This window comes from Xenopus laevis, chromosome 7L (genome assembly GCF_017654675.1).
Source record: "Xenopus laevis strain J_2021 chromosome 7L, Xenopus_laevis_v10.1, whole genome shotgun sequence".
Lineage (NCBI taxonomy): Eukaryota > Metazoa > Chordata > Amphibia > Anura > Pipidae > Xenopus > Xenopus laevis.
Genome location: NC_054383.1, coordinates 131,596,933 through 131,741,111, shown reverse-complemented (window position 1 = coordinate 131,741,111; position 144,179 = coordinate 131,596,933). Strand labels below are relative to the sequence as shown.

Here is a 144,179-nt window from a genome sequence, read left to right as displayed (position 1 = left end):
GACATTCATGAAGCAGTAGGGGGCTGTTGCTCGCTGACTCGAGTATAAGCCGAGTTAGAATTTTTCAGCACATTTTGGGTGTTGAAAAACTCGGGTTATACTCGAGTAAATATGGTATATGTATGGAAAACCTACTATGGAAAACAGAGCACAAGCCCCAGAATCCATCATTTCACAATGGAACAAGGTGGGGAAGGGGTTACATTACTCTGTGAGCTTAAAGGAGAAACAACCCCTTATTAAAAAAACCCTTCTCCACACAGACCCCCCTCCCTCCTTACCCCCAGCCTAGCTGCTACCCCAGGCAAATGCCCTTACTTTTTACTTACTCCTCGGTGCAGATTCAGGAATTGGCATTCATGGCAGCTGTCTTCCAGGTCTTTGGGTCTTTTTCCGGTGCTTTTGCAATTTCCATCCATTTCGGCGCATGCTCAGTTGTCGCAAACCAGGAAATTGTTCCAACTGCACATGTGCCACTACGCCAGTCTCATTTACAGGTTACCAAAGACCCGGATGCAGAAAACTGCGATCAGTAAATCCCCACCAAGGGGGTAAGTAAAAAGTTAGGGCCATTTGCCCGGGATAGGAGGAGGGAGGGGAATCTTTGTGGGGTGGGGATTAGGGTTTCTCCTTTAAATTGAAAAAAGGTTCTTACAAGTAAATCAGCTTCCTTTCAATCTGGGGAATCAGGTATGTCAAGTTTAAAAATGAATACCGTTATATTTATTACTCGCAGTTCATATGCACCATAACTCAACTGAATCAGCTTGTATAAAAATGCTGGGGATATATTTCCTTTGGTAAAACATTGTTAAGCATTGGCCAAAAAGCAGGTACTTTGTAAATCTAAAAATAATTTAGCAAAGTGTGAAAATATGTACAGCAGCGTTCCTAGAGGGGGGCGGGCCCTGGTGCGTGATGCGCAGCCGGGCCCCGCCCCCCTCCGTACGGCGCGCTGCCGGGTTGATTTCAGTGGCGTGCAGCGCTGCCGGGGGGCCCTGTGTTGGTGCGGGCCCTGGCCCGCTCGCACCCCTGGTAGTTCCGCCACTGAATATGTAGTAGAAGGACAGACTTACTAGGAAACATCCTATAGATACCACCTCAAGGTTCAGGCTATACAAGGTGCTTCCCATTACAAACACTGGGGGCTTTTTAGAAAGGCGTCTAACCTGCGAACTGAAATGCAGTGTTGTGGCCAATATTGGCTATTTTTTTGCACTTGATGTGCTAAAGTGGGTGTAAATAGCCACAAGCCTTTATGTCCAGATTTTTGAATCAGCGGTCAGTGCAGAGTACAGCACAAAGGGGATGCAACAATCCTAGAATGAGCACTAAGGGTCCACCCTTTTGCCAATTAGTGCACTTGCACCCCTAACATTTTAGTAGAATGTTCAAGGAGCTACCTTAAAGGAGAAGTAAACCCCTTATTAAAAAAACCCTACCCCCCTACCTACATAGACCCTCCTCCCCCCAGCCTAGCTGCTACCCCGGGCAAATGCCCCTAACTTTAACTTACCCCTCGATGCAGATTCACGGCATCAGAATTCACTTCAGCCATCCTCTCTTCGGTCTTCTTGGGGAAGTAAGTTCCAAGCCACCAAAATTGTCGAAGCACCAGAAGAAGACCCGATGAAGACCAAAGAAGAAGAAGATGGCTGCTGTGAACTCTGATGCCGGGAGTCTGCATCGAGGGATAAGTAAAAAGTTAGGGGTATTTGCCTGGGGTAGCAGCTAAGATGGGAAGGAAGAGAGGGGGGGGGCTATGTAGGGTAGGGGGTAGGGTTTTTTAAATAAGGGGTTTACTTCTCTTTTAAAGGGATTCTGTCATGATTTTTATTTCTAAATTACACTGTTTACACTGCAAACAATTTACTGTACAATTTACTTGTGTATCAGAGCACAAGTCACCTGACTGGGGGCAGCTGGGAGACTGACAATATGTCTAGTCCCATGTCAGATTTCAAAATTTAATATAAAAAAAATCTGTTTGCTCTTTTGAGAAACAGATTTCAGTGAACAATTCTGCTGGAGCAACACTATTACCTGATGCATTTTGAAAAAAAAATTCCCAAGACAGTATCCCTTTAATTATCCCAACACTTTTGTTTTTAAAAGAAAACATTACGGCTGGTTATGGAATATACTGCATGATCACACTGCCTTCTTTCCATTTATACAGAAATATACTGATGCAGCTTGGAGAACATAACCTGGAAGTTAACGAAGGCAATGAACAATTTGCACATACTGCGATATTTTGCCCACACCCTAAATATGATTCTGTAACATATGACAACGACATAATGCTGCTTAAACTAAATGCACCAGCTAAGTTAAATAAATATGTCCAGACTATCTCCATTGGCTGCCCAGAAGTGTCCAGTGGAACCGAGTGCACCATTGCTGGATGGGGATCCACCACATCCATAGTGGGTAAGATCCTACCATCCTTAGTCCTCTTCTTACTACTGGCTCACCATGAAGGAACTCACTAGAAATAACAGCTTGAATGGCATTGCTCTGGAGACCATGGCCTTTCCTATGATGTGGATCTACAGACTCCAGTGGACTAGTACATTATTTTGTAGTTAATTTGAACATTAAAGCATACAGGTAACACCTGCAAGTTCAAACTTACTTTGCACATACCTTAAACAATCTCTGTGCTTACACATGATTTTCGTGTTTCCACTTCAGTATCCACTCCGTGTGTTCACCAGGCCAACACTGTGCCTAATGGTCCTCTTACAGCAAGTTTAGTTGGGAGTGGATTGGAGAAAGAACCTGGAGTGCCAGTGGCCTAATGGTGTGGTCAAGGCTTTAATGAAACTCTCCATAGCAGGGAACTATGTTTTGTCATTGCCCTTACACAGCTGTGCCCTAACCCTCTATCTGTCCCCTAACTCTTTTAATCAGGTACAGGTGCACAGCACAACAAGACCCAGGATGCAAGTACTTATTGCAGGAGAACTAAGGGGTGCAATTTTCTCATCAAACTGATGATACAGAGAGATACCATAAAACTTATTCAGTCATTCGGACTTCAGTATCACCTCTATGCTGATGACACCCAACTCTACTTGTCTACTCCTGACCTCTCTCCTTCTGTCTTTTCCCAAGTCACAGACTGTCTCTCTGCTGTCTCCTCCTGGATGTCACAGCCCCACCTGAAACTGAACCTTTCAAAATCAGAACTCATTATATTTCCTCCAAGATCTTCCCCTGTCCCTCAGATATCACTCACAGTAAACAACACCACCTTTCATTCCACCACACAGGAACACTGCCTAGGAGTTATACAAGACACGCATTTATCTTTTTCAACACACACCCAATCACTTGCAAATTCTTGTTGTATTCAACTGCGCAACATTGCTCGAATACGGCCATATCTCAGTTCAGAATCAACTAAAACACTGATTCAGTCTCTCATCATCTCCTGCCTTGATTATTGCAACCTACTCCTCAAAGATATTCGAACAAGTCGCCTTTCACAACTCCAATCTGTTATAAATGCAGTCGCTAAACTCGTTCATCTATCTCACCGCTCAACATTAGTTGCTCCCATATATATGCATGTCCCTTCACTGGCTCCCAATCTCCTCTAGAATCAAATTCAAACTACTCAACTTACATTTAAGGCCCTTAACAGGGAAGCTCCTCCCTATCTTTCATCTCCAAATACTCTCCTTCAGGCAACCTTCGATCTGCTTCTGATCTCCGCCTCACTTCTCCTCTGATCACTTCTGCCCATTCTCGTCTACAAGACTTCTCTCTGGCTTCTGTTTTTCTCTGGAACTCTCTGCCTCCAGCTGTCAGACTTTCTCCTTCTTTCCAAACTTTCAAACGCTCCTTAAAGATCCACCTGTTTAAAGAAGCTTATTCGATGTACCTTAATTAATCAATCATTGCTGTTTCATAAATCACAAAATTGCTTCTAAAATCCTAATGTCTCAATTGTACCCTAACCTTAAGTTTGTAAACTCTAATTTGTAGGGCCCTCTAATCCTATTGTACTCTATAACCCTTGTTTGTAATCCTCCAAGCACTGCGTATCTTGTCGGTGCTATATAAATAAATGATAATGATGATGAAAATGATGCCAAAGTTTAGTACATATCTAATTCATGTTATTTTTTTATTTTCATTGCAGAAACCTATCCAAACATACTACACTGTGGGACAGTTACAACTGAAACCCAAGATGAGTGCCAAAGGCTGCATTCAGACTTGAAAATTACAGACAACATGCTCTGTGCTAGTATTGCAGGAGAAACAATGGACACCTGCTACGTGAGTCTTGTTGTATTTTTAGGATATGGTAGAGTTGTAAGGGGATCCGGGGAGTGGGGAAGTAGGAAAGATGCCCCCCTCTCAACCTGAGAAATAAACTACTCATTTCCAGCATAATGATGGGTAAAACTGAACAACTTCAGCAGAAGATCATTTGTATCTAGACAGTTGTTAGAAAATTATAGTAAGTCTTTTTTTCTGTCCAAAGGCTTCTGCTCTTTCTTCCAACCCTAAAACTTCCCCCACTCTGCCTGCTCTTATCCTGTGGGCCCCAATACTCTTACATTGTCATTGGTCAGACCCTAACATTACACCTTATACCAGATGGGCCCTAATCATCTTGAAATGTTAGTTTTGGTTAATGGGGCCTAGCTCTCTCTTATACTATTTGAGCCCAGATTTGAGCCAAAATAATCTCATACTGCTGGGTTCCACCAATTGGACCCTAACCCTCTCCACTAGGTCAGTCCTAATCTTGGTACATTGCTAGTTTCCACCAGTAGAACCCAAACAATCTCACATTGTTGTTTTCCACCCTCCTCACTTCTATTGGCTTTCAATAGCTGGCCTATTTTTAATTTAAATGTAATATCTTCTTGATTTGTTTTTCCATAGTTTCTGTTCGCCATAAGGTTGTTGTGCAGGCAGGACAAATGGTTTTGGCAGACCAGGATAGGGGCCACATCATATTTTGGCTTCTTGACTGTTTTCTCTTGCTTCTTGACTATCTCAGGTTACAAGACAATTGCTCCTCAAAGCGATCACTCATTATAAAGGGGTTGGGGCTGTAAGGTCTTGCAATGGTCTTACACCAAAGGCACCCTCAAGGTGGAGATCATGCTCTAGCAGCAGACCCTAACAGTTTACAGCAACCCAATATTGCAATACAGTGAAATATTTTTCATGTCAGTATAATACTTGAATTGCAAGATCTTGATGTCCCCCCCCCCGTCTTACACTATTCAAATGCTTTCTATAATCTGGATACTTGAGACTAGCAGAAGCAAATCCTACTCTCGAATGTTTAACCTCTATTCTTTCATGCAGGGAGACTCTGGTGGGTCACTGGTTTGCAATTCTGTAGTTCATGGTGTCACATCTTTTGGACACACCACGTGCGGAACTGGAACCAAGCCGGGAGTCTATACAAAAGTCTGCAAATATAGAGACTGGATCAGAAAAACGGTAGCAAAGGGAGACTGTCTCTGATTGCTAAGGCCCTGACATGTATTGGCAGAGGGCAACAAAAAAGAAAAAAAAAAGTGCAAAAAAGAAAGCAATTTGCATCTATAAAACTCTATACAGATCATATATGTATCATGCCCCTATGGCCTTTAATATCAATATTGTAGCACCTCATGTACCTACACCTTTGTCATTTGTCAGTGGCCTTTTTTACTCAAGGGAAAAATATCACACCTGTGCACTATTTCATTTAATGCCCTGGAGGGCGTTTAAGAGAACCTTCACACCACCCCCAAGTGATGCCTAAATTGTTGCCTTCATGAGATGCTTTGTAACTATCGTTTAGCAGAAATTCTAGGGAAAATTGTGGATCCAACGTGATGAATTTAGCTGAATTTTGCACTGTTGAACTTGCTCCCTGTTAGTAAATGAGGCCCGCTATTCGCATTTGCAAATCTAAAATAAAAGTATGTGCAACATTGTACAATAAATTCATGCTTAGAAACTTTTGGTTGATTTATTTGAAAAAATATATCACAGTTATTTCTTATGATTATTTCTTATTTTATTGCCCTTAGGTGCCCCAGTACCCCCTTGCACAGCTTTTATCCTCACCCCCAAATAACATGTCCACTTTACAAAAACACCCCTTTTTACATGGTTGGAATGGCAGCATCAGGAGTAAAGAAGTACTAGGTGCATCAGCTTTGGCCCATACTATTTCATTTACAAAGCAAACAGCAGAGACTGCACAACACTTGCTATTTAGCTGGGGAGTATACCCCAAAATTCTGCCTATGCAAGTACAAGTATTGTTTGGTCATTGTAGTTTGGTTGGTACTTGGGATGTCCCCATATGACTAGGAGACCAGGCATCATGGACACTATTTAAAGAGTTTTTCCACTCGTGCCGCAACTGTTTCATGACTAATTGATGCCCCAAGCTGTGGCACATGCATCTGATGACTCAACGTGGCACCAACATTTCGGGCCAATTCATTAACTTCGAGTGAAGGATTCGAAGTAAAAAAACTTCGAATTTCGAAGTGTTTTTTGGGCTACTTCGACCATCGAATGGGCTACTTCGACTACGACTTCGACTTCGAATCGAAGGATTCGAACTAAATTTGACAATTCGACCATTCGATAGTCGAAGTACTGTCTCTTTAAGAAAAAACTTTGACCCCCTAGTTCGCCACCTAAAAGCTACCGAACCCAATGTTAGCCTATGGGGAAGGTCCCCATAGGCTTGGCTAAGTTTTTTTGGTCGAAGGATAATCCTTCAATCGTTGGATTAAAATCCTTCGAATCGTTCGATTCGAAGGATTTAATAGTTTTTTGCGCAAAATCCTTCGACTTCGATATTCGAAGTCAAAGGATTTTCATTCCCAGTCGAATATCGAGGGTTAATTAACCTTCGATATTTGACCCTTGATGCATTCGCCCCTTCATGTCATTGTCTGACCGAGCATTTCAGAGGTGCATACTTTGCCAAATAAAACCCTGGGACCCCCTGATGCTGGACTGTATCCCTAAATAACACTTTTGTCTTGCATATACATTTATGGGCACATTTACTAAAACTCAAATTAATCAGATTTTTTTGGAAAACTAAATTGACCAAACTCCCTTTCACGATTTTAACTCATTTGTCAATCATTTTTCTTGAAAGAATTGGAGCAACAAAACGTCACGACAAAATAGAGCGTCAAAACGAATTGTATGCTGCAAAAACGCAACTTTTTTGGACTATTGTATAAAAGCCCTGAATTGTTCTGATTATCCAGCTCCGATCACAATGGCAAGAAAAAATTTCAGGGACATCTGCCATTGACTTCTACATGACCTTGACAAGTTTGAGATGGCGTTTTTTCGGAAATCTGATTTTTTGCACCTTTGGGATATGATAAATCTCTAAAAATGTGAGTTTTTTTGTTTCCACCAGAAAATTTAGTTTCCCCTTAAAAAAACTCGACCAGAAAAATTCAAGGTTTAATAAATGGGCCCTTGGTGTTTTGCTCTTAGACTGATCTTGCTGGGACACACTGGCTTGGGCACGTTGGCAGTTTATTTGAAATGGGAAAATGGGCCCTGCAGCCCAAGGTTTTCTGGTAGGCACCTGGCACCTAAGTTTGACACCCTAGTCTGCCCACAGTGTAAAAAGCCCCCCTAAATAACCTGTCAGGCTTTCCCTTTACTACGAACCACTATATAAAGCCCCCCTTAATACAGAGTTTGTTCTAACTATTCTAACCTAATGACTTTGTGTGTGTGCATATCGTTTTATGTCTAGGTGGCTATCCTTAAAGGTGTTTCTTCAGATACATCACCTGTTCCTCATTCCTTGGTTTCTTCTTCTGTGTGTACACCTGTAAGGCCCCGAAGGCTCAGTATGGAGTGCAGAACAAGGAGGAGGCAGTTCAACAAAGTTCAAGGTACAAAAGGGTTTGGCAATAGAATGGGGTCAAAACGGTAACAGGCAAAGGTCGGTACACAGGAATCAATATAACAATACTAGAATCACACCCAGGAATGCACAAAGTGAAACCTATATTTGGGCAATGTTGCAGTCTTTAGGCTCCTTTAAATAGACCTCCTTTGGCGCCAAAATTGGTTGTGATGACGTCACGGTGTTGACGCTGGCATGTTTACACCGACGTGTTTACACTGGTGTTCATTCCGGTGCTGGTGTCCAATCGGCTAGCGAGAAGGAGCTGACGTCACAGTGCTGCGACCAGGAAGAACCACGTGGGAGGACAGGGCGCCGCCATCTTGGATCGAGGAATGGTGCCGGTGAGTTGTTTCCCTTACAACACCAAATGGAGGAGCTTCCAGTTATAGCCCTTTGCCCTCCATGACAACCAGGCCGTAGCCCACTACAGTTTGTTTGTACACGTCCTGTAACCAGGATGAAACACTGTCCAGTAGTAGTCGCTGTAGACCATGAGATACTTCAAGTCCCATAGGCATCCATTGAATTCCAGTACTGTACTATACTGAATACCATCCATTAGGTGCCGCTGTACACTGCGTCCCATGGGTCTTTAAGATAAACTCAATTCCTGTTAAACTAGTTTTCCTTGGAGATGGTCAGCACTCATGGATTCAGTCTGGGAAGATAACTCTCTTCTTAGTTTGTTTTAGTAACACCAACTGTGTTTAGGGTTGCCACCTTTTAAAAAAATCTCTACTGGCTGGTGGAGGGGGCAGGAATAAAAGGGCGGGCCCTGGCTGCAAAGGGGTGGGTCACGACAATTAATGGGTGGGTTCATGGCGCGTGATTGGCTGGGCCAGTCGTGACGTCAAAGGGGGCGGGGCCACAGCACGCGTTTGGACTCAAGCCAGCAGCAAAAAGGTAGGTTTTTACTGGGCTGGGTGCAGGCCACGGGCATTTGTTTGATGTATTACAAATTTACAGGCAGCTAAATTGCCAGTAAACTTGTTATACTGGCCCCGGCCTTTGCTGGTGTTTTACCGGCCAGGTGGCAACACTAACTGTGTTCCAAACATTTCTTTTGTTTAGCATAGCCATGTTTCCAAAGGCTTGCTTGGATACCTATTAGAGTCTCTTTCACCAATATTATTTCTTCATGAAGTCCATTATAACCCACAGTGTACCAGAATTCCTTAAAGGGTGCTTCAAGGGTTTACACTAAGATTTCCCTAAATCCTACCCATTTGAGTGCCTAAACCGTGTTGGTGAGTCATTCTTGTCATTATGTTTTGCATTTTACATAGGAAAAGTAAAGCACCATCGTGAAATGATAGGCAATTCGATATTCTTTCTAAAATGACACCAGACACATCATATATAAGTGATTGATAATATGGGGGTAATATGGGTGGATAGATCAATGTTACATAGCAAAGAGCAGGCTCAGGGTATTTGAAGAACAGATGAGAAAATGTAATATATAGTAGGCGGAATTTCTTTCCTAATGTTACTAGGAGACAATGGAAAAAACAAAGACCCACACCCAACACGAATGATTGTTTGACTGTTCAAAGACTGACCTCACTTTATTCCAACGTGACTATTTGGGTTGACATTTAGTGAGGTCATACTTTGCAAGAGAAGATCAGATGAACAATGTGATAGGCAAGTTAGGATAGAATAAAGGCATAACTAAGGCTATCAGTTCTGCCCTTGGTAGTCTGGGGCACTGCTGCCTGGTACTACAGGTATGGGATCCTATTTTTGGAAACACGTTATCCAGAAAGCTATGAATTATGGGAAGGCCATCTCCCATAGACTCCATTTTAATCATTTTAATTCAAATTTTTAAAAATGATTTCCTTTTTCTCTGTAATAATAAAATGGTACCCTATACTTATATACTAACTAAGATATAATTAATCCTTATAGGAGGCAACACAATCCCATTGGGATTCATTTATGTTTATATTATCTTTTAGTAGATTTAAGGCACGGAGATACAAGTTTACATAACTGTCCCTTATCTGGAAAAAACAGGTACTGAGCATTCTGTATAACAGGCCCCATACCGGTGTAAGAATGTCTGTAGCTAAAAGGATGTATCAATCAGTGTTTACAGACAAGCACCTGTGCTGAATGCAATTTTACTCTTAAAGGGGAAGTAAAGTCTAAAAAAGAATAACACTAGAAATGCTGTATTTTGTATACTAAACATAAACATGAACTTACTGCAGCACAAGCCTAATCAAACAAATGATTTATGCTTTCAAAGTTGGCCACAGGGGGTCACTATCTTGTAACTTTGTTATACATCTTTGCAAGACCAAGACTGTGCACATGCTCAGTGTGGTCTGGGCTGCTTAGGGATCGTCATAAATGATCAAAACAGCACAAGTCAAATAATATCTGCCAGAAGCTGATACAGCAAGACTGATTAATAATCAGAATATACAGACTGTACTGGGTCATGTGTTGTCATGTAATCTAATGTGGATTTTATAGTTTTTGTATTGTTTAATACAAACTTTATCCAACTCTGCAGAACCAGTGGCTGCAGCAAAATAATCCTCCAAATAGAATCCAAGTTTATCTGTTTAAATCTGGCTCCATGATCTTTGTCCCTGCAGCTGGAGTTGGAAACAGTAAAGGGGATGTAAAGGCAAAAATAAAATCCAATACAAATCTCTACACAGTCGCCGACTGCTCTACAGGGAGACACACAAAGCTGCTTGAGTTCTGCATGGCTGGGAAGTAAGGCGGGGGCTCCCCCTGCTGTTCATAAGTATGATTGTTTCCCTGCAGAGCAGTTAGGGACCGTCTGACAATTCCTATCCACAGCAGTAAATGAAGGGAGAATTCCACTGCATACAGTCAGGTTTCTTATAAAAACGGTACACATTTTTTAATTAAAGTATATTGGAGATAGGTTTTTTTTTCATTAAAGAAAGTAAAAATGGGGTTTTATTTTTTGCCTTACATGGCCTTTAATGCTGCAACTTGCAATAGTCAGGCCCAGATTTGTGTGTGAGGCCCCAAAGGCCCGGGCCTAGGACCGCAAGTTTTTAGGGGCGGCATGCTGCCCATCTGAAACCTGAGGAGCTCCAGGGACGTGTAATCCTCCTCTATGTGTAATCCCCGGTGTGCTCGCATGGGCGCCAGGCACTAGGACCCAACAGGTCTAGGGGCACCCAAGCATGAAATCCGGGCCTGGCAATAGTAAATCTGCCCTAACAGTGACTCCTTTAGCAACGCCACTGCAAGTTCATACAAGGGTTCTGGACCCATACTATACATACCCCTTGCACGTGTATGTACTTGCAAGAAGGGGCAATCCGAATGCACCGAGTGCGGGATTCATCATTTTCACCAAGTTTTGGACTGATCCAAATGTCTGGCCAAACTGAATACAAATCCTTAAAATCGCATGAACAAAAAAAAGTTGTTTTTTTCCCACTCCCAGTTTCTTACCCTAATATGTATATACAAATTAGGGTTCAAATTTGGTTTGACTAAATGCTTCATGAAAATCCCAAAATAGTGGAATCAGTGCACCCCTAGTTCCCACCCAGCCTGCTCTGATGAATTAAACATAAATGCAAGTACTGAAACAAGGGAACCCTGCAATTAAATCCACCCTGTACTTGGGGGACAGGGTTCCACCAGCGAGTTTCTAGCCACAACTTGTGGACGTTTGTGCTGAATAAAAATGCAAACAAACAACATAATATGAAATATACGCAGTAAATACAAAATGAATTATATGCTCTTAAATCATATTACTGAGCAGAATAGCAATATGTTACACTACACAGCAAAGTGCATTTGTAGATAAAATAAGAATATAGAGTGTTGCAAGACGGCACATGGTATAACTTAGATTGAGTAATATGTGCTGGACATCATGAAATACACAATAAGTTACACAAAGTTATAACAGGTGCTATGCAATTAAAGTACTAAGACTCTTCCCAGGGAAGCATGGTGCTAGGCCATATCTCCACTCATAAATCCTAAATGCATCACAAGCAGATTATCACTATTTACTTAAAGCAGTTGACTTGTTCCATTGAATAGTAGGTGGGCATTGTGCACTTTATCCACGTGGTTTGAACAAACGCATCATTGTGAAATAAATTTGTTTGGCAAAGGCCAAAACACCAGCGTCTCACAGCAAGTTCTTGTCATCAGTAGAAAGAGCCATGGCTAGACTGTCCTATTTTAAGGTGATGCAGGACAACTTGTAATGCCTAGGGGAAGTTGTGGCCACATAATAATTCTCCAATGTAATATTACCCTGCTTCTGTTCTTATAACTGAATTAAGACATAAGGTAGTATCTCAAAACTAGTTCTAATTAGTGTGTCCCTGCCTAATTCCAATGTCCCTCCACCAGGATCGCACTGGGCCTCACAGACCTCATCTCCTCCATGGCCCGATTGCTGCTGCTAATAAAGAACAGGTATGGGTGGTGGACAGGTATTGAGTTGCGGGAGGGGGGTTGTGGCTGAGGCTGGGGCCCTGTCGTGGAAGCCCTGATGGGCATCAGACTCTCCAGTCAGATGTTGCCCTCCATAAATATGGCTACCTATAGTCAGTGTGGGACTTTTTAAGAAAAACGGTTAAAGGAGAAGGAAAGGTGCTCTTTACTTGGAGGTACCAAAAGTTAGGCACCCCCGAGTGATTCTATATACTATATGATTCTTGTTTCTTCATGCGGGTGCACATGCTCAGTAGCGCAAAAAGGCAAACTTTAATGAAGAAATCAGCTGTTTTGTTCTACTGTGCATGTCTGCCCCAGGAAATTTGAAGAAAGAAGGAAGCCGATCGCTCCATGGTGCTTACTGGAAGAACAACGGACTAGTGCAGATTTCTGCATATATATATATATATAATCACTTGGGTATGCCTAACATTTATAAAATGTCCATATGTTGCAAATCCAAATAAAGCTTCCTTGGCTTTCCATTCATTTTAATTATTCATTTCCCATAGGTTTACAAACCACCATACTACCTGTGCCACCTACCAGTGGCGTAAATAGATGTTACACACAGCAAATTTTATTTAGGGGCCCAAAATATTGATGTATTCTGCCTAGATATATTAAAACTTCTCTGTAATTAGGGCCTAGCTGGGCTCCCTAAACTCCTGGACCCCCATGCAAGGGTCTGCTTTCTCTGTAGTTATGCCCCTGCCAACTATTCACTTGTAACTCTTATCATTGACAGTACTGGTGCTTTTATGCCCTAAAATACTCACTATTTTTTGGCTGAAAAGTGCCAGTGTCCATCAGCCTTAGCTATTTCACTAAGGGCACTGTATTCTGGGGCTAGACCCCTGTTAGTAAGTCTATTGCTGGTTGTGACCAGTAGTGATGGGCGAATTTAATTTGCGCGTTTCGCCGCTGGCGAATAAATTCATGAATTTGCCTCAAAAATTGCGCGTTTCGCCGCTGGCGAATAAATTCATGAATTTGCCTCAAAAATTTGCTGGCGACAGTTCTGACGCCAGCGTCAAAGTTTTTTTTTAATGCCGGCAACAATTAATGGATCGCCCATTGACTTTAAAGGGTGCCAGGGTGAACTTTGACGCCGGCGACCATTTTGACGCTGGTGAATTATAGATGGTGTCAAAATCGCCGTTTCACAGGAATCGCCGTTTCACAGGAAATTTGCTAAAATTCATGGCGAAACGGGACAAATTTTCCCATCACTAGTGGCCAGGTCTGGATTTGCAGCAAGGCCACAAAGGCTCAGGCCTAGGGCGGCACAAATTAAGGGGCAGCATGCTAACCAGCCGCACGAGAAGTTTGCTTGCTTCTGGAGCACTAGAGACTAAGCACTAATGCTCTGGAAAGAAAGAAAGATGCACATTAATATGAAGCTAAACTGACCAGTATCTAGTATGGGCCAAAGACCACCTCAGCACCTGCAGTCCTTGTCCAAAGGATTTTCAGGCCACTAAGCTGCCAAGTTCTTGAACAACCAATTTCCAGTTTATTTCAAAATGAGTAAATTAAATTACAAATGCTTTCAGTGCACCTGTTGCATTTCTCTCACCGATAAGGAGAAAGGAGCGAAGTCAAAACCTTTTGTTACTGCAGATAAAAGACTCTATAGTGTTGACGTAGTTCTTGGCTGAGTGATGTTTATGTTCATGGACATACAATGCACATCCGCACTGTTCTCAGGTCTCTGTTCTGGGAAGGAACACAAACCGTCAGATCACAGGTGGGAACATGGCGCAAATGAATAGACCTGTACTGTCACTCCATTGTGTTTCTGGCGGAATATCAGACGTAGATTGGGAGATGGTGATTGACAGACACCAGGATTTATTGTTACATGGAAACAAGATATCAGAGGAATCACGGCAGATACACAGGATAACTGCTAGTGGGAAAGAAAACATAACATGACATTCTATACAACAAAGATCTTACACAACAGGACATGTGACTGTGGTTTCCAGTGGCGAGGGCTTGGCCACTTAGGGCACAATTCAACCTACATATTCAATATTTATACTTTTTGTGATAGATGAGAGAAGATTAATATGGAGCAGGAGAGAAGGAAGAGTGACTCAAGTAATGAAAAAAAAATTAACGGAGAAGAGAGGATGAAGATAAGTAGAATTTAGTTGAAAAGATGAAGGCAACAGAAGAGGAGAAGAAAAGATGGGGAACAGGGAGATGAAGAAGTGAAGGGAAAGAAGAAATAAGGAGAGAAAGATAATTTTCCAGGAGAAAGAGGATTAGAAAGATAGAAAATAAAAGGAAAAGGAGGAACTATAGGACAGAAAATAATAACACCATGCAGCAGAGCAATGATAAGGGAAGACAGAAGGCAAATGTAGGCAAAGGCAATTGGTCAGCAGCTTCCTAATGAGTCCCCATGCAGACTTCTCTAACACTGTTCTTGAGTAAATCCCGCCCTTTCTGAAATTATTCAGGGATACCTGTGGGGAAGGAGGTGCTTCCATCATATGACCTGGTCCTGCTCGTACTTGGCCACATAGTAGAAGGAGTGGTGGATTATAAGATTAATGGACTGGCCTTTCCTGGTCTCTGTTCCCCAGACATCTGCCAATTGTGGCAGGTAGATGATATTCCCACCTTAAACAAAGACAGATCACTAGCATGATCACTTTTATAGGATTTTATTGCCCTCTGCAGGTGGTTCATTACAAAGTAAATAAGTGATCATAGATCCTAGCTAACTCTGGACCGTTTTTTCTGGACCATTTTTTGCTTCCTTGGACAGATCCTACAATGGTATCCCCCCACTGCGGCAAAAATACATCAAAGTAGGCAGACATATAGTGATCATTGCTGTTGCTGGGGTTAATTACGAAACTATGCATATATCTCATATTTTATAAAAATAAACCACAACCAAATTTCCATGCCCAATTTGACCTTATTTATTTATAAAAAAAAACATAGTTTCAGGAAAAAACACGATAAAATCACACAAATCATCTGGTTTTTCAAGTTTTAGCCTGAAAACCCAGATTTTTTTTGGATTTTGCAGGCTAATCTCAGCGCAAACCACAATATCTTCAAATTGAGATTGATTTTTTCCCAAAACCTAGAAAAAGTTAGATTTTCAGGCTAAACCCTCTGAAGACCACAATAATTTCAATTTGAGGTGGTGCCTCCCCCATTGATTTATACCACCTCTGAGAAGGCGGATTTTCGCATTAGGGTTTTTTGCAGCATCTAAAAATTTGAGGTTTTTTTCCACAAAAATTTACAGTGTTTCCCCAAAAAGCCCCACCAGATAAATATGAGTTTAAGCAAATAACCCCCTAATTAAGGCATAAATTGGGGCCAACGTGCCTAGCCTTGTCTATATACATACTAAACTGGTCGCAACCATACTTGATAAGTAATCAGATCAGTTTAGGCTATGCTCTAATAATCTAACCTGCCCATTCTAGGTATTATTTGTTTAAAACTAGATTCAAATTTAGATTTCAAACTAGAAAGTTGCAGAGCAAACAAACATATTTGACGAGTGTCAAAAAAAATTCACGCCCAAAAGTCGAAAAAAAAATTCTGAAAACTCAATTCAAATTAGATTCCAGTTTAAGCACTGATTCCAAAGTTCCCTATATTTATAAAAAGTAATATTGTCCTGTGGGGAAGGAGGTGCTTCCATCATATGACCTGGTCCTGCTCGTACTTGGCCACATAGTAGAAGGAGTGGTGGATTATAAGATTAATGGACTGGCCTTTCCTGGTCTCTGTTCCCCAGAAATCTGCCAATTGTGGCAGGTAGATGATATTCCCACCTTAAACAAAGACAGATCACTAGCATGATCACTTTTATAGGATTTTATTGCCCTCTGCAGGTGGTTCATTACAAAGTAAATAAGTGTGCAACTGTCTGACTTACTAATATTCTTCTGTTGCAGATCTTCCTAATCTTGTTTGATGAGTCTCTTATTCTCTATTTACTTAGTGTAATGGAAGCTGAAGTTACTCACCTCCAAGATGGCCACGGCGTCCAAGATGGCGACTCCTTGCTTCCCCATGGTGATCCTGCCGGTCGCAGCATGATGACGTCAGCTTCTCCTGGCCCGCCGATTGGTCGCCGGTGATGGAATGGTCGCCGGCGACAGAACGTGCGTCAGCGTCCTGACGCCAGCGTCTTGACGCCGGCGTCAGCGTCATGACGTCATTGCGCCCAAACTTTGGCGCCAATTCTGCCTATTTAAACCCCTTGGACATTACAGACCTTGCCCAAGTATAGGTTTATCTTCGTGAATTCCTGGGTGTGATATTATTGCCTGATTTCCTGTGTACCTACCTTGCCTGTTATTCGGATTGACCCTTTGCTGCCTGGACTGAACCTTTTGCCTGAACCACGACTATTCTCTTGCCTGATCCTTCTGTACTACGAACTCGGTGACTACCTGCCTCCTCCTTGGTCCGCACTCCTACTGAGCCCTCGGGCCCTTACACTTAGGACATGTGCACTCCAAGTAGTTTACTTTTTATTCTTTTGATTCTGTGATTTCTCTACAGGACTGTAAGGAGAAAGTACAAAAAGGAAAGTGATACCCAAAGCAAAGGGGGGGAAAAAAGGCAATTCTAGAGCATGTTAAGACAGATTTATGTAAAGGAAAAGAATGAACAGGGATTTCTTATACCAGTTGTAGAAAGAGACCCCAGGTCTAAAAATATGTTTCTCAAAAGAAAAAAACAAGTTTTGGAGACCAAGGCTCCAAACGGAAACCAACAATACAAAATCTTGTTTAGAGAACCTGGTTAATGCTGTGCCCAAAATTCCTTGTATCCAAAAGATAGCTGTCCCAAAGGCTTGCTTTTCCGTAAAAAATTCCTTTATTTAAATTATCATTAAAAATATTTGGTTACATTCAGTCCCCCCAGGCCCACCTAATGCTGTGCCCAGTCACATCCAAATATCTTCTCAAGAAATAGTGACAAAGAAAGAAGTTCAGGGCAATAAAAGGAAAAGTTTGTAAATGAAACGTGGAACATTTCTCAGAATCTGCTGCCCCACAACGTGCTCATTAATAGAATGAAGGGCAAAGAAAAGAAAATGGTATCTGGCTCTGCAAGGAAGGAGGTAAAATGTAGCATTGAAGAGTTGGGTCATGAACGAAGATAGAGAAAATATAGATTAGCTCAGCCTATGAGAAGTGATGCAACTTTCTTTCTAGAAAGGAAAGAATATCCTTGTTGCCCAACAAAGTCTTATGAAGAAGAACAAGATACTCCTGTTGGAGATCCAGACAAACAACTGAGCCAGATATGTTATATTTTATACTGGTGCCTGGACTGCAGCTCCTAAACCCAATACTGTCTAGTGCACACCTAATATGTTGGACAGAGTTGGGTGCATAGTAAACATACAAAAGATAGAAGATTATCACTGGTTTTCTTTAAATCAATCATCAGTCATCTGTTGCTCCATATTCCTTTTTGTTAGCATTTGCATCTAAACATACAGTGAACCCAGACTGTGGGATCTGGGAGCACCAGTGAAAAGATTTGGAAATTCCTTGGGTGTGCCTATCCTTTCATCTGACCAATTCTGCACAAGCCAACGCCACATTTATCTAGGCATATGCCACTTTCCCAGTGCCAAGAGTGCCAAGGATTTGTGACAGCCCCTTTATTGCATTTTGTGAATCCCAGGAAAATGATGTCCCAAAAGGTGAAACTAGTTAATTAGATGTAATTCATTAACATAAACTAGTGTAGAGTGATTTATGGAATAGAACTCTATGATGTAATGTAAAAAAGACACAAATGAATGACCAAAAAATAATTTAACCATATAATGAGATCATTAGTGATTTAGGAGCAGATCTATTAAGGTTTGAGTTGTATTTTTTATTCAAAACACACATTTTCAGGTTAGAAAAACTCGGACTGAACGACCGATCTCCATGGGACGAAAAATGACGGGAATCTCCACACACGGTCCGGAAATCGCACGAATCGAGGATTCATACGATCGGATCTTTGCGTCTATGGCAGGCTTAATCGGAAAATACACCACATTAAACCTGTCAAGGTTATATAGAAGTCAATGGCAGAGAGGTCCCTTGAACTATATGAAAAGGTTAACAGCCTGTTTGATATTCGAGTTTTTTTCAGAGAGTTTTGTCTGAAAACTCGAATGATTTGGCCAATCTAAAACTTGATCTAATCGAGTTTTCGGGTTGCAGGACTCAAACTCGCACAATCTGGTTTTTCACATTCAAGTTAAATAATATACCATTTGAGTTTCGAGTTCATTCGAGTTTATTTGAGGTAAAAAAAAAACCTCAACTTTTGATAAATAAAAAATTATCTTTTTGTTGGGTTGCCCCACAATCACTTAAAATAAAATAGTGGAAAACCTGACATTTACTAATCCTAAACTAAACTGAATTTTTTTTAAAAAAAAAAAAAGACCTCAAATACTTGAGAATCTTTATTAAAAAAATAAAAAAATTAAATTACAATTTGAATCAGTTTTTTTAGATCTTTTTCTCCCCTTTTTTCTCTTTTCTTTTTTTTATACTTTTTTCTTTCCCTCTTTGTTAATTGTTAACTATTTGTGTCCTTATGGATGCTTAATATATGCCTTGAAAAATAAATAGAGAATTGATACGTGTTATTGTATATTTTGTCACATTCTACCCATCATTTTCACGTGTCAAAATTTGAAATTAATCTTGCAAAAACTGAACTAAAAAATAGAGTAAATGGTTCGAATATCACAAGCAAATATTAAATAAGCACCTACTAAACACCACTAGAGTGCCTGCAGAGGACATTAGTGATGGGCGAATTTGGTGCATTTCGCTTCGCCAAAAGATTTGCAAATTTCCCACGAAATTCGTGAAACAGCGAAAAATGTGCGAAACTGTGCCAGCGTCTCGTTTTTGAAGCCAGCTTTCGTTTTTGAGTAAATTGTGCCGGCGCCCAAAAAAACGCGATGCTGGCAAATTTTCGCAATGGTTTCGCAAATGTATTCGCCGGTGGCGAATCATGGGAATTCACTTAGAATTCGCGCCTGCCGAATAAATTCACCCATCACTAGAGGACATTAATGTAATATTGTTTTGCCATCTGCAAATTTTTATGTGAAACCGCACCACAAATCTGCCTTGGAAATATTTGACCCCCCCCAAAAAACATGAGAAAAAACACACATTCATTTTAATACATCTGGAGAGCAAAAACATGGCCATTTACTTCAACGCTATTCTCAAATTTTTTGCCGTTTTGAAATTTTTTTTTTGGTGAAGCATAACTTGACAAATTCACTCATCAATAATCAAAGAATGAAATCAGAGCACATCAGAGGGAAGTTTCACAGCTTTCTATTCAAGGGTATAGGATCTTTATCACAGGGTAGAAACTGAGAAAACTCTGTTTTCACCTTTTGGTAAATATATACAAGTGAATAGGAGAGCTGGGGGTTGACTTGTGGTGAAGGGTGTTTTTTTTAGTTATGGGCGAATTTCTCCCGTTTCGATTCTGCGACAAATTCATGAAAATTGATGCCCGAGTCAATTTTGGACGTGCATCCGAAAAGTCGCTTGCATCAATTTTGACGCCGGCGTTAAAGTCAATAGGCGTTCGAATCGTGTTTTTGATTCGAGCAACTTTACGGACGCTCACCCAAAATTTTTTGACACCATTGAATTTTTGCCGGCGAATTTTCAGTGGCGAAATGTGTAAATTCACTGCGAATTCGAGCCAGGCAAATTTATTCGCCCATCACTAATGTTTTCCCCTAATAAATATGCTTTTTGGCTAAAGGGTAAAATTACCACTTTCAGGTGACTAAAGGTGGCCATACACGGGCAGATTAAAGCTGCCGATATTGGTCCTTTAGACTGATTCGGCAGCTTATTTGCCCATGTGTGGGCTCTACCAACAGGTCCTCCCGATCGATATCAGGCCAAAAATCAGGCAGATATCGATCAGTCAAGTTAGATTTTTTTGTACGATCCAGGACTGAATCGGCTAGTTGATGCAGTCCTGCGACCCACCGATGCCCATTCATAGTATTGTAATGCGATCATTTGGCCCCAGGGCCGAATGTTCGGATTCATCCGATATCGCCCCGCCATTAGTGAGCATTTCGGTTTAAGATCCGCTCGTTAAGATCCGGCCCGGGGTTTTAGGTAAGTAAATACAACATTTGGTACCCCAAGTGCAAGAAGACTAACGGAGCTTTCTCAAGAAAGGTGGAAAAAGTGGAAAAGTCACTCTGGGTCAGTACAGAAGTTAGAGGGTAGTTGAGGCCACAGGCAGTAAAGTAAGTGACCTGCTTCCACTAACACTGCACCCTGCATTAGGTTTTTTCTGGGGTGAGGTGTGCTCCAAAGTAGAAGTGCTCCATGCATGGGGTCAGCTCTTGCGCCCTGTAGTGCTCTTGCAAGTCTGCCTAGGGCCATAAAAAATGCCCCCCAAGATCATGGAAATGCATTTTTCATAATTGTCTTTTAAAGCAGATTGTTAGCGGTAGGGTTGCCAGATCATGAGGTCCTGTGGTATACCCTCAGCTTGAAAATTGAGAAATTGTGAGCTGAGGAGCACTGGAGGACATAAAGTGTTGGAGAGCCTGGACACATTTTGGTGGGGCAGGACTGCATTTAGTGGGAGCAGGTCTGGAACACCCCCTAGTTTACATGGAATTGCATGGGCTAGAAGGTGGAGAGCACTGAACCCATGATGTTGGGAGCACAGCTTACACAGATGATTGCCCAAGATGCAGTAAATGAGCCCTATAATCTTAAAATAAGCTTATCAGTGTGTCTATTTTTAAACATATTAAGTTTTAAATGTTGCTCCATCCGTGTACTCGAAACGAATTCCTACTAATTTCCTCACCCTTGGCTTTTGTGTGTGACCTAGTTAAACAGTAACTCACATATTGTGTCAGAATGTTCCTTTGTGACATTCGGCTTTGTCTTGTGTTTCGCAATATCAGGTTCTTCAGCATCTAAGTGGAATGCCATAATATTTTATGTAAATACTTGTGTAAACAAAAGTTGACCATAATTCCTTTTTATTGCATCACCGGAGTCACCGTCGCTGTGTCACCCTTTAAAGTATCAGTCATGACGTTGAGCAATGTGACTCCGGTGAAAAGGGCAATTGTATTTGGAAAGGTCAAGCTGGGTATATGTGGTATCTCTGGTCAAAGGTTTCCATAGCCAAGTAGACAATGGATTATTCTGTCAATCGACTGGATTAACCATATTATTTCATCACGTGTCACAAGACCATTATGCCATAGGATGCCTAGTGGTGATAATTTCCCCTTCCTTCCCTGTCTCAGGAAGTCCCAGTTCTGACACTGTTGATCTAGTGACTGTTTCCTTTTTTAATGAGATGAAACATTATATATGGAGTCCATTGTAGCAGAAGATGGATCTGCCAGAGGGCCTGACGTGGAGGTAGGACTCAGTATAGGAAGTAAGTCAAGCCTTAGAGCAGGGGTCGCGAAACTTTTTTTTACCCATGAGCCACATTCAAATAAAGGATTGAGGAGCAACACCAGCATGAAAAAAGTGCCTGGGGTGCAAAATGACTTTTGATTGACTATTGGTAGCCCCTTTGTGGACTGGCAGCCTACAGGAGGCTCTGTTTGGCAGTACATCTGGTTTTTATATGACCAAATCTTGCCTCCAAGCCAGGAATTCAAAAATTAACATCTGTTTTGATGTCACTGGGAGCAACATCTAAGGGATTGGTGGGCAACATGTTGCTCATGAGCCACTGGTTGGGGATCACTGCAGTAGAGAATTTAGGGTACAGGGTCCATGTGAATGAAGTCACAACCAGTAGCTCGTGAGCAACATGTTGCTCTCCAATCCCTTGGATGTTGCTCTCAGGGTCCTCAAAGCAGGGGCTTATTTTTGAATTCCTGACTTGAAAGCAAGTTTTAATTACATAAAAACTAAGTATAGTGCCAAGTTGAGCCTCTTGTAGGCTGCCAGTCCACATAGGGGCTACCAAATAGCCAATCATAGACCTTATTTGGCACCCCAAGTGACGCTTTCATGCTTGTGTTGCTCCCCAACTCTTTTTACATTTGAATGTGGCTCATGGGTAAAAAAAGGTTGGGGACCCCTGCATAAGTGAATAGCATTTGCATGGAACAGAGAGGTTGAATGAAGCAGCATTTGGTATTGGATAACATGACTTTAAAGCTCGAATATGGAGCGTTTTACAGATAAGTAGCAAATTTATTTACCCTGTGAAGATGCCACACGTGTTGTTTAACTCGGCACATCGATAAAGGGATATAATTTATGTTCCACACTGTTTCACTGAGCAATAGCCGCCGCGTTCATTAATTACCGTCACTCAGCTCACACATTATGCTGCGGATACTGTTTTTACTAATCACCTCTAACATCTAAAGCTGTCCTCATAAGTACTTTTCAGTCGCCCTCATAGACTCTGTCCATCCTAACTTGCAACATTTGATCTTCCCTTGGGTCAGGAAACAGGATCATCACAAGGGATCAAGATATTTACACATGCCTAGGATTTTATAAATTCATTACAGGTTATTTTTTACAACCTAAACAACATGGGACACTAAAGGTGGCCATACATGGGCAGATAAAGCTGCCGATATCGGTCGTTTGGACCAATTTGACAGCTTATCTGCCTGTGTATGGGGACTTCCGACAGGTCTTCCCGATCAATATCTGGCCACGATATTGATCGGGAAGGTTTGATTTTTAACCGACCTAACCATCGGAGCCCCTTGGCGTATCGTAGTTCGAATTACCCACAATATAGCCATGCCATTAGTGGCATATCGGGAAAAGATCCACTTGTTTGGCGATGTCGCCATACGAGCGAATCTTTGAGTCTATGGCAAGCTTAACTGCAGTTTGGACAGTACGGATACATATGTTAAAATTTTGACACCTCAATTGACAACTTCATGGTTATTATTATTTTTTTCTGCATTATAGTACATGTTGATATGCGCAGTACTTGAATTAAGCTCTATAGAGTGCTATAACTAAAATAGGAGGGGCCCCTTCTTTTACTTAACAGCTCTAATTGGTTTTAAGTGTTTTTATTTCAATTGTGATTCCCTGGCATGGTTGTCTAATAACCATTGCCTTTTTATTCATTAACACATGTTAAATATATATTTATATAAATATTTCCACTGCATAGGGGTATAATCTTTTTATCAAACTACATACCAATATGCCAATGTGCTGACATCCTTCTATGGTGATATGATTTATTTTTCTATATTTAGAACCCTATACATCCTAGTGTCCTCTATAGATCTGGACAACTTACCGTACAGGGCACTTTAATTGGAGAGGACTGGATGTGGCCTTCCAAGAAATTGTTATGGCCCCAGTTTCTCCATAGATCTCTTGGTATGAAATAATTGATTTAGAATAAATCAGCCCCCAAGCATGCAACATAGTGGATTACTGGTCCACACTATAGAAGATCTTGGATGGCAAGGCAGAATATTACTCTTTATTATAATGAAAATATCAGTGATATGTATAAAATAATTCTATATTTATGCCAATTCTTGCCAAAAACATATCCAGCTCATTTTTGGACAACACTCAAGCCAGCCTCATTAGCACCCTTTTTTGGTACCAAAAAAGGGTGCTAATGAGGCTGGCTTGGGTGCTGTCCAAAAATGAGCTGGATATGTTTTTGGCAAGAATTGGCATAAATATAGAATTATTTTATACATATCACTGATCAATAGATGAAGAAGACAGATGAACATTTTCTCTTTATAGAGAGAGTTATATTAGAAACATTGCAGTCTACATTTTAAAACAATGACTGCCTGTAAATTCAAAACCCCGCTTGGAACCCTCAATACTTCTTCAGGGCCTGTCCTAGCTCATAACAAGGTTATAAAACATACAAGCCTTCACACAAAGTCTCACCCAAATCGACTGTTAGGTTGGTCTTCCAAGAGTACGTAAAAAGGAATATACATATTCCCTCCAAAATGTATTCAAACTTTTCTTCAGGCTGGGCCCTCAAGCCATTGCTTTGGACCCATAGAGGGGCCAGCCCCACCATTTTCAAAACTGTTGTTCTACTGGGATGGGAGCACTTACTTGCCTCAAGTAACCCCCATGCCACAATGGTTAGTTAAGTAGTAGCCCAGCTATACAGCTTCCACTCCCTATCCACATCAACCAATTTGCTAAAGAGCTTCCTTGCACTTGCTGTATAGGTAAGGTTGTCAGCCATAATGTCTGGTCACGTCTCATTTGATCGTTGGCCCATGGCAATAATTGCCAACCAGGTGCATGCTTTTATGACTTTCAGTGCACATGCTCCTGTTTGAAGATCATCACCGCCTACGTAGCTTCAAATTAAAGTTCTTTTCTTTAGACTAGAAGACAAGAACTTTCATTTGAAGCAACGTAGAGGGTTCTTCACAGTCAGGACAGTGAGGTTGTGGAATGCACTGCCGGGTGATGTTGTGATGCTGATTCAGTTAATGACTATAAGAGGGACTTGGATGATTTCTTGGACAGACCTAATATCAAAGGCTATTGTTATACTAAACTCTATAGTTAGTATAGGTATGGGTATATAGAATTTATGTATGTGAAAGCATGGAGGGGTGTGTGTATGGATGCTGGGTTTTCATTTGGAGGGGTTGAACTTGATGGACTTTATCTTTTTTCAACCCAGTGTAACATGGAGCCTATGATTTGAGGGTGACCAATTATGTACATAAGATTTTGGACTGAAGCATTTGGGAGCTGCTAGTTAAAAAGCCACTGGACATTATTTACAAAACATAATGATTTTCAAAGAACAAGGAATTCGTATAGCCCAGTGCTCCCCAACCAGTGGCTCATGGACCCCTTGGATGTTAATCAACAGTAGTCTCAAAACAGACGCTTCAATTTGAATTCTTGTCTTGGAGGCAAGTTTTGGTTGCAAAAAAACAGGTGTACTGCCAAACAGAACCTCCTGTAGGCTGCCAGTCCACATAAGGGCAACCAAATGGCCAATCACAGCACTTATTTTGCACCACCCAGGAAAAAATTTTTATGCTTGCGTTGCTTCCCAACTTTTTTTACATCTGACTGTTGCTCACGGATAAAAAAGGTTGGGCATCACCGTTATAGCCCATAACTACATTAAAATGTTCACAATAGCTAATCACAACATTAAAAATTGAGACCACCCTGGAGCTAATCAGACCATTAAAATGCATTCTGCGCTAGATTTAAACAGAGTATTGAAACATTCTCAACAGTAGAGCAAGTAACTTTGGGAGCCAACTTCCAACTCTAGAAGGAACAACATGATAATATCTTCTTTTGAATAGAAGCACTCACTGTTTTAGGAACTGTGAGACCCTCAGAAGACCCTCAGATGATTAAAATAGTTGCATATAGTTGCATAGTTAAGTTAGGTTGAAAAAAACCTAAAGTCCATCAAGTTCAACCCCTGCAAATGAATCCCAACTCACATATCTACACACACCCACTGAAACTATGTATATCATTATTAATATAAATTGTAGATTTTAGTATCACAATAGCCTTTGATATTATGTCTGTCCAAGAAATCATCCAAGTCCCTCTTATAGTCATTGACTGAATCAGCATCACAACATCACCCGGCAGTGCATTCCACAACCTCACTGTCCTGACTGTGACGAACCACCTACGTTGCTTCATATGAAAGTTCTTTTCTTCTAGTCTGAAGGGGAGGCTTCTGGTCCAATAATCCATTTTATAGAAAAATAGATCTCCCACTAGCGGTCTATAAAGTCCTCTAATCCTATATAATAAAGTTCAAGTGTCTCTGCGTCCAGTCCCTGTGTCTGTGGAATTGCGCTACTGCGCATGTGCCCCACGGACTGTCTCTGGCGAATTTACGCTAGCGTCTCTGGCGAATTTACGCTAGCGAAATAGATAGATGCCGACCAGAGCGTAAATTCGCCTGTCGAAGTGCGGTGAACGCTCGCGAAGCCTGCACTAACGATTTTTCGGCACCATGTGACAGAGGAGTAGCTGCTGGAACTGCGCATGTGCCCCACGGCCCGTTAGCTTCTGGAATTACCTGTCCGAAGAGAGGATCTGCCGCCTGCCACCTGAAGAGGATCCACCGCCGCCTGAAGAGGATCCACCGCCGCCTGAAGAGGATCCACCGCCGCCTGAAGAGGATCCACCGCCGCCTGAAGAGATGATCCACCGCCGGCGTCTGAAGAGAGGATCCACCGCCGGCGTCTGAAGAGAGGATCCACCGCCGGCGCCTGAAGAGAGGATCCACCGCCGGCATCTGAAGAGAGGATCCACCGCCGGCGTCTGAAGAGAGGATCCACCGCCGGCGCCTGAAGAGAGGATCCACCGCCGGCGTCTGAAGAGAGGATCCACCACCGGCGTCTGAAGAGAGGATCCACCGCTGTCTGAAGAGAAGATCCACCAATGCTGGCCACCAATGTTAACCTCCCCTGGCCACCAATGCCCCCTGGCCACCAATGTTAACCCCCCTGGCCACCAATGGTAACACCCCCTGGCCACCAATGTTAACCCCCCTGGCCACCAATGTTAACCCCCCTGGCCACCAATGTTAACCCCCCCTGGCCACCAATGTTAACACCCCCCTGGCCACCAATGTTAACCCCCTGGCCACCAATGTTAACACCTCCCTGGCCACCAATGTTAACCCCCCTGGCCACCAATGTTAACCCCCCTGGCCACCAATGTTAACCCCCTCTGGCCACCAATGTTAACCCCCTCTGGCCACCAATTTTAACCCCCCTGGCCACCAATGTTAACCCCCCTGGCCACCAATGTTAACCCCTCCTGGCCACCAATGTTAACCCCCCTGGCCACCAATGTTAACACCCCCCTGGCCACCAATGTTAACACCCCCCTGGCCACCAATGTTAACACCCCCCTGGCCACCAGCATTAACCCCCTGGCCACCAGTGCTACAAAGGGGGCCCTGCCTACTAATGTTACCCATTCTGAAATGTTGGGAGGTATGTGACGACATATGTTCTAGCGCCCGTTAATTTAACGGGCTTAATGTCTAGTGTACTTATAAAGTGTAATCATGTCCCCTCGCAAGCGTCTTTTTTTTCGAGAAAACAATCCCAACCTTGACAGTCTCTACTTTTCCATCCTCTTAACCAGTTTATTTGCACTCTGCACTCTCTCCAGCCAATTTGAATCCTTTTAAGGTGTAGGTGTACACTGTAATTACATTGTTTACACTGTAAATAATTTAATCTCTACCATATAAAATTTCTTTCCTAACCCAACAAGTGTATTTTTTTTTTGTAGTTGCATTATTGGTGTGTAGACAGCCATCTCAGGTCACTTTGCCTGGGCATGTGCTTTCAGAAAGAGCCAGTACTGCACTATGGAACTGCTTTCTGGCAGGCTGTTGTTTCTCCTACTCAATGTAACTGAATGGGGTCGCAATGGGACATGGATTTTTAACTATTGAGTGCTGTTATTATATCTACCAGGCATCTGTTATCTGGTTATCTTACCATTGTTCTGCTGATGGGCTGCAGGGGGGGATGATGACATCACTCCAACTTGCAGTATAGCAGTAAAGAGTGACTGAAGTTTATAAGAGCACAAGTCACATGACTGAGGACAGCTGGGAAACTGACAATATGTCTAGCCTCATGTCAGATTTCAAAATTAAATATAAAAAAATGAGTTTGCAATTTTGAAAAATGGATTCCAGTGCAGCAGACTGCTTGAGCAGCACTATTAACTGATGAATTTTGAAAAAAAAACATGTTTTCCCATGACAGTATCCCTTTAAGAACTGGAGTCCAAAACTGCACTGCATAGTCCAGATGAGGCCTTACCAGGGACCTATAAAGAGACATAATTATGTTTTTATTCCTTGAGTTATGCGAGACATCACTTTATTTGCTTTAGTAGCCACAGAATGACTTATCTATAAAAAAAAAACCCTAGATCCTTTTCAATTAAGGAAAGCCCCAGCACACTGACATTTACATAGTGTATAACTTGCATTTATATTATTTTTGCCAAAGGGCATCACCTTGAATTTATCAACATTTCATTTTCCAGTTTGCTATTTGTTTTCTAATCTAGACAAATCACTTTGCAAAGTGGCAGCATCCTGCATGGAACCTATAGTTTTGTAGAATTTAGTATCATCAGCAAAAATAGAAATTGTACTTTCAATGCCCACCTCCAGGTCATTAATAAACAAGTTGAAAAAGCAAAGGACCAAGTACAGACTCTTGCAGTAATCCACCGACAACACTGGTCCAATCAGAAAATGGTGAGTTTACCACCACTCTTTGTAGTCTATCTTTCAGACAGTTCTCTATCCAATTACAAATACTATGTTCCAGGCCAATGTTCCTCAATTTGACCATTAACCTTCTGTTTGGTACTCTTTAAAATGCTTTAGCAAAGCCAAAGAAGATCACATCCACTGTCATTGTGGAGTTGAGGTTCCTGCTCACCTCCTCGTAAAAGGCTCTTAAATTTGTTTGCGATTACACATAAAACCATGCTAGCACAAACTCATAGTATTATGATTTGTTCACCTTTGAGTTACAATTTGCAATGTTTTTAATTTTTTAATACTTGTGGTTTTTGAGTTATTTAGCTTTTTATTCACCAGCTCTCCAGTTTGCAGTTCCAGCAATCTGGTTGATAGCGGCCAAATTACTCAAGCAACCAAGCAATGATTAGAATAAGAGACTGGAATATGGATAGGAGAGGGTCTGATTATATAAAAGAGTAATAAAAAGTAGTGATAACAATGCATTTGTAGTCTTACAGAGCATTTGTTTTTAGGTGGGGTCATTGACCCCCATCTGAACGCTGGAAAGAGTAAGAAGAAAAAGGCAAATAATTCAAAAACTATTAAAAAAAATAATGAAGACCAATGAAATAGTTGCTTAGAATTGCCCATCATACAGTATAACATTCTAAACGTTAAATTAAAGGTGAACCACCCCTTTAATACCCGTTCAAAAAGCTTTTCTACTACTACTGACTTCAGACTGACCAACCTATAGTTTTGAGGTTGAGAACTGGATCCCTTTTTGAATAGCGGCACTACATAAGCATAAGCAATTCCAGACTTCAATGATTCCTGAAAAATTAAGTAAAGAGCTAAGTTCGTTTAGTACCCAGGGATGAATACTATCTGGTCCTGGACTTTACTTATTTTCAAACCTACTAAGCATATTCTTATATCTTCTGTTTCTAATCTTGCGGAGAGCTGTTTCCATTAACAGCCTCATGGGAGAAGCAATTAGGTTATTGTGTTTTATGGGTTGTGAATTCTCTCTGAGATAGAACAATGCAGTTTTTTTCGTATATGTAATCATGTTTGACCAGTGACAAATTGTTTTATTATCATTAATGTGTGCAAGCATATTCCACAGCACTGTGCAATGGGTTGCAAATATTCCATTTTGCTTTAAGTTGGCATGTTACAGGGCATTGCCATTGGGCGTGTGGGAAGGGATTAAATGTAAAATGTAAGGGCAGGCCCAGTTTCTATTGTATCTTTGTGTGTGAGAGCAAGCAATGTTGTATAACAACTTTGCTGGCACGATAAATAACGCAATAACTGATCCAATTACATACACCCCCAACATTGGGAAAGAGTGCACCTACATTCCTCAATTACATCTTTGTCTTTATGCTGATGTATTCTTATTTTTATGGGCACACCCTGAATTATTCACCAGTGATATATATATATCACTGCAGAGACCGCAAGGTATGGGGCAAAAAACAAATTAGGGCTTAACCTTATTCACATGATAATGCCCAATATTATATCAATTCTAGACTAATGTCCTTAAATTATTATATGACCAGGTACTGCTTCTGGGAGTGATGTCCCCAGAGTTCTAATTCCTGAGGAGTGGTGGGTGAACTTGTTCCATTTAAACTACAGTCCGATTTAGATCAGCTCCATTTTCTGCTAAAAGAATAATAAAATAGCTGTCCAATGGAAGTGTCTCCTGCTGTCTGCAACAATAGAAATTTGTATTATGGAAGCCCTGGTTGGAATCCTGCTTTGAGGCACACAGCTCTGTGGAACCCTCTATGCCCCCCTAATGTGCAAGATTGTATGTATTATATACTGCTACATGTTACCCTCGCATTCACCAGGATGACCCTTTACGTTGGTGGAATTTTAATTTGTTTGATACCCCCCCAGAGATTCTAATCGCTTTGGTCCAGCAATGGGCTGGAAATCACACGACCCATGCTAAAAACTTGGCATAAAATGGGTAACAGCCCCCTTGTCACGGCCGGCACCCGATACCAGAACAAATGCCATGCACCCTGGTCTCGGCTTGGCTTCACCAGTAGTGTGACCACCGTTGGGCTTCGGGAGGAGCCCTCAGCTTACTTGGGTGCCACCTGGACTTAACGAGGGGTGCAAGGCGAGGTGTTCTGGCTGGCGAAGGGGCACGGCTGTTAGCAGAGTCTTTTGGGCCGAAGGTCACGGTACAAATGGAGCAGGCAAGAGAATCGTCAGACAGGCAAGGTCAAGGCAGGCAGATATCAAGAATCGTCAGGCAGGCAAGGGTCAAACCGGGTTGTCAATCAAGGGGTTAAGCAGAAAGAGTTGACGTAGGCAGGCGAGGGTCAGGATACAGAATGCAGAATAGTCAGGAACAGGCTGGGTCAAACACGGGTAATCAAACGGACTAGATACAGAACAGATCAGACGCACAAGGCTCAGGAACCACTAGAAACAAGTTCTATCACGGGCACTGGCTGGGGGTCAGAATGGGCTTTATATACATTCGAAATTGGCGCCAAAACGAGCGTCAATACGCGCTGGCGCAATCACGCCAGCGTGCCTGTACCTTTAAGAGGCGCGCAGGCGCGCCGCGCGCGCCCTAGAAGAATCAAGATGGTGCCGGACCAGGAGCGCGGCGTGGCGGCCGTCCACGCCGCCGCACACCAGGTAATTTTATTACACCCCTTTTACGACTCAGTACATGCCATTATCACCTGACTATTAAATAGAAATGATACATGCCAAGTTTTTCATTTGGTTCCCATGGGAAGCCATAGGGTTTATTGAAGGAATCTGCAGGCCTTTTGAAGACATATTTTAGCTATGCATCAAACATGATAGGCCGAAAATACTATATGTGTCATTAACTGTAAACTCCAAGAAGTTTTGTCTCAGGGCAAAGACTGTAATCCTACTGTTGACCAGAGGGGTGCACATTTGTCCTCCATGGAGCACCAGTGGGATTTTGGTACAGGCTGCAGTTTGCAAGGTGAGGGGCACAATGCCCAGGGTGCAAAGCAGACCTATACTTTAAACCTGCCATAAGCAGGTGGTAAATACAGGGCCTCCTACATTTTATGCTCATTCTACATAACATAACATAGTAAGTAAGGTTGAAAAAAGACACATATCCATCGAGTTCAACCTTTTTTTTTTTTTTCTTTTTATTAACTACCTATCTGCCAGTTGATCCAGAGGAAGCCTCTCCAATTTGCCTCAGAGGGGAAAATTCCTTCCTGACTCCAAAATGTCGGACTAGTCCCTGGATCAACTTGTACTATGAGCTATTCTGTGCCTTTAAATTACATGCAAGCTAGGGGACATCTAAGGAGACTCTCACATTCTGTCCCTAGACTCCCTACCCTATACCAACTTAATATAGCACCATGAATGCAGGCAATGCTGTATTAATGGGAAAGGTGTATTCATGGGAAATGTACTGTAGGTGTTTGAGGGTGAGGGTGCAACCTATGAGGCAGAGCACAAAGTGCAAAATACATGGAGCTCTGTGCCCATGTTTCAAACCCTGTCTGCACTTTGCTTCTGCATAAGTGCTTTTGAGGCACAAAACATATCAGACTGTTGATTACCCATGACTGATTGTCTACCTGATGCATACCTCCCAACTGTCCTGTTTTGAGAGGGACAGACCCACTTTTGACAGCTCAACCCGCTGTCACGGATTTGTACTAAGTCCTGGGTTTCTCTTTGATCTGCTGCACTGAACAGCCAGAAACAGAAAATTTCTAATTTAATTGCGTCTTGACGGACAGCCCAGAATACATACTTGTTTGATAAGATAAGAACTTTAAGCTGGCCATAGACGCAAAGACCTGATCGTACGAATTGAGGATTCGTACGATTTTTGGACCGTGTGTGGAGAGTCCCGACATTTTTCGTCCGGCGGAGATGGGTCGTTTGGTCGATCGGACAGGTTAAAAGATTTCAGTCGGCTGCTGATAATATCTCTGCGTGTATTGCCGATCATACGATCTTCAGATGGAGACTGTCACTAGCTTTGGTCGGACATAACTATCGTACGATTGCTGTCAGGGGCAGAACATCGGCTCATCTGTTCTTTTACTACTTTATTTGATCGGAATGGTTAGTGGCAGGTTGGGAGATAAGGAAGTCCGATCGTACGATGATTCTTACGATCGGATCTTTGCGTCTATGGCCAGCTTAAGACTCACAGCTTAAAGGGCAATTCACCTTCATTTGCAAAACTGTACTAACATATAAAAATCACAGAAATGTGTTCAAACTTTCATAACCTGCCAAATTATGTAAAATGAACATGGTAATTAGGAGGTCACAGAAATGGGCGTAGCCACAGAAATTTCGACACGCTACTCGCACCAAATCTTTTTGTCCCTCTTAAGTAACAGGAGGTAAATAGAGAAGTTGCAGCCAGACGGCCTGAGAACAATAGAAGCCAGAGAGTAATAACTGTGTAATTTGACATGAGCAAATGTGGTGTGCAGTTTCTGTTTATATGTTATTCTATAGCACTGCATATATACACGTATTAATAGTAACAACTTGTGCCCGATAAAAATATGCAGAAATAGAGGCACTACAACTTGCATACGCTTTATTAAACGGGCACCGATTTCTGCCTGTACTGGTGCTGTACTCACGTGTGATCAGGAAACTTAACTCCTTTGGGATTTAGCACTTAGTTTAAGTACTTTCTTTCTTTTTTTTTATCACTATTATTTTGTTGGAATTTCCTCGCCAACCCCCAAACCACAAGTCCCAATCAGAGCTTACTTACGTCATGTAGTGTCTGTACCCCTTCAAGCATGACCTGCACCTCAATTCACAAGCTGTAAATAGACATGAACACCTTGAATGCTTCAGCTTTGTATTGGCACCAATTCCTCTAGGACCAGGGAGATAAAGCAAGACCTACTAAAATTGTTTCCAGAACTAAAAAAACAAGAACATTTCTTTGCATGGAACATCACAACCAGTGGTGTAACTATAGGAGTGCTTGGAGGACAATTGAGCGCGGAGGCCTGAAAAATACCCCATTCCTTTTCCAGTCACTCTGCATTACATACCTGGGACACAAGCAAGAATATTTCTGGGCCCTCTCTTCCTCAGATCCCTATAGTTACACCTCTGTGAGAAAACTCTTTGCTTTTCTATTTGGTAAAAGAATGATTAAAAGTTGATATCCCAGGAAATTTCTGCACCCAGTGGTGGAACAATGATTGCCCAGGTTATTTTAAATAATTACAAGCCAATGAAATAACATATTTCTGTAATCACCCCAATGTTACTGAGTAAATTCTTACTTGTGGCCTAGGCCAGCTTGTTCCACATCTTTGTTCTCTTTGAAGTTATGGGCATGGGATTGCTTTCAACAGTATAATTCTAACATTTAATTCTATTTGCCAACATACGTATGGGATCTACCATCTAAAATGCTTGGGACCTGGGGTTTTTCAGATAAGGGGTTTTCCATTAATTTGGTTCACCATACTCTAAAGCTACTAAATAACACTGAATTTGTGAACATAAGCACAGCATAAAAAAGTGCAAAAAAGCGGCATTCTTCCATTTTTTGTTACACTTTGCACAATGTGTTCAGGTGTGTTCCAATTACTGCAAGCCTGCGGTTCCTAGTGCTCCAGTATGGAAAGAATGTGTTTGCACACAATTCTGTAGGAGGGTGCAGGCTTGAGCCTAAGGTTTTCCTAAATTACCCCTTTAAACATGGTTACCCATCAAGTGCAAGGTATTGTTTTTGTCACAAATAGGGTTAGCAGGTTGGAACCCAAGTACTTGGTAATATAGTGTCCCATACTGGGTGTTGAAAGAACCGAGAATACTTAGTTATACTCAGAACTGGATTTAATACAAAACTGAAACAGGTGACAATATTGAATGATAAAGGGAACAACCTCAAGACAAGTCTATATAAGAAGCAAGTGGTCAGGGGCAAGCAGCAGGTAGAAACAAGTCCACATATACAGGCCAGGGGCCAAACCAGCAGATTCAATAAGAACAATGGGTGGCAGGAACAATGCATAAACAGGATCAAGACAGACAGGAACCAGGATCAAAGTAATCAGGAACCAGGATCAAGGCAATAAGGAACTAGGATCAAGTCAATCAAGAACCAGGAGAAATGCAATCAGGAACCAGGGTCAAGGCAACCAGGAACCAGGATCAAGGCAATCAGGAACCAGGATCAAGGCAATCAGGAACCAGGCAAATTAAGGCAATCCGGAACCAGGCAAATTAAGGCAATCAGGAACTAGGATCAAGGCAATCAAGAACCAAGATCAAGGGAATCAGGAACCAGGGTTAAGGCAACCAGGAACCAGGATCAAGGCAATCAGGAACCAGGATCAAGGCAATCAGGAACCAGGATCAAGGCAATCAGGAACCAGGCAAATTAAGGCAATCCGGAACCAAGCAAATTAAGGCAATCAGGAACTAGGATCAAGGCAATCAAGAACCAAGATCAAGGCAATCAGGAACCAGGAATAGTGGCTAGAACACTCACATGAGTTGATGATGCAGCCATAGCTAGGAGACAGGCATTGGTTTATTTAGGTTGATTACTAGATTGTCAGCACCTGGCCTTAACAAGATTAGAGGGGATATGGTTAAGTGGATTATTGGCTGCAGTCAACAACCGCACTGTTACTCGTTTGCTGAAACTAGTGATGAGTGAAATTTGCAAAACGGTGAAAAAATTCACTAAACAGCAAAAAAATTCACTGAACGCATTTTGTTCATGAATGACAATTTTTCTCGCTTGAAATGCATTAAAGTTAATGTGTGTTTTTTCTTATGGTGATTATTTTGTCTGCAACATTTTTACTATGTGACTCATTTTTGCTGCAGTTTCTCTAAAAAATTCACAGATGGCGAAAAGTGAGAATTCTCCGCAAATCCATGGCTGGCGGAAAAATGTGCTCATCACTAGTTGAAACCTACAATACTGGTTCTTTTCAGTCTGAAAATTTTATTTTGAGCAATTTTTAGGCTGAAGAGTACCTATACCAGAAGTTTCAGGCATTTGGTGCCATGAACAATTTTACATTCATTTTTTGGCCTTTTCATTACCTTCAATACTAATAGAGAGCTGAATGTTAAAAGGAAATGGATGTTAAAGAATAATGAAGATGTTGTAACACAAAAGTGCTTATAAACAGAGGGTTCCCATCACATGCATAATGCTTCCTCGAGGAGATCACGCTGATAAAATAGACAATCCTTTTTTGTATTTATTGTCTATTGCGAGGCGAATGAGCAATGATTTCCTGCTTGCTGGGGTTTTCCCAGGTTCCTATGAAAGTGTCACTCAATTCCTGGATTGGTCTGGAGATCACCTTTCTGTAGTCAAATAATCCCTTGTAATCCAGTGACTGAGATTAGAAAGATAAGCAAAGGATAAGGAAATACTGTAACTCTATCGTTGTTTTAAAATGCAAACTGCCATGTTTTTTAAACCCATGTTCAGGATGGCGATAGCTCCATGGTTTCCTAGTGTTCAGCATGTTTTTGGAATGATAACATTCCTTTAATCAGCTTTGCTGGTAAATTTGCAGCAGCAACCATATACACTACAGAAAATAAATAGTCACAACTATTACCAAAGGATAAATAAAGAGTTTCTGTTCCCTTTGATGCACAGCCTTGCCCTTTTCTGATTCATTTCATGTGTGACAACGTCATTCCCTATTCTTCCCGTACCTTGGCCTTGAATATACATGCGTAACTAAGGCACTGGCAGTGTACTCAGATGATAGACGCATGATTCTTTATGCATATAAAGATGACCCAATAGTTTATTCAGTATTGATGCTTCTTATTTGTTTGCAGCGAAAATATCCTGCTTGTATTACACGTCCAATGGAATTTATTTGCAGGACTATGTCATAATGCAGATGCATTCATATGACATCATTAGGCTTAAATGGGGATTAAAGGCAACAGATATAGTTAATGTATGGTTTGTCGCCCATGTTCCATTTTTAAAGACAATAAAGAACAACCATGTTTGCACTATTCCCTTAGACCAGTGATCCCCAACCGGTAGCTCGTGAGCAACATGTTGCTCACCAACCCTTTGGATGTTGCTCCCAGTGGCCTCAAGGCAGGAGCTTATTTTTGAATTCCAGGTTTGGAGGCAAGTTTTGGTTGCATAAAAACCAAGAGACCTGCAAAAGAGAACCTCCTGAAGGCTGCCAGTCCACATAGGGGCTACCAAATAGCCAATCACAGCCCTTGTTTGGCTCGCCAGGAGGTTTTTGCATGCTTGTGTTGCTCCCCAAATGTTTTTTATTCTTGAATGTGGCTCACGGCTAACAAAGGTTGGGGACCCCTGCCTTAGACGTTTGGCTATTGGTGTGGGACACATATGAGTCTCTCCATGGGGGAATGGGGAGAAGCTCCAGGCACTGGGAACTGTTTAGCACAGAGCCTTGAACATGTGTGATTTCACCTACAAGTGGCCGGCCCACAATAGATAAAATAATAGCACTAACTCAGTTATAATAAAATAATGTTATTTTAATCCAATAGAATAAGGAAACAGGAAAATGTTCCACAGCATTTTGCTATCAAAATCAGCAGAACAGACACACTCACTGACTAAAACTGGCCATGTATGGTAAGCTCTGCCAAATCACCAAATGCAAATCTTTGACAACCGAAGCGGTGGGTAGAATAGGGCTGATTTGATTGTTTGGCCCAGACTCAATCACATTGAGTCTCCAAGCAGACCAATTGTCAGAGGACCACACCCAGGCTCCAGTGTGGTCCTCATCCCACAGAATTTGACAGCTTTCTTTAGAGGACCAAATCCATGATCCAATGTAGTCCTCTTCCAAAATAAATTGGCAGCTTTCTTGAGAGGACCACTTCCAGGATCCAATGTGGTCCTCTTCCAACAAAATTAGGCAGTTTTCTTGAGAGGACCACATCCAGGACCAATGTGGTCCTCTTCTAACAGAATGTGGCAGTTTACTTGAGAGGACCACATCTAGGATTCAATGTGGTCCTCATCCAATAGAATTTGGCATCTTTCTTAAAAGGACCACATTCATGATCCAATGTGGTCCTCTTCCAAAATAAATTGGCAGCTTTCTTGAGAGGACCACTTCCAGGATCCAATGTGGTCCTCTTCCAACAGAATTAGGCAGTTTTCTTGAGAGGACCACATCCAGGACCAATGTGGTCCTCTTCTAACAGAATGTGGCAGTTTTCTTGAGAGGACCACATCTAGGATTCAATGTGGTCCTCATCCAATAGAATTTGGCATCTTTCTTAAAAGGACCACATCCAGGATCCAATGTGGTCCTCTTTCAACAGAATTTGACAACTTTCTTGAGAGAACCACATCCAAGATCCATGTGGTCCTCTTTCAATAGAATGTGGCAGCTTTCTTGAGAGGACCACGTAACGTCATATAGAGTTCATGAGAAATTTAGCCAAAGAGATCAAATGAAAGAAACAAACAACAAAAACGGTGTATATGCATATAGCTGAGTAGCGAGGAACAGAGGGCAAAGGGTAGCAACTAGGGATGCACCGAATCCAGGATTCGGTTCGGGATTCGGCCAAGGTTCTGCCTTTTTCAGCAGGATTTGGCTGAATCCTTCTGCCCGGCCGAACCGAATCCAAATCCGCGGGGAGGGAAATCACGTGACTTTTTGTCAGAAAACAAGGGAGTAAAAAATTTTTTTCCCCACCTAATTTACATTTGCAAATTAGGAATCAGATTTGGTTCGGTATTCGGCCGAATCTTTACGAAGGATTCGGGGGGTTCGGCCGAATCCAAAATAGTGGATTTGGTGCATCCCTAGTAGCAACAGAAGGCTATAATAATTTGACCAGTTTATCTGAAATATCGATCAGACAAAATAAAGCCAGCAGGCAGGGCCGGAACTAGGGGTAGGCAGAAGAGGCACCTGCCTAGGGCGCAACGAAAGGGGGGCGCTGGGCAGGTACCTGACTTTTGCCTACCCCTAGTTATGTTCGCTGCTCTCCCCGCCTTCCACCCCTCCGCCGTTCCTCCCTGCCTCCCTGCCCTCAAGTGCTTTACCCCGTCACTTTCCCCGCCTCTCCCCTCCGGCGATCTTCTTCGATTCTGCGCATGCAGGTTTGCGCATGCAGGTTCGCACATGCGCACGCGAGCGCAAGTTCGCAGATTCGCACAGGCGCCGCTACTGCCCGGCTTGCCTAGGGCGCCTGGACAGCGTGGCCCACCTCTGCCAGCAGGGTTTCATGGATTGATTTTCATTTCAATACGCTCACTTTGCAATCAGCGCAGCCAGCCTATTTATTGTAAGTGTCCTGGATTTATAGAATGATCAAACAACCTTAGGCTATTAGCAATTGACAGCAATAACCAAATAACTAGATCTGTTCATTCAACTCGGAAAATAAACTGCTGTGATTGTTTGCTCTTCTGAGTATAAGGTTGCTGTTGGTCTAAGAGCCATGAATTCAGTAGGTAAAACAAATGCAGCAATCTTTCTTAGGGCAGGGGCACATGAAGCTACTGGAGGAAAGGCATTTCATTTTCCGAAGTCGTCCGAAGTTTCCTCGTGAGTCTACTTCGGAAAACGAAGCACTCTGAGTGCCATCCCTCTGGCGATTTAGATTCTAGCCAGCGGGGAGGCAGTTCGGGAAGATTAGTCGCCCGAAGATGTGATTTGTCGCTGGGCGACTGATCTCCCCCAGTAGCTTCATGTGCCCCGTGCCCTTATGGTCTCACTAAGAGGGGAGACCCAGACTACATACATACATATATATAAATGAGTAGCTCCTCCTGTCCACTCCTGGTAGAACGTGTTGATATAGAGTTCAGTGTGTGCACTTTACTATAACATATAGACATAAACTTGTTATGAGCTAAGGGGAACCCTCAACAAAGGTTCAACCTCTAAAGGGGACAAATCCAAAAACTGCTGCCTTGAAAATTAACTGAAAAATCAATTTCTATACTCTGCAGTAGCTTTTTCAAAAAAAGGTGATAGGGTTAGGGTTAGCCCTGCTGATATATATGTGTGTGTATGTATATACACATATACAGACATACCTGTAGGAGTGATAACATTTATTTTTTTTCATTTAAAGCAGTGTAGAGGGTTTTTCAAGGTGAGGCAGTGGGGTTAGCTGGGTGATGTTGTGATTCTATTAATGCCTTTGAGAGGGGCTTGGATGATTTCTTGAACAAGCAGCATATGCAAGGCTACAGTTAGTATATGTATTGGTGTATAAGTGTGAGTGTATAGATAGGTCTGTACAAGTATGTGTATGTGTCTGTATGGGAGTTCATTTGGAGGGGTTGAACTTGTTGGACTTTATTCAACCGTACTTAACTATGTAACTATGTCAAAAATGTGTATAGCGTGTGAGTGAAGGAAAAATTTAAATAAATTACATTTCTGTAATTGTCAGGTAAGTAAGTAAGTAAGGTAAGTGTATGTTGCCATCAGCGTGACTTGTGTGTAATTCTATTGCTGACAGAGGTGCCCTAAAATGCATCCACCGTGCACTGCAGATTACAGTTTGGGTCACGCAAATAGATTTCTAATATTCAGTAAACAAAGAAGTGAAAAGGAGGTGGGTATTGATCATGGGGTTTCTTGGTGTATAGATCCTACCCAGCAGTGGCGTAACTACCGGGGGAGAAGGGGGCGCAACTGGGCCAGGGCCCGCACCCCCGCAGGGCCTCCCCCGGCAGATCGTGCGTGCTGCAGCCAGCTGGAGTCGGCTGCAGCTGCAAAGAAAATGCGCACGGATGAGGGGGAGGCGGCTGCAGGCCCGCACCAGGCCCGCCCCCACCTAGTTCCGTTACTGCTCCCCAGTCCAATCAGCAGTTAATAAGCTAATCATATAGAATGAGATATATGTTAAAGGGCCAGTATAGCCATGCTCAATATTAGTATGATGAACGTATTCTGGTTTACACACAATGCAGCATTTTTACCCAGAATTAAGCTTACAAAAGCATGATAAGAGTAAGATGCAGCAATGCTTTGAACCAGACACTTACACTGATACCCCTGTAGCAAGACATTTCTTTGAGGCCAAACACCACGTGAGTCAGGTACAATGCAAGGTACTTGAAGTGGTAAAAAGACCTCCAAGGGGAGGAGATTGGGGAAAACTATTGCTCCAAAGGGAAGCACGGTGGATAGGGAGACTGGAGTGTATAAAACCAAAAGGTATGAATGACCGCAATAGCCTTAAATGTTTCTTATAAAATGTTTATTTTAAAATGTTTCCTATAAAATGGCTCTTATAAAATGATCACTGCCTTCTGAAGAAAGGCCTATTAAAATGTGGAAACCTGACATCTTTCACCTTTTTTTCAGGTACTAAAAACCAGCTAGCCCTTGAACTGACGGAACCCCTGCCGTGTAAGTAAATAAAGAAATAATGTGAAAATAAATGCTATTGATACAGAAGCTACATCTAACAAGCTGGTAATATATATATAGTGATGATTATTGTATGCTACATGTCTTCCATAACCCTTAAGTAGGCTTTCTCTAGCAGTACTTATGATTTACCAGGGATAGGCCATAAAGGCAATTCCTCTGTTATGGACTTAAAAAACTTGTAAATAGCACACATTACAACGGATGGATCATATGGACACATCAGATCGGACTTGATTGAACTAAATTGATAAAAACTTTTGCAATTTTTTTTTAAAATTCAGTAATTTTTCACAATCTTTTGTACCATAACGTATAAGGTTTGACTGTCACTTTAAGAGTTGAATGGGGGAGGTTCCTGACTTGGAAGAGGGTGTTTATTCCCATAATACCCTGCATTTTGTACACTTGAAAAAGGGTTTGACCCGAAACTTGAAGGGGCATATTTATCAAGGGTCAAATTTCGAATTAAAAATAACTTCAACATTCGAATTCAAAAAGACCAACCGAAATTAAGTCGAAGTTTTTTTTTTTGGTCGAATAGGTCAGTTTTCGATTTAATAGCTCCGTATTTGGCCGAATTTGAATCATACAAATCGAAGGAATAGCACTTTCAATCGAATTCGATTCAAAGTTTTTCCCCAAAAAACCTTTGATTTTTCAAAGTCCACCAACTCCAAATAGGTTCTAGGAGGTCCCCCATAGGCTAAAACAGCAAATCGGCAGGTTTTAGATGGCGAAATTGAAGCATTTGAGCATTTTGGATTTATGCTCGGTTTTATCAAGTTTTCCCAATTCATTCGGATTATTTTATTAATACATAAGTTCAAAACGAGCATGGGAGTTTGGTTGTGGTTTTTTATAATAAAATATGAGACAAATTCCGATTTTAATAAATAATCCCCTGAGTGTGGAAACCTGGAATGCTTGACGAAATGCTTGTTCCTTTTAAAAAAGTTAATTTACTTTGAAATAGACACTTAGAGGCCGATTCACTAAGGGTCGAATATCGAGGGTTAATTAACCCTCGATATTCGACTAGGAATTAAATCCAACGATCGAAGGAATATCCTTCGATCAAAAAAAGTTAGCCAAGCCTATGGGGACCTTCCCCATAGGCTAACATTGACTTCGGTAGCTTTTAGATGCCGAACTAGGGGGTCGAAGTTTTTTTTAAAGAGACAGTACTTCGACTATCGAATGGTCGAATAGTCGAATGATTTTTACTTCGAATCCTTCGATTTGAAGTCGAAGGTCGAGGTAGCCCATTCAATGGTCGAAGTAGCCCAAAAAAAACTTCGAAATTCGAAGTTTTTTAACTTCGAATCCTTCACTCGAAGTTAGTGAATCGGCCCCTTAATATGCATTATATAACAAAAATATATTCCAGTGTGAGAACCTTGCACCCGTGTGTATGAGCTATGGTTGCCACCTGTATGGTATTTTACTGGTAAAAATAAAGCTTGATGCCAATGTTATTAATAAGAGAAAAAGGCAAAAATATAGGAAGGCCAGCATTTTTTCCAGAAAAGGTGGCAACCCTAGTGTAAGCCTTTAGCCCAGGGGCCCAGAAGGGATATCTGTGGCAAATGCCAGAGGGGCAGCTGTAAGTTGCCATAAACACTCATTCTTTATTGGGCTGGTGGGGGCTGTTTGGGCCTAGGTAGGGTTGCCACCTTTTCCCTAAGGGAACTCCTGGTGGGGGTGGTCCAATGATATCACAGGGGAGGGGTGGTGACATTGTGGGCAGGGCAGTGATGTAGCGCATGGGGTGGGTGGAGCTATAACGTGGTGATCGGCAGTTCACCGCGTCAATCTTAGGGAATCCTGCCCAGTTTTCCAAAATAGGAATACTGGGAGGGCAGTTTTGACCAGAAGAGCCCTCCCGAAAACAGGTGGCAACCCTAGACAGTAAAGGAATTTGCAAGGGTAACTGAATGTGGAAATAAAAAAAAACTTTACATTTTCCCACAAGGTTGCAGAGTCGATAGTCCCTTCAGCGCGAATTTCCCCTGAGGGTGCCCCCCTCCATCCGACAAGATTGCATGCATGTGTATACTTTCTTCAAGCCAATTACCCTAGGGTTGCCACCTTTGTGACTACCTAAACCTGAACAAAGTGGGCAGGGCAGATAGCATTGGCGGTGGAGCAGTGATGTTCTTGCAGGCATTTACTAAAGCAAATAAAGTTCTGTCTTGCATAAAAGGGCATTAACTCAAGGGATGAAAACATAATTATGTCTCTTTATAGGTCCCTGGTGAGGCCTCATCTGGAGTATGGGGGCAGTTTTGGACTCCAGTCCTTAAGAGGGATATAAATGAGCTGGAGAGAGTGCAGAGACTAAGTGCAACTAAACTAGTTAGAGGGATGGAAGAGTTAAATTATGAGGGGAGACTGTCAAGGTTGGGGTTGTTTTCTCTGGAAAAAAGGCGCTTGCGAGGGGACATGATTACACTTTACAAGTATATTAGAGGACATTATAGACAAATAGCAGGGGACCTTTTTACCCATAAAGAGAATCACCGTACCAGAGGCCTCCCCTTTAGACTAGAAGAAAAGAACTTTCATTTGAAGCAACGTAGGGGGTTCTTCACAGTCAGGACAGTGAGGTTGTGGAATGTACTGCCGGGTGATGTTGTGATGCTGATTCAGTTAATGACTATAAGAGGGACTTGGATGACTTTTTGGACAGACATAATATCAAAGGCTGTTGTGATACTAAACTCTATAGTTAGTATAGGTATGGGTATATAGAATTTAATTAAAAGTAGGGAGGGGTGTGTGTATGGATGCTGGGTTTTCATTTGGAGGGGTTGAACTTGATGGACTTTGTCTTTTTTCAACCCAATCAGAGATAATATCGTGGAGTTATGATGCTGAGTCAGGATTATTACATCACTTATTTGCAACTGGCTAGATTTATGTCCAGTTTAAATGGGACAGAAAGTTTTGAACGCACAGCCCTTTGACAAACTGAGATGTCCAGTTGAAACCCACACGGCTGGAAATCCTCCATCTATCTATTCTGACCGATATCCTTTAACTACAGGTATCGGATCTATTATACAGACATCAGTTCTCCAGAAAGCTCTGAAATACAGCAATGCTCATTTAGAAAAACATTTTGATTATTTGCTTATTTCAATGTTTGTGTAATAACAAGAAATGAACTGCACCTGATAATAAGTAAGCCATGTGACGGTGAGTATCTTTGTATTCAATTGGTTTTCATATATTGGCCAGATTATTGTTCGGGTTTCACAAGGCTGAAAACTGAACAGAAAGTTGAGACACGGACAGGCCTTAGAAAAAGCGAACTGTTTGGATCACAAGTGAACAGGTGGCAACCCTAGGCCTAGGTGCAGCTGAAATGCCAGGGCTTGTTTTTGATTTTTAGTCCTGACCTGCCTCCTTCCACAGGAACAACAACAACAAAAAAAAAACAGATTTTTTTTTATCTTAGACTTTTGAAAAAATTGGTTTTAAGGCCAAGTCATTTTCAGGCAAAATGAGTGAAAAGGGTGGTCTCCCCCCCCCACATTGTTTGCTCCAGTTCTTGTAACCCATAGCAACCAAACAGCAGTTAGGCGCTAGAAGGTCTGCAGTTGGAAATGAAACATGTCAATGGTTGCTAAGGGTTACTAGACCTAGCAGAAAGTAACCTTATAATGAACTAAACGGGATTATTGATTTACAATAACTACAGGAGAAAGGGAAAACGAAAAGTTTGAGCTGCGTATAATCAAGCAGAGAAAAGTGTAAGAGAAAAGCACTTTATTGGGGTCACACTTTCCCCCCTGTCAAGCTACACTGACTTCTGTAAACAAGGAAACAGACAGAAAGGACGGCCGTTGCCATGGTTGCCAAGCCAAGCACAACCAAGCAGGGCATGCGCAAAGAAGGCTCCTGACTAACCAATGAGAGGGCTTGAAGGCGCGCGCCTATTAATTCCGCTAGCGCGCACCCGCGTTTATTTTCGGCTTCCACAAGGGGAGTGAGAAACACGTGACGCAGCGAGAGGAAAGCCGAGTTGTTAGGGGCCGCCCCTTCCCATGTGACCGAGACCCCTTACCTCCCGCCCCTCAGAACGGAGCTTACCCAGACCTCACATGTGAGAGATTCACCTCGTTCCCGGTTTCCACCGAGAGTTTCCGGAGCTCGTTCGTACAGGTGAGCTTTGGCCACGCCCTTATAACGGGCTATAACGAGAGCGGGGCTTCTTGAGAAGAGCAGCGCCCGGGTGTCCCACAACTCCTTCCGCTTCCCTCTTGTGTTTCCTTATTGTCTGTGAGGGGAGCCCCTCTGTGTCTGGGGCCTCTTTATCTGCTCCGCCCCCTCAACTTCTCTTATTCTACTTGTCCCTTTACTTTCTACTTGTCTCCCTTCTTATTTCTTTCCTTCTATTCAGCTCTCGCTTATTTCTTTCTTTCCTTCTATTCAGCTCTCACTTATTTCTTTCCTTCTATTCAGCTCTCGCTTATTTCTTTCCTTCTATTCAGCTCTCGCTTATTTCTTTCTTTCCTTCTATTCAGCTCTCACTTATTTCTTTCCTTCTATTCAGCTCTCGCTTATTTCTTTCCTTCTATTCAGCTCTCGCTTATTTCTTTCTTTCCTTCAATTCAGCTCTCACTTATTTCTTTCCTTCTATTCAGCTCTCGCTTATTTCTTTCTTTCCTTCAATTCAGCTCTCACTTATTTCTTTCCTTCTATTCAGCTCTCACTTATTTCTTTCCTTCCTTCTATTCAGCTCTCACTTATTTCTTTCCTTCTATTCAGCTCTCACTTATTTCTTTCCTTCCTTCTATTCAGCTCTCACTTATTTCTTTCCTTCCTTCTATTCAGCTCTCACTTATTTCTTTCTTTCCTTCTATTCAGCTCTCGCTTATTTCTTTCTTTCCTTCTATTCAGCTCTCGCTTATTTCCTTCCTTCTATTCAGCTCTCGCTTATTTCTTTCTTTCCTTCTATTCAGCTCTCACTTATTTCTTTCTTTCCTTCTATTCAGCTCTCACTTATTTCTTTCTTTCCTTCTATTCAGCTCTCACTTATTTCTTTCTTTCCTTCTATTCAGCTCTCACTTATTTCTTTCCTTCTATTCAGCTCTCACTTATTTCCTTCCTTCTATTCAGCTCTCACTTATTTCTTTCCTTCTATTCAGCTCTCGCTTATTTCTTTCCTTCTATTCAGCTCTCACTTATTTCTTTCCTTCTATTCAGCTCTCGCTTATTTCTTTCCTTCTATTCAGCTCTCGCTTATTTCTTTCCTTCTATTCATCTCTCGCTTATTTCTTTCCTTCTATTCAGCTCTCGCTTATTTCTTTCCTTCCTTCTATTCAGCTCTCGCTTATTTCTTTCCTTCCTTCTATTCAGCTCTCACTTATTTCTTTCCTTCCTTCTATTCAGCTCTCACTTATTTCTTTCCTTCCTTCTATTCAGCTCTCACTTATTTCTTTCTTTCCTTCTATTCAGCTCTCACTTATTTCTTTCTTTCCTTCTATTCAGCTCTCGCTTATTTCCTTCCTTCTATTCAGCTCTCACTTATTTCTTTCTTTACTTCTATTCAGCTCTCACTTATTTCTTTCTTTCCTTCTATTCAGCTCTCACTTATTTCTTTCCTTCTATTCAGCTCTCACTTATTTCCTTCCTTCTATTCAGCTCTCACTTATTTATTTCCTTCTAATCAGCTCTCGCTTATTTCTTTCTTTCCTTCTATTCAGCTCTCACTTATTTATTTCCTTCTATTCAGCTCTCGCTTATTTCTTTCTTTCCTTCTATTCAGCTCTCGCTTATTTCCTTCCTTCTATTCAGCTCTCGCTTATTTCCTTCCTTCTATTCAGCTCTCGCTTATTTCTTTCTTTCCTTCTATTCAGCTCTCGCTTATTTCTTTCTTTCCTTCTATTCAGCTCTCGCTTATTTCTTTCTTTCCTTCTATTCATCTCTCGCTTATTTCTTTCCTTCTATTCAGCTCTCGCTTATTTCTTTCCTTCTATTCAGCTCTCACTTATTTTTTTCCTTCAATTCAGCTCTCACTTATTTCTTTCTTTCCTTCTATTCAATTCTCACTTATTTCTTTCTTTCCTTCTATTCAACTCTCACTTATTTCTTTCTTTCCTTCTATTCAACTCTCACTTATTTCTTTCTTTCCTTCTGTTCAGCTCTCACTTATTTCTTTCCTTCCTTCTGTTCAGCTCTCCCTTATTTCTTTCCTTCTATTCAGCTCTCACTTACTGTTTTCCTTCTATTCAGCTCTCACTTATTTCTTTCCTTCTATTCAGCTCTCACTTATTTCTTTCCTTCTATTCAGCTCTCACTTATTTCTTTCCTTCTATTCAGCTCTCGCTTATTTCTTTCCTTCTATTCAGCTCTCACTTATTTGTTTCCTTCTATTCAGCTCTCACTTATTGTTTTCCTTGTCCCCAGCCCCCCTATTACCCCCTTGTACCAAACAGACAGTTTCATTCTCCATTTAGTCTTGTCTGTGGGGGAAATAAACCCCCACTATTTGGTCTTTGTACTTCAGGCCCCGCTCCTAGAGTGTTATTGGGTGTGAAGTAGCCCCCCAGCTCCATGTTTCTAAGCCCCCCCCTTATTGTCTACGTTTCCCCTACAGACTGTCCATGTCTTCTGTTCTGCCAGTCAAATCCCCATCTTGTCTGTATTTCAGCCCCCACCTCCTGGCTCATTGTATGTGGTCCCCCCAGTTTGTGGTGTCTGAGCCCAACTTATTGTCTCATTGCCCCCACCTAAGTGTCAGTTTGTCTGGATCCCCCTCTTTATGTCTGAGCCCAACTTATTGTCTCATTGCCCCCGCCTAAGTGTCAGTTTGTCTGGATTCCACTCTTTATGTCTGAGCCCACCTTATTGTCTTTCTTCTACTCTTCACAACCCCCCCCAGCTTTCTGTGACTCCGCCTTCACCCCACAGTGGCAAATGCCCCTAACTTTTTACTTGCCCCTCGGTACAGATTGTGTCCCCCACAGTTCACAGCAGCCATCTTCGTTAAACTTCGGAAGCAGATCTTCATTTTCAGCGCATGCGCCGTTGTTTGGGACCGGAAAATTACTCCAATGGCGCTGAAAATGAACATCTGCTTCCGAAGTTTAACGAAGATGGCTGCTGCATCTTCGTACCTAAGCGGTAGGGTTTTCTATGTTATGGGTTTGTTTCTCCTTTAAACCCCCAGTTTTTGCCTGTGCAGCCATTTCCCCCCCTATGAGTAGGACCCCCAGCTATTATGTCTCTCAATTCCCTCACATTCAGTCTGACCCCCTCACTCCCCATTTACACACGTGTGTTCATCTCAACTTTTTTTGGTTTTACCCTCGACACCTGACCCTTTACCTCTCCCCCCCCCTTTTGTTGTTTATATGAAACTGAAGTTATTCTCCTTGTTTTTATGTGGTTCCCCCCCCCCCAGCTGAGTGTCACTTTAACTTGCCCCTGCCCCCCCCAGTGTGTTTTACTGACCCTATGAGTTCCCTTACACCCCTGTCTGACCCCCTGTTTGCTTCTGTCTGTAATTGCCCCAGTACTTCTGTCTGATTTCTCCAACCCCCAGAATATGTTTTAACTGCTACCCTCCACATTTGTGTCACTGTTATCCCACTTTGTGTTGTGTGTGTTGTGTGTGTATATACAATTATTGTCTACATTTTACCCTCCAGACCTGCCTGACCCCCAGCCTGTTTGCTTACCTCTGTATCACCCTTTGAAGGTCCCCCCCCCCCCATCACCTTTACTATTTGCTTTTTACTCTACACACCCATCTGTCTGGCTTCATGCTGTGTTTACTTTTTTAATGCAACTTTTATACCTCCTCATTTTGCCATTTGCACAAGCCTAAGGTTTTAGAACCCACCTTAACGTCTGCCTTTTACCCTTCTTAATGCTGATTGGCTGCTCTGGGCACCTGCCCTTCTGCTTTTTGCCAGCAAAATTGACTGCCACCCCCCTGTGCCATCTTCTCCCACATCTCATCCAGTGTGTTGTTCTCTGGCAGTCGTTGTTGATCAGGTTCTGGCTGGATCGAGTCTGCTTCTCGCTTTCTTCACAAACGTTCCTAGTTGGCAGTTGGTACCAAAGAGACTCACAATGTGACAAGGACAAAGTTGGTGACTGCCAGGCCCGATACACAGATAGAGAGCCAGTCCTTTGCAGTTGACCCAATTTCTCTTCTTTTTTTATGCACTCATTTCCTATTCATATAGTTATGTGTTGAAAAGTAATTTTAAAGCGTATCCCCAGTGTTGTGTATGGAATATCTGAGGTTCAGAGTAAGATCAGAAAATACATTTTACTTTAAAATAAACAAAAAACTGATCACAAAGCAACCTATTGCTGCAACTGTCAGTTGAATGAAAAGGTGTGGAAATAGGTCGTAAGGTTGATCCAGAGACTGGTGGGATTGTCATCTTGGGGGCAGATTTACTAAGCTCGAGAGAATAGTTCAAATCAAAAAATATTCGAATTTCGAAGTAATTTTTTGGGTAATTCGGCCATTGAATTGGTCAAATTCAATCGAATCGAAGTAAAAATCGTTCGACCATTCGATAATCGAAGTACTGTCTCTTTAAAAAAAAAAACCTTCGACTTCATACTTCGCCAAATTAAAGCTACTGAAGTCCAATGTTAGCCTATAGGGACCTTCCCCAGCACTTTTCTAAGTTTTTTTTTTTTTTTTTTGGTCGAATAAATATCCTTCGATCGATGGCTAAAAATCGCTTAGCAAATAGAACGATTCGAACGATTTTTATTCTATCAAAGCTTTTGCGCTAAAATCATTCGCATTCGAAGGATTTTACTTTGAGGTTCGAATTACTTGGAGTCAGGAAGAGATTTTCCCCCCTCTGAGGCAAATTGGAGAGGCTTCAAATGTCTTTTTGTCTTCCTCTGGATCAACTTGCAGTTAGGGTCGAATTTCGAGGTGATGGGAGTTTTTTTTTTTTAAACTCCCATCACCTCGAAATTCGAATAAAAAAAGACCAACCGAAATACATTAAACAAAATATCAAAGGTTTTTTTTTTGGGTGAATAGGCCGTTTTCATTCGAATTCAAATCTTGCAAATCAAAGTAACATTGTATTCGATTGAATTAGAGTCAAAGTTGTTTTTAAAAAAAGCCTTGATTTTTCAGTCCACCAATTGACTCAAAATAGGTTCTAGGAGGTCCCCCATAGGCTAAAACAGCAATTCAGCAGGTTTTAGATGGCGAATGGTCAAAGTTAAATTTTTAAAGAGACAGTACATGATAAATTCGATTTTCAAATTTGAATCGAATTTGGACTATTCCCTAGTCGAAGTATGCAAAAATAGCTCGAAATTCCAATTTTTTTAATTCAAATTTTCACTCCGACCCTTGATAAATCTGCCCCATAATGTTGAACTTGAAGGATGTGTGTCTGTTTTTTCAACCTCATTTACTATGTTTCTATGTTATATTAGCATAATGCTACTGTATGTGCTGCTGTGCCAGAGGCAAATTGAAACGTTAATGGAAAATAAATTAGACACAGTCAGAAAGCAACTGTCAACTTGGTATAAAGGGGTTTATTTATTGATGTCCAAATATTTGTTTTACTATAAAATCAGAATTTTTAGTGGGGAAAAAAAAAACCTGGATTTTTTTGTGATTTATTATACCCTAAGGATGGAAAAAGTCCAAATCTGAAAATCTGGCATCTCAGACCTGCCAAGGTTGTATATAAGTCAATGGGTTAGTGAGTTTTCAGATGGAAAATATGAAAAAGTCGAATTTTTAGTACGGTTTTCACAATTTTTTTCAAGTTTTTCCCCGCACTCAAATTTTTCAGGAAAATGTATTGATAAATAAGTAGGGATGCACAGAGTCCATTATTTTGGATCCGGCCAAATCCTTCGTAAGAGATTCGGCCGAATACTGAACCCAATCCTAATTTGCATATGCAAACAGGTGGGAAGGGGAACATTTTTTACATCCTTGTTTTGTGACAAAAAGTCATGCAATTTTCCTTCCCCGCCCCTAATTTCCATATGCAAATTAGTACTCGGATTCAGTTCAGTATTCGGCCAAATCTCTTATGAAGTATTCTGAGGTTCGGCCTAATCCAAAATACTGGATTCGGTGCATCCCTACTGATTTATCAATACATTTTTCCTGAAAAATTTGAGTGCGGGGAAAAAACTAGGGTTCGGCCGGGCTGAAGGATTTGGCCTAATCCGAATCCTGCTGAAAAAGGCCGAATTCTGGCCGAATCCCGAACCGAATCCTGGATTCGGTGCATCCCTATAAATAAGGGGAAATAACCCGTGTGGATTTGGTCAAAGTATATTTCAGAAAACATTTAGTTATTGTGGATCTTGTGAGAAAAAGGGATCTTCGTTGGGTTGATTTAACTAAAGGCATAAGCTTCTTATTCTGTAAGTGGGCTTGTCAGTGATATGATGCTGCTTAGCTTATTATGTGGAGCTGCTCTTGTCTGGACTTGGGACTCTCTTTATTTATTTTGTTGTTTTTAAAGGCCAGAAACACACAGAAGAAGAGGCGGATTGTTATGCCCGCTGTTTCCGTCCTGTGTTTAATTCTTTCTTTTGCTTTGAAGCAGAAGTCCTGATTTTTATTGCGGCCCATTTGCTGTAAACTCTGGTGTCCCTGCCCGTCTTTTATCTGGTCTTTTGTGTTCACTGTAAATTCACATAATGAATTTTCGTAACTTGGAATTGAAACTTGGAAAAAGGGAAGGTATAATTAAAAAAAGAATTCAATGAATTATGCAGAAGTTTGTGCAGTAACCAGTTTGGAAGAATTCGCTCAGGTAAACAGTTTCGTAACTTCTGCCTCTTAAAGATATGTATAGGTGACAGGCTGAGAATGTGATATAAATCATATTTTGGTTCAATTGTTTGAAAATGAAATACAGGCATAGGATCTGTTTTCTGGAAAAGGGTTCTCCAGAAAGCTCAGAATTATGGAAAGGCCATAGACTCTATTATAATGAATAGATACACATTTTTAAAAAGTATTTCCTTTTTCTCTAATAATAATAAAACAGTATCTTGTACTCGACTCTAACTAAGATAATCCTGTTGGGTACAATTAATGTTTCAATTGTATTTTAGTAGACTTAAAGGAATTGTTCGGTATAAAAATAAAAACTGGGTAAATAGATCCGATTTAAAGTTTTTCCCCCAAAAAAACTTAGATTTTTCAAAGTCCACCAATTGACTTCATATAGGTTCTAAGAGGACCCCCATAGGGTAAAACAGCAATTCGGCAGGTTTTAGATGGCGAACGGTCGAATTTTTAAAGAGACAGTACATGATAAATTTCGAATTTTCGAATTCGAATCGAAATTGGACTATTCCCTAGTCGAAGTACTCTAAAAAATAGCTTGAAATTTTTTTTTTTCATTCCAAAATTCACGTAGACCTTTGATAAATCTGCCACCTAATGTATAAAGGCTGGAGTGACTGGAGGTGTAACATAATAGCCAGAACACTACTTCCTGCTTTGCAGCTCTCTTGGTTTCCACTGAAAAATTGTTGGAAGGTGAACAACGCCTTTAAGGCACAGAGATCCTAATTACTATTCAAAAGAGCCGCACCCCCCTTCCGAGTAAGTGTAGCAGTGTGGGTGAGGTGTGCACCCAAAGACAATTCTGTCACTTCACACACCCTGCAGCGACTCCTCAAAATTACACACTGTGCGCAACGTTCTCTCGCGAACGTTACCACGGAACGCTACAAGTGGTTTCCATAGTAACAAGATGCGGCCCTGGGACGTAACACGGCCTCCGCCAGCTGGAAGTGGAGCGTGGGCGTGGCTTGAATTCCAGCACCAGGGTTTGGCTAAGGCTGTTGGTTTCTGTGTCAGCCTTATGTGGGGGCTGTCCCGCTGCCTGAGTGGTCCCCGTGGATGGCTGCTTCTTCCTGCTGGTGAGAGACACTCTGGGTCCTAAAGTTGTCAGGCAGATTTGTGTATGGATTACAGCGATGTACAGGGGCTATATGGGGTGTGCAGGGCTGCCAGGGGGCTGCATGGGCTGTGCAAGGGGCTTTATGGGGTGTCCAATGTTGTGTTTTTTTTTTTTTTTTTTTTTTTTTTTTAAAAACCTTTATGGGGGCCCCTGGCGCCAATGTTTTTTTTTTTTTAACTTATAGAGGGGCCCTGGTCACCAATTATTTTTTTTTTTAACTTGTAGGGGGGCCCTGACCACCAATTTTTTTTAAAAAAAACTTTATGGGGGGGCCCTGGCAACACAGTTTTTTTTAACTTATAAGGGGGCCCTGACATCAATAGCTTTTAACGTGTATGTGGGGGGGGGTTACCTTTTTAGTGCTGATGTCCGTGTGGTCTTTTAACTGTGATTAGGGTGGGCGGGGCCCCAAAAATATTGTTGTACGGGGCCCCCGTAATTGCTAATGGCAGCCCTGCCTATTTTACTATATTCAACAATATCTTTTGTTATTTGTGAATATCCAGTTTCTCTGTTTTTTGGAATTTCCGACTGTTCGGCTTAACGGGCAGTACCAATCCCTCTTAAGCTGGCCATAGACTCAAAGATTCGCTCGTTTGGCGACATCGCCAAACGAGCGGATCTTTCCCCGATATGCCATAAACGGCATGGCTATATCGGGGGTAATTCGAACGTTCGGCCGTATGGCCAAGGGGCTCCGACAGGTCGGTCGGTTAAAAATGAAACCTTCCTGATTGATATCGTGGCCAGATATCGATTGGGAAGCCCCCGTACACGGGCAGATAAGCTGTCCAAACGACCGATATCGGCAGCTTTATCTGCCCGTGTATGGCCACCTTTAGGCTCCAACCATTGAAGCCAACTGGTAGAGGTGGGGGGTGTAGCCCCAGCCCCTTATCTTGTATTTCGCTGACCTAATGTTTGTGACTTTCCAACCAGTTCTAATTATAGAGCCGATTGTTCAAATTCAGGGCTGTCCAACTGGCGGCCCGCGGGCCGACCCCCTTTATATGGCCCTCCACATCAAAGTCTGCCTGCAGTGTCTGTTTACCATATATAAACTTTAAAATGTATCACTACAGAGATTGACTGGCCCCTGCATTGTTTAAACCTCAAATTCACATTGTAATCCCCTGTATTGTTCACACTTGTGACACCTCTATTGTTCACATCCTAAAGCCCCTGTACTGTTCTACCTGAGACCAGACTGAAACTGCCACATTGTTCTCCTGTTCTCACCTTATTCAAAATGCTAATGAGCACCAGCCCTGTGTCACTGTATGTAGTACATATTAGACTGCTCCTGATTCCTGTCTCCTGCTCTGTTCTGCTCCTGTTCTGCCTTCCCTATGCTCCCTGTGTGTGTCGTACTTAGGTATTTGTTCTGGGGGTTTGTTAGCATTTGAAAATTATTGTTAGTGGCCCCTAAGGTAACATAGTAACATAGTAAGTAAGGTTGAAAAAAGACACATGTCCATCGAGTTCAACCTTTTTTTTTTTTTTTATTATTATTAACTACCTATCTGCCAGTTGATCCAGAGGAAGGCAAAAAACCCATCTGAAGCCTCTCCAATTTGCCTTAGAGGGGGAAAAATTCCTTCCTGACTCCAAAATGGCAATCATACTAGTCCCTGGATCAACTTGGACTATGAGCTATTTCCCATAACCCTGTATTCCCTTACTTGCTAAAATGCCATCCAACCCCTTCTTAAAGCTATCTAATGTATCAGCTTTAAGGTGTTTAATCATATGCTGGGGTACTGTATTATACACAGGGGAGGAGGAGGCATATGGATTTATGGGTATGTTTTATATTAATTAACTTTTTTCACATATGAGTGACATCCTTGCCAGGACAGACACAAGGTAGTTTGGCCCCTAGGCAAGAGCTTCAATCAGTGCCCCCCTGTCCTGCATTACAATTTCCCTCCTTACCATGATGGTTTTTAAATAAAGAAAGCAAGAAAATGTACAACACTTTTTAATTTATATTACTGCCCCCTGTACCTGTACCAGCAAGCTCAGCAGCCATTCATCATACAGCCCTCCTGCAGCCATCATGTTGCCCCCAATCTTTACCTGTGCCAGCAGCAGCCAAAAATAAATCTGATCACATCATATTGTCCCCAAGTATTTATGTACCCGTGCCAGCGCCCAGCAGCAACAGCAAACATATGGGCCCCAAATCTGTACCTGGCTGTACATTTAATGTAAACATTAAATAAAGCCAATAGGCTGGTTTTGTTTCAAATAAGGATTACCGTATATACTCGAGTATAAGCCGTCCCGAGTATAAGCCGAGGTACCTAATTTTACCTCCAAAAACTGGGAAAGCTTATTGACTCGAGTATAAGCCTATGGTGAGAAATGCAGCAGCTTCTGGTAAGTTTCAATCTCGTTTTTGGATGACTATTCTTAGGCGCCGGCTACTATTCGCCGGCGACCGTTTTTGCGCTTGACCCGAGTATAAGCCGAGGTAGAGTTTTTCAGCATATTTTGGGGGCTGAAAAACTCAGCTTACACTCGAGTATATACGGTAATTATATTTTAGTTGGGATTACGTGCAATGTACTGTTTTGTTATTACAGAGGAAAAGGAAATCATTTTACTTGGATAAAATGAAGTCTATAGGAGACTAGCATTCTGTAATTCAGAGCATTTTGGATAACGGGTTTCCAGATAGCTGATCCCATACCTGTACAGGTATAGTATCTGGAAACCCGTTGTCCAGAAACCTGTATTGCACTGGCTATTTATGTTGGATTTTGTAGCGATTTGTAGTTTCTGTAATGAAAAATTTGCCAACAGCACAACTTTTAAAACTAGTTAATACCTGACAAAGTTGTATAAAACCACCCTCTGGTTCTCATATAAAAAATTAATTTATATTGTGATTCTGATTGACGGGACTGATAATTGATTTCCCACGACCTTGGCCACATAGATCAGTGCTAACTTGTTGCATATTCAACTCGGCACATTTGCTTTTATCCGTCTATAAGGAATCCCATCTCTGTGCAGCTTTGTGGTGCTTAAAGGGGTTGTTCACCTTTAAATTAACTTTTAGTATGATGAAGAGAGGGATATTCTGAGACAATTTGCAATTGGTTTTCATTTTTTATTATTTGTGGTTTTTGAGTTACCGTATATACTCGAGTATAAGCCGATCCGAGTATAAGCCGAGGTACCTAATTTTACCTATGAAAACTGGTAAAACTTATTGACTCTAGTATAAGCCTAGACACAACTACAGCCCTGTCTCCCAGCAGCGCACCTTCCGCCAAAGAGACTCCCCCAGCGATCGACCGGACTTCTTTGCAAAGTTGATGGTGACAGAGAATTGTGCAGAGAGTGCTGTGTGTCATAAAACCATCACTGATCTTTTGTATAACCAACAGATGGCGCTGTGTGATATTGCCATCACTGTTAATCCTTTATTCAACCAACAGATGGTGCTGTGTGATATTGCAGTTACTGTTATTCTTTCATATAACCAACAGATGGCGCTGTGTGATATTGCAGTCACTGTTATTCTTTGATACAACCAACAGATGGTGCTGTGTGATATTGCAGTTACTGTTATTCTTTGATATAACCAACAGATGGCGCTGTGTGATATTGCAGTCACTGTTATTCTTTGATATAACCAACAGATGGCGCTGTGTGATATTGCAGTTACTGTTATTCTTTGATACAACCAACAGAGGGTGCTGTGTGATATTGCAGTCACTGTTATTCTTTGATACAACCAACAGAGGGCGCTGTGTGATATTGCAGTCACTGTTATTCTTTGATACAACCAACAGATGGCGCTGTGTGATATTGCAGTCACTGTTATTCTTTGATATAACCAACAGAGGGCGCACTGTTATTCTTTCATAAAACCAACAGAGGGCATTGTGGGATATTGCAGTCTCTCCCCAAGTGAACTGTTGGTATAGGAATGATTAAAAGTGACTGCAATCTCGGCTACTGCCCGCTGACCCGAGTATAAGCCGAGGTAGACTTTTTCAGCACATTTTGGATGCTGAAAAACTCGGCTTATACTCGAGTATATACGGTATTTAGCTTTTTATTCAGCAGCTCTTCGCTTTGCAATTTCCACTATCTGGTTGCTAGGGTCCAAATTACCCTAGCAACCACGAATTGATTTGAATAAGAGACTGGGATATGAATAGGAAAGGGCTTGAATAGAAAGATGGGTAATCTAAAGTACCAATAAGAATACATGTGTTTTAAGATGGCGTCAGTGACCCCCATTTGAAAGCTGCAAAGAGTCAGTAGAAGAAGACAATTCAAAAATTATTAAAAAAAAAAAATGAAGGCCAGTTGAAAAGCTGTTGGGATTTGCTATTATTTAACACACTAAAAGTTATGATATATAATAGAAGTAAAAAATATGGTAACCTTGGCTTAAATACTTAAAAGACAAAGGAACAGTAAAACAATAATGCTGTTCTCTACCTTGGTATTATTATTATAGGTTCAAACTCACACAATTGTGACTATTCGTACCCTCCCCTTTTGTTTTCTGTATCTCCCTTGTTTATTTTTTGTTTATTTCAAAACTGAAAAAAATAAAGAACCCAATAGGCTGGTTTTGCCTCCAATAAGGATTAATTATATCTTAGTTGGGATCAAGTACAATCTACTGTTTTATTATTACACAGAAAAAGGAAATCATTCTTCGCCGCACTTCGCCAGGCGAATTTTCGCCAGGGCTCCGCAAATTCACTAAAATCCGAAGTTGCGCACAGGGGTAGCGTAAGGTTGCGAAGTTGCGCTAGCGTTGTTTCGCTATATAAAGCGAAGTTGCGCTAGCGAAGGCTAATTTGCATACGGCGCGAAATTCAAATTTCAATGGAGGAACACGTATCTGCACTACAAATGCCTAGAAAACCTTCAAATCAGCCAATAAAAAATTTATTTTGCCCTACACATGTGCCCACTGACTAGGTAAGTTGCCATGAGTCAGGAAATGTAGGGGGGAGGAAGGGGAGCCCCAAAAATTTTTCGATCTTTTTCAGCCTATCAGCCATCATGTAGAAAACACGCCAGCGTTTTTTGGGACTTAGAAAAAATTTTGACTTTTTTTGAAACAATCCCTATCTACTCTATTGCGCTTCGCCAGGTCTGAGGTGGCGAAGGAAGTCTAGCGTAAAAGGTAGCGTTCGCTACACTGCGCAAGTTAGTGAATTTGCGTAGTTTCGTCGCTAGCGAAGATTCGCCTGGCGTAAGGTTGCGAAGTAACACTAGCGAAACTACGCCAGCGTTCGTTAGTGAATTTGCCAAACGCTAGCGAATTAACGCTAGCGTTCAGCGCTTCGCGCGTTAGTGAATTTGCCCCTATGGGAGGTGGCCTTTCCGTTACTTGTAGCTTTCTGGATAGCGGGTTTCCGGATAACTGATCCCACACCGGTACTGATTTTATAGCCTGATTAAAATTGTTTTTAATTGCTTATTATGGAACGCAAGTAGCTCTCTAAACGGAAAAAGCTTTTGTTTTTCTGAATTCTGTTAAACAACTACCTCAATACAGGTAGGCACATTTATCAAAGATCGACTTTCGAAATCATGTGAGTTTTTATAAACTCCCATGAACTTGAAATTCGAAATCTATCAAAAAAATTTAATTGATGAAGATGAATAGGATCGACCCGAAAACTCGAATCGAATTCAATTTGAGTTTTAAAAACTTTTCTGAAAAAAAAAAAAAAAAAAAACTTGAATGTCAGCAAGACTGCAAACAACTCCATATTGATCCCTGAAAGTCTTCTATTGACTCAAACAGCAATTCGGCAGCTTTTAGCTGGCAAATAGAGTAATTTGAGTTCTTAAAGGGCCAGCGTATGATAAATTTTGAAAATCAAATTCAAATTTTTTTAAAAAGTCGAATCAAATTTGTATAACTCCATAGTCGAATTTGAAAGTTTTGACCATAATTTGAATTTTCAATTCGACCAATGATAAATCTACCCCATAATGTGTAATTGATCTGTGTGCATTTTACAGCTGAACTTGAACTCTAAGACGCATGAACTTGACCCATGACCGTTTATGTGGAATCTTGTCTTTCTACTTGCCTTTCCGCCTTGTTTGAGAGTTCCACATAGCAAGTGATGAAGGTTCATGCTTCTCTTGTTAAATACCAGTGTAAATGTATCTTAAGAGTGCATCCAAGTGACATTGATCTCCACTGACACCTTTGACTAAAGTCAGCATTTCACACAGCCTTCGTGGAAGTGTCACTTGGGTTTTCGGGCAAATCTTACATTAGTGTCGCCATCGTGAGCCGAATGCTTCCACGTGTGTGATTTAGTGGTTTGTTTTCTGCTTTAGAACTGGCTAATGTACAGACTGTAAGCAAACTTAGGGGCTGTTCCTGCTGAATTGTGCTTAGTACAGGGGAATACGTATGCTGCTATAGTTTTATGGTATCTCTCTGTACAGGCTACGAGCAAACTTAGGGGACTGTTCCTGCTGAATTGTGCTTAGTACAGGGGAATACCTATGCTGCCATAGTTTTATGGGATCTCTCTGTACAGACTATGAGCAAACTTAGGGGCTGTTCCTGCTGAATTGTGCTTAGTACAGGGGAATACCTATGCTGCCATAGTTTTATGGGATCTCTCTGTACAGACTCTGAGCAAACTTAGGGACTGTTCCTGCTGAATTGAGCTTAGTACAGGGTGGCACAGGTTGACAAAAAGTTGTCCCATGTCGAAGCTGATCCTCTGTACCGCCATCACTTCGGGGCAGGCAGGTGTATATAACTTAAAGATGACGGTCGGGGCAATGCCAGCTCCTGCTAGAATAGTGCTGCGCCTGCCTGAACCCATGCAACCTGTGCAACTCTAGTTGCTATATTTTTATGGTACAGCTTTGGGACCTGATATCCAGAATGCACGGGACCCAACAGTATTGTTTTTCCTTCAGTACGGATTAACTATATCTTCGTTGGTATCACATCTAGATATGGGATCATTATCCAGAAACGCGTTATCCAGAAAGATTTGAATTATAGACTCCATTTTATCCAAGTATTCCAAATTTTTTAGAAGCAATTTCCTTTTTCTCTCTAATAATAAAACAGTAGCTTGTTCTTGATCCCAACTAAGATATAATTTGACCCTTATTGGAAGCAAAACCAGCCTATTGGGTTTATTTAATGTTTACATGAATTTCTAGTAGACTTAAGGTATGAAAATCCAAATTACAGAAAGATGGCTTATTCAGAAAGCCTCGGGTCTCAAGCATTCATGGATAACAGGTCTCAGACCTGTACAAGGTTCTGATTTATTATTACAGAGAAAAAGGAAATCAACTCAAACAATTTGAAGTCAATGGGAAATGGCCATCCAGTAATTTGGATCTTTCTGGATAACGGATCATATACCTGGATCTGGGGCCGTTGCAGCTGCTGGTTTATATAATATCAAACAGAGATCATATATATCCATATTGACTTTTTTTTTTTTTGGTTAAATGCACAAGCTTTTAATGCGGACAGGGCCCCGGGATAACAAATCAATATTCCATTCATGTTTAAATTAAACACATCAGGCAGCTTGATCAGTTACACAATGCCGGAGCGGCTTCCCCCGAGGAGAGGAAAGCAAGGCTATCAAGTTAATCAATCAATCAGCCAGATATCGGCTACTGTAACAGCACTTCAATACGACTATCTGCAAATGACAGGAACAAAACAGTCTTCTTTGTCACGAGATTAATCATTACGCCGCAGAAATGTGTCCAAAGTCAAACCGTTATTTGTAGTTAGAGTTAAAAATGCCACATTTATTTAATTCCATAAAAAAAAACCTTACTACTTAAAGGGGACCCGTCACATTATACCAAATCCAATTTTATCACTTTAGGCAAGCAAAATGTACTTTAATTACACTATATAAATAATTCCAACCTTGTTTCCTTCAGTCTGGGAATTCATATTTATAGCAAGCAGGCAGGAGCCTTTTTTTTTTTTTTTCAAAATGAATCAGTTAATAGAGCTGTTCCAGCAGAATTCTGCACTGAAATCCATTTCTCAAAAGAGCAAACAGGTGTTTTTATATTCAATTTTGAAATCTGACAAGGGGCTAGACATATTGTCAATTTCCCAGCTGCCCCAAGTCATGTGACTTGTGCCTGCCTGGAGAGAAATGCTGGGGTAGCACTATTAACTGAAAAAAACATGTTTTCCGATGACAGGATCCCTTTAAGCCTTGTATCATCTCAGAATCTTGTTTGTGCACCAGAATGGGGGGACCTGATGTCCATCCCCATGTACTGGCTACACAATTAAATGGTGAAGAGATTGGGGGGAATGTGGGGAGAGCAGTGACATGTAGGAAGTGCTGAATGGAAAGTGAAAGTTATTGTCTGCCCCGCCTCTATGCCTAAGGCGTATAGACGAGGGGCAGACAATATTTGATTGACAGTTGAGATTTTTAAATGAGTTTACAACAGCTATGAATACTTTAATTAAAAAAGAATTTGAATTTCATGCTTAACATGAAAAGGACTTTTATTATATAGATTTTTATGTCTAGATGACAGGCCTTTAATAAATAATTAGCACAGCCCTTTCTCCCTAATTATTGGCCCACTCCCGGTCAGACAGGGTCTTACACAGGGTCCAATAAGCACACCCATGTACTGCCAGATTAACCAGAATGGAACCTCCAAAAAAAAAGAATGCTCATACTATATGGAACAAACTCTACCACCCAGTTAAGGTGGCCATACACAATAAGATCTGCTCGTTTGGTGACCTTTCCCTGATATGCCCACAAACGCCAGAGTGATATAGGGTTAATCCGAACGTTCGGCCTTAGGGCCGAATGATTGGATTATACATAAGAAATGGGTGCAGACGGGTCGTAGGCCCCTATCAACTATCTGATTCAGTCCTTGATCGCAGGAAACCTCAAACCTGCCCGATCCATTCCTGGCCGATTATTGATCAGGGAGACCCGTCACATGGGCAGATAGGCTGGGGAATTGGTTTAAGGGCTAGTCCACACGGGGAGATAGCGACGCGTTTGCGGTCGCGGCGACAAAGCGCCGCGACCGGCGCAGGCGACAGTTTTGTATGGGCGCCTATGTAAAAACGCCTGTGCTAACCACACGAGGCGATGCGCTTTTCAACAGTCGCCTGAAAATGCCTCGCCAGGCTTTTTCAGGCGACTGTTGAAAAGCGCATCGCCTCGTGTGGTTAGCACAGGCGTTTTTACATAGGCGCCCATACAAAACTGTCGCCTGCGCCGGTCGCGGCGACTGTCGCGGCGCTTTGTCGCCGCGACCGCAAACGCGTCGCTATCTCCCCGTGTGGACTAGCCCTAAAGGACAGATATGGGTAGCTTTTATCTGCCCGGCCACCATTACACCCTGACATGTCCTTGATCTGCCCAAACCCGACCACCACAAGACCCTTTGTTTTTGTGATCTGCAAACATCTAAAGTACCAGGGGGGCCCCTGACAAACTCCCACCTGCCCTCCTCGTATAGCTTTCTGTACCGCTGATTTAGGCAAAGAAAGTGACCTCTAACCAAAGTATTCTTTTCGTTATAGTTAGACCAAGCTTTTCTTGAAACCATCGTTTAAATTTACGATGTGTCCATCCACTAAAAAGACCAAGTGATGTTGTCTAGTTGAAGCCAGGAAAACTGAGGGGAGCTGCCTGCTTGGCCCTGCAAACATAGATATATTTCACTGTGACCAATGAAAATCTTTTAACCTGGCCGATCAATTTTCTGACAGATGTCGGACGAAAAATCAACTTTTTGTCAACCTGTGCCAGTATAGGTATTCCCCTGTACTAAGCACAGTTCAGCAGGAACAGCCCCCTAAGTTTGCTCATAGTCTGTACAGAGAGAGCCCATAAAACTATGGCAGCATAGGTATTCCCCTGTACTAAGCACAATTCAGCAGGAACAGCCCCTAAGTTTGCTCATAGTCTGTACAGAGAGATCCCATAAAACTATGGCAGCATAGGTATTCCCCTGTACTAAGCACAATTCAGCAGGAACAGCCCCTAAGTTTGCTCATAGTCTGTACAGAGAGATCCCATAAAACTATGGCAGCATAGGTATTCCCTGTACACAATTCAGCAGGAACAGTCCCTAAGTTTGCTCATAGTCTGTACAGAGAGATCCCATAAAACTATGGCAGCATAGGTATTCCTCTGTACTAAGCACAATTCAGCAGGAACAGTCCCCTAAGTTTGCTCATAGTCTGTACAGAGAGATCCCATAAAACTATGGCAGCATAGGTATTCCTCTGTACTAAGCACAATTCAGCAGGAACAGTCCCTAAGTTTGCTCATAGTCTGTACAGAGAGATCCCATAAAACTATGGCAGCATAGGTATTCCCCTGTACTAAGCACAATTCAGCAGAACACATACACGGATACAGACCTTAACAAAGTTCCAGCATAGGTACGCCACTGTAATATGCTAATTTCAACAGAACCCTCCCCAAATTTGCTCATAAGTTGTCTCAAGAGATAACATCAGCACTTGATTCATGAGGTCATGGCTTCATTTCCTATTTAAATTCCTAATAACATCGGGCGTCCCGTGTAAGAACATAAAGAATGTTAATCTGGCAAAATGTCACGAGTGTTAGGGCGAGGTATTTTGGGTAGTAAGTCCAGGGTCGGACTGTGGGCCCGGGGCCCACCGGGACTGCTGTCCTGCGTGAACGCCGCCCTGCACATGTGCAAATCGCCGCATGTCTCCGAAAAATACTTTTCTTTTTGTGTAGAACTTATCGTCGGGAGAGGGGGGTCTGGCCCGGTGGGGGCCCATAAGGGTCAGGACCACCGTTTTTTTCTGGGCCAGTCCGACACTTGAGTAGGTCACGAGTCTTAGAGCAATTTTTTAGCAACAGCTGTGTGTGTTTTTCTTGGAATATTTTCAAGCTCCAGGGTGGGTCTGTCTGCAGCTTGTTTGTCTGTACCTGTTAAAGAAAAATAATACACCTGAATATTTGCAGGACTGTTGTTTTTATAGGAGAGCAGCCAACTTCTTTTTGAATGTTTTGTGTTAAGTTCCCTTTGGTAGTGCTATGTATTGGCTCTAATGTTTGTGATCTTGCTACAGAAACTCTTTGTAGAAAGCAGACCTATCAAATATAAACGTCACAGGATCGCATCTGATGTAGGGAGAAGAAAAATACTATACGTTGCACACTGTGAGAAAACTGCACAGAAGTGTCAATTGTTGTAAGGGGTTTATTCAAGTGTAAACTTATTACAGGTGTGGGACCTGTTAAGGCAGAGACACACGTGGAGATTCAGGGGAGATTAGTCGCCCGGCGACAAATCGCCTGTTCTTCGGGCGACTAATCTCCCCGCAATTCCTTCCCGCCAGCTAGAATCTAAATCGCCGACAGGATGGCACTCGGATCGCTTCGTTTTCCTTGTGAGGCAACTTCGGATGACTTCGAAAAACAAAGTGCTCCAAGTGCCACCCCGCTGACAATTTAGATTCTAGCCTGCGGGAAGACAGTTTGCGGAAATTAGTCGCCCAAAAAAGAGCCAATTCGTCACCGGGTGACTAAATCTCCCTGAATCTCCACGTGTGTCTCTGCCCTAAGTCTACTCGAAAATCATGGAAAAATTAAACCCAATAGGCTGGTTTTGCTTCCAATAACGATTAATTATATCTTAGTTGGTTGGGATCAAGTACAAGCCACTGTTTTATTATTACAGAGAAATAGGAAATCCTTTTTAAAAATTTGGATTATTTGGATAAAATAGAGTCTATGGGAGACGGGCATTCCTTAATTCGGAGCTTTCTAGATAATCGGTTTCTGGATAACGCATCCTATACCTGTATTTAGTATTAGTTCAATGTGCAGTCCCTTCAGTAAGAACATGCTTTTATGGCACTGGGAGCAACATCCAAAGGGTTGGTGGCTGGAGATCACCGTCTACGGGTATATTTATCAAAGTAAATTTAGAGATCACCACAGTCCGCTAGAGTGAAATACCACCTCTCTCTATTCATTTCTATGGGATTTTTATAGGTGTATTTATCAAAGGATGACCTTTCACCCTTCAATAAATACATCTTTAAAAATCCCATAGAAATAAATGGAGAGTGGAGGTATTTCACTCTAGCGGACTGTGGTGATCTCAACTTCACTTTTTGATAAATATACCCCTATATGTTGGGGGTTGTAAGGCTCTTGAACAGTTGGGCCCCATAAAAATCTCTTGAAGGGCCACATTTGACCCTTGGACCTCTCGTTGGCCACCCCATGTTTAAGGTGAATGTACCAGCGTCTGATAGCCTGTGAGATTGACGTTGCTTGCACCAGTAAAGCATTCAGGTTATGAATATTGAATTGCAAGCCTTAATGTGATACCAGGCCTAAATTGACCGCATCCAGTCTCCAGTCAAAACAATATCTGGAAGTCAATTTGATTTCCATTAGAAGAGTAATATTAATGCAAGTCCCCGTGGGCTTTGTATCTTTCTTGCTGTAAAAGCCTTAATGCCTTCCTCTTCCTGGTGCTAATGACCCAATTCGTCATCCTTTTAAGAGTCCCCAGTTCACTATTAACTTGATGGCCCTGTAATTTTCAGACAATGATGCAATGCACTTTTACTGTTTATTCCTTCTCCTGAAAGAGAGATGGCTTTAAAAATGCTCCGATAAAGGAAAATGCTTTAATGTTTGCACACGTTCATTCCGTAATGTGGGACTAATAAGGGCTTTGCACATTTGGCGTTTTATTTACCGTTATTTGTAGGTCTTGTATAGAGCAAAATAGCTGATGTTTGGGAGTATAAGGTTCAGGGCACACAGGCAGATTCGGGGAGATTAGTCGTCCGGCGACAAATCTCCTCTTCTTCTTACCCTTCTCTTTAGGGTAAGGTCACACCTGGAGAGGGGAGATTTAGTCGCCCGGCGACTAATCGCCTCTTCCTTGGGACGACTAATCTCCCCAAACTGCCTTCCCGTCGGCTAAAATGTAAATTGCTGGCTGGATGGCACTCCGAGCAATTCGTTTTCCAAAGTCACAGAAGTTTCCTCGTGAGACGACTTCAGAAAACGAATCAATCCGAGTGCCATTGAGCCGGCGATTTACATTTTTGCCGACGGGTGGTAATTCAGGGAGATTAGTCGCCCTGAGGAGATTTGTCACCGAGCTCCTAATCTCCCCGAATCTGCCAGTGTGCCCTAACCCTAAGGGTAGGGCACATGGGGAGATTTAGTCGCCCGGTGACTAATCGCCTCTTCTTTGGGGGCGACTAATCTCCCCGAACGGCTTCCCCCTCTCTTCCGGCTGCTACTATGAGAAATCTCCTGCGGCATGGAAAACGAAACGCCGCGAGTGCCATGCCGTTGGCGGTTTTTCATAGTAGCAGCCAAAAGACGGGGAAGCCGTTCGGGAAGATTAGTCGCCCCAAGGAAGAGGCGATTAGTCGCCGGGCGACTAAATCTCCCCGAATCTCCAGGTGTGACCTTACCCTTAAAGCAGCTGATCTGGTATCTGTTTGGACTTTCCTATCTGATCTCATCGTTTTGACAACAGAACACAAACAATCTGAACAGCGGAATGTGAAAAAGAGCTTGTAAAGTTCTAATCTCTCCATCTTGTACAGTTTCCTTATGTGTAGTACTGGAATGTTCCAGAAACAGGCAAGCAATTTTAGTCTATTACATTTGCAGCATTTCAGATTTCGTTTGGCAGTCGTTTATGATGACGCAGTCAGGCAGGAGAGGTAAAATGGAAAAAAATACGAAGTTCTGGCAAGCCAAATGTGTTTTTGTATCATTAAAGGGGAACTAATGCGAAAATGAAGATTTAATACAAGGTTCAGCATACTGAAATTAGAAACCGTATTCTAAGTACAATCAATTAAATGTTCTGTACCGTTTTTGAAATAATCGAGTTTATCTTCACTATTCCTCTCTCAGCATTTTCCTCATTCTGTCTTCATTCAGGAGTTGGGTGTCAGATGATGAATGATCCAACATATCTTTTACGGGGGGGGGGGCTCCTTTTGCCTAGAAGATGTATCAGAACTCACCCTATTAAAATCACCAGACATCATGTCTCTCTACATGCAGGATTTGTGCAAAAGGCAGTTATTTTGTTAGATTGTGTTTGTATTGGAATCAGTTATTTGAGTGAGCTCTAATACATCTGCTAGGAAAGGAAGCCCCCCCTATTAGATGTATTAGATCATTCTAGAGTCCTGCATGGAACCAATTTCTAAGACCCGAACCCGCAGCCAGCGACCTGAACCGCAACCCGCATATTTACCCACTTTGATCCACTACCCGGACCGCTACTGCATTATCCGCAACCTGCCAACCACCATCAAACAGGAAGTGATGGTGCTGCAAACCGGAAGTAATGTCATCAAAAGTGGGCGGGACATAAACGCATTTTGTAAAACTTTAAAAGGAGTAAAATAGAGACAATATTACATAAGATGAGACCCTCAACCTGACCCGTGACTCCACAGACCCCCCGGATACTCGCACCTCTAAATCCTCCCCTCATTCTGCAGGGTGCCCGCTTTTTTTTATTGCGGTTTACCCGCCGATACCCGACTCGCTTCAGGACTCTAGATCATTCATATGACACCCAACTGCTGCATGAAGACATCAGACACCCAACAGAAGCTGAGAGATGGATAGTAAATATAAACTTGATTATTTCAGAAACAATGCAAAATATTTAATTGATTGTATTTAGAAAGCTTCTTATTTAAGTATGACGATGCATATGAAAAACAACTCAGGTAAGGCTTAGTCAGATAATAACAGGCTTGTAGTGTTGGGGTGTCCACTAAATAAACAGCATATAAATCAAGAAAAGAAAATGAAAGGGACTTATCCCCACACTACAAAAGCCTGAAAATTATGAAAATTGTATGAAAACAAATAAGTAACCAAAAATAAATAAGAAGCAATTTTTATTCACCACCATGCCATATTGAGAACAGTGAAGTTAAAACCATTTAAAATAATAAGCAGCGCTGCATATGGAAATGAAGGGATCCCTTCTATCAGGACAAAAACCCCAAAGCTGGTTATGTTAACCAACAAAGGGGAAAAAAAGGGTTAGCATGCTATCAAAAATTGTTTAGTAACAAAATTATGAAGAAATTCAGAGCAAGATGGTACATGTACGTTTTGCAATGCAATGGTTCAGTGAAATTCAATTAAATCAGTCCATCTTGATCCTAAAAAGAAAAAATTCCAATGTTCTGAGAGTACAGCATGTGAATATTCCCCTACTTGATTTATTCAAACGGATTGGCAAGGGTTCGGCGCTGCACTGGACGCAGGGGGTCCCTTCTTGGACTGCATTTTGGCGTGACTGGGAGAGGCTAAGGACTTTATCCACACACAGACGCCCCAAGGAAATACGGCCACATTCGTGAGCACAACCCGCCAGACGGTCTGTATATTTTCATTATTTATGAGGGCTACAGAACCGTCACAAGAGGCGGTGGACCTTGCGAACATTGGGAAATATTTGGGCAATATATGTGGTGAAATTTTACTCTGACGGATAATCGCCATTACTTTCCGGAGGCGAGCCAACCCTTTACCCTGGCCTATTGAAGCCCCAGCACGTCCATTAAGCATTAACCCTAGGATTGGAGCCCTTCAATTGTTGACCCTCCAACATCAGAGACTTAGGGGTCTTAACCCCTGCTTTCTTGCCAATCCGTTTGAATAAATCAAGTAGGGGAATATTCACATGCTGTACTCTCAGAACATTGGAATTTTTTCTTTTTAGGATCAAGATGGACTGATTTAATTGAATTTCACTGAACCATTGCATTGCAAAACGTACATGTACCATCTTGCTCTGAATTTCTTCATAATTTTGTTACTAAACAATTTTTGATAGCATGCTAACCCTTTTTTTCCCCTTTGTTGGTTAACATAACCAGCTTTGGGTTTTTTGTCCTGATAGAAGGGATCCCTTCATTTCCATATGCAGCGCTGCTTATTATTTTAAATGGTTTTAACTTCACTGTTCTCAATATGGCATGGTGGTGAATAAAAATTGCTTCTTATTTATTTTTGGTTACTTATTTGTTTTCATATAATTTTCAGGCTTTTGTAGTGTGGGGATAAGTCCCTTTCATTTTCTTTTCTTGATTTATAAGTATGACGATGGTTACATTACATTTTAATTTTCGCATTAGTTCCCCCCTTTAAAACATTTCTGCCTCGGATCATGTTTGCCTGAGAATTGAACTACAGCAACCTCTCGGAAGGGTTGCGGATCCAAAATTCTCTTTAGTTTCAGCATACGAGTCTGTGGCAAGAGGCAGAAAAGTTTCTTTTCATGATTCAGAGAATGGGGATATAAACATGGGCAAAATAAGCGAGGAGTCACTAGTTTGAGGTTTCCCTCGGGGTGTGCATGTGAAGTTTATCTGTACAGTAGTGATGTGCGGGGCGAGAAAAACTCGACTCACACCCGAACCTGCCCATACCCGCCTTCTTCCCTCTATTTATATAGAACTAACCCACCAATGACCTCACAAAAGGGGCGTGTCTATAAAACAGGAAGCCAGCAGTGAGCTCAAACCACCAAAACTTTATTTGGCTATTTATGTTCTTAGTTGTTTTAAGTGATTCTTAAATTAACGTAATATCCAAGGTTGCAGTTGGATTAGTTTAGGCATTTCTGTATTTTGCATATATGTGAGTGTATAGATAGGTCTACAAATTGCCGCTCTGCACTTGGCCCAAACCCGCCGCTCTGCACCTGGCCCTAACCCGCCGCTCTGCACCTGGCCCTAACCCGCCGCTCTGCACCTGGCCCTAACCCGCCGCTCTGCACCTGGCCCTAACCCGCCGCTCTGCACCTGGCCTTTACCCGCCGCTCTGCACCTGGCCTTTACCCGCCGCTCTGCACCTGGCCCTAACCCTCCACTGTGCACCTGGCCCTTACCCACCGCTCTGCACCTGACCCTAACTTGCTGCTTCGCTTCCCATTATATACCCGCTTCTGACCCACCCCTGTCTATGATGTCACAGATGGGGCAGGGCAAGCACACTAAATAGCCGCCAGCAGAAGTGGTGCATACTGAACCCAGCAGACCTGCGTAGTGTGAATTATTTTGAGGGGTTGAAATTGATGGGCTTTTGACTTTTTTTACAATCCAGATTTGCTGTTGAAGCTGCCCATATAAATTCATATCCAATCGTTGTACAGCAAACATTCTGATATCGATCATGTGTTTTACTAATGAGTGCTGTTCTTAGATCTACCAGGCAGCTGTTATCTTGTGTTAGGGAGCTGTTATCTGGTTACCTTCCCATTGTTCTGTTGATGGCCTACTAGGGTGAAAGGGAGGGTGTGATATCACTCCAACTTGCAGTACAGCAGTAAAGAGTGACTGAAGTTTATCAGAGCATAGGTCATATGACTGGGGGCAGCTGGGAAACTGACAATATGTCTAGCCCCATGTCAGATTTCACACTTAAATATAAAAAACGGAAAGTATGCAAAGGGGTTTAGTGTATGGTGGACAAGGCCAGGGAAGACTACAACACACCCAGCATGGGCTGTTCCATAGAGTAAACTTAATGTTATCGGCCAATATTGGTCTTCTTGTTATGACTGGCTACAATCTTCCTACGACTACCAGAAATACTGTGTAGACATCAGCCATCCTCATCATTGTGACTGTAATAACAAGCAGTGATTTCCGTTCTGTGATCATATCATTCTACCTTCATGGCCAATGACCATGTCCTTCAGCTGTAGGGCACATCAAAAAACCCGACTGAGAGCAATCTCTATCCCAAATAACCATCTCTTTACTTTTATTCCTTTCTCTGTGCTGGATACATTTGTTCGTTTTCCGTACGCAGATGGTGGCAGCTTAGATATTTTTAGCCGTTTATCTCCTCAAAACGTTTTCTGCCGATACTGTATCCGAGTCGCAGCTGTTTCACCTTGGCCTTCCAGTAAATCTGTTGGGTCGGACGTAAGGTTTATAACAGAGATGCTCCTGACTGCCATGTGCAGTCAGTACAGTAAGAACAGGCAGTTGCATCTTTGTTACCACTAAAACAGACACCTTTTCTATTGGTCTGACAAGCTTTTCCCATGCCTCATGGGTCTGGATTATCTTCTGCACTGTGTGACTTCATTTTCTACTGGTTTTATCATCTCTACGTCTGGTCTGAATACGTTCCAGCCTTTAGTACAGTCGTTTCTAATGTGTGGCCTAATCCTTTCTTATAGGAACTATAATATCAGTTTATCCGCTGAATTTCCTGCTGGCCTGCAGCAGGGTAAGTATTATTATCTCTGCATTACATATGTGATTTCATAATAAATGAATGTGAAGAGGTGGCTCGATGGGCTTATGTTGTATCAGTAAGTAAGATTAGGCTGCGTTCCCTGAACTTTGTTCTATGCATTTGCATATTTATCCGAAAGAATGGATAGGTTCAGGCAGGTCTGACTGAAGAGCATCATAATTATGTATTCTGTCACTCTGCATTAAAGGCTGAGATAAGTACATTCCAGTATTCACAGATTCCCAACTGTCATTTTTAATTTACAGATATTCAGATTTAGTGGGATGTTCTTTCAGATTTAGTGGGATGTTCTTTGTATCTAGACAGCTGGGCGAGTTATACAGGTCTGGGAACTCTTGACTTTCACGCATGTATTATAAGGGATAATGTACCCCCTACTGTAAATGATAAGGATATTAGAAGTCACTGAGGGGTTGTTCTGTGACCATATAAAGGCACAAGACTGCAGGCTGAGTTATACAGGGAACTCTGAGTATCACTCATGTATTATAAGGGATAATGTACCCCCTACTGTAAATGATAAGGATATTAGAAGTCACTGAGGGGTTGTTCTGTGACCATATAAAGGCACAAGGCTGCAGGCTGAGTTATACAGGGAACTTTGAGTATCACTCATGTATTATAAGGGATAATGTACCCCCTACTTTAAATGATAAGGATATTAGAAGTCACTGAGAGGTTGTTCTGTGACCATATAAAGCAGGGGTCCCCGACCTTTTTTACCTGTGAGCCACATTTAAATGTAAAAAGAGTTGGGGAGCAACACAAGCATGAAGAAGTCCCTTGGGGTGCCAAATATGGGCTGTGATTGGCTATTTGGTAGCCCCTATGAGGACTGGCATTACACTTAGTTTTTATGCAATTAAAACTTGATTTCAAGCTTGAAATTCAAAAATAAGCACCTGCTTTGAGGACCCTGCGAGCAACATCCAAGGGGTTGGAGAGCAACATGTTGCTCACGAGCTACTGGTTGGGGATCACTGATATAAAGGCACAAGGCTGCAGGCTGAGTTATACAGGGAACTCTGAGTATCACTCATGTATTATAAGGGATAATGTACCCCCTACTGTAAATGATAAGGATATTAGAAGTCACTGAGGGGTTGTTCTGTGACCATATAAAGGCACAAGGCTGCAGGCTGAGTTATACAGGGAACTCTGAGTATCACTCATGTATTATAAGGGATAATGTACCCCCTACTGTAAATGATAAGGATATTAGAAGTCACTGAGGGGTTGTTCTGTGACCATATAAAGGCACAAGGCTGCAGGCTGAGTTATACAGGGAACTCTGAGTATCACTCATGTATTATAAGGGATAATGTACCCCCTACTGTAAATGATAAGGATATTAGAAGTCACTGAGGGGTTGTTCTGTGACCATATAAAGACACAAGGCTGCAGGCTGAGTTATACAGGGAACTCTGAGTATTACTCATGTATTATAGGGGATAATGTACCCCCTACTGTAAATGATAAGGATATTAGAAGTCACTGAGGGGTTGTTCTGTGACCATATAAAGGCACAAGGCTGCAGGCTGAGTTATACAGGGAACTCTGAGTATCACTCATATATTAAAAGGGATAATGTACCCCCTACTGTAAATAAGTATATTAGAATTCACTCAGTGGTTCTATGACCATATAAAGGCACAAAAACACATTTGTTTCCATGACAGTATCCCTTTAAATAACAGGAGGCAAAAGGATAAGGCGGTTGTGCTACTAAAGCAGAAACCTCTTGACTGAATAAATATACAATATATAATTTCCCCAAGCAACAAGATGTGAGCCTTTGCCTGCTCCCTTAAGTGATCATGCATACAGGAAGATCCATAAATATTTGAATGGACTTTTTTTCTAATTTTGGTTCTGTACATTACCGCAATAACTTTTAAATGAAACGACTCTTACTTGTGGTAATGTACAGAACCAAAATTGGAAAAAAAAATTGTCTGTCCAAATATTTATGGACCTAACTGTAAATGAGTGTGATGAACAAATGGCGGTTTCACGTTTTCAGCATAAGCTAAGCTCAATCAAGCATGAGAGCCAAGCTGCCCCTGTTAATAACATGTGCAGAAACCCATCAGAGCTGGGAAGGTGTAAGTGTAGCTGGATGGAAAAACCCTCCGCTCTCCAAGCAATTGCCTGTTTTTGCTGCCAGGAACCGGGCGCGGGATGGCTCTTCATTTTCAGATTACATAGAATACCCTAAATGACAATATAAAAATACAAAGATAGGACCTTTTCTCCAGAATCCTCGGAACCTGGGACTTTTCAGTTAATGGATCTTAACGCTTAACATAATTTGGATCTTCATACCTTGTCTACTAGAAAATCATGTAAACATTAAATAGTTGTCTTGTGGACGTGCCGGGATTGGCTTCCACATTGTTTCTGGTTGCTGTTTGGAAGTGGTTTTTAGGGTTAAAAAATATACCTCAATTATGAACCAAGTTTTAAAGGAGAACTAAAGCGTAACTAAAGAAGTAGCTAGAAATGTTGTACAATATGTTTTGTGCTTCTGTACCAGCCCAAGATGGTGACCCCCTGTGACAAGTTTGAAGTCCTGGATCATTGCTGCTATTGACAAGCTCAAACTTTAGCCTCGTGCAATAAGTTCACTATATAAAATATGGCAGTTTTAGCCCTATTCGTTTTTAGCATTTAGTTCTCCTTTAACTTATGTGTCGTTACTGCAAAAATTGGGATTCGGCATACGTGTCCAGCATTGGCAAGGCTGCAATCCACCTGTCACTGCTCAAACAGAGCACCAGAGCATTTTCTGGCCGAATACTGACTCGGAGCTTTCTCTGCCAGCATTTTAACATTTTTTTATACAGGTGCAGAGTTGTGATATGTGGCACAGGGCTGGAACTAGGGGTAGGGAGAGTAGGCGGCAATAGCATGGGGGGATGCAACGGCATACGGGTTGCAGGCATACCTCCCAACTGTCCCTTTTTCGGAGGGACAGTCCCTCTTTTGACAGCTCAACCTGCAGTCCCTCATTTGTACTGAAAAGTCCCTCTTTTCTCTGCACTGAACAGCCAGAAAAAGAAACAAAGTTTCTCACTTAATTGGCTTTTAGCAGAGAGCCCAGAACAGCTAACGGGTGCAAATAAGATACTTTGTAACAATTTTGAGACACAAAAACAGTTTAGATAAGGAGAAACATTTTCAAACTTTCATAACCTGCCAAATTTTGTAAAACAAACATGGTAATTAGGGGGTGTGGCCACAGAAAGGGGTGTGGTCAAAAAATTGCTGCGCTACATGCGGACAAATTTTTTTTGTCCCTCTTTTTACTTCCAAAATGTTGGGAGGTATGGTTGCAGGTAGAAGTTCCAGGTGCGGGTATACACGCTGGTAGGCGGTTCTGCAGGTCGGGCTGCGGTCTTCTCAATAGCGCTAGTTACTCCTTTTTTCTGATCGTGCGGATAAGGTACTTGGGGGTTAGGTAGCGGGTCCAAGCAGGTAAGAATGCGGGTTGCGGGTATGGGTTCCAAAAAATGGACCCGCGCAGAACTCTAATATGGGTTGCAATTGTAGGTCAGTGGAGCAGGGAATACGAGCAATCGGCAGTCACGGCATAGAGGTCTCAGGAATGGAAGAAGTGAGGGGAGGGGCTTGTGACTAATCGGCAGTTGCAGGGTGGGATGGCTGTGTGGCAGGAATTGGTCGGCAGTTGAATTGAGTTCAGAGCAAACAATGGGTGCAGAGCTTCCCTATTGCTCACATCAGATGATCTACAGAAGGATGAATGCCTCTGAGACGCCTGAAAGAAATGTTCTGGTGTGATATAGAAATGCAGTTGTGCAGAGAATAAACACAAAAGGCTTATTGCGCTGATGTGCTGTATATAGACAGGTGTGAAAGAGCCGACCCCGCATTGCTTTGCATTGTCAAAAAGGCCACGTAGGTGCCGGGGTGGTGGAAACTGTGTGATGACAGCAGGTGAAGCAGTTCAAGTAAAATGTATTTCTGCACCTTTCCACTGAATTAAACCATATGTTCCTGGCGGATAAAAGAACAATTCAGCCACCTATTGATATTGGACAGAAAATGCAGTGTAAGGGGGTCAAAATCAGTGTTTCATCAACTGCCATGTCTCACATTGGCCTTAAAGGAGAACTAAAGCTCAACTAAAGAAGTAGACTACAAATGTTGTACATTATGCGCAGATTTATCAAGGGTCAAATTGAAAATTCTAATTTTCACATTTTTTTATGGTCAAAACTGTCAAATTTGACTAGGACAAACGAGAGAAAGTTGTGCTCACCACTAATTTTTAAAACCATTAGGCGGGGGGCAATGAGGTTGTGACCACAAAATTAACATAGACAAAAACAAGAGTCCTCTGCACTCAACCCATTATCAATATATTTAAGACATTGAGACATTTTGTGCCTTACCCTTTATGGTCAGGCCACACTGGGCGTTTTGGGGAGATTTGGTCGCCTGGCGACTAATCGCTTCGTTTTTGCGGCGACCAATCTCCCCAAACGCCTTCCCTCACTCTGCGCCGGCTAAAATGAAAAAACGCCGACGCTAATCACACGCGGCGATTCGTTTTCCGAAGTCGCCATTGACTTCGGTAAACGAATCACCGCGTGTGATTAGCGCCGGCGTTTTTTCATGTGAGTGTCACAGACCCTTTCCAAGATGGTGACCCCCTGTGACAAGTTTGAAGTCCTGGATCATTGCTGCTATTGACAAGCTGAAACTTTAGCCTCGTGCAATAAGTTCACTATATAAAATATGACATTTTTAGCCACATTAATTTTTAGGGATTAGTTCTGTTTTAAGGCAGTGGCACACATGTTGACTTCGGACATTTTTATATCCTCCTTTTCAGAAGCCCAAATGCACTAGCCATACTAATGGGAACTGCCCCTTATATTGTATTATTTTCTCTTAACTGACTTATGTCATTTTTCCAGTTCAGTAGCCATTCTTTTGCATGTGTTGGGTGTGCTAAAGGTGAATACACAACCGGCCCTGGTTACACATAACAATCATTCCGCAGGCAACAAAACCGTTGCACCCAAGTTTATTTTTATCCCTGACGAAACCCTCGTTATTTTCAGATGTTCTTTCCCATTTTTGTACCTTTGTCTTACTTGTTTGATTTGTTGTAACAAGAAAAAACGTGGCCCCGTCACACGGGGTTATTCTATATCAGGTGTAAAAGGAACTCATGTGAGTGGCGAATATGCATAACAGGTATGGGATATGTTATCTGGAAAAACCCCTTTATCCAGAAAGCTCTGATTTACAGAAAGGCCGCCTCCCATAGGCTCCATTATAATCAAATAATCCAAATGGATTAAATTTTAAAATGATTAACTTTTAGTAGATTTAGGGGCAGATTTATCAAAGATCGAAGTAAAGATTATTGAATTGAGTAAAAAGGCTGAACTTGATGGACATGTGTCTTTTTTCAACCTAACTTACTATGTTATAGGGATGCACTAAATCCAGGATTCGTTTCGGGATTCGGCCAGGATTCAGCCTTTTTCAGCAGGATTCGGCCGAATCCTTCTGCCTGGCTGATCTGAATCCTAATTTGCATATGCAAATTAGGGATGGAAATCACTTGACTTTTTGTCAGAAAATGAGGAAGTAAAAGATATTTTCCCCTTCCCACCCCTAATTTGCATATGCAAATTCGGAAATAGTTCGGTATTCTGCCAAATCTTTCAAGAAGGATTCGGGGTTCCGCCGAATCCAAAATAGTGGATTCGGTGCATCCCTATTGTGTTACTATGAATTTCGAGCTAATTTTTGTATATTTCGACTAGGCAATAATCCAAATTCGATTCGAATTAAAAATCGAAAATTAGAATTTTGAAATTTATCATGTACTGTCTATTTAAAAATTCGACTTCCACCATTCACCAGCTAAAACCCGCCGAATTACTGTTTTAGCCTATGGGGGACCTCCTAGTTGGAGTCAATTGGTGGACTTGGAAAAAAATTTTTTGGAAAACTTTGAATCGACTGCGATATTACTTTGATTCGTATGATTCAAATTCAATCGAAAATGGACCTATTCGGCCAAAAAAAAAACAAAAAACTTTGATTTCATTTCGGGTTGGTCTATTTGAATTTTGAAGTTTTTCAAATTCGAAATTCAGCCCTTGATAAATCTGCCCCATGAGGTATGAAGGTCCAAATTATGGATCCGTTATCCGGAAAACCCAGGTCCTGAGCATTCTGGATAACAGGTCCCATACCTGTACAGGGTTTAAATAAGTTCATTCTTGTGTTTAAAGGACCAGGAACACTTAAAAGTACTAATTCTTTTTTTGTTTGTTTTGCATTTTGCTTTCTGTGTGTTTATCCAGCGCTTACAGGTGAGCTGTTTCCAGTACCCGTACTATGAGAAATCTTTTCCATCCACACGGTTCGTCACACATAATGAAAGGTGTTGAAGTTTTTGTCGCCATTGGCTGCCCTGTTGCTTTTCAGCGTCAGCCAGAGACCGTGCAGTTCAGTGAGTTCAGGTGACAGGGGCAGACTTGCACTTGATTTAATTCCAAAGCTCAGATCTGCAGACAAGTCATTCAAAATACACACAGAATAATAAACGGACCATTCGCAATTTTGGCTTATTATAGGCAAAGTCATTCATAATACAGTTAGGTCCATAAATCTTTGGACAGACAATTTTTTTTCTAGTTTTGGTTCTGTACATTACCACAATGAATTTTAAATAAAACTCAGATGCAGTTGAACTGCAGACTTTCAGCTTTAATTCAGTGCGCTGAACAAAAAGATTGCATAAAAATGTGAGGGACTAAGGGCTCTTACTGACGAGCGTTTTTACCTGAGCTCCCCTGCGTTCAGTTTTTCTGCGTTCAGCCGCAGGGGAGCGCAGGAATAGACGCATTACATTTTTTCCAATGGGGTTGTACTCACACAGGCGCGTGTAGGCACCGAACGCAGGAAAAATGCAGCATGTTGCGTCTCAACCTGCGTTCCGCGCCTACACGTGCCTGTGTGAGTACAGCCCCATTGGAAAAAATGTAATGCGTCTATTCCTGCGCTCCCCTGCGGCTGAGCGCAGAAAAACGGAACACAGGGGAGCGCAGGGAAAAACGCTCGTCAGTAAGAGCCCTAAAGCCTTTTTTTTAACACACTCACTTCATTTCAGGGGCTCAAAAGTAATTGGACAAATGAAAACACTGAAAATAAAATTTTATCACTTCTAATACTTGGTTGAAACCCTTTGCTGGCAATAATGGACATCACCAGATTCTGGGTTTCCTCCTGTTTAATGCTCTGCCAGGCATTTACTGCAGCCGCTTTCACTTGCTGTTTGTTTGTTTGTGGGCCTTTCTGTCCCAAGTTTAGTCTTCAACAAGTGAAATGCAGCTCAATTGGCTTCAGATCAGGTGACTGACTTGGCCATTCAACAATATTCCACTTCTTTGCTTTAATAAACTCCTGGGTTGCTTTGGCTGTATGTTTTGGGTCATTTTGAAACACCTGCCAATCAATGTGACTGCATTTAGCTGTATTTGAGCAGACAGTGTCTCTGAAGAGCTCACAATTCATTCTTGTGCTTCTGTCCTGTGTCACATGATGGATAAACACTAGTGTCCCAGTGCCACTGGCAGCCATGCACCCCAAGCCATCACACTGCCTCCCAAATCTTTTATACATCATGTGCTATGCTTTGGATCATGAGCTCTTCCACGCCTTCGCCATACTTTTTTATTGCCATCATTCTGCTAGAGCAGTGATCCCCAACCAGTAGCTCGTGAGCAACATGTTGCTCTTCAACCCCTTGGATGTTGCTTCCAGTGGCCTCAAAGCAGATGATTATTTTTAAATTCCAGGCTTGAAGGCAAGTTTTGGTTGTATAAAAACCAGGTGTACTGCCGAATAGAGCCTCAATGTAGGTTGACAATCCACATAGGGGCTTCCAAAATGGCCAATCACAGCCCTTATTTGGCATCCCAAGAACATTTTTCATGCTCGTGTTGCTCCCCAACTCCTTTTACTTCTGAATGTTGCTCACGGGTTCAAAACGTTGGGGATCCCTGTGCTAGAGGTTGATCTTCGTTTTATCTGTCCAAAGAATGTTTTTCCAGAACTGTGCTGGCTTTTTTATATATTTTTTTTTTTTTTTTTTAGCAAAGTCCAATCTTTCTATTGTTGATGCTTATAAGTGGCTTGTACCTTGCACTGCCCCCTCTGTATTTACTTTCATGCAGTCTTCTCTTTATGGTAGACTTGGTTATGGATTCTCTACCTCCTGGAGAGTGTTGTTCACTTGTTTGGCTGTTGTGAAGGGGTTTCTCTTCACCATGGAAATGATTCTGAGATCATCCACCACTGTTGTCTTCCGTGGACGTCCAGATCTTTTTGCGTTGCTGAGTTCAGTGATTTCTTTCTTTCTCCGGATGTACCAAACTGTAGATTTGCCACTCCTAATATTGTAGCAATTTCTCGGATGGGTTTTTCCTGTTTTTGCAGCTTAAGGATGGCTTGTTTCACATGTATGGAGAGCTCCTTTGACCGCATGTTGTCTGTTCCACATACACCCCCCCCCCCTCAAATCAACTCCAGGGCTTTTATCTGCTTCATTGATAATGACATAAAGGAATTGCCCCCACCTGCCCATGAAATAGCCTTTGACTCAATTGTCCAATTACTTTTGAGCCCTTGAAATGAAGTGATTGTGTTAAAAAAAGGCTTTAGTTCCTCACATTTTTATGCAATCTTTTTGTTCAACCCACTGAATTAAAGCTGAAAGTCTGCAGTTCAACTGCATCTGAGTTGTTTCATTTAAAATTCATTGTGTTCATGTACAGAACCAAAATTAGAAAAAATGTGTCTCTGTCCAAAGATTTATGGCCCTAACTGTATAAAAGGGGTTCTGCATAATAAAAATAAAACTTAATTCCGATATATGCTCATTGTTCAGTGGTTATTTGTAATTGTACATGTAAAGTGAGACCCCAATTGTACGTACCCTCATTTTACAGCTTCCCGGATTTTAAAGGAATACTGTCATGGGAATTTTTTTTTTTTCCAAAATGCGTCGGTTAATAGTGCTGCTCCAGCAGAATTCTGCACTGAAATCCATTTCTCAAAAGAGCAAACAGATTTTTTTATATTTAATTTTGAAATCTGACATGGGGCTAGACATTTTGTCAGTTTCCCAGGTGCTCCCAGTCATGTGACTTGTGCTCTGATAAACTTCAGTCACTCTTTATTGCTGTACTGCAAGTTGGAGTGATATCACCCATTCCCTTTCCCCCCCCAGCAGCCTAACAACAGAACAATGGGAAAGTAACCAGATAGCAGCTCCCTAACACAAGATAACAGCTGCCCGGTAGATATAAGAACAACACTCAATAGTAAAATCCAGGTCCCACTGAGACCCATTCAGTTACATTGAGTAGGAGAAACAACAGCCTGCCAGAAAGCAGTTCCATCCTAAAGTGCTGGCTCTTTCTGAAATCACATGACCAGGCAAAATGACCTGAGATGCACCTACACACCAATATTACAACTAAAAAAATACACTTGCTGGTTCAGGAATTAAATTTTATATTGTAGAGTGAATTATTTGCAGTGTAAACAGTGTCATTTAGAAATAAAAACATCATAAAAATTATGACAGGATCTCTAAGTATGTTTTGCTGCATTTTGCATCATAATTTTCCCCATTTTCCCCTGTGAATGTAATTCCCTCCCCACACATTTTGTGGTTTTTCTTTTGTAGTTTCCGCTGTTTTACTGGAAAAACCCTGATTTTACATGCCCTGTTTTATGGTTTTGTGGATTTTACTCCCATTTTTTTTCCAGTTCCTTGGAGAAAGTAAAATCAGGATTTGACTGGAATTCGTATTGAAATTAGCATCAGTCTGCCCGTTTATATTCTCTGCTGGCTTTGACTAATGAAACTATGTAGCAGAGGCCGGCTGATTTTCATATCTGGAGGAAACGGACTATATTGTTCAGTGGTTAGCGATTAATGTCACACATAACCAAAACTGCGAAGAATTTCTGAGAAATATGACTTGGAGCAGTGCTTAGAATGATCTGCAATAAAATTTGAGCAACTAAGTTAATAGTTACCTGGCTCCATAGCACTTTATTGTGTATGACTTTTGTTTATCAAGGCACAGAAATTGTTTGTGTTTATATAAACACAGCTCTTGTGTCTCTATAAAGCTATAGCTTCAGGGTAAGAGGAATCTTTACTGTGTCCCAAAACCACCCCCAGTGCCAGGTGTCTCCCCAGGTGCTTAAAGGAACAATAAAACCAAAAAATAAAAGCGGTTTAAAGTAATAAAAATATAACGTAGTGTTGCTCTGCACTGGTAAAACTGGTGTATTTGCGTCAGAAACTCGACAGTTTGCAATTTCAGCAATCGGTTTTTATCCTACCATTCAGTTAACCTTTAGTATGTTCTAGAATGCCCAATTTCAACCAACTTTTCAGTTGGATTTCATTTATTATTTTGTATAGTTTTTGATTGATGTGCCTTCTGATTCTTTACAGCTTTCAAATGGGGGTCACTGACCCCATCTAAAAAACAAATGCTCTGAAAGGCTAAATACATTTATTGTTATTGCTACTTTTTATTACACCAGTTTCTATTCAGGCCTCTCCTATTCATATTCCAGTCTCTTATTCATATCAATGCATGGTTGCTAGGGGAATTTGGACCCTAGCAACCAGATGGCTTCTGACTCTTTCCAGCTTTCAAATGAGGGTCACTGACCCCATCTAAAAAACACATGCTCTGAAAGGCTAAATAAATATATTGTTGTTGCTACTTTTAATTACTCCAGGTTCTATTCAGGTCTCTCCTATTCATATTCCAGTCTCTTATTCAAATCAGTGGATGGTTGTTAGGGTAATTTGGACCCTAGCAACCAGATGGCTAAAATTGCAAACTGGAGAGCTGCTGAATAAAAAGCTAAATAAGTCAAAAACCACAAATAATATGAAAATTGTCTCAGAATATAACTTTCTACATAATACTTAAAGGTAACACAAAGTGAACAACCCCTTTAAAGGAGCAGTAAAGGCAACATTCACCAAGGGGTGCCAAAACTTAGGCACCCCCAGTGATTGTATTGACATAGTATGTATTGGTGATCGTATCGGCAGAAAACTGCCCTGGCCTGGAGGTTCTTTTCAGAAAAGAACCTCCAGGCCAGGGCAGTTTTCTGCCGATACGATCACCAATACATACTATGTCAATACAATCACTGGGGGTTACATAGTTACATAGTTAACTAACTAACTATGTAACTATGTAACCCCCAGTGATTGTATTGACATAGTATGTATTGGTGATCGTATCGGCAGAAAACTGCCCTGGCCTGGAGGTTCTTTTCAGTGATTGTTTTCCTGCATTTTCTTTCTTCTCGTATCTAAAATGTGAGAAAAAAGCTGACACTTTCTCTCTGCTGCAAATGCATTGGCCCTGGGATTTTAAAGTAAAAACCCAGAAACCCTTGGAGTAGTTGTGGGGGGAACTTTCATTGAAACCATTTGCTTACACAATACTTTGTAAGGGCTCTTACTCACGAGCAGGTTGAGACGCAACATGCTGCATTTTTCCTGCGTTAAGCGCCTACACGCGCCTGTGTGAGTACAGCCCCATTGGAAAAAATGTAATGCGTCTATTCCTGCGCTCCCCTGCGGCTGAACGCAGAAAAACGGAACACAGGGGAGCGCAGCTACATCCGCTCGTGAGTAAGAGCCCTAAAGGTTACAGGGTGGAGAGTTTTAAGGGTCTTGACCCCTGTCTGAAACAAAAGGGACAAAAGAAAATAGAAGGGAACCCTGTTTAATTACACAGGAATGCGTTCGAACTGGTAAAATTAGATTTTTTTTTTTTTTTTTTTTTAGTGGGGGAAAAAAACTTGATTTTTTTTTGGGATTGAACCCAGATGCTGCAAAAAGTCAGAATCCGCAAATCTGGCATCTCAGACCTGCCGAGGTGGTCTGCACTGGAATTAGCCTGAAAATCCAACTTTATTTGTTATAATACACATGTTTAAGTGACTCGTGTGACAGAAATGACATCACTAAGGGGCACATTTACTAAGTTCGAGTGAAGGATTCGAAGTAAAAAAAAACTTCGAATTTCGAAGGTTTTTTTTTGGGTACTTCGACCATCGAATAGGCTACTTCGACTACTACTTTGAATCGAACTATTCAAACTAAAAATCGTTTGACTATTTGACCATTCGATAGTCGAAGTACTGTCTCTTTAAAAAAAAACTTTGACTACCTACTTCGCCACTTAAAACCTACCGAGCACCAATGTTAGCCTATGGGGACCTTCCCCATAAGGTTTTTTCATACAATTTCTGATTGAAGGAAAATCGTTTGATGGATTAAAATCCTTCGAATCGTTCGATCCGAAGGATTTAATCCATCGGATTTTTCCATCGATCGATCAAAGGATTTGCGGTAAATCGTTTCGACTTCGATATTCGAATTTGAAGGATTTTACTTTGATGGTCGAACATCGAGGGTTAATTAACCCTCGATATTCGACCCTTAGTAAATGTGCCTCTAAGTTTATAAGGATATAATTTACAGGGTATTCATGTCTCTTGTGTATTATATCATTTTTATTTAAAGGGGTTGTTCACCTTTGAGTTAACTTTTAGTGTGATGTAGAGAATGATATTCTGAGAAAATTTGCAGTTGGTTTTCATTTTTTTATTATTTGTCGTTTTTTGAGTTATTATGCTTTTTACTCAACGGCTCACCAGTTGGCAGTTTCAGCAATCTGGTTGCTAGGGTCCAACTTACCCTAGCAACCATGCATTGATTTGAATAAAAGACTGGAATATGAATAGGAGAAGATCGGAGCAGAAAGCTAAGTAATAAAAAGTAGCAATAACACAATACATTTGTAGCCTTACAGAGCCTTTGTTTTTTAGATAGGGTCAATGGCCTCCATTTGAAAGCTGGAAAGAGTCGGAAGAAAAAGGCAAATAATTAAAAAAAACAATAAAAAATAAATAATGAAGACCAATTGAAAAGTTGCTTAGCATTGGCCATTCTATAACATACTAAAATTTAACTTAAATGTGAACCATCCCTTTAAGGAAAGCTTTTTTTTCACTCCTCTACACTAGCACCATGCCTATTTTATTGCTTGAGGCAGCATGCTCTCGCACAAGGGACCCCCATACCCAACACCCGCCATTATCAGGTGCTAAGTACAGGGATCCCTTTGCATTGGATATCTTGCACAGTTATAAGGGTGCTGTCCTGTGCAACTGCCATGCCTCCTCTTTCATAGTAATATAGTAACTGTCTATATTTAGTTGGGAGTCCACACCTGATTTCTATGTATCCCAAGCCAAGGGGACTTGCCCCAGTTCACAGGCAATCAGCATAGACAGACGGCACTTCTGGAATAGGTTTATTGGGGTTACTGCTGTAAAAACCTAACGCGTTTCGGGAGTAGATCCCTTAGTCATAGGTTAACCTATCTTTGACTATAGTAACTGTCGCCTTTCTTGAGCAGAATCTGATTCAGATACCGATTTGGAGAGGTCTAAAGCTCCCCATAGACGCGACGATTCTTCTTGCCGAACGACCGATTTTAGGGAAGCCCGACCAATCCTTCGAAGTTAGTGGGATTCGAACGATCGTACATCTTACGATTTTTCGGCCGACATCTGTCAGGAAATTGATCGACCAGGTCAGAAAATCTTTGTCGGTCCCAGTGCAATGTATCTATGTTTGCAGGGCCAAGCAGACAGCTCCCCTTTGTTTTCTTGGCAAATTGGTCTTTTTAGTTGATGGTAAATTCGTACGATCGTTCTGAGAAGATCGTGGTCTGACGATCAGGATCTGATCTTTTAAAAATCTCAACATCTATGGCCAGCTTATGTCTGCAGGGCCAAGCAGGCAGCTCCCCTTTGTTTTCCTGCCAAATTGGTCTGTTTAGTTGATGGTAAATTCGTACGATTGTTCTGAGAAGATCTCACGATCAGGATCTGATCTTTTAAAAATCTCAACATCTATGGCCAGCTTAAATCCTGGACGTGGGACCATTAACTAATGGGAACCTGAAAAACAGTCCTACCTTCGGCTCTTAACTGTTTGTAAACCACAGGCGCAGCAGTAAGTTTATGGGTTGGAAATCTGATACCGTTTCCTGAAGGAGTTAATGCTCGGTGCAGGGGGGGTTGGTGCTCCTGCTTCCTTTTATTAGTCATTGCTTCACAATACTAGCACCACTCCTTCCCCTGCCCTGTGATCCTACTTCCATCTGGGCGGGACCGGGCTCCTTTAAAGCCTTTGACTCAGCGTAGAAGTGTGATCTGACAGCCGGTACAATCCGTGTGTACTTTAGGCAGCAAAAGGCTGGTAGGTGTCCCCAGAATGACTTCCGAGTTATAATAATCTTGGCACGCAACATTTATGTGCTTTTTATTGTTTTATCATTTTCTCTAACATCCGTCTTCTTTTATTTGTTACAGACTTGCAATCTCCAGGGCTTCTGGTGCTGCCGCTGAACTCCCATGTACGTCCAAATTCCTTCGCTTATCTGGAACTGTGCCTTTGGCTATCGATAGCCTTCTCACAACCACGAGCCAAGTCTCCAACGTCGCCTTAATCCACGTTTAAAAGGAAATCGCCAGCAATACGTTTATGTGGACAGTTTCGCCATCTGAATTCTGCAACTGGTGCCGTTTTTTTTTACAATATATTTTTACCATCTATAACAAAGTTCTGTTTCTTGGTGATGCTATAAATTGAGAAGAGGGGGGGTCAACAGAGAACAGAATGTTCCCAAGCTGCTGCTAATTTTTCCCTGAATATTATTTATTTTATTTTTTTTGTAATTCAAAGCCAATTCTTCCAAAAAAAAAAAAAGGTGGACAAAAATGGTGATGGCTAAGGGTCGCTACCTGCTTCTATTCCTCTGCGTGCAGCTGGTGGTCATAGCTCTGCTGTATAGGGAAGGCTACAGGAAAAGGGTGACTTATTTCTTTGGTATATTTTACAAGGGGGGGACTGCCTCTATGGGACTCATCAACCCCCTCAATTTATCCCAAGCTGGGGACGTTTACGCCAATCTCAGTTTAATATCCAAATCTTCGCTACGGGATGACGAGTTGCCATACTGTCCTGAGACCTCGCCTTTTATAGGTAATTCGATTTTTTTTTTCTTATAACTGTATAAATTGTATCACTATTGTACCCGCTATTCCAGACTCTCTAAAATCATTACATTGCGTACAATGTTTAGTCACTATCACCCTGTTTGTTAACCTTGGCTTCCAAGTTGCTGCAGAATTATAACTTACAGCATTCATTGACCCTTGATTCTATGTTGAACCGGTTTTGGGAGTTGTAGTCCTGCAACAACCAAGGTTGAGAGTCAGTGGGCTTGATGGAAGGGGTTCAAAAACAAAATAGGTTCCAGGCGACAGCCATGAGAACTTGGGTCTGTGCAGATACTTGTTGCTTATTAAATATATTATTATTTCCACGATGGGAAAGGTCAGTGGGGCTCGTTTATAAACACTGGGCAAATTTGCACCTGGGTAGTTACCCATAGCAACCAATCAGTGGTTAGTTTTTTTTTTTTTTTTAAGCCAGCTGCAGGTTAAACAATGAAAGCAAACATTTGATTGGTTGCCATCGGTTTCTGCCCAGGTGCAAAATTGCCCAGTGTTTATAAATGAGCCCCTGTGTGTTTACTCAGGGATGGATCGACAGATTTAGGGATGGATCGACAGATTTAGGGATGGATCGACAGATTTAGGGATGGATCGACAGATTTAGGGATGGATCGACAGATTTAGGGATGGATCGACAGATTTAGGGATGGATCGACAGATTTAGGGATGGATCGACAGATATAGTCATGGATAGAGCGATATTGGGATGGATAGAGAGATATAGGGATAAGTATCTATATATAAATACAGGGATAGATATAGGGATAGATAGACCCACCCGCTGGGCAGCATAAGCTATGCCCATATGTAATTTTAGTAAGTGATATTCTAAGACAATTTGCAATTGGTTTTCATTTTTTTATTATTTGTGATTTTTGAGTTAAGCTTTTTATTCAGCAGCTCTCCAGTTTGCAGTTACAGAAATCTGGTTGCTAGGGAGCAAATTCCCCTAGCAACCGTTGAATACTGCTTTGAATAAGACTGGAATATGAATAGGAAAGGACCTAACTATGAGTAATAAAAAGTAGCAATAACAATACATTTGTAGCCTTACAATGCATTTGTTTTTCAAATGGGGTCAGTGACCCCCCCCCCCATTTGAAAACTAGAAAGAGTCAGAAGAAGGCAGCAAATAATTAAAAAAAACTATACAAAATAATAAATGAAGTCCAGTTGAAAAGTTGCTTAGAATTGGCCATTCTTTAACCTACAAAATTAATTTCATGACTTAGTGTAAATGAAAAAAAAAGGTTCCGCTGCTTGAAATGCTGCACCCAGATACATTGCCTTGGCCCGGGTGCAGACACTCGTCGTGGTGCCAAAATAACCAGGCCGAGATCCGCTACAACTGGCAGTAGCGACTGGCAGACTTGGCACCTGTTACATTGTAATTTCTAGTTATGGCTTGTAAGATTTATGGTTATTGTTGTCACTCAACTTCCTTTCCTGCAGCAAAATAGCTTTCCTGTATTATGAAACATAATTATTTCTTAGTGTTGTGGGGGGGGGGGGTTTCCAATGTCGACTATGGGAAGTCTGCTGGGTATTCTTTTTTTTTTTGCTGATGCTACCGAAGCAGTTTATTGGCAATAGATTAGCCACAATAGTGCAAGCTATAACACTATATTTATTCTGCAGAATGCTTTACCATACCTGAGTAAACCGCTCAAGAAGCTCTCTCTGTTTGTTTAGGATAGTAGCTGCCATATTAGCTTGTTGTGACATCACTTCCTGCCTGAGTCTCTCCCTGCTCACTCATTGCTCTGGACTCAGATTACAGCAGGGAGGGGAAAAGGGATAGGGAGGAGGAGCAAACTGAGTATGCTCAAGCCCTAGCCCTGGAGGTTTAAACTGAAAACAGGAAGTCTGATACAGAAGCCCATGAGTACACAATAGAAGGAAAGAAATGTGGTGTTTCTATTGACAGAGGACACAGAGCAACATTACTTTAAGGGTTTACTGGTGTATTTTTATAGACCTTTTTGATAAAACCTACTTCATTTTAAACTTTCCTTCTCCTTTAATCGTGTTGCCTCTCAGCTGATGGCCCATGTGCCGTCACAATTTAATGGCAGAGCATTATATCTTCGGGCAGAGACACACGGTCAGATTCGGGGAGATTAGTTGCCCAGCGACAAATCTCTTCTTTCGGGGCGACTAATCTCCCCCAACTGCCTTCCCGCCGGCTCGAATGAAAATCACCGGCGAGATGGCAATCTAATCACTTCGGGTGACTTCGGAAAACAAAGCGATCAGAGTGCCATCCCGCCGGCGATTTTCATTCTAGCCGGCGGGAAGGCAGTTCGGGGAGATTTGTAGCCGGGCGACTAATCTCCCCGAATCTGACTGTGTGTCTCTGCCCTTACCCGTTCAGCTGTAACTCTACGTCTGCTGATTGGACAATGGAAACTTGGACCAGAGTCAGACACCCCCTAACTGCAGTGAATTTATGGGAGCCGAGATGTGAATCTGAGCCAAGACACAACCAGACACAAAAAATGGAAACACATTCTGTTTTTATCTTTCATCTCCTGCCAGAGGACAGACACCCTGTAAGATTTGTATGTAGCAAGACAGGTCCCAGTCATGTTCTCAGCTCTGGAATGTGTTCCGTGCCCCGTGGGATTATATAAGGCCAAATGATTCCCAATATGTAAGTTGACAGTTGACTTCTGTTTAAAACTGAGAAATGACAGTTTTGCCGTGGGTAAATAAGTGTTAAGTCATATCTTAGAGGCTCGTTTATTAAAGGCCAAATTTCAAATTTGTGTGAATTTTTAAAAACTATACTAAATTCGGATATATTCTAAATTCGACTCGAAAAAAATTAGAATTTTCAATTCGACCCTTAAAGGGGAACTATAGCTTCCTTTCCTAGCAGATGAATTAGTTCTCACTAAAATAACTGATTCCGGTTAGGGATGCACCAAATCCAGGATTCGATTCGGGATTGGGCCTCTTTCAGCAGGTTTCGGATTCGGCCAAATCTTTCTACCCAGCCGAACCGAATCTGAATTTGCATATGCAAATTAGGGGTGGGGAGGGAAATTTCTTGACTTTTCGTCACAAAACAAGGAAGTAAAAAAATTTTCCCCTTCCCACCCCTAATTTGCATATGCAAATTAGGATTCGGTTAGGTATTCGCCGAATCTTTCTCAAAGGATCCATAATTCCGGTACTAACAAAATAACTGCCTTTTGCACAAATCCTGCATGTAGAGAGACACGATGTCTGGTGATTTTAATAGAGTGAGCTCTAATACATCTTCTAGGCAAAAGAAGCCCCCCTATAAGATATATTGGATCTAACTGTCAATAAATATCTGACACCCAACTGCTGCATGAAGAGAGAATGAGGAGAAACAGATGTTGAGAGAGGTATAATGAAGATAAACTTGATTATTTCAGAAACAGTACAGAATATTTAATTGATTGTATTTAGAAAGTTTCTTATTTCCGTATGCTGAAGCTAATATTACATTTTCATTTTCTCAATAGTTCCCCTTTAATAAATCTGCCCCTTGCTGTTTCTGCAGAATTTTGCTGTGTGTGTGGGAGCTGCCTATGTGCTTATCTAAACTAGGGCTTGCTCTGCAAATATCGGCTGGTTAATCTATAATAGCACTTTGCCCCCTGCCAGGTGCTTATTGATTCATTACAAGGGAATGGCCGCTTTCTATTTTATTTGTCAATGCACCGTCCATTTGCCGGCATTAAACATAGGTGTATGACGTTTTTATACCCATATAGACGTACCTAGGTGTAAATTGGGATACATGCTTTGATTTGGGCAACTTTATTGGTTGGAATATGGGCAGCTTTTTCTAGACTAACGCTTGGATCCTGCACAGATTCCGTCTCCAGACCAGAGCATGGGCTCAATAACGTTTCCAAATCATCCCTTGTGAATCCACTTCTCCATAGTCTGTTTTGTTTCCCGTATTTGCAGACAGGGGTGTAGCTTTGTCTACAGTTCAGGTTCTCCCTGTTTTACCTGACCTGCATGTAAGAGCTTTAAATTACCTGCATTCATCGTTTCGTTCCGCTGACAAAAGGGAATTTTGTTTAGAATGAATGCATCGTGCTCCTGTGTAATAGCCCAAAGTGTACCCTAGCAGTTTTTCTGGTTTTCAGTGTCTCAGCCCAAGACTTTGCACCTTGGATTTGGTCTACCCACTCACTCGCTGCTTAGCGCTGGATTTAAAGGAAAATTATATCCCCTGAACAATGTAGGTCTCTATAAAAACATATTGCATAAAACAGCTGATATGTAAAACCCTGCTTTATGTAAATAAAATATTTTCATTATAATATAATTTTTTACTAGTATGTCCCCTTGGGTAATCCTAAATAGAAAATTGCAATTTTAAAAAATAAGGGCTGAAATATTCATTTTGGGGATAAAGTTTTCCTTTGAGGTGGACCTGCTCATCCAAGCTGGACACTCAATGACCAGTAGGGGGCTCTGGGTCGTGTTTGAGACCCCCTAATGCAGGGGTCTCAAATGAGCCACATTTATATGTAAAAAGAGTTGGAGAGCAACACCAACACGGGGTTCCAAATAAGTGTAGCCTCTATATGGACTGGCAGCCTACAGGAGACTCTGTTTGGCAGTACATCTGGTTTTTAGGTAAGAAAAACTTGCCTCCAAGCCTGGAATTCAAAAATAATCACCTGCTTTGAGGCCACTGGGAGCAACATCCAAGGGGTCTTTAAGCAACATGTTATTCACAAGCTACTGGTTGGGGATCACTGCACTAGTGTAATGGGGTGCAGTTTTGCCTCTTGTTGCCAAAATCCATGGCCTTTTCCCTTGCTGTTGGCTATAATTAGCCTGTTATCCAGAATGCTATGGACCTTTGGTTTTCCAGATAAAGGATCTTTCCGTAATTTGGATCTTCAAACCTTAAGAGGCAGATTCACTAAAGGAAGAAGTGGCTAACGGTAGCGACAATTCGCCAGCGTTGCCACCCACAGGGACATCACCAATTCACTAACGGGCGAATGGAGTCTATGAGAGGCGGCCTTTCCGTAATTTGGAGCTTTCTGGATAACGGATTCCATACCTGTACTCCTTTTTGCCATCTGTCCATTTGCCTTGAACAAACCTTTTTCTCCGGTGGGGATAGGGTCCAAGGCACACGCTCACATTCGGGAGATTAGTCTCCCAGCAACAAATTTCTTCAGGGCGACTAATCTCCCTGAACTGCCTCCCGCCGGCTAGAATGTAGATCGCCAGCAGGGTGACACTCAGAGCGCTTTGTTTTCCTTGCCTCAAGTAATTTTCGGGCTACTTTGGAAAACGAAACGCTCTGAGTGCCATTCCGCCGGCGATTTACATTCTAGCCGGCAGGAGGCAGTTCGGGGAGATTAGTCGCCCCGAAGAAGAGATTTGTTGCCGGGCGACTAATCTGACGGAATCTGAGTGTGTGCCCTGACCCTTAAATTTTTGATCATGAGCTGTTACATGGTTGCCAGGCTATAATGGCAAGTGAATGGAGAGCTGTGATTAGAGCCCTAACAACTATCTGTGTTGTAAATATTCACCCCTCCAGGGGACGACAACTGACACTCTCATAAAGAACACGCCGCTGGCTTTTGTCTGGAGAAAACAATGTAAAACAAATAGCAAATGCAAATCTCCAAGTTTAATGTAACAGGCCCAAGGCTGGTGGGAGGGATTAAAGTCCTTTTTGTTATGTATAATGAGTCATTTTCCCTTGATATGATTATTAATGAATACGGCTGCCTTCTGTAGTAGAGCTTAATTGGAAATTTCACCCAAAAGCTGTTTTCTGCATAATGAAAGAATGTGTCATTCTTGGCAACTTTCAAATATATCCTGATCAAAAAGAGGGATTTGCAAATATAAAGCAGTAGCGGTAGGGCTTTTAATATTCTCCTGAAACAATGTAGCAGAAGCCGGCTGATAAACAGAGCTGGAGGTAGAGTCCTGCGCGGGTCCATTTTTTTGGAACCTGAACCCGCATTCTTCCCTGCTACCCGACCCGCAAGTACCTTATCGGCAACCCAGACCCGCGACCCGCAGGCCATCAAGAATCAGGAAGTGCTGTCATTGTAAACCGGGAGTGACATCATCAGAAGTAGACGTGATCAGAAAAAAGGACTAAAAATCGCTACTGAAAAGACCAGCGGCCCAACCCACAGAACCGCCGACCCGTGTCTATACCCGCACCCGGAACTTCTACCCACAGGGCACCGCAGGTTTTTGCGGGTAACCAGCGGGTACCCGACCCACTGCAGGACTCTAGCTGGAGGGGAACTGACTTCTCCTACATTGTTTAAAAAAAAAACAGCAAACGGTTATAAGCAGCAATTACAAAAATCACTTGAAAACCATTGTATGTAACGAATGTATATGGGGAAAGTTGCTTAGAAATTATTTTTTTCTTACATTATGCAAAATCATGGCATCGTTTGATTAACTCTTATATGGGAAATCACCTGAAAATGTCTGGTTATGTGGACAGACCTAAGGGCAGATTCGGGAGATTAGTCGACCGGAGACAAATCTCCACTTCTTTGGGGGCACTTAGTTTTCCGAAGTCCCCGAAGGGGAGGTGGGAGATATCAGGCTTAATCCAATCGTCATCCCCTAAAGCCAAACGTTTGGGTTACAAGAGCTTGAATAGGAGCTGTCGGGAGCAAGGATCACATTAACTAACTTTTCAGATAGGAAAACCAAACCTTCACAATCAACATCTGCCCGTTTTTCGCCCAGATATTAGTCAGTTAACCGGACCCCCTATATGGTCAGGTAAGGTGCTGAATCGTCATCTTCAATCTGCCCATGTATGGCCACTTTAAAGGGGTGGGCGCATAACCGATTACAATGTTTCATCCATTATATGCAGGAAAGGACATCTTAACCTATACCAGACATCTTTTTACTGCAGGTTTTTTTTCAGGGGAACTCCATAGTGCCGTTAGAGCAAATAATACGGAACCTGATGATAGAATGAAACATTATTCCTTCTACCTCGCAATGACACGACTTGCGGTGTTGGATGTACATTTACCATATGTTTGTTTTTCCATATTTGCTTTGAATTCCATGGTTGGATGTACAAACAGCAGCTTTTTTTAATGTATTTTTGGAAGCGGTGCAGAAACTGCTTTTTTTTGCGAGCGATGCATATTTATGAGACATGCTTGTGTTTTCTCCCAACCCCATCTGTTGCTGAAGAGCCAAATTCTCCACTAAGTTGATTGCAGGCTGACTCCTACTCCCGCAGTCCATGCTGAATATTGACTAGGAAGCCCTTCAGCTCCTCCATGTTTTTCTTCCATTTGTTTTCCTACAGCTAGGCTCCCACTGGGATAATGGGCTTAGTTTTCTACCCAGTGCCCTTAGTTGCCATATCATATAAGCACTTGCTAGGGAATGCTGCTGATCCTGCAGGGAACTCCCTTGTTGCCCAAGAGGTCAAGGCAGGAATTTGGCTCTTGTGGAGTCACAGGTCATATTGCCACAACACACGATTGACTAGTTGCATCAATTAGCCAGCAGCTAATCACTAAGAACTTCCATTGGGAACAACTCATAGAGGCACATTTATAAAGGGTCGAATTTCAAATTCATGTGAGTTTTTAAAAACTTCCATAAATTAGAAATTCTACCAATCTAAATTTATCAATAAAATCAAATTTATTTTTTCAACTCGGACGAATTGAAATCATCAAAAACTCGAATGGAATTCGAATTATAAAAACTCGATTCGAGTTTTTTCTCCAAAAAAAAAAAACTCGAATGTCCGGAAGGCTCCAAGCATCACCACATTGATCCCTGGAACTCTCCCATTAACTTATTCAGTAATTGGGCAGGTTTTATGTGGCAAATAGTCAAATTCGAGTTCTTAAAGCGTCAGCGTATGATAAATCTTGAAATTTGAATAAAAATTCGAATTGAGTTTGGATAGTTTAAAATTTTAATTTGAGAGGTTTGACCAAAAGAAATAATTTGAAAATTAAAATTTTCACTTCGACCTTTAAATCTGCACCATAATCTATAAGACTAGGTCATTCAACTGATCTCCAAGGAAGGAACAGGAACCGCTCAACAAATGATACCCCACAAGACTCCTTAAGAGTAGTTCCACACTACTGAAGTTCTCATGAATCATCAGATAGGCAGCTATTCTCGTCGAAACTTCTGGGGCATCATTTGTTTGGGGGGGCCCTACAGCCCCTGTTCCCTTAATAATCGTAGCTCCACCTCTTGTTCCTAGACGCTGTTAGAACATCACGTGCTATAGATAAGCCTCGTATAAGTATAATATCAATAGGTAAAGTGATAGGAGTGATGACGCAGGCTGTAATTTTGCATCATGTAATTATTTGGGATTAAAAGTTCAGGTTCCTCTTGTGCCAAATTTCTTTCCTTGTGCTTTGGATTAACACAACTAGAACTGTTTACTGATGCCAAAGGTTTTTTTCTTCTTCTTAGAATTAGGGCCAAAACGCTACTGGTTTAACCAGTTGCAGTCATGTGATGTATTTAGGACATAAATCGCAGCTGGTTGGGTTTCAATTTGGGAAGTTACCCTTCTTTTTGTTTGGAAATTGAGCAGATGTTGCCCCCCTACTCCAGATAAAATAGTTTTGTTCAATTATCTGAGCATGTATGGTGGCCCACCAGTGCCAACTGTTAACCATGTTTGGGAACTGGGCTGGTACACCATGTTGGCTGCCATGTTGAAACAAATAAACAATATGGACAATAGACAATAAACAATATGGACAATCCGTAAAGTGCATAGGCCACCATGTGCTCTCTCTCCGTGTGGCCAGTGGATTGATATCGGGCGAATGGGCAGTGGATTGATATTGGGCGAATGGCCAGTGGATTGATAGCAGGTGAATGGCCAGTGGATTGTTAGGGGATGAATGGCCAGTGGATTGTAGCGGGCGAATGGCCAGTGGATTGATAGTGAGTGAATGGCCAGTGGATTGAGATCGGGCGAATGGCCAGTGGATTGATAGCGGCCAGGGGATTGATAGAGGGTGTATGGCCAGTGGATTGTTAGGGGGCGAATGGCCAGTGGTTTGATAGCAGGTCCCGGACATCTGGAGGGCCATATTTACTCCTGACTTGTTGATTTTAACCCCTGTCCAGTGGGTGGAGGATTTGCAAATTGGGCTGCCCAGACTGACCCATTACTTGGCTCATGTGGTAGAACCATTCTGCTCCTGTGGCCAAAGATACAACGGCATTAACCGGCCCATTGGAATGTTATCTGCTCTGTTCTGAACTGAAATGTGGAGTCATGAGACACGGGATAGATGTTGGTAGAGGGATGGGCAGCCTGCGTCTATATCTGCCCTTTTAATTAAAGGACACGCAAATAAACCAGTGGGTAAAAGGCCATGTATTTTTATCAAACCATGAAACTGGGAATTGTGCATAAAATCTGTATGTAGGTGAAACTTGTCCATGAAGGAACAGTATTGATAGCTTTGAACTTTGGAGTTGGAGAAGACATAAAGGGGTTGTTCACCTTTAAATTAACTGTTAGTATGATGTAGAGAGTGGTATTCTGAGACAATTATTATTATTAATTTAGCTTTTTATTCAACAGCTTTACAGTTTGCACCTTCAGCCATCTGGTTGCTAGGGTCCAACCATCGCTTTTGGGTTCCTGAGCTTGTGCAACAACACTGTGGTTTCAAACTTGCTGCTTAAAGGGCATGTAAAGGCAAAAAAATAAAATCCCATTTTTACTTTCTTTAATGAAAAAGAAACCTATCGCCAATATACTTTAAATAAAAAATGTGTACTGTTTTTATATGAAATCTGACTGTATTCAGTGAAATTCTCCCTTCATTTACTGCTGTGGATAGGAATTGTCAGACAGTCCCTAACTGCTCTGCAGGGAAACAATCATACTTATGAACAGCAGGGGGAGCCCCCTCCTTACTTTCTAGCCATGCAGAACTCAATCAGCTTTGTTTGTTTCCCTGTTTTGATCATTTACAACGATCCCTAAGCAGCCCAGACCACACTGAGCATGTTCGTAGTCTTGGTCTTGCAAAGATGTTTAACAAAGTTACAAGATGTAGCCAACTTTGAAAGCATAAATTATTTGTTTGATTAGGTTTGTGGTGCAGTAAGTTCATGTTTAGTATACAGAATTTCTAGCCTTATTCTATTTTAGACTTTACTTCCCCTTTAAATGATCACTGTATTTGTATGATGTGTGTTACTATGTGAGGGTGGTAAGTGATTGTGTTCTCTGGGTGGGGGGGGGGGATGCCCACCAATACATTTCACTTTCCTTATCTTTTAAACATATGAAAACCTTGTTAATGTGAATAAAAGTCTATTATAATATAACTACTGAGGAAGAGAGATAAGAATGCTGAGAACGCTGCAATTCCTTTTGGAAATTACCTTTATTCCTTAACCAGAGCAACTTGTGCTGTTATTCTACTAACTTTTGCGTTTTGAATCTTAAATTAAGAAGTACTTTTTTATATATCTCCAAGATAGGTACAGGTGTAGGATCCCTTATCTGGAAACCCGATATCCAGAAAGCTCCGAATTACAGAAAGGCTGTCTCCCATAGACTCCATTTTATTCAAATAATCCAAATTTTTAAAAATGATTTCCTTTTTCTGTGTAATAATAAAACAGTAGCTTGTACTTGATCCCAACTAAGATATAATTAATCCTTATTGGAAGCAAAACCAGCCTATTGGGTTTATTTAATGTTTAAATGATTTTCTAGTAGACTTAAGGCATGAAAACCCAAATTAGGGAAAGATCCATTATCTGGAAAACCCCAGGTCCCGAGCATTCTGGATAACAGGTCCCATACCTGTATAATAAAATAATATTTTTATTTTACGGTCTGGACTCTGCGTTATCTGTTCCTGGTATTTTGTATAACATTTGCAATCTGTTATTACACTTTCCCGATCTCCGTTCCTATCTTTATACACGATTTACTGTCTTAAACGAGGCAGATGGCATTTTTTTTTTGACGCACGCGCCATACAAGTCTATGGGCGTCATTTTTTTGGCAAAACTAGGCGAAAAAATTCACCCATCCCTACTTACGGGTGACCTGCCCCTTTAAAAGCAGGATTTTCTTGTTCGGTTTATAAGAGCAGTGAGTGTGGGGGGGGGGCAGGAAACCTAGAAGTGACCAGGAATTGCAATGCTAAGGGTGAAAGAAAATGAGCAGAAGTGAATGACTAATTCAAATTCAAAAACTATTTAAAAAAGGATAAAAGAAGACCAATCGAAAAGTTGCTTAGAACTGGCAATTCTATTATATACTAAAAGTTAACTTAAAGGGATTCTGTCATGATTTTTATGGTGTGGTTTTTATTTCTAAATGACACTGTTTACACTGCAAATAATTCACTCTACAATATAAAATTTAATTCCGGAACCAACAAGTGTATTTAGTTGTAATATTGGTGTGTAGGTGCATCTCAGCTCATTTTGCCTGGTCATGTGATTTCAGAAAGAGCCAGCACTTTAGGATGGAACTGCTTTCTGGCAGGCTGTTGTTTCTCCTACTCAACGTAACTGAATGTGTCTCAGTGGGACCTGGATTTAAGAGTGCTGTTCTTAAGCTGGCCATAGATGCAAAGATCCGATCGTACGAATCATCGTACGGTCGGACTTTCCCATCTCCCGACCCGCCACTAACCATTCAGATCAAAGTCTTACCAGTCAGATTAGTTAAAGAACAGATCAGCAATGTTCTGCCCCTGACAGCAATCGTACGATATCTATGTCCAACCAAAGCTAGTGACAGTCTCCCACTGAAAATCGTACGATCGGCAATACACGCAGAGATATTATCGGCAGCCGACAGAAATTTTCTAACCTGTCCGATCGACCAAACGACCGATCTCCGCCGGACGAAAAATGTCGGGACTCTCCACACACGTTCCGAAAATCGTACGAATCCTCGATTCGTACGATCAGATCTTTGCGTCTATGGCCAGCTTTAGATCTACCAGGCAGCTGTTATCTTGTGTTAGGGAGCTGCTATCTGGTTTCCTTCCCATTGTTTTGTTGTTAGGCTGCTGGGGGGGGAAAGGAAGGGTGGTGATATCACTCCAACTTGCAGTACAGCAGTAAAGAGTGACTGAAGTTTATCAGAGCACAAGTCACGTGACTGGGGGCAGCTGGGAAACGGACAATATGTCTAGCCCCATGTCAGATTTCAAAATTAAATATAAAAAAATCAGTTTACTCTTTTGAGAAATAGAAGAATTCTGATGGAGCAGCGCTATTAACTGATAGGTTTTGAAAAAAGCTTTTTTTCCCCCATGACAGTATCCCTTTAAAGGTGAACCACCAGTAGCTCCCCATCTTCTTTTCTGCTGATTCACTGCACATGCTCTGTGCTGCTGTCACTTACTGAGCTTAGGGACCCACTCACAATATACAGTACACATAGAATAGAAATGTCACAATATAAGGCTGATTAGTAATTAAGACACATAATTACTACATGGCAGCACAGAAACCAGTGCAATTAGCATCAGAATTTAATAATCAGCAAACCTGTAGCATCAGCTTATATTACAGCCAGGGAAGCTCATTTTCTGCTGGATAATTAGTGACGAGCCCTAAGCTTAGCTTCTCAACAGCCAATCGGAGCCCACTGAGCATGTGAGTGTCACAGACACTTTCCAAGATGGTGACCCCCTGTGACAAGTTTGAAGTCCTGGATCATTGCTGCTATTGACAAGCTCAAACTTTAGCCTCGTGCAATAAGTTCACTATATAAAATATGACATTTGTAGCCACCTTCATTTTTAGGGTTTAGTTCTCCTTTAAGGTTACTGCATTACTGCCTGGGGAGGTTGTGAGTCTGCCTAATGGATAATTCTTGATGGAAGATCCTTACACCTTGAAGTCTTAAGATTAAGAGTTGGAGCTGCCTTGCACTGATCGCAGGCTGACAGACAGCAGCTGATGTCTCCTATTACCCGGCGGATATTACTCAGCTGCTGAGCAGGGGCAATACAGGAGGTTTCCGGTGGCCCAGTTTCTACGATTCTGACTCCTCTCCAAGTTCAGGCACCTGCTGTGCTGATGGTACGAGCCAGATGGCAGCTGTTGCATGCCAGGGAGATCTTTCCATTGGCAAATCTCACATATGTCTAGTGTTTCTGCTGCGGCTTCAGCGGGGCCCCGTTTCATCTATACATAGCAGCGGACAGCTGTTAAACAGCACAGGATTTAAAGGGATACTGCATCCGTTAATAGCACTGCTCCAGCAGAATTCAGCACTGAAATCAGTTGCTGAAAAGAGTAAATAGATTTTTTTTATATTTATTTGTGAAATCTGACATGGGGCTAGACATATTGTCAATTTCCCAGCTGCCCCAAGTCATGTGACTTGTGCTCTCATAAACTTCAATCACTCTTTACTGCTATACTGCAAGTTGGAGTGATATCACCCCCCTCCCTTTTCCCCCCAGCAGCCAAACAAAAGAACAATGAGAAGGTAACCAGATAGCAGCTCCCTAATACAAGATAACAGCTGACTGGTAGATCTAAGAACAACACTCAATAGTAAAAACCCATGTCCCACTGAGACACATTCAATTACATTGAGAAGGAAAAACAGCAGCCTGCCAGAAAGCATTTCTCTCCTAAAGTGCAGGCACAAGTCACATGACCAGGGGCAGCTGGGAAACTGACAATATGTCTAGCCCCATGTCAGAATTCAAAATTGAATATAAAAAAATTTGTTTGCCTTTTGAGAAATGGATTTCAGTGCAGAATTCTGCTGGAGTAGCACTATTCACTGATGCGTTTTGAAACAAACATGTTTTCCGATGATAAACTTTAATAATAAAAAATGAAAACCAATTGCAAATGATCTCAATATCACTCCCTACATCATACTAAATGTTATTTCAAAGGTGAACAATCCCTTTAAGGACAAGTAACCAATCAAATACTAGTTTCTGTTACAGGGCTCTGAATATTTCCCAGCAGGCTGTTGGGGGCATTTGTGAAGGTGAAAGTAATTCAGAACCACTGGCCAGGGTTACCTAGGGGCAAAAACCTCCATTCAAAAAAAAAAAAAAGCGCCTCTGAAATACGATGGTTTTCCCTGTACTTGAACTCCAGGCCCTTATTCCCTGTACTTGTGCTTTTTACATGCCAATTCTAAGTCCTGAGGTGCAGGAGACTGCTGAGAGTTCTTCATGTAATTACAAGTAACGAGTTACAGCTAATTACCCGGCAAACATTGATCGTGACTCCAGAGTCTAAATGTTAGAGAGTCTTCACATTAAAGGGAATCTTCTTCCTTCTGTGATGTTCTTCTAATTCTGACTTAGCACAGCTTTGGGGACCTGTTACCCAGAATGCACGTGACCTGAGGTTTTACGGTTAGTGGATCTTTCTGTAATTTGGATCTAGTCTACTAAAAAAAAAAAAGCTTTGAAAATGAATCGAGGCGAAACAAAGCACAGCATGTGATTTCATCTTAACCCTGTAAAAATAGGATTTTGTCACATAATCGAGATGGAATGAGGGCACAGTTTATTAGAGAATGTTCCTTTCCGTCTCTAATTCAGTTTATTCTGAATGTTTCCTTCAGACGGCACAATAGCAGTTTGTGGCTCCATTTGTCTACAGAACCTGCTCTATTCAAGCACATGGGTGGGAGCTGCCCTGTCTCTTACACCGTTAATGTTTCTTACCCGTTAGTGTCTCTTGCCCGTTAGTTTGTGTCTCTTACCCTTTAGTATCTCTTACCCTTTAGTATCTCTTACCCATAAGTATCTCTTACCCGTTAGCATCTCTTACCCGTTAGTATCTTTACCATTTAGTATCTCTTACCCGTTAGTATCTCTTACCCTTTAGTATCTCTTACCCTTTAGTATCTCTTACCCTTTAGTATCTTTAACCTTTTAGTATCTCTTACCCATAAGTATCTCTTACCCGTTAGCATCTCTTACCCGTTAGTATCTTTACCATTTAGTATCTCTTACCCTTTAGTATTTCTTACCCTTTAGTATCTTTAACCTTTTAGTATCTCTTACCCATAAGTATCTCTTACCCGTAAGTATCTCTTACCCGTAAGTATCTCTTACCCGTTAGTATCTCTTACCCGTTAGTATCTCTTACCCGTTAGTATCTCTTACCCGTTAGTATCTCTTACCCGTTAGTATCTCTTACCCGTTAGTATCTCTTACCCGTTAGTATCTCTTACCCGTTAGTATCTCTTACCCTTTAGTATCTCTTACCCTTTAGTATCTCTTACCTTTTAGTATCGCTTACCCATTAGTATCGCTTACCCATTATTATCTTTTAGTATCTTTTACCTTTTAGTATCTTTTACCTTTTAGTATCTTTTACCTTTTAGTATCTCTTACCTTTTAGTATCTCTTACCTTTTAGTATCTCTTACCCTTTAGTATCTCTTACCCTTTAGTATCTCTTACCCTTTAGTATCGCTTACCCTTTAGTATCGCTTACCCTTTAGTATCGCTTACCCTTTAGTATCGCTTACCCATTAGTATCTTTTAGTATCTCTTACCTTTTAGTATCTCTTACCTTTTAGTATCTCTTACCTTTTAGTATCGCTTACCCATTAGTATCGCTTACCCATTAGTATCGCTTACCCATTAGTATCTTTTAGTATCTTTTACCTTTTAGTATCTTTTACCTTTTAGTATCTTTTACCTTTTAGTATCTCTTACCCTTTAGTATCTCTTACCCCGTTCGCACCTCTTACCCCGTTCGCACCTCTTACCCCGTTCGCACCTCTTACCCCGTTCGCACCTCTTACCCCGTTCGCACCTCTTACCCCGTTAGCACCTTTTACCATTTATTTTAAGTAGAAGAGTGGGTGCTCTTGTGTCTCCATTCCTTTTTTACATTCGGTGAGGAGCTGCCATATTGTTTCTCTTAGACAGTGGCTCATAGTGAAGGTTATGCAGTTCCTCCAAAGAGGCTGTTGGAGACCTGATTCCATGTAAAGCTGAGGTTATACATATTCAGCAGGTACTAACACTGCAGAGCTTACACTCTAAAGAGCTCCTTGCTGGGTGAGGTTACCCAGGGCCAACCATCATAACATACGAGGGTCCTACAGAGACCCATCAGGAGAGAAGTGAGGGCCCCCCATGAGTACAGTATTGTCTGCAGGCAAATGACTGTACAGAATTTCATATAAATATAAGGATTCAGCTCCATATCAGAGTCATGCTGATGCCTTTCCTCTTGCCCGACCAATTGTGTCAATGCTTTAATAGTCGGGAATATGACGCCTTTCCCTTCGACTCTCCTTAATGTGTGTGCGAGGGTTAGTCCTGCTGATCTGTAGGAGATCTTAAGCATTGTCTTAAAGGGCAAGCGCACTAGAACAGGACTCACCCCCCTTCCTGTTGGGGGACGAGGCTGAATCCCAGGACGTGTCGTTTTGCTTAAAATGTGCAGTCGGCTGACTTTTTTTTTTTTTTCTTTAGGGGGACCAATAAGAGTCGTGTTGCCGGAGAACTTGTTACTGGAGGAAGTTGAGCGCAAAAACCCGTATGTGACCAAAGGAGGGCGCTACAAGCCACCCGACTGCGAGTCAACTCATAAAACTGCCGTAATCATCCCTCACCGCAACAGAGAGCAGCACCTTAAATACCTGCTTTACTACTTGCACCCGTTTCTGCAGCGGCAGCAACTGAACTACGGGATATATATCATCCATCAGGTGAAGCCCAACATCTACGCCTTTAAACAAGCAGTGTCTGTCATTTGCAGTGTGTTAGAAATCAACTGTCCTTCACTTCCCACAATGCCTTGCATCTGTCTGGGGTACCCTTACTTCCCAGGTGTGTTAATCATAGAGCAAGCAATGCATTGTGGGAAGTGGAGGCTCGGTTATTGATGCAATGGGAGGAGCAGTCGGGCAATTGTAAGAAACAGGAAGTGCTAAGAATAACAACTACGTTACAACTGAACAATAACAATTTTTTTAATGATTGTGCAAGGCAAATTTGTTCAGAATTACATTTCTGTCTTTATGTGAAAAAAACTGTGTTCAGATACAGTGTCCCTTTAAGACTTTAAGAGTCGTGGTGGAAGGGGTTGAGCATGGCAAATAGTTCAGTAGACGATTACAGAACAATGCAGACCGATGCCCTTAAAGGGGGTGTTCACCTTTAAATGAGCTTTTAGTATGATGTAGAGAGGGATATTCTGAGATAATCACAGATATGTTGAGTAAGAACACAGGCCATTGTGTGGGTAAGAGTCTTGGCCCGGAATCACTGAATTGTTTGACTCTGTAGCAGATCAAGTGATTAGTATGGGCCTGCATTCATACACCCGCATTCATACACCCGCATTCATACACCCGCATTCATACACCTGCATGAAGGCCTCGGGTTTCCTGTGAGGTGTTCTGTGTATTGGGAGTGGCATTGTACTCTAGTACTTGTCTTTATGGGGTCTGCTTGTACTGTGAGGCCCAGCCTGAAGGTCAGTTAGGGGGAGGTTTGGGGGGAGTGCTTATATGTGCCCTGGTACCCCTGGAACTATAGCAGGGTGACTGTTACCCCAATGTTTCTATATATCTGTAACCTTGTTATGAGCTAAGGGGGCCCAGTCTGAAGGCCAGTTGGGAGATTTGGGGTGAGTGTTTGTGCCCTGGGTACCCCTGGAACTATAGCAGGGTGACACCCCAATGTTTCTATATATCTGTAACCTTGTTATGAGCTAAGGGGGCCCAGTCTGAAGGTCAGTTATGGGGAGATTTGGGGTGAGTACTTATTTGTGCCCTGGGTACCCCTGGAACTATAGCAGGGAGACTGTTACCCCAATGTTTCTATATATCTGTAACCTTGTTATGAGCTAAGGGGGCCCAGTCTGAAGGCCAGTTGGGAGATTTGGGGTGAGTGTTTATTAGTACCCTGGGTACCCCTGGAACTATAGCAGGGTGACTGTTACACCATATTTGGGGTGAGTGTTTATTAACCTTATAAGGACCAACCAGATCCCATCACATGAAATAGTAGTTAAGAAAGTTGTAGCATTCTAATTATAAGTGACTATTTGTGTGTTTCTGTTGCAGGCGGGTAATTTCACTTTTAACCGAGCGAAGTTACTGAACGTGGGCTTCAAGGAGGCCATGAAAGACGAGGATTGGGACTGTCTGTTCTACCACGACGTCGACCTCATTCCAGAAGACGATCGCAACCTGTATACGTGCGACAGATTCCCCAAGCACGCCTCCATCGCTATGGACAAATTTGGATACAAGTAGGTGCTGGGGTGTAGCACAATAACACTAAATAATAACCTAATTGCCATTTATATAAAAGCGACTAGTAATTTGTGCTGCCGCTGCGTGTGGTTTATATGTGACAATTATGTGTATTGTCCTATGGCAGGTTACCTTACAAATCCTACTTCGGTGGAGTGTCTGCCCTGAGCCCAGAGCAATACATGAAGATGAATGGATTTCCCAACAACTACTGGGGCTGGGGGGGTGAAGATGACGACATTGGCATCAGGTACAGAGATGGGGGGGGATGTGAAACCTCATACGATGGGCAGAAGCATTAGAGAGCGGGAGAACATCACATCTCTCGTAGAGATCCACAGACAGGGGGTGTGTCTGTGTCTCTGCCTGTCTGTGTCTCTGCCTGTCTGTGTCTCTGCCTGTCTGTGTCTCTGCCTGTCTGTGTCTCTGCCTGTGTCTTTTTCTCTGCCTGTGTCTTTTTCTCTGCCTGTGTCTTTTTCTCTGCCTGTGTCTTTTTCTCTGCCTGTGTCTTTGTCTCTGCCTGTGTCTTTGTCTCTGCCTGTGTCTTTTTCTCTGCCTGTGTCTTTGTCTCTGCCTGTGTCTTTGTCTCTGCCTGTGTCTTTGTCTCTGCCTGTGTCTTTGTCTCTGCCTGTGTCTTTGTCTCTGCCTGTGTCTTTGTCTCTGCCTGTGTCTTTGTCTCTGCCTGTGTCTTTGTCTCTGCCTGTGTCTTTGTCTCTGCCTGTGTCTTTGTCTCTGCCTGTCTGTGTCTGTGTCTCTGCCTGTCTGTGTCTGTGTCTCTGCCTGTCTGTGTCTTTGTCTCTGCCTGTCTGTGTCTTTGTCTCTGCCTGTCTGTGTCTTTGTCTCTGCCTGTGTCTTTGTCTCTGCCTGTGTCTTTGTCTCTGCCTGTGTCTTTGTCTCTGCCTGTGTCTTTGTCTCTGCCTGTGTCTTTGTCTCTGCCTGTGTCTTTGTCTCTGCCTGTGTCTTTGTCTCTGCCTGTGTCTTTGTCTCTGCCTGTGTCTTTGTCTCTGCCTGTGTCTTTGTCTCTGCCTGTGTCTTTGTCTCTGCCTGTGTCTTTGTCTCTCTGCCTGTGTCTGTCTCTCTGCCTGTGTCTGTCTCTCTGCCTGTGTCTGTCTCTCTGCCTGTGTCTGTCTCTCTGGATGTGTCTTTGTGTCTATCTGGATGTGTCTTTGTGTCTATCTGGATGTGTCTCTGTGTGTATGTGTGTACACAACAGGCTAAATCCAGAGGGACAACTGTAACTGTAATATAAACACTATGCACAACATTTATATACAGTAGGTGATTACAGTTCAGTGTTCTTCATCATTACCCCATTCTCTCCCTTTCTCCAGAGTTGCACTGGGCGGCATGCTGATATCTCGGCCTTCAGTCCAGTACGGGAGGTATAAAATGATCAAGCACGGCCTTGACGAAGGCAATGAGCAAAATCCCAGAAGGTACGGGTTTCTTTTTTTGAAAATTGTTCTTTTTGCCCCCTTGTGGCTGCTACTGTCCTCCTCTAACTGTCCTCTTCGCTCTGTGCCCCTCTGACTGTCCTCCTCTTACTGTACCCCTCTAACTGTGCCCATCTGACTGTTCCCATCAGACTGTGCCCCTCTGACTGTCCCCTCTTACTGTACCCCTCTAACTGTGCCCATCTGACTGTTCCCATCGGACTGTGCCCCTCTGACTGTCACCTCTTAAGTGAACAATATGGCAGCTCCCGCCTGTGTGTATGTACATATGGTGTATACAGAGACGTTGGGGCAGGCAGTACTTGTTATTGTGCTGTCCGTTAGGGAATGAATAATGAGAGCTGCTACTAAACACAGTGGATTTACTCACGGGGCACATGCCTGGCACAGACACTTATTAACTAGTACTGACATTGGCACATTTCTCTGTATAAATCAGATGTGAGTCTATTACCAGCTCATTATTATAAGTCTTGGCACCCGGCTCCAATCATTAGTTTTTATGCTTTCCTTTGTGTTTCTTGGCCCTGAACTCTGGATATTGCGGAACATTAACATATTTACTTTATAATCTTTTTGCCCAGTTTTTGATCACAAGCCCCTCCCCTTCTATTTCCATATATTCCACAATGTCCTCTTGTCTGTCATTGATAACAGCAGAACTGCAGGACATGTTGCTAATGTTTCTCCATAACTTCCATCCTTGTCCTTTATTATACAAGTCTTTATATACTTAATGGGACCATGGGACGTTACATTATCCCTTAAAATTCCCTGCTTGGTATTCCTATTCTGATATAGTTACAGGGGAATACCTATGCTGCCATAGTTTTATGGGATCTCTCTGTACAGACTATGAGCAAACTTAGGGGCTGTTCCTGCTGAATTGTGCTTAGTACAGGGAATACCTATGCTGCCATAGTTTTATGGGATCTCTCTGTACAGACTATGAGCAAACTTAGGGGCTGTTCTTGCTGAATTGTGCTTAGTACAGGGAATACCTATGCTGCCATAGTTTTATGGGATCTCTCTGTACAGACTATGAGCAAACTTAGGGGCTGTTCTTGCTGAATTGTGCTTAGTACAGGGAATACCTATACTGCCGTAGTTTTATGGGATCTCTCTGTACAGACTATGAGCAAACTTAGGGGCTGTTCCTGCTGAATTGTGCTTAGTACAGGGAATACCTATGCTGCCATAGTTTTATGGGATCTCTCTGTACAGACTATGAGCAAACTTAGGGGCTGTTCCTGCTGAATTGTGCTTAATACAGGGGAATAATTACCATATTGTCCCTAAGCCTTTCCTCTGCTCTCCCGTAGGTTTAACATGCTGGCTAAGACTCGGAGGACATGGAAACAAGACGGAATGAACTCGTTGCAGTACGTTTTGTTATCGAAGGAGCTGCAGCCGCTTTACACTAATATCAGCGTTGACATCGGCACAAACAAGGGATTGAAGCCCCACACGTGAGACCGGCGTCTCATCCCAACACTCGTTGCCTACTTTTTTCGGAAATCCTTTTATAGAAGTGTGAGCAGCAAGTGAAGGAATTCAGCAGCATTATTGCCTTTGTATAGAGAGAGATTTCTATTGGCTTTTTCTGTCTTTTATCTGAGACTTGAGACTGGAAATCCAAAGAATGAATCCAGTGTTGCTCGTCCGACTGTACAGCGGGGGGGGGGGGGGGGGGGGGGGCTCGTCTTTCATCTCTTGCGGCAAATTGTCTACGACTGACTTGTGTGACCCCCGACCTCTGAGACTTGTCTATAGCGAGGGGTCGGCCGTGTTACAGACTGGGATCACACTGCGTGGCCAGTGACCAATCATTTGCTTTTCTACAGGATTTGTGTCTCGTCTCTATGATCCTCCCTCCAGCTCAGTCACACGGGGGAGAAACCCCCTCATTGTATCCAAAAGTGCCGTTTCTATCACAAGTGGATTTTACTCGATGCTCCCTCCCTTTTTCTTTTCTTTTAAACCAGTTTCACTCACGATTATTCAATCCAGAGATTCTTTGACACTTTAAAGGAACAGTTAAAGGATAAGTAAACCTTTAAAATAAATGAATGTAAAACTGATGAGTGTTATTCTAAGAAATATTACAATTTATATTCATTATCAAGTTTTTTTTTTTAAATTCCAAGATATTAAGGGATACATGTACTGTTAATTTGAATGAATTTTGTTATAACAGCGCCACCTGCTGGTCAGTTTCCCACCAGTCTGACCACCAAGTAGTCAAGGAAGTTGTCAGGAGAAAGAAAGAGGCTGATGTTCTTCTGCTTAGGAATAAAATTAGAAACCTTTCTCACATCTTTCCTAAGCAGAAGAACATCAGCCTCTTTCTTTCTCCTGACAACTTCCTTGACTACTTGCTGGTCAGACTGGTGGGAAACTGACCAGCAGGTGGCGCTGTTATAACAAAATTCATTCATATTAACAGCACATGTATCCTTTAATATCTTGGAAATAATAAAAATTTATAACGAATATAATAGGTACGCACCGAATCCACTATTTTGGATTCGGCATAACCACCGAATCCTTTGCGAAAGGTTTGGCCGAATACCGACCCGAATCCTAATCTGCATGTGCTAATTAGTGGTGGGAACTGGGAAAAAAATGTACTTCCTTGTTTTGTGACAAAAAGTTACGCGATTTCCCTTCCCGCCCCTAATTTGTGTATGCAAATTAGGATTCAGTTCGGCTGGGCAGAAGGATTCGGCCGAATCTGAATCCTGCTGAAAAAGGCCGAATCCTGGATTCAGTGCATCCCTAGAATATAAATTGTGGCTTAGAATAGCACTCTCGTCCGTTTTACATTCACTTATTTTAAAGGTTTACTTATCCTTTAAGTATAAAAATAAAAACCAGGTAAATAAACAGGCTGTGCAAAATAAATAATGTATCTAATATAGTTAGTTAGCCAAAAATGTAATGTATAAAGGCTGGAGTGAGTGGATGTGTAACATAATAGCCAGAACACTACTTCCTGCTTTTCAGCTCTCTAACTCTGAGTTAGTCAGTGACTATAAGGGGGGCCACATGGGACATAACTGTTCAGTGAGTTTGTAATTGATCTTCAGCATTCAGCTCAGATTCAAAAGCAACAGTTATGACCCATGTGCTCCCCCTCAAGTCACTGATTGGTTACTGCCTGGTAGCCAATCAGTGGAAACCAAGAGAGCTGAAAAGCAGGAAGTAGTGTTCTGGCTATTATGTTACACATCCAGTCACTCCAGCCTTTATACATTACATTTTTGGCTAACTAACTATATTAGATACATTATTTATTTTGCACAGCCTGTCTATTTACCCAGTTTTTTTTTTTACACTGAACTGTTCCTTTAATACTTCCTACATTAACACTTTCTTCCTCTTTTCTCATTTCCAAGCTTTCCCACCACCAGACCCACCATCGTATCATATATAGACGCATCATAAACTGACGGTTTCGCTAGAATTGGTTGACCCGAGGAAAGAACTGTAACCAGTATTAACTTCAATCCTAAGTGCCTTTAATGCCAATTTAAATGCATGGGACGAAAAAAAACTTTTTATCAAAAATCCCATCACTGGTTCTCTGCCAAAAACAATTCTCACTCGTATTTACTGACTCTTCTTCCTAAAGGTCAGTCGTGGCAGTTCCTGTTTTTTTTTTTTTTTGTGAACTGTGAAAAGCGGTTTAAACCATTTCTTTAATAAATAGATTTATATTTACTCTGTGTTCTGTTTCTTCTGATAAGAACTTGGGGAACTCTGAGTATCACTCATGTATTATAAGGGATAATGTACCCCCTACTGTAAATAATAAGGATATTAGAAGTCACTGAGGGGTTGTTCTGTGACCATATAAAGGCACAAGGCTGCAGGCTGAGTTATACAGGGAACTCTGAGTATCACTCCTGTATTATAAGGGATAATGTACCCCCTACTGTAAATGATAAGGATATTAGAAGTCACTGAGGGGTTGTTCTGTGACCATATAAAGGCACAAGACTGCAGGCTGAGTTATACAGGGAACTCTGAGTATCACTCATGTATTAATGGGGATAATGTACCCCCTACTGTAAATGATAAGGATATTAGAAGTCACTGAGGGGTTGTTCTGTGACCATATAAAGGCACAAGGCTGCAGGCTGAGTTATACAGGGAACTCTGACTATCACTCATGTATTATAAGGGATAATGTACCCCCTACTGTAAATGATAAGGATATTAGAAGTCACTGAGGGGTTGTTCTGTGACCATATAAAGGCACAAGACTGCAGGCTGAGTTATACAGGGAACTCTGAGTATCACTCATGTATTAATGGGGATAATGTACCCCCTACTGTAAATGATAAGGATATTAGAAGTCACTGAGGGGTTCTGTGACCATATAAAGGCACAAGGCTGCAGGCTGAGTTATACAGGGAACTCTGAGTATCACTCATGTATTATACGGGATAATGTACCCCCTACTGTAAATGATAAGGATATTAGAAGTCACTGAGGGGTTGTTCTGTGACCATATAAAGGCACAAGGCTGCAGGCTGAGTTATACAGGGAACTCTGAGTATCACTCGTGTATTATAAGGGATAATGTACCCCCTACTGTAAATGATAAGGATATTCGAAGTCACCGAGGGGTTGTTCTGTGACCATATAAAGTAAGTACAAAAGTAAAAATAAAGTAAACTTAGGTATAAGAAATACAGTTCTTCATTTAAGGACAAATAGGATCATCCTGAAATCCAAATTAAAAAAAAAAAATCCACTTTTAGCTGCTGTAATTGTTCATGGGACAGTGCTGCCACCTAGTGGCTGATTTGAATTGTGAGCTGATAAACTAGTCTCCGTTTTGGAAGTAAAAGCCAAAAAACTTGTTAAAATGTTGTTACTTCTTAGTCCTTACATTTCTATTCAGGCCTCCCCTATTCATTTACCTCTTATTCCAATCACTTCCTGGTTGCTAGGGACACTGGTCAGAGGTAACTATACACACGTCTATCTGCCAGACTTACACCAGGACAATTCTCTGCTTTCAAATATTTCCACTGTAGAGCCGGCCAATAAAAACACCCCCTGCAGAGAGATCCACAGCTTATTGGCCCGTGCGTGGGGCCCTGCAAGCAAAATAGGCCCAAGGTGTTTGATCTGATTGTTTTATTGAGGAAAGAAGAGGATGGGGAGAAGTGGGAGATATAGTAACAGATGTGATGCCCTATTAGTGATGGGCGAATTTATTCACCAGACGTGAATTTGCGGCGAATTTGCCAGTTTCGCCACCGGTGAATAATTTTGCAAATTTGATGCGAAAATTCGCCAACATCAAAGTTATTTAGACGCCAGTGACGGTTCTGCCGATAAACGGACGCCCATTGATTTTAATGCGTCAAGATCGGCATTTTGAGACTTTTTCCCCAGTTTCGTTTTTTCAATTCGTGGCAAAATGAAATGGGACAAATTCGCTCATCACTATACCCGATCCCATATATATATATAGAGAGAGAGAGAGAGAGAGAGAGAGAGAGAGAGAGAGAGAGAGAGAGAGAGAGAGAGAGAGAGAGCTTTATTATTAGAGTGTAAGAGACCTCCTTGGCCAAAGGTAAGCTCAGCGCCTCCGGCAAAACCGTCATTAGCCGAGTGAAGCTGCCCCATTAATGAGCAGTAATTAGGAGCTGATTTGCATAATGTAAACACTAGACTCTCCTCGTTTGCAGCCGTTAGACTGATTATAAGCCGTTAGGTAATGTCTCACTTTCCTGCCCCCTAATAACACTAATACTGAACGTAATGTTTCTCTTGCTCTGCACTGCCGGTTACCCACCACAAACAGCTGTGAGCCCTTGGGTTCTGCATGACTGAATTAAAGGCACACTGACATTAAGGGGCAGATTCATCAAAGGTCGAGGTGAATTTTCGAATGAAAAAAGTCGAATTTCAAGCTATTTTTTGTGTACCTCGACTAGGGAATTGTCCAAATTTGATTTGAATTTGAAAAAAATTGCCGTCTCTTTAAAAATTCGACTTCGATTATTCGCCATCTAAAATCTGCCGAATTGCTGTTTTACCCTATGGGGGACCTCCTAGAACCTATTTGGAGTCATTTGATTTGTACGATTCGAATACGGGCAAATATGGACCTATTTTGACCAAAAAAAACTTGGACTTAATTTCGCTTGGTCTTTTTGAATTCGAATTTCGAAGTTTTTTCAATTTCGAAATTCGACCCATGATAAATTAAATATGCCCCTAAGGGGCAGATTTAACAAAGGTCGAGGTGAGTAAAAAAAAATTGAATTTCTAGTTATTTTTGTGTACTTCGACTAGGGAATAGTCCAAATTCAATTCGAATTTGAAAAAAAATCGGAAATTAAAATTTCGAAATGTATCATGTACTGTTCCTAAGAATTCGAATTTGACTATTCGCCATCTAAAACCTGCCAAATTGGTGTTTTAGCCTATTGGAGACATCCTACAATTAATTTGGAGTCATTTTGTGGACTTATGGGAAAAGAAACCTTTTTTTTAAAAACTTTTTTTTTTTTGAAAAAAAAAAATTGGCTCGAATCAAATTTGATTCATTTTATTTTTCCAATTTCGAGTTTATGAGAGTTTTTGGAAAACTCCCATGAACTCGAAATTTGACGCTTGATAAATCTGCCCCTAAATCCAGAATGTGGGATGTAAATCTAGTTTTTCCTCGCACCCCGTGGCCCTCCGGAATAGGAGCTCCCTGGTGCCCAGTGGGAGAGGAATCGGTTACCTCTAAACCAACAAGGAATAGTGAGAAAAACACAGGGATACTACTAGCAGGGCAGCGCTTGCTCATTTATTGCCTGACACAACATTTCAGGGAGAATCCCTTTGTCACTAGGTGGCACTAGTGATCTGTGACTTGCACTGAATCTTGTCCAATGAACACACAACTTAATGGGATTTCGTCATGATTTTTATGGTGTTGTTTTTATTTCTAAGTGACACTGTTTACACTGCAAATAATTCACTCTACCATATAAAATGTCATTCCTGAACCAGCAAGTGTATTTAGTTGTAATATTGGTGTGTAGGTGCATCTCAGGTCATTTTGCCTGGTCATGTGATTTCAGAAAGAGCCAGCACTTTAGGGTGGAACTGCTTTCTGGCAGGCTGTTGTTTCTCCTACTCAATGTAACTGAATGTGTCACAGTAGGACCTGGATTTTACTATTGAGTGCTGTTCTTAGATCTACCAGGCAGCTGTTATCTTGTGTTAGGGAGCTGCTATCTGGTTACCTTCCTATTGTTCTTTTGTTTGGCTGCTGGGGGGTGGTGATTGAAGTTTATCAGAGCACAAGTCACATGACCAGGGGCAGCTGGGAAATTGACAATATGTCTAGCCCCATGTCAGATTTCAAAATTAAATATAAAAAAATCTATTTGCTCTTTTGAGAAACAGATTTCAGTGCAGAATTCTGCTGGAGCAGCGCTATTAACTTTTTTTTAAAAAAAAACAAAAACATTTTTCCCATGACATTATCCCTTTAAGGTGGCCACAGACGTAACAATTACGATCTGGTGAAAATATGTTATTTCATGAAGATCGTTGGTTTCAATACTCACGTGTAGAGCTGAATCGTCAGATATACAGAGAGAAACAATAGAATTCTACCTCCATCTGACAATTCAGCACTAACAATGGCCGATGTTCTGGTGGCTTCAAAGGAGCCCGATCAAAATTTTTGATCAATAAGTCGACTGATATCCAAGTCTTCTGTCAATATCGGTCGGCTCTTTTCCCACCAGACACTCACTGAATATCGTACGAAAATTAGTTTCATACAATAATATCGTTGCGTCTATGGCCACCTTCAGTCATTCACTTCTGCTCATTTTCTTTCTCCCGTAGCTTTGTAATTACTGACCACTTCTAGGTTTCCTCCCCCCACTCACACTTATACTCACACTTATACTCACACTTATACTCACACTTATACTCACACTTATACTCACACTTATACTCACACTTATACTCACACTTATACTCACACTTATACTCACACTTATACTCACACTTATACTCACACTTATACTCACACTTATACTCACACTTATACTCACACTTATACTCACACTTATACGCACACTTATACACACACTTATACACACACTTATACTCACACTTATACGCACACTCACACGCATTTATACTCACACGCATTTATACTCACACTCATTTATACTCACACTCATTTATACTCACACTCATTTATACTCACACTCATTTATACTCACACTCATTTATACTCACACTCATTTATACTCACACTCAAACTTATACTCACACTTATACTCACACTTATACTCACACTCAAACTTATACTCAAACTTATACTCACACTTATACTCACACTAATACTAACACTAATACTCACACTTATACTCACACTTATAGTCGCACTCACCAATCTTGTAAACTGAGCACAATTCCCAGTTTTTTTTAAAAAAAAATTCAAGTTATGCCCAAAAGGGGCGGGTCACCTGTAAGTAAACTTTTAGGATGTTATGGCTAATTCTAAGCAACTTTTCAATTGGTCTTCATTATTTATTTCTAGTTTTTAACTCTTTAACTTCTGACTTTTTACAGCTTCGAAATGGACCTGAAAACATAACTCTAAGGGCAGAGACACACGCTCAGATTCAGGGAGATTTAGTCGCCCGGGTGATAAATCGTCTCTTCTTCCCCAAACTGCCTTCCGCTGACTAGAATCGAAATCACTGGCGGGATGGCACTCGGAGTGCTTCGTTTTCCGAAGTCGCCCGTAGTTTCCTCATGAGGCAACTTCGGAAAACTAAGCACTCCAAGTGCCATTCAGGATGATTAGTCGCCCGAAGAAGAGGAGATTTGTCGCTGGGCGACTAATCTCCCCGAATCTGACCCGTGTTTCTACCCTAAGAAATAATAAAGTTCCAGCTCTGTGGGTTCCACTTTACAGTTGGGTGCAAATCCCCCGCATGGCTTCTTCTTATTGCCATTAAAGGGGAAGTAAAGTCTAAGATAGAATAAGGCTAGAAATGCTGTATTTTGTATACTAAACATAAACATGAACTTACCGCACCACAAGCCTAATCAAACAAATGATTTATGCTTTCAAAGTTGGCCACAGGGGGTCACCATCTTGTAACTTTGTTATACATCTTTGCAAGACCAAGACTACACACATGCTCAGTGTGGTCTGGGCTGCTTAGGGATCATCATTAATTATCAAAACAGTGAAACAAGCAAAGCTGCTTGAGTTCTGCATGGCTGGGAAGTAAGGCGAGGGCTCCCCCTGCTGTTCATAAGTATGATTGTTTCCCTGCAGAGCAGTTAGGGACCGTCTGACAATTCCTATCCACAGCAGTAAATGAAGGAAGAATTTCACTGCATACAGTCAGGTTTCTTATAAAAATGGTAGACATTTTTTAATTGAAGTATATTAGCGATAGGTTTCTTTTTCATTAAAGAAAGTAAAAATGGGATTTTATTTTTTGCCTTCACATGCCCTTTAAGTACAGTTAATCTGACGCTGCCTATGAATTGAAACAGAAAAGTTTCCCAGAAACGAGTCGCTTCTTTCAACTTCATTCCCTTCCCTATAATTAGCTCAGTTTCCTCTTCCATGGGGGGGGGGGGGCTACACACCAGTTTCATAACAAGCCCCCCCCATCCCTTGTAGTTCCTCATTATAAATTCTCTTTCTTGTACTTTTTGATGTTTCGCTGGTGGAAACGAGGAATCGGCCCGACAGCAGAACAACGACAAACAAAGGAGCCGAGACACAAAGGAATGAGGTCGATAGAGATTCTGTGATTCTGTTAATTTGGGATGAATCGGGGGAGGGGGGGCTGTATAATAAAGACATAAATAGATATTACTGGGCCCCCACAGCAAATGAACTTTAGGGCTCCCCAACATATTCAAAGCTTAACCAAGATGTATTGAAATTGCTCCTCATTAATTTGGGCCTCATGGGGGTCTGTTTGCTCTCTAGTTACTCCCCTGCTGGGACCTATTAGCTGGAATGCTGGGGACACTGTGTCTTCCCAATAAGGGGTCTTTCTGTAATGTAGAGCACTTCAGGCTGCACATTCCGGCACCTATTAGTTTCTGCACCCCATTTTTAAGATTGTTAAAAAGCTGCAATTGATTGGCCACAGCTACTCTGGGGCTTATTTACTAAACTCCGAATGCAAAAATCACGACAAATTTGTGATTTTTTTTTTTTATAAAATCGGACTTTTAAAAGATCAAGATTTTTTTCAGAATTTATTAAAACCCAGAGGATGGAAAAGTCAGAATCTGAAAATCCGGCATCTCAGACCTGTCACAGTTGCACATAAGTCAATGGGAGAAGTCCCAATGATTTTTTTGATGTGTGCTGGGTTTTTGGCAATACCCCGACGTTTTCGGGTGAAAAGTCCAAAACAAATTGCTAAAATCGAGTATTTTTCCGCAAAGGAAATTTTCAGGAAAATGTAATAATAAATAAGCGCAAAAAAAACAGAGCGGATTTGATTGGAGTTTGTAGCTTAAAATATTGAGATAAATTCTGACTTTGATAAATAACCCCCTTAGTGTATGTGCCGAGTACAGTGAGTGCAGCGATTGAGCCCTGGAATTGCTGCTTGTTTGATAGAAATGGTGGAACTATAGGAATCAGACCACTGCTCTCTCTACAGCCAATAAGAACTCCCAGTAGCTCTCATACCTGCTGCGGGGAAGCAAACGCAAGTGGGCACAGGGCGGAGAGTGAGCGGATCAGGCAGGGAGTGGGTGGAGAGTGGGTGGAGTCATGTTAGGAAGTGGGCGGAGTCGGGAAGGATGGGTATAATGCGCTAGACCCCTCTGAAGATTTTTTTGCAGGGAGGCCCAGCAAATTCTCGTTACCCCCCTGCTTGAGAGGACAAGGGAAAGTAACATCACAGGGGTGTGGTAGGGTTTTTAGGCAGCCCCAATGGGCAAAATTGCTCTCAGTTTGGGTGGATCGTCTCTTTTAAAAACCTCGGGCACTTTACTGGGAATCACAGTAGCACCAGTTGTCCAGCAATGGATACAATGTTCATCTCAATCTTACTCTTTATATATCCACAATATTATTATTTTCGATTTTATTCTTTTCAGCTATGGACATTTTCCTGCACCAAACGCGTGTCCATCTGTCTGTATCCGGGGAGCTGCTCCGTTAGCAATTTGATTAATTAGACACTGAATGAAACGACCAAAGAACCCTTTCATGCCAGAAGATTCTGGAAGGAGCTGCCCCAGATCCAACACAACGGCAGTTGCAGTAAAGCAAGACTTGCCCTCGGCCATTATATTATAGGACACGTAAAGGCAAAAAAATAAGATCCTATTTTTACTTACTTTAATGAAAAAGAAACCTATCTCCAATATATTTTAATTAAAAAATGTCTACAGTTTTTATAAGAAACCTGACTGTATGCAGTGAAATTCTTCCTTAATTTACTGCTGTGGAAAGGAATTTTCATACGGTCCCTAACTGCTGAGCAGGGAAACAATCATACTTATGAACAGCAGGGGAAGCCCCCGCCTTACTTCCCAGCCATGCAGAACTGAAGCAGCTTTGTTTGTTTCACTGTAGAGCAGTCGGCGACTGTGTAGAGATTTGTATTGGATTTTATTTTTGTCTTTACATCCCCTTAACTGTTTCAACTCCAGCTGCAGGGACAAAGATCATGGAGTCAGATTTAAAGGACAAGGAAAGTCTAAAATAGAATAAGGCTAGAAATGCTGTATTTTGTATTCTAAATACTAACATGAACTTACTGCACCACAAGCCTAATCAAACAAATGATTTATGCTTTCAAAGTTGGCCACAGGGGGCTGTCATCTTGTAACTTTATCTTTGCCTGACCCTGACCCTGCACATGCTCAGTGTGGTCTGGGCTGCTAAGGGATCGTCATAAACAAAGCTGCTTGAGTTCTGCAATGCTGGGAAGTAAGGCGGGGACTCCCCCTGCTGTTCATAAGTATAATTGTTTCCCTGCAGAGCAGTTAGGGACAGTCTGACAATTCCTATCCACAGCAGTAACTGAAGGGAGAATTTCACTGCATACAGTCAGGTTTCTTATAAAAACAGTACACATTTTTTAATTAAAGTATATTGGAGATAGGTTTCTTTTTCATTAAAGAAAGTAAAAATTGTTTTTTATTTTTTTGCCTTTCCTTGACCTTTAAACAGATAAACTGGGATTCTATTTGGAGGATTATTTTGCTGCAGCCACTGGTTCTGAAGAGTTGGAGAAAGTTTATATTAAACAATACAAAAACTATAAAATCCACATTAGATTACATGACAACACAGGACCCAGTGCAGTCTGTATATTCTGATTATTAATCAGTCTTGTTGTATCGGCTTCTGGCAGATATTATTTGACTTGTGCTGTTTTGATAATTTATGACGATCCCTAAGCAGCCCAGACCACACTGAGCATGTGCACAGTCTTGGTCTTGCAAAGATGTATAACAAAGTTACAAGATGGTGACCCCCTGTGACCAACTTTGAAAGCATAAATCACTTGTTTGATTAGGCTTGTGGTGCAGTAAGTTCATGCTTATGTTTAGTATACAAAATACAGCATTTCTAGCAATAGTCTAATTTAGACTTTACTTCCCCTTTAAATGACATATTTTAACAGTAAAGAACCCGTGAGCAGCCCCCCCTGATAATATTTCTGCTCTTGCAGCCATTTATTTCCTAGTATCCCTTCACTCTGCAGCCCCCATGTGGGAAGCACCAGAGCACTTCTCATAGTGGGGTCTACACAGCTTGGGACCCCCTTTTGTTAGAATAAAACTCCCAGCATGCCGTACTTATAGGACTTGTACTTCCCAGCTGGAAACCCAGTTCTCTGTTATACAATATCTGATCTACAGCAGGTGCAGCTCCCTCTACTGGTCAGAGATCAATACTACAGTGTCAGGAACAATTGATATGGCAGCTTCACATCAGATCATTACATTTAATGGATAAACCCTATTGGGCAGTTTTTATCCATTGGGGGTTACAGCTATGCTAAATCCAACTATTAAGCACAACTGTGTTAAACATGACAGGTCCCCACTTTTGAGTCCTATTTTTTGGTTAAAAATCCATTATTTACTCAACTTTATTCAATATCCCCAGTCCTGTGAGAGGAGGAGACGGCCAGAAAGTGAGACAAGTGAGGAGCAGAGAAGTAAAGGGATTTGAATGTTAGCAGAAGGGTTTTATATGTTATCCTTTGCTTACCAGGCAGCCATGATATGGATTTTAATTGGGGTTGAGCAGGTTCCCTCTTCCCTCCCCTGTGAGACAGTCACGATTTTGACAATTCTGCCGCAGTCCCGGGTTTGTTACTGAAATGTCCCGACTTTCTCTTTGATCTCCTGCACTGAACAGCCAGAAAAAGATACAAAGTTTCTGAAACTTAATTCAAATAAGAGACTTTTTAGCAGAGAGCCCGGAACACTCAGCAGCTGCACTTTTGATACATTTGTAACAATTTAAGATAAGCAAAGATACAATTATAACTATTTAAGATAAGCAGGTCTCTTAAGAGAACTGAGACTCGCTACTTAAAGGGCAATTCACTTTCACTAGAAAAACTGTTATAAACTCACAGAAACGTGTTCAAACTTTCATAACCTGCCACATTTTGTAAAATGGACGTGGTTATTAGGGGTGTGGCCATAAAAATTGCCACAGCACAAGTTTTAGATGGTCAGGGAGCTGTTATCTGGTTACTTTTCCATTGTTCTGCTGATGGGCTGCTGGAGAAAAGGAAGAGGGTGATATCACTATAACGTGCAGTAAAGAGTGACTCAAGTTTATCAGAGCACATGGTTCAGGCCAACAGGAAAACTAACGACATGTCAGCAGAATAGCAAGTTGGCATTTAGGTTTTACTTGGGTTTTGATCCCCTTTAAGCTTTGCTTTACTTCTCAGTGGTGCTCTGTGGGACCCAGGGCAATTTCCCTGCTCAGACCCAAGAACACAAGGATCTTGGTCACATTATGACATGTATAGGGGACACTATATAAGTATGAGGGAACCCTACAATTAATCACCATGTAATAAAGTGGAAGCAGAAATCATTTAAAGGGGTTGTTCACCTTTAAATTAACTGTTAGTATGATGTAGAGAGGGATATTCTGAGACAATTTGCAATTGGTTTTAATTTTTTATTATTTGGCTTTTTATTCAGCAGCTCTCCAGTTTGCCATTTCAGCCATCTGGTTGGTAGGGTACAAATTCCCCTAGCAACCATGCACTGATTTGAACAAGAGACTGGAATATGAATAGGAGAGGCCTGAATAGAAAGATGAGTAATAAAAAGCAGCAATAACAAGAAATGTGTCACTTTACGGAACATTTGTTTTTTTAGATGGGGTCAGTGACCCGTGTTTCCCAACATTTTGGACATGCATAGTGTGTCAATTTTTTTGACCACGCCCATTTTTGTGGCAACACCCCCTAATTACCATGTCCATTTTACAAAATGTCTCTGGTAATGAAAGTTTAAACACATTTCTGTGTTTTTTTTTTGTGTTATTACAGTTTTGCTAATGAAGGTGAATTGCCCTTTAAGCTGCAGTTTCCCCAAAGAGACCTGCTTATCTTAAATTGTTACAAAAGTATCTAAGTATCTATTCTGGGCTCTCTGCCAAAAGCCAATGACGTTTTAGAAACTTTGTATCTGGCTGTTCAGTGCAGGAGATCAAAGCGAAAGTCGGGACATTTCAGTAACAATCCTGGACTGCGGGTTTTAGCTGTCAAAATTGAGACTGTCCCGTGAAAATCTGCACAGTTGGGAGGTATGTTGACCCTCATTTGAAAGCTGGAAAGAGTAAGAAGAAGAAGGAAAATAATTTAAAAACTATAAGGAATAGATAATGAAGCCCAATTGAAAAGTTGCTTAGAATTGGCCACTCTATAACACACTAAAGGTTAACTTAAAGGTGAATCAAAGCAAAATAACCAAATCATTAATTATTCACCAGTTTTAAGTAGTAATTAGTAATTAATTAGTAATTAGCAGGTGGCCCAGAATCTGGTAACAGAGGAATCTGTTACAAACCACTGAATCTTCAGCCCTTTCTCTGCCACCTCTTTAATTATTCACTTTGGCCCTGATTTATACAAATTCTGCATAATTAATCACGTGGGCTTAATTGGAGGTGCCTGCCGTTGCCACAAGGAATTTGACTCGGTGCGATGCATTGCTGTTCCTTTTATCAAACACGTTTATTTGGATCTTTACCAAGAGCTCTAACAGCTGTTTGCCTGGAGGCACCAAGCTGAGGACACTGCTAAAGGGGAAATAGAATCGAAAATACTTTTCGCATAAAAAAAAAAAGGGCTGCTCTGTGGCTGTCATTTCATTGCACATCTTGTTTGGGAAGCAGAAGCTGTTAGTACAATAATGTCCTGTCAGTAGTGATGGGCGAATTTCTCCCGTTCTCCCGCTTCGCCAAAAAATGTGCAAATTTCCTGCAAAATGCGCAAAACGGTGAAAACTTTGCTAAAAAATCTTCAAAACGGAAAGTTCACAAAAAATTGTGAAATTCGCAAGTTTTCAGAAAAAAATCGTGACATTCGAAAGTTTTTACAAAAAAATCATGAAATTCGAACGTTTTCATGAAAAATTCTTGAAAATCGAAAAATTTTCACCGGCGCATTTTCAAGGGAGATTTATACACCGGCAGCGAAATTCATGCCAGGCGCATTTATTTGCCTATCACTACGGGGCATATTTGTCAAGGATCGAATTTCGAATTGAAAAAATGTCGAAATTCGAATTAAAAAAGAGCAACCAAAATTAATTCAAAGGTTTTTTTTGGTCGAATAGGTCAGTTTTCGATCGAATAGGTCCCTATTCAGCCAAATTCTAATTGTTCGAATCGGTTAGCGCATTCGATCGAATTCGATTCAAAGTTTTTTCCAAAAAAAACTTAAATTAAAAGAAAAACTTAAAGTCCACCAATTGACTCCAAATGGGTTCTAGGAGGTCCCCCATAGGCTAAAACAGCAATTCATCAGGTTTTGGATGGCGAATGGTCGAAGTCGAATTTTTAAAGAGACAGTACATAATACATTTGATTTGGATTTGGACTATTCCCTAGTCGAAGTACACAAAAAATAGCTCGAAATTCGATTTCTTTTCATTCGAAAATTCACCTTGACCTTTGCTAAATCTGCCCCCTACCTGTCAGGGTTTTAACCCAGAGCAGCCAGTAAGTGGATGGAGTTCATAGAGAACATAGCTGGATGCACAGTGTATACTTCAGTTAGAAGAGAAACTAGGGATTTGTGAAACGTAGGAACATAATTGCCCTGTCCTGCTTTATGGCAGCTGAGATTCTAGCTATCTGTATAACAGAACATTCTGTCCCAGTGGCTGCACAGATCCTATCTGATCCCCATTGTAAGCAGCAGTTCTGTCCTGCTTTATGGCAGCTGAGATTCTAGCTATCTGTATAACAGAGCATTCTGTCCCAGTGGCTGCACAGATCCTATCTGATCCCCATTGTAAGCAGCAGTCCTGTCCTGCTTTATGGCAGCTGAGATTCTAGCTATCTGTATAACAGAGCATTCTGTCCCAGTGGCTGCACAGATCCTATCTGATCCCCATTGTAAGCAGCAGTCCTGTCCTGCTTTATGGCAGCTGAGATTCTAGCTATCTGTATAACAGAACATTCTGTCCCAGTGGCTGCACAGATCCTATCTGATCCCCATTGTAAGCAGCAATCCAGTCCTGCTTTATGGCAGCTGAGATTCTAGCTATCTGTATAACAGAGCATTCTGTCCCAGTGGCTGCACAGATCCTATCTGATCCCCATTGTAAGCAGCAGTCCTGTCCTGCTTTATGGCAGCTGAGATTCTAGCTATCTGTATAACAGAGCATTCTGTCCCAGTGGCTGCACAGATCCTATCTGATCCCCATTGTAAGCAGCAGTCCTGTCCTGCTTTATGGCAGCTGAGATTCTAGCTATCTGTATAACAGAACATTCTGTCCCAGTGGCTGCACAGATCCTATCTGATCCCCATTGTAAGCAGCAATCCAGTCCTGCTTTATGGCAGCTGAGATTCTAGCTATCTGTATAACAGAACATTCTGTCCCAGTGGCTGCACAGATCCTATCTGATCCCCATTGTAAGCAGCAGTCCTGTCCTGCTTTATGGCAGCTGAGATTCTAGCTATCTGTATAACAGAGCATTCTGTCCCAGTGGCTGCACAGATCCTATCTGATCCCCATTGTAAGCAGCAGTCCTGTCCTGCTTTATGGCAGCTGAGATTCTAGCTATCTGTATAACAGAACATTCTGTCCCAGTGGCTGCACAGATCCTATCTGATCCCCATTGTAAGCAGCAGTCCTACCCTGCTTTATGGCAGCTGAGATTCTAGCTATCTGTATAACAGAACATTCTGTCCCAGTGGCTGCACAGATCCTATCTGATCCCCATTGTAAGCAGCAATCCAGTCCTGCTTTATGGCAGCTGAGATTCTAGCTATCTGTATAACAGAACATTCTGTCCCAGTGGCTGCACAGATCCTATCTGATCCCCATTGTAAGCAGCAGTCCTGTCCTGCTTTATGGCAGCTGAGATTCTAGCTATCTGTATAACAGAACATTCTGTCCCAGTGGCTGCACAGATCCTATCTGATCCCCATTGTAAGCAGCAGTCCTGTCCTGCTTTATGGCAGCTGAGATTCTAGCTATCTGTATAACAGAACATTCTGTCTCAAAGGAGAACTAAACTTGCAGTGGCCAATACTTGTGATTATACTTTCTTTTCCTGTAAATAATAATAAATACTATTTCAAGTACCTTCCCATGATGCCCCTTTAATTAGGCAACACATGAGGGTATAATGTGCAGGATAAATAAAGTGTTCTCCCTTTTTACATATTTACATTTCTATATTTCAATAGGAATTTCTCATGTGCTTTGGAGTCTATAGAGAACAAAGATAAAACAAAGTTTACTAAAGTAAAAGTCAATATCACATTAATTCCCAAGAAATGAAGTAAAACCTGAAATAACGGGCAAGAATGATTCATGTAATGTTACTGTGCCCTCTCCTCGTTGGTGCTGATTATGTCACAGTGAGAAATGAGATGAAACTCATTCCCACCCTCTTCATTCCCCTCTTTGCAGAATAAATCCAAATCAGGTCTCTCTCTCTCGAGTGTGCACTTATACATGAAATTAGAATATTTTAGAAAATGACTTTACGTGTACCTGTTATGTTGAGTACAAGATAAGATACAATTTCAGGCAAGAGTAATGCTCTATATGATGACCCAGATGAAGGCAAAGCTGACTCCAACAGACACAAAATATTAGTGAAGACTACGGTTGCCGCCTGTCTGGTTTTGACAGTTAGGAAAACTTGGCAGGAATTTCTGAGATTGATGTAGTGATTGGCCAATCACCAATCGCTATGTCTGCTCCATGACAGCCCGCCCCCCCTACTGATGGCTCCGCCCATGCCCCTGCCCAGATCTAGAGGCGGGGAAATGTGGCAACCCTAAGAATATTCAGGCCTCACTCAAGTGAGGGTGCACCTAGTGTGACCATTCATTAAGAAAAGAGAATAGAGTACTCCTGCTTAAAGTATACAAGTTGCACACCCATTACGACCCCCTCGATCACAGTTCACCTTACTACCCTAGAAATTTCACTGGCTACAAAATCAGTATCTTTAAGATAAATATGAAGGCAGGTCTTCTAAATAACTGTGAAACTTGGAAAGTCACCTCTAAGGTCACCAACAGCCTCCAAGTCTTTGTTAACCAGCCCTTGAGAAGATCCTTTGCATATTGAGGTCCAAAGTTATCTTCAATGAATACATGTAGACCAAGGTGTAGACCAAGAAAGGAAGAACATACTGCAGAAGGATCAAAGTGCAGTGGAGATGCAAGAACTGATCTGGAACCCCAAGTTCAAAGCAAGTAGAGCATCAAGAAGGTGGTCAAGGGGTTGAATGGCTTTTAAGCAAGTGAAGAAATACAGGGTTACTGAAAACAGCTCTTGGTACAAGATGATCTAGGGACTAGTCCAATTGGAATCAGTAAGGAATTTTTCCCTCTCTTAGCCAAATTAGAGAGGCTTTAGAAGGGGTTTTTGCCTTCCTCTGTATCAATTAGCAGTTAAGAAGGACTTCTATAGATATAAAAGGTGAACCTGATGGGTGTGTGTCTTTTTCAACCTAATTTACTATGCTACTATGTAAGAGCAAGAATGACATTGATGAGGAGCATTGACGAAGAAGGAGAGAAAGACATGGGGAGAACTGGGTTCCCTCAATGGAATTGCTTTGTTGAAGACCTGTGGTATGGCTAAGAGTGGGCAGAAGCCAAACCATTATACTACATCTCACAGACATATTGGCAACATGGATCTCACCCACGGCCAAACTACATTTTACTCAATAGGGAACAAGAGCAAAGATCATAAACCTTAAAGGAGAAGGAAAGTCATCCTGCACTTGGTGGTACCAAATGTTAGGCACCCCAAGTGATTGAATTTACTTACCTGAAACCCCGGGCTGGTGCTCCTATCAACAGAAAACTGCACTGGCCCGGGGTGAGCACCACGGAACAATCCTCTTCCGGCTTCTTCTTTCTATTTCGTTCTACTGCTAATGCGTCTGCCCAGGTAATTTGAAGAAAGAAGAAGCCAGAGTGGTGTTTACTGGAATAACTCCGGGCCGGTGCAGTTTCTGCTGATAGGAGCACCGACCCGGGGTTTCAGGTAAGTAAATACTATCATTTGGGGGTGCCGAACATTTGGCACCCCCAAGTACAAGACGATTTTTCTTCTCCTTTAAGCCAAATTTAGCACACAATGTCCCTATAAAGGTTATGTCTCCATATTTAAGTTCTGAGCAAGATGAACCCAAAAGTCTATGGAAATATGGAGAGCAGAGCTTTATTGAAATCCTAGAAAGATGTTTAGATTAAATTAATCAATTAATGTGGCAATTTTGTTCTGGTGGCAAAAAAAGGGACTTCTATGGGGGCCACGTGTATCCCTAGATATGAACATTTATTTTTTGGGCATTGGGACTGAGAGATTGTATTTTACAAGGATTTTTCATTGGATTCATGTCGATATCGTGGCTTTATAGGAAGGAATTGACGAGCTCTTAATGGGCTTTATTGGGAGCTTGAGGAAAATGAATCTCAATTTCTATTGAACATAACCTGAATCAAGTCATATGTTTATATTGTTGGATGTGATCATTAAGAACAAAGTTGATGGTCATATTAATATGGGTCTATGTGGAAACAATCTTCCCTTGGATACTAATAAAAGCTTCCACTCTACGTGTGTGCATTGATCTCTAAGTCCCTAATGGGAAATTTGTAAGGAATCAAAGGGACTGTTCTCATATTGATCAGTATAAATTAGGCCAGGAGCTCTCCGCTTATTAACATGAAGATACTCTAACCCGTGTTCACTGAAGGAATCCACCAATCTTTATATAGTAAATCCTATTGTAATCCTAAAGTTAGTACAGGTATGGGACCTGTTATCCAGAATGCTCGGGACCTGGGGTTTTCCGGATAACGGATCTTTCCGTAATTTGGGTCTTCATGCCTTATGTCTACTAGAAATTAATTTAAACATTAAATAAACCCAATAGGCTGGTTTTGCTTCCAATAAGGATTAATTATATCTTAGTTGAGATCAAGTACAAGCTGCTGTTTTATTATTACACAGAAAAAGGAAATCATTTTTAAAAATTTGGATTATTTGGATAAAATGGAGTCTATGGGAGACAGCCATTCTGTTATTCGGGATAGCGGATCCTATACCTGTATAGAGAATTACGGATATGAGATTATTTCTACTGTATTTCCAAGAGCTACTGGCACCCGTTTGGAGTGAATCTGCCCCCTGCCGTCAAGACCCTAAGTGCCATCTATCTGAGCGCTCACCTTGAGTCTAACAGGGTCTGAAATGATGGGTGTAAAGAACAAGGAACACAACAGCATTCAGGGTCTTATTGAAAAGAATTCAATAAACAAGTCATCCGTCAAGCCTTTGGTTGTTCCGCCCGGCAGTGAAGCGGAGAATTAATGGACGAATTGTACAGCTCCGGATTGAAAAAATGATTTGTGTCAGGGGTCTGAGCAACTTGGACCTAACAAGGAGAGACGTGGGCATCCAGTGATGGCTCTGGTTTCCATGGAGAAGAGCTCTAATGGCAGAAAGCCAGGCAAGACGGAGAGGTTCTGACCCTAACTAAATAACTAGGATCTTGATTGAGACTTGAAAGCTTCAAAATTCCTTTCCATTTGCACTTGAAGTCTGTGATGGTCCTCGCAGTGCCCTCATGAATATTCAAGGTTCCCCACAGAAATAAATGAATGAAATATGAAGTGCCCAGGGCTTACTTTGCTGTCTTGGATGTAGATTGTCAGAACTTACAGAATCCATTGCAAGTGGTTTCTTTCATTTTCCTCCTCCCCAATGCCAGACCGGCTGGTGGGACACTGGGAAAAAACCCGGTGGACCTTGGCCCTCATGGGCCCCTGTCGCCCCGGACCTGTGCCCCCTGCTGCCTCATAAAGATATGAAATGCGCTGCAACAATCGCGCATGCGCACAGCACATATTCTCACATGCATGAATCGCAACGTATACGGGCAGCGGCCACGGAATTGGAGGTCGGGAAAGGGCCCCAGGGACTGCCAGGAGAGCCCTTCATTTGCAGCCCTGGTGGGCCCCCAAGGCTCCAGTCCGACCCTGCTTATTGGTCAGTGTCCCACTGGGTCCCCTGTTCCTGATGGGCCTCTTTGAAATTTGCCGGGTCTGCTTCCTCTCTTATTACACCCCACTAGGAGGGGCAGCTTTGGGATGTTCTGTTTCAGCCAAACCATGTTGGAGCTTAGGGGGTCCGTTTACTAAAGTGCGGTATATCTGACTTTAAGTTTCCGCATGTTATCGCTGAGAATATTTTTCCACCAGAATATTCGCAGCGACTAATCCAGGGTACTAATGAGTTTAAAGCAGTTAGCATAGGCCAGGTGACTGCCCCCAAAGAAAACGTTGAACTTGTTGAGCGCTGTCCCTCAAAGTGTCATGCTATATATAAAGTATATTTATACAATAAAGCAGAGTCATTCCCCTTTATGACCTTCTCTACTGAATAGCTTGGCGGTCCTTGTTGCATTGGGGGTTTCTCCATCCTTAAGGTGGCCATACATGGGAAGATTAAAGCTGCCAATATCGTTCCTGTAGACCGATTCATGCATCTTATCTGCCCATGTGTGGGGGATTGGACGGCTCTCCCTGATCGATATCAGTCAAAAAATCGGGCAGATAACGATCGGGCAGGTTTGACTTCATCGGATAGTTGATACGGTTTTACGATCCATTGGCACCCATTCTCTTTATTGTAATCCAAACGTTCAGATTAACCCCATATCACCCTGCCATGGGTGGGCATATTCTGGAAAGATCTTATCGTGTATGGCCACCTTAAAACACTGGTGAGCTCCATAGCACCCACTCATATGAGCATTGCTTGTAACTCATCTTCATACCAATGAGGAACAGTATGATTTTGTAAGGATGACAGTTGGACTGTTACAGTGTTGAACATTTAAATAGCAATTTACAATGAGCTTGTTGGCACGGGGCTGTGTTAAACCGCTGACCTGAGTAGAGACACAGATGAATAAAGATTTCTGGATAACGGATATCACATCTATATTAGAAACCATGCCCATGTTTCCAGCTGCTGGAACCACTGATCAATATCAATATCTCATCAATATTCCTTTCTACAAGAACCCAGTTTATCCTATGGATGTTTGGGGTACAGCGCTGTCACCAGATTACCTGGCAGAATCGTGCTCTTAAAGGAGAACTAAACCCTAAAATGTCATCTTTTATATACTGAACTTATTGCACGAGGCTAAAGTTTGAGCTTGTCAATAGCAGCAATGATCCAGGACTTCAAACTTGTCACAGGGGGTCACCATCTTGGAAAGTGTCTGTGACACTCACATGCTCAGTGGGCTCTGATTGGCTGTTGAGAAGCTAAGCTTAGGGCTCGTCACTAATTATCCAGCAGAAAATGAGCTTCCCTGGCTGTAATATAAGCTGATGCTACAGGTTTGCTGATTATTAAATTCTGATGCTAATTGCACTGGTTTCTGTGCTGCCATGTAGTAATTATCTGTATTAATTACTAATCAGCCTTATATTGTGACATTTCTAGTCTATGTGTACTGTATATTGTGAGTGGCTCCCTAAGCTCAGTAAGTGACAGCAGCACAGAGCATGTGCAGTCAGAGCCGGGCCAACCCGACCAGGCGCCCTAGGCAACCTGGCCGGGCACGGCGCCGGCTTTGTGTGCGCTCAATCGCGTATGCGTGAAACTACGCGCCGGCGTGCATGCGCGAAATTACATGCCGGCACGCAATCCCATTTCAAACAAATTACCGGCGCCAGTCAGGGAGACAAAGGACCGGACACGGGGTAGGCGACAGAGCAGGTACGTGCCTGGCGCCCCCAAGGCACGTGCCTACTCTGCCTACCCCTAGTTCCGGCCCTGTGTGCAGTGAATCAGCAGAAAAGAAGATACTCTTCCCAAATTTCATCCTAAATGACCGTCAAGCTTGGCTGTGAGATGGATCTATGAGAGCAAATGATCATTCTTCTCAGTTCTCACTATATTGCTCTTCAGACTAAAGGTGGCCATACACAGAGAGATTTGCTCGTTTGGAGCAGATCTTTCCCCGATATGCCCACCTTGAGGTGGGCAATATCGGGCTGATCCGATCGTGGGCCCTAGGGCCCAATGATCGGATCCTAAAGAATGGGAACGGGCGTTTGGATCGCGGGATTTTTTGTCCCATCCGATCGAGATCTGGCCGACTTTCAGACAGATCTCGATTGGGGAAGCCCGTCGGGGGGCTCATCCTTATTTGAGTCATATCCTAAAGTTAGTTGTCCAGATGTCAAACTTACAGTACACTTTAAACTTTGACTATAAGTAGTTAAGTGCTTAGATTTGTCCGGTATCACTTGAAGGACTCGTCTCACAGGCCCAAGAGTCAATTTTAGGAAAGTGGAAATTGTCTTGAGTATAGAAAATGAGTCTGGAAGAGACAGAGAATTGTTTCTTTTCTTGGCTTTTGTAATTTCAGACACAATATCCCGAAAGCCCAAGAGCTTGGTCCCGGAAAACACCAAGTTTCAAGATGTTGCCTTCATTGAATGAACCTTTTGTTCAATAGTCCACTAAGTGAGAAGAAGCCCTCGTTCTGCCGATTCCTGTTAATTTGATTTGAGTTTTTTTGTCTTCAGGTTAATTTAATTTGCTCTTTTGCCTTTGTCTGGAGGAAATTGCATTTGTCCTTGAAGATCTTTTCATAAGTAACAAGTTTTATCCAGTAACAAAACGCAGGCTGGAGCAATCAGGGTGGGACACACATATCTTACTGTGATCTCAGAAGGTTGGCAATGAAAGATAAGCAGCCATGCTTTTGTTTTATTACCGTAACTGATTTCTGCCATCATGGTTTGGAAGGTTGTGTAGCATCATTGGTGTCAAAATGGATCCAGTCTAGTGAGCGATCCATAGTAGCCTATCAACAATTCTTTATGCCAATATCAGCCATATCTTGTATGCTTGGTTGTTATCCAACAAACTGATACTCACTGTTTGGAGCCCTTTGTGGTTGATCAGTTTGTTCTGACAGCTAGAGATTTAGGGCAGAGACACACGATCAGATTCGGGGAGATTAGTCAACAGGCGACAAATCTTCTCTTCTTCGGGGTGACTAATCTCTCCGAACTGCTTCCCCTGCCTTCCCGCTGGCTAGAGTGAAAATCAGATAGCAATCAGAGCGCTTTGATTTCCGAAGTCGCCCGAAGTTTTCTCATGAGGGAATTTCGGGCGACTTTAAAAAACGAAGTGCTCTGTGAGCGGCTAATTTCCCCTTCCTTCCCGTCGGCTAGAATGAAAATCACCCCAATTAGTTGCCCCAAAGAAGAAGAGATTTGTCTCTGGGCAACTAATCTCCCCGAATCTGACCGCGTGTCTCTGCCCTTAATGTTGCATCTCCAGGCCTCCAGCAAAGTATCTTTCAGGGTCCACCACCAACCTGTTTAAGGCCCATGATCTGCCTGTGGAGAGAGGGTGTCTGGTAATGTCCAGCAGTGTCTGCTCCCACTATAACGAATCTTTCTGAACTTTAGAAATGTGGTTGGTTGAGGACCCTGGTAGACATGTATGTGGCACCCATTGCTTCTTCTTTGCAAATACATGTCTAGCCATCAACTAAATCCATCTCAAAGTACTTGTTCCTATCCTTTTTTAGTAGCACAAATAATTGTTGTCTTGCTTTATGGCAGAGCTTCTTACTACAGACCCAGGGTCAGAGGAAGTGTCCCACAAGACTCATGGCGGTATCTACTATTCATTATGAGAAAGGGCAACAGTACATTATGGTTTTGCATGTGTTTATTTTACTTTTTCTACTTCAGCTTTGCAATCTAAGTTACAACCTTGTTGTAAGGGTCACTCTCCCAAATGTTAGAATATAATGGAAGATATAGGTAGAAAAGCTGAGAACTTTATCATAAGCTCTCTATTCAGAGGATGGATCTATTCAGTAAGGGCTAAACATGTCAAGGAAATTGTTTGTGAAGATATAAAAGGATGAATTCTGGGCACGGCATTTCAGGGAACACATGGAAAGGAAAAGCTTGACCATCTGTGCTGGAATCTCTGGGATTCAGTAGGAACAAGGAAGGTCTGGGAGACCGTCTGTCATGAGTTTCTGTCCCTCTCCGAGGATTTCCTGTTGGATCCCAATGACAGTTGAAAGGACAGAGTTATGTAACAGAGCCAACATCTGCTGCCTCTATTGTGAGGAGATACTCGCTCCTGTGCAAGCTGTGCATGAGAACATGTACGACACTTCTATAATACTAGTAGTTTATGTTTAAGGAAAGTCAATGTCAACCTTAGAGATATCTCACTGTAAAGTCAATAGGAGAACTTAGAGGTTTATTCATGATGAGGCTGTGAAATATTCTTACTCCAATAACATTAAACCATGTTCCCTCGTTACCAAGCTTCACCCTCTGCTGCCTCCTTGTAACAAGACTATGGGACCACCAATACCCTGTAGAGAAGTGATCTCCATCCAAAGACTCACAAGCACATGTCCAACCCCATTGATATTGCTCCTAGTGGCCTCAAAGCAGGGGCTCATTTTTAAATTTGGAGGCTTAAAGTCTATATGTACTGCCAAACAGAGCCTCGTAGTTGTCCAGTCCTTAATGGACTCTCAAATAATGAATTTCAGCCCTTGTTTGGATATTTATGCTTGTGTTGATCCCCAACTTTTTTTTTTATATATATATAAATATGGCTCACGGGTAAAAAAGGTTGGGGATCCCTTGTGTAGAGTGTTTTGCATCAAAAATGTTGGAATAAACCATTGGTGTATGTCATCCTTAAAATTACAAATTGTTCTTCTGAGTACTTTTGCACTCTATTTTTGTTTTCATGATATAAGCAGCTTGAAACTGCCAATATTATGAATGTGTAACAGCAGAAACCCCTGCTATCCTGTGTGGTTGCTCGGGTCTAAATTCCCCTAGCAACCATGCACTGATTTAAACAAGACCTGGAATATGAATAGGAGAGGCCTGAATAGAAAGATGAGTAATAAAAAGAAGCAGTAACAATACATTTGTAGCAGTACAGAGCATTTGTTTTTTAGGTGGGGTCAGTGACCCCCCCCCCCATTTGAAAGCTGGAAAGAGTCAGAAGAAGAAGGAAAATAATTTAAAAACTAGAAAAAAATAAATAATGGCCAATTGAAATGTTGCTTAGAATTGGTCTTTCTGTAACATAATAAAAGTTAACTTAAAGATGAACCACTCCCTTAAAGGCTACATATGACTAAACTAACAGAGTTATAGTGGGCAGCCATGCTGAAGCCCATCCATACACATCATGAGCAAGTAGGAATGCACCGAACCCACTATTTTGGATTCGGCCGAACCCCCGAATCCTTCTTGAAAGATTCAGCCAAATACCAAACCAAATCCGAATTCTAATTTGCATATGCAAATTAGGGGTGGAAAGGGGAAAACATTTTTTACTTTCTTGTTTTGTGACAAAAAGTCACATAATTTCCCTCCCCGCCCCTAAATTAGGATTTGGATTTGGTTCGGCCTGGCAGAAGGATTCGGCCGAATCCGAATCCTGCTTAAAAAGGCCGAATTATGAACCGAATCCTGGATTCGGTGCATCCCTATGAGCAAGCATTCCAGTTCATACTTTGTATATCAATGACATGGAGTGAACCGCAGCACTCACTCCTTATACACATACGTGTGCCCCAACATGGCTGCCGACGGATAGCAAAGAATGGACGGGGGTATATTCTTTAGAGAATACTATTATTATCAGGAGTGCAGTCTTCCTATGTTATTAACCTAATATCTTCATGCAACCTGGCAATGAGGCTGACCAAAGTGCTAAGGGACCTGACCACAAATGTGATTACAAAGAGGTGCTAGAAAACAAACCTTCTTTAAAGGAGAAGGAAAGCTCCAAGGCAGTTTATTGGCAATAGATTAGCCACAATAGTGCAAGATATAAAACTATATTTATTCTGCAGAATGCTTTACCATACCTGAGTAACCAGCTCTTGGTGTGTTATGTTTGTTTAGGATAGCAGCTGCCATATTAGCTTGGTGTGACATCACTTCCTGCCTGTCTCTCCCTGCTCACTCATAGCTCTGGGCTCTGATTGCAGAAAAGAAGGGAGGGGGCGGGGAATAGGAGCAAACTGAGCATGCTCAAGCCCTAGCCCTGGAGGTTTAAGATGAAAACAGTAAGTCTGATACAGAAGCCCATGAGTACACAATAGAAGGAAAGAAATGTGGTGTTTATTTTGACAGAGGACTCAAAGCAGGTTTACTGGAGTATTTATATAGATATTTCTGGTAAAGCTTACTTAGTTTTAACCTTTCCTTCTCCTTTAAAATATCATGTGCATGACCAACAGCGACCCATAACAACACAACAGCCTCTACAAAGAGGCTCGGCCTCCTTTAAACCGGTTGTTCTGGCCTGTGAATGATGTTCCCTCCATTGTTAACGATGAGAATTATGGTTTCTGTATTCAGATGAAGGAAGACATATCAGTCCCGCTAGGCTGGCAAGCTGAACGTCAAGAATTTCCAATTTTCGTGATAACATAAAATGATTGAATTCCCATCGTGGGTGCGATTTGTAAGTCAAAGAAAAAAGGCGCGTAAGTGGTGGAGCGGATCAGGCGTATCAGGGCGAGACAGACGCAGGACAGGGAGAGGGGGCCGTGTTAAGGATACAGAAAACACATTCAATATCTCTTGGCCCATTTTTCCCCTCTTTCAATGTTCATTTTTGTACAGCATGGTTTCTTTTGTCTGACTTTAATCAGTTTTTTTTTTTTAATTCCGGCTTAGGAAGCCCATTGTCCGCGTAAAGGTTCTATCTCTGTTCTTTATCCTTTTGTGGCACCCAAGAATGATTAGCTTCCCTGGGTGTCGTCTCAGCCAATAAGGAGCGCTTCAGCCCTGACAAAAGCTCAGCCAATCAGAACCCTCCGTCAATCACAATGCCAAGGCTCCCAAATTGGATTTCTCTCTGACGGCAGCACTTCAAGGTCCCTGCGAGTCATTTCGACTCAATCGCTCTGAATTGATTCCGCTTAATGATGCTCCACGGGCCTTCCTCGAAATTACAGTCGTTTGGCTTTTTATTCCTGTTCTCCACAATGGGACGGAAAAGGGAACAAATAAATGCCTGGGGGAATGCTACACAAATATATAGTCCGGAGATACGCCAATGGCAGTAACTCGATGGCTTCCATCTCTTTTGTAGCTGCGCCAGTGTTTTATTATTATCATTATTTATCTTTATGGTCTCCTGCAGTTCTACAGTTCATTACAGGCTGCGCTGCATCCGACCATAGATGTTCAGATGGGAGAATGGATATTGGAATTGCCATGAGCTTTGGGGGGAAATCAGTCGATTTTTATCAGAGATGGCCGACTGGACCTGTCGAAACCATAATAGTAAAGAGGGGAGGCACGAGTAACCTTAGATTAGATTTATAGGCAGATGTATCATGTGTCAGGTGGTCCTTGTCGTATCTTATTTGACTTTAAAGGAGAAGGAAACTCACCAATTCAGTTTATTGCCAATAAATTAGCCACAACAGTGCAAGGCTGCAAGCTAGAACACCATTTTTATTCTCTAAGGTAGAGACACATGCTCAGATTCAAGGAGATTTAGTCGCCCGGCGATAAATCAACTCTTCTTCAGGGCGACTAATCTCCCTGAACTGCCTCCCGCCGGGTAGATTCTAAATCGCTGGCGGGATGGCACTCGGAGCTCTTCGTTTCCAAAGTCTCCCGAAGTTTTCTTTCTTCGGGCGGCTTCAGAAAGTGAAGAGCACTGATTGCCATCCCGCTGGCGATTTACATTCTAGCTGGCGGGAGACAGTTCGGTGAGATTAGCCGCCCTGAAGAAGAGACAATTTGTTGCTGGGCGTGTGTCTCTGCCCTTAGTAAACAGCTCTAGACACTGTCTAAGTTTGTTTAGGATATCAGCTGTCATATTAGCTTGGTGTGACATCACTTCCTGCCTGGGAGAGGGTGAGGAGCAAACTGAGCATGCTCAAGCCCTAGCCCTGGAGGTTTAAGCTGAAAACAGGAAGTCTGATACAGAAGCCCATGAGTACACAATAGAAGGAAAGAAATGTGGTGTTTCTTTTGACAGAGGACTCAGAGCAGCATTACTTTGAGGGTTTACTGGTGTATTTATATAGACCTTTCTGATAAAGATTACTTCATTTTAAACTTTCCTTCTACTTTAAGCATATGATGTGCTTGACCAACAGAGACCCACAACAACACAACAGCCTCTACAAAGAGGAGCTGAATATTCTAAAAGGAGAACTAAAGCCTTGAAAATAATATGGCTAGAAATGTTGTATATTATATATTGAACTTACTTATCAACCTATAGGTTCAGCAGCCCTTTAACAGTAATGATTCAGGCCTTCCAAGATGGCCCCAACAGCTCCCCATCTTGAATCTCGTTAGGCATCTTTTGTATGTCAGTGGCACTGCACATGCTCAGTGAGCTCTGGGCTGCTGTTGAGAAGCTGAACTAAGGGGTCGTATGAAATCATCAGAACATTAGCAGAAAGTGAGGTCTGCCATAGAAGCTGAAGCTACGGGGCTGATAATGAATGAAGTCTGATGGAGGGAGCACTGTGAATAATATGAATCAAATAAATGATTAATCAACCCAGTATCATGACTTTTATATTGTATATCTATACTGTATATTTTGAGTCGGTCCCTAAACTCAGATAAAATAATCTCTCTCCAATCAAGGTAAGTTATAAGAGTAATATCAATACCAGGGTTAAGCCTTTTATAACAGAAACTGAATTTTTCCGACATGGATTTCACCTTGAGGTTAATTAAAAAGCACCGGCAGAATGGCGCTCAGGAGTTCAGTCGGGAAGTGATAAGATTTCGATGACCCCCAGGGTCACTAAGGAGCCGGCAGACTCCCAGAACAAGTTCCGTCGGGTTTCTTTGAACTTCCCAGACTATGACCTGGGCGGATTTTACAGCCTATTCTTCGTTTTTAGGTTTTTAGATTTAAATTGTAATATTTTACCAACCTGCCGTATAACCGATAGAATATCGCCGGCCACTCTGTATGTAAATGAGGAGAAAGCTGTAGTTTAAAGGCATACTGTCATGGGAAAAAACATTTTTCAAAATGAATCAGTTAATAGTGCTGCTCCAGCAGAATTCTGCACTGAAATCCATTTCTCAAAAGAGCAAACAGATTTTTTTATATTCAGTTTTGAAATCTGACATGGGGCTAGACATATTGTCAATTTCCCAGCTGCCCCAAGTCATGTGACTTGTGCTCTGATAAACTTTAATCACTCTTTACTGCTGTACTACAAGTTGGAGTGATATCACCCCCCCCCCAGCAGCCTAACAACAGAACAATGGGAAGGTAACCAGATAGCAGCTCCCTAACACAAGATAACAGCTGCCTGGTAGATCTAAGAACAACACTCAATAGTAAAAACCCATGTCCCACTGAGACACATTCAGTTACATTGAGAAGGAAAAACAGCAGCCTGCCAGAAAGCATTTCTCTCCTAAAGTGCAGGCACAAGTCACATGACCAGGGGAAGCTGGGAAATTGACAAAATGTCTAGCCCCAGGCCTGGGCCTTTGAAGCCTTTCCACAAATCTGAGCCTGGGTCACTCACTTCCTCTTCATTGGAACCTTGGCTGCTCATCTCTCTACCCTGCCACTAACTCTCACTGACTACATTGAGCTCCAACAACTGTTCTCGTAACACTTTCTCACCTAACTACTCTGATCTGTTTCCCTTCTGAGGTGGCCTACCTTGGGCTCCCTGGCGTCATGTGCTATCACTTTCTACGTGGGCTAAGGAGGAGGTAGCTGACTATGCTTCCCCTTATAAAGCTTCTTCTGGGGCATGGGAAATTAATGACGGTGCAACTTTTAAGGCTTTGGGTCTTCTCGCGGCTACGGGGCTTTAACTTCGGCTCCTTTTGTGGCTTTGGGTCTTTTTGTGGCTTCGGAACTTCAATTTCAGCTCCTTTTGTGACTTTGGGTCTTTTCGTGGCTTTGGAACTTCAACTTCAGCTCCTTTTGTGACTTTGGGTCTTTTCTTCAGCGGTACGAAACTTCGGCAGTTAGGGACTTCAACGGCTTAGGCACGTCTTTGGTGCTGTCAAAGGGAGCCTGGCTATTTTGAAAAGTGCAGCAAAGCCAGGTCCCCTTTAAGGCCCGAGCCCAGGAACGAACCCTCTGTGCCCCCCCTGATGGGTCAAACCCAAGGGCCATACCATTGGTTAATCCACCTCTGTCAGTAATTATAGTAATTATCAGAGAAGAAGTCTACAGCCAGCTGCTAATCAAGGTTCCAAATGAGCAACATGAGCCCAAAACTTACCCTCACCCTAATGCAAGTTTACTCGGTTAACAGGCCCAAGGCACAAGGATAGTTGTAAGAACACAAAGGGGCATTTCACATAGGCCACCATTAATATATGATTCACAGATAAAGGAACATTCAATGGCAGAAATGAGGTTACACACTGGGCAACAGAACAAAACAGGATAAAGGCAATGTGTCCTTGTAACCAAATGGTGCAGAATTCCGAGGATAAACCCATTTTAATAACGTGTAATCAATTTGCCCAAAGTATTTATCCATATTTTGTGTTTGTTTTCATTTCATTTGCATGAGACGCCGAGTTTATTTTCTGAGATAATTATTTCCTTTGTCTCCAGCTTGTGGATCCGACTTCTCCCCGCGCGTCTGAAACCTCTGAGCCGACAATAAAGGCTTCATCCATCATTCGCTTGAAGCTCGGCATCTGATTGTCACTTTGCCTTGATTCTGTTCCAAAGTGTTATCTTTTCATCTTCCAATCACTCACAGGCTGTGTCGTTTTCATCTTCACTCACCCCCCCCTCCCCCGTCATCTTATTTTGTTGATGCGTTTGCATTTCTGTACTTTTTTAATCTTCATTTTTTTCTAATCTTTGGATAAAGAAGATTATCACATAACAAAGTCTGCAGAAATTCCTGCTTCACTTCACAGCTCTAGACGTGGTGAGAAACCTCATCATTATCAGAGGGAGAACCAAAGGCGCCGCAATAATTCCTCCTAAATCATCTGTGAAATGATGTTTGTTTCTTTTAATTAAACAATGTCTCAGATTTGCATCAATCACTGCACATCACATGCCGTTCTACATAACACACTGCAAACTGAACACACAGAACTCACACTCCAGAAGCTTTATTTACTAAAATACCCCACAGACATTTCAGCACAATCACAAACCTTGGAAATGGAAAGGTCTATTTGACATTCAACCAGCACTAGTTTTAATCAGAAAAGGGGCGCAGCACTATTTATATGAACAGTGGGATAATAGAGTGTGACTGTGGGATAGCAGGTATAGTAGGGAGAGATGGTGCCTATAGTAACAGTGGATAATAGTCTCTGGGAAGGGAGTGTGACTGTGGGATAGCAGGTATAGTAGGAGAGATGGTGTCTATAGTAACAGTGGATAATAGTCTCTGGGAAGGGAGTGTGACTGTGGGATAGCAGGTATAGTAGGAGAGATGGTGTCTATAGTAACAGTGGATAATAGTCTCTGGGAAGGGAGAGTGACTGTGGGATAGCAGGTATAGTAGGGAGAGATGGTGCCTATAGTAACAGTGGATAATAGTCTCTGGGAAGGGAGTGTGACTGTGGGATAGCAGGTATAGTAGGAGAGATGGTGTCTATAGTAACAGTGGATAATAGTCTCTGGGAAGGGAGAGTGACTGTGGGATAGCAGGTATAGTAGGGAGAGATGGTGCCTATAGTAACAGTGGATAATAGTCTCTGGGAAGGGAGTGTGACTGTGGGATAGCAGGTATAGTAGGGAGAGATGGTGCCTATAGTAACAGTGGATAATAGTCTCTGGGAAGGGAGTGTGACTGTGGGATAGCAGGTATAGTAGGAGAGATGGTGTCTATAGTAACAGTGGATAATAGTCTCTGGGAAGGGAGTGTGACTGTGGGATAGCAGGTATAGTAGGGAGAGATGGTGCCTATAGTAACAGTGGATAATAGTCTCTGGGAAGGGAGTGTGACTGTGGGATAGCAGGTATAGTAGGGAGAGATGGTGCCTATAGTAACAGTAGATAATAGTCTCTGGGAAGGGAGTGTGACTGTGGGATAGCAGGTATAGTAGGGAGAGATGGTACCTATAGTAACAGTGGATAATAGTCTCTGGGAAGAAAGTGTGACTGTGGGATAGCAGGTATAGTAGGGAGAGATGGTACCTATAGTAACAGTGGGATAATAGTCTCTGGGAAGGGAGTGTGACTGTGGGATAGCAGGTATAGTAGGGAGAGATGGTGTCTATAGTAACAGTGGATAATAGTCTCTGACAAGGAAGTGTGAATGTGGGATAGCAGGTATAGTAGGGAGAGATGGTGTCTATAGTAACAGTGGGATAATAGTCTCTGGGAAGGGAGTGTGACTGTGGGATAACAGGTATAGTAGGGAGAGATGGTGCCTATAGTAACAGTGGGATAATAGTCTCTCGGAAGGGAGTGTGACTGTGGATAGCATGTATAGTAGGGAGAGATGGTGTCTATAGTAACAGTGGATAATAGTCTCTGACAAGGAAGTGTGAATGTGGGATAGCAGGTATAGTAGGGAGAGATGGTGTCTATAGTAACAGTGGGATAATAGTCTCTGGGAAGGGAGTGTGACTGTGGGATAGCAGGTATAGTAGGGAGAGATGGTGTCTATAGTAACAGTGGATAATAGTCTCTGGGAAGGGAGTGTGACTGTGGGATAGCAGGTATAGTAGGGAGAGATGGTGCCTATAGTAACAGTGGATAATAGTCTCTGGGAAGGGAGTGTGACTGTGGGATAGCAGGTATAGTAGGGAGAGATGGTACCTATAGTAACAGTGGATAATAGTCTCTGGAAGGGAGTGTGACTGTGGGATAGCAGGTATAGTAGGGAGAGATGGTACCTATAGTAACAGTGGATAATAGTCTCTGGGAAGGGAGTGTGACTGTGGGATAGCAGGTATAGTAGGGAGAGATGGCGCCTATAGTAACAGTGGATAATAGTCTCTGGGAAGGGAGTGTGACTGTGGGATAGCAGGTAATGTAGGGAGAGATGGTGCCTATAGTAACAGTGGATAATAGTCTCTGGGAAGGGAGTGTGACTGTGGGATAGCAGGTATAGTAGGGAGAGATGGTGCCTATAGTAACAGTGGATAATAGTCTCTGGGAAGGGAGTGTGACTGTGGGATAGCAGGTATAGTAGGGAGAGATGGTGCCTATAGTAACAGTAGATAATAGTCTCTGGGAAGGGAGTGTGACTGTGGGATAGCAGGTATAGTAGGGAGAGATGGTACCTATAGTAACAGTGGATAATAGTCTCTGGGAAGAAAGTGTGACTGTGGGATAGCAGGTATAGTAGGGAGAGATGGTACCTATAGTAACAGTGGGATAATAGTCTCTGGGAAGGGAGTGTGACTGTGGGATAGCAGGTATAGTAGGGAGAGATGGTGTCTATAGTAACAGTGGATAATAGTCTCTGACAAGGAAGTGTGAATGTGGGATAGCAGGTATAGTAGGGAGAGATGGTGTCTATAGTAACAGTGGGATAATAGTCTCTGGGAAGGGAGTGTGACTGTGGGATAACAGGTATAGTAGGGAGAGATGGTGCCTATAGTAACAGTGGGATAATAGTCTCTCGGAAGGGAGTGTGACTGTGGGATAGCATGTATAGTAGGGAGAGATGGTGTCTATAGTAACAGTGGATAATAGTCTCTGACAAGGAAGTGTGAATGTGGGATAGCAGGTATAGTAGGGAGAGATGGTGTCTATAGTAACAGTGGGATAATAGTCTCTGGGAAGGGAGTGTGACTGTGGGATAGCAGGTATAGTAGGGAAGAGATGGTGTCTATAGTAACAGTGGATAATAGTCTCTGGGAAGGGAGTGTGACTGTGGGATAGCAGGTATAGTAGGGAGAGATGGTGCCTATAGTAACAGTGGATAATAGTCTCTGGGAAGGGAGTGTGACTGTGGGATAGCAGGTATAGTAGGGAGAGATGGTACCTATAGTAACAGTGGATAATAGTCTCTGGAAGGGAGTGTGACTGTGGGATAGCAGGTATAGTAGGGAGAGATGGTACCTATAGTAACAGTGGATAATAGTCTCTGGGAAGGGAGTGTGACTGTGGGATAGCAGGTATAGTAGGGAGAGATGGCGCCTATAGTAACAGTGGATAATAGTCTCTGGGAAGGGAGTGTGACTGTGGGATAGCAGGTAATGTAGGGAGAGATGGTGCCTATAGTAACAGTGGATAATAGTCTCTGGGAAGGGAGTGTGACTGTGGGATAGCAGGTATAGTAGGGAGAGATGGCGCCTATAGTAACAGTGGATAATAGTCTCTGGGAAGGGAGTGTGACTGTGGGATAGCAGGTATAGTAGGGAGAGATGGTGTCTATAGTAACAGTGGGATAATAGTCTCTGGGAAGGGAGTGTGACTGTGGGATAGCAGGTATAGTAGGGAGAGATGGTGCATATAGTAACAGTGGGATATTAGTCTCTGGGAAGGGAGTGTGACTGTGGGATAGCAGGTATAGTAGGGAGAAATGGTGTCTATAGTAACAGTGGATAATAGTCTCTGGGAAGGGAGTGTGACTGTGGGATAGCAGGTATAGTAGGGAGAGATGGTACCTATAGTAACAGTGGATAATAGTCTCTGGGAAGGGAGTGTGACTGTGGGATAGCAGGTATAGTAGGGAGAGATGGTGTCTATAGTAACAGTGGGATAATAGTCTCTGGGAAGGGAGTGTGACTGTGGGATAGCAGGTATAGTAGGGAGAGATGGTACCTATAGTAACAGTGGATAATAGTCTCTGGGAAGGGAGTGTGACTGTGGGATAGTAGGTATAGTAGGGAGAGATGGTGCATATAGTAACAGTGGGATATTAGTCTCTGGGAAGGGAGTGTGACTGTGGGATAGCAGGTATAGTAGGGAGAGATGGCGCCTATAGTAACAGTGGATAATAGTCTCTGGGAAGGGAGTGTGACTGTGGGATAGTAGGTATAGTAGGGAGAGATGGTGCATATAGTAACAGTGGGATATTAGTCTCTGGGAAGGGAGTGTGACTGTGGGATAGCAGGTATAGTAGGGAGAAATGGTGTCTATAGTAACAGTGGATAATAGTCTCTGGGAAGGGAGTGTGACTGTGGGATAGCAGGTATAGTAGGGAGAGATGGTGTCTATAGTAACAGTGGGATAATAGTCTCTGGGAAGGGAGTGTGACTGTGGGATAGCAGGTATAGTAGGGAGAGATGGTACCTATAGTAACAGTGGATAATAGTCTCTGGGAAGGGAGTGTGACTGTGGGATAGTAGGTATAGTAGGGAGAGATGGTGCATATAGTAACAGTGGGATATTAGTCTCTGGGAAGGGAGTGTGACTGTGGGATAGTAGGTATAGTAGGGAGAGATGGTGCATATAGTAACAGTGGGATATTAGTCTCTGGGAAGGGAGTGTGACTGTGGGATAGCAGGTATAGTAGGGAGAAATGGTGTCTATAGTAACAGTGGATAATAGTCTCTGGGAAGGGAGTGTGACTGTGGATAGTAGGTATAGTAGGGAGAGATGGTGGCATATAGTAACAGTGGGATATTAGTCTCTGGGAAGGGAGTGTGACTGTGGGATAGCAGGTATAGTAGGGAGAAATGGTGTCTATAGTAACAGTGGATAATAGTCTCTGGGAAGGGAGTGTGACTGTGGGATAGCAGGTATAGTAGGGAGAGATGGTGTCTATAGTAACAGTGGGATAATAGTCTCTGGGAAGGGAGTGTGACTGTGGGATAGCAGGTATAGTAGGGAGAGATGGTACCTATAGTAACAGTGGATAATAGTCTCTGGGAAGGGAGTGTGACTGTGGGATAGTAGGTATAGTAGGGAGAGATGGTGCATATAGTAACAGTGGGATATTAGTCTCTGGGAAGGGAGTGTGACTGTGGGATAGCAGGTATAGTAGGGAGAGATGGTGTCTATAGTAACAGTGGGATAATAGTCTCTGGGAAGGGAGTGTGACTGTGGGATAGCAGGTATAGTAGGGAGAGATGGCGCCTATAGTAACAGTGGATAATAGTCTCTGGGAAGGGAGTGTGACTGTGGGATAGTAGGTATAG

The 144,179-nt window shown here is 42.0% G+C and overlaps 2 protein-coding genes and 1 long non-coding RNA gene across 6 annotated transcripts in view; 2 read left to right on the top strand and 1 right to left on the bottom strand.

The window, feature by feature from the left end:
• The window catches only part of LOC108695969 (trypsin), an 11,821-nt gene extending 6,282 nt beyond the window's left edge, over window positions 1-5,539 (top strand). Inside the window, exons 4-6 of the mRNA XM_041569745.1 lie at window positions 2,180-2,433; window positions 4,154-4,293; window positions 5,341-5,539. Coding sequence (XP_041425679.1) covers window positions 2,180-2,433; window positions 4,154-4,293; window positions 5,341-5,502 — 556 coding nt within the window. The 3' untranslated portion in view covers window positions 5,503-5,539. The remainder of the gene's footprint in view (window positions 1-2,179; window positions 2,434-4,153; window positions 4,294-5,340) is intronic.
• Window positions 5,540-13,883: 8,344 nt separating this feature from the next.
• On the bottom strand, window positions 13,884-16,068 carry LOC108696935. Its single transcript, XR_001932353.2, has 2 exons — window positions 14,872-16,068; window positions 13,884-14,306 (listed from the first exon to the last, which is right to left on the bottom strand). It is a non-coding gene; the product is annotated as an uncharacterized LOC108696935 (long non-coding RNA).
• Window positions 16,069-45,100: 29,032 nt separating this feature from the next.
• Window positions 45,101-108,462, top strand: b4galt3l2.L (UDP-Gal:betaGlcNAc beta 1,4- galactosyltransferase, polypeptide 3 like 2 L homeolog). 4 transcript variants are annotated; one of them, XM_041569744.1, is made up of 8 exons: window positions 45,101-45,300; window positions 84,931-85,107; window positions 85,892-86,564; window positions 103,074-103,309; window positions 104,672-104,859; window positions 104,991-105,113; window positions 106,195-106,299; window positions 107,640-108,462. In XM_041569744.1, exons 3-8 carry the CDS (start codon window positions 86,300-86,302, stop codon window positions 107,788-107,790), a joined length of 1,068 nt encoding a protein of 355 aa, XP_041425678.1. In that variant the 5' UTR covers window positions 45,101-45,300; window positions 84,931-85,107; window positions 85,892-86,299; the 3' UTR covers window positions 107,791-108,462. The 4 variants fall into 4 exon arrangements, with proteins under 4 accessions (XP_041425678.1, XP_018082129.1, XP_018082127.1 ...); XM_018226640.2 differs by lacking the exon at window positions 84,931-85,107 and adding an exon at window positions 71,325-71,374; XM_018226638.2 differs by lacking the exon at window positions 84,931-85,107.
• Window positions 108,463-144,179: the final 35,717 nt, after the last annotated feature.

Coding starts and splice junctions, on each gene's coding strand:
- b4galt3l2.L (XM_018226638.2), top strand. CDS start 86,300: ATGGTGATGGCTAAGGGTCGCTACCTGCTTCTATTCCTCTGCGTGCAG. Junction 86,565..103,073: donor TGAGACCTCGCCTTTTATAG/GTAATTCGATTT, acceptor TTTTTTCTTTAG/GGGGACCAATAAGAGTCGTG. Junction 103,310..104,671: donor GGATATATATCATCCATCAG/GTGAAGCCCAAC, acceptor TTTCTGTTGCAG/GCGGGTAATTTCACTTTTAA.